This window comes from Pseudophryne corroboree, chromosome 4 (assembly GCF_028390025.1).
Source record: "Pseudophryne corroboree isolate aPseCor3 chromosome 4, aPseCor3.hap2, whole genome shotgun sequence".
NCBI classification, from domain to species: Eukaryota; Metazoa; Chordata; class Amphibia; order Anura; family Myobatrachidae; genus Pseudophryne; species Pseudophryne corroboree.
This window is the reverse complement of record NC_086447.1, coordinates 482,622,143-482,765,474: the sequence shown is the minus strand read 5'-3', so window position 1 is coordinate 482,765,474 and position 143,332 is coordinate 482,622,143. Positions and strand designations below refer to the sequence as shown.

The following is a 143,332-nucleotide window of genomic DNA, read 5'->3' as shown; positions in this document are numbered from 1 at the left end:
AAATGTGAGTCTCAGCGAATAAGGTTGGGAGGGAGACAGTGGGGTTGGTCAATGTCAATATTACATCGTCCGCATATAGTGCTATTTTATGGTCCGAGTGACCTACTCCTATACCCGTAATATTGCTATTAAGCCTTATTCTGGCTGCGAGAGGTTCCATGACAAGGGCAAACAACAGGGGAGAGAGGGGGCAGCCCTGACGGGTGCCGTTTTTTATTTGGAAGGGTTCGGAGGTAAGGCCATTTACCAATACGGAAGCGGAAGGGTTATGATAGAGGGAGTTAATACCATTGAGAAAAGCGCCTCGAAATCCCATATGATGTAGGGTTTGAGTCAGAAACGGCCAGGCCACCCTGTCAAAGGCTTTCTCAGCATCGAGCGCCACCACCAGGGTCGACAGCGAGCGGGTTGTTGCTATTTGAATAAGGTTGATCAGTCGTCTCATGTTATCGGAAGCCTGCCTGTTGGGGATAAAGCCCACCTGGTCTGGATGGACCAGGGACGTCAATATAGGGGAAAGGCGCATAGCAAGAATCTTGGCGAACAGTTTTAAATCGACATTTAAAAGAGAAATAGGCCTATAATTGCCCATCTCCAGTGGGTCTCTCTGTGGTTTAGGGATAATTATGTTGGCCCTGGTGGTGGCGTCATCGAGCGTACCTCCCTCCAGTAGTGAGTTGAAGAGGGGGCGAAGCATAGGGAGCAGCGATTCTGTAAATTTTTTGTAGTATAGGGCGGTGAAGCCATCAGGCCCTGGTGCTGCAGAGCGGCGTAGCGATTTGATAGCTAATCTAATCTCTTCATCAGTGATCGTTGCATTAAGGCTTTGAAGCTGTGTCATGGATAGCGTGGGTAGAGAGCATGAATTCAAGTATTGGGTGAGAGAGGTGGTATCTGATGGTAAGGTAGAGGGGCTGTGTGAGAGATTGTAAAGTGATTCATAGAATTGGCGGAATTGTCTAGTCATAACTTGGGGGTCATGGGTAATGGTGCTGTCTGTGCATTTTAGCTTAAGAATACGGTTGCGGGTGCGTTTAGCTCGCAACTTTCGAGCCAAGATGGTGTCTGCTTTATCAGATTTTTCATAAAAAGTTTGTCGAACCCATAAAAGAGTTTGTGCTGCCTTTTTAGATAAGATTTGCGATAGTTGTCCCTTAACAGCGAGTATCTTTAAATAGGTGCGTCTTTTAGGATGATTGTGGTGTAGGTCTGTCAGGGATACTAGTGTCTTTTCTAGCTCTAGTATACGTGACATCTCTGATTTCTTAGATGCAGCTGACAAACTGATAAGGGTGCCCCGGAGGGTAGCCTTATGAGCTTCCCACAGGATGGGTGTGGGGATATCAGGGGTAGAGTTGAGGGTAACAAAATCCGTGAGAGCTGTAGCGATAGTCTCGACATTTGATTGTTTCAAGAAGAGGGAATCATTCAGTCGCCAGTGGCGAGTAGGTCGGGGGCCTATATGAGAGGAAATTTCTAGTTAGATAGCTAGGTGATCTGACCATGATATAGGGAGGGTCTGAGCGCCCACAAGAGATTGAGATGTGGCACGGTCTACAAAAAAGTAGTCAATGCGAGTGTGTAGGTCATGGGGGGGAGAATAATGTGTATAACCTCTCGCATTGGGGTATTGTACTCTCCATGCGTCATATAGATCGTGAAGGGCCAATCGTGACATGAGCGCCTTAGATGACTTGGCGTGTTTGGGGGGGGTGTTAGAGGAGCGTGATCTATCTAGTTTGGGGTCCGTGATAGTATTAAAATCCCCTCCTATAATGGTGAGTCCTCGGGGCATCTGAGTAAGTTGATTAAAGAATGTGGCACAGAGGGAACCTTGTTGGTCTTTAGGGGCATAGACTGAGGCCAATATAATTGGGGCATTGTTATACGTACCCTTAAGGATAAGAAAACGTCCCAGAGGGTCGGAAATAGAGTCATGTATGGTGATAGGTGTGTTGCGATGGATGAGAATCGCAGTGCCTCGACGTTTAGCGTTCATGGAGGAGTGATAGGCCGTAGGATATTGTTTGGTCACGAGGGGAGAATGGGGAGTCTTGAGGTGTGTCTCTTGCAGCATAACAATGCTAGATTTACGCCTGTGAAGGTATTGGATGGCCATAGCCCTTTTGGTTGGGGAATTAAGACCGTTTACATTGAGAGTTAAAACTGTCAACTTCATGGTGGGTCAAAAGAAAAAGAGCTCAGTAGCAGATGGGGTTCACACCCCAACTGGCGGGAAGGGCAGGGGGGGAGAACATGGAGGAGGTTAAAGATAGTGAGAGAGGGGTTAAGAATCAAGGGGAATAGAAGGCGACCTACTCCTATAGTGGAGCTAGGTCCAATGTAGGCAGAGGGAGTGTCGTTCTGACACATCCATCTGAGTGTGAGGGTGTGTAAAACCAGCAAAATTCGTAGAACGTGAGGTTTAGTGTACATATCAAGTAACAACTAAAAAGAAAGAGCGAACGGGGTGACCTGAGGGAGAACAAGGGCAAATATTAACATGTTAACATATTAGCGCTTGAGGCAAGAGGGTAAAGAGAAAAGGAAAGAAAAGGGGCGCTAGGACTGTCTATAGAACAATTATCAAACTTGTTGTTAAAGAGCATCAAGAAATATATGAAAAGTTAGCATTAATAGAGTGTGAGGCACAGTTTTCTATCTTAGTATGATTAATGTAATTAATTAAGCCGGGGTCCATTCCTTCGTTGGCGCCATGGGTCTAGAAGGTGAAGCAGGCTGTCGGCATATTTCTGGAACATCTTCTAGGAGACCAAACGATTTCAGTAAATCATAACCTTGGTTTGGGGTCTTGACAGCGTGAGTCGTGCCATTTCTGTTGACCAATAATTGGAAGGGGAAGCCCCACTTGTATTTGATAGAGTGGGTTCTCAGAGTCTTGGTAACATTCAGTAGATCTCTCCTTTTCTTTAGTGTCGACGGTGCCAGGTCCTGAAAGAGTTGAAGCTGAGACCCAGAATGGGAGACCGTTGAGAGCCCTCTAACAGCAGTCATAATTTGCTCTTTCGCTTTAAAATAGTGAAAGCGGAGAATAACGTCCCGTGGTGGTTGGGTCGAGGGCGGTTTTGGGCGGAGGGCCCTATGGGTCCGGTCCAAATGAAGAAGGTCCACTGAGATGTCAGGGATTATGTGGAGAAAAAGGTCCTTTAGGTAGGCTGGAAGTGCGTCGGCAGTTATTGTTTCCGGGATGTTGCGTACGCGGATGTTGTTCCGCCTATTTCGGTTTTCAAAATCCTCGAGCTGGTCTTTGTATGTTTCCATCTCTGCCCGTAGATCCGTGAATTCTTGATCCATGACGCTCTGATATTGGCAGATTTCATCTACCTTCTGCTCGAGAGTGCCCGTTCTGGAACCTAGGTCTTCCAGTTCCGATTTAAAATCTGCAAGGGCCGATCTCATCTCTGATTGTATCGTTTTAGTAACTATGGCGATCACATCCTGAGCCGATAACGGGGGGTCAGTACGAGAGGCACCAGCCATGATCAGAGCACTTTCAGCTCCAGGTGATTGTTTCGGCAGAGAACCGGCTTTTTCCCACGCCCTGATGATACTGGGTTTGGATGGAGCAGGGGCCTTCCGGCGCTTCTGTGGCATTCCGTGAGAAAAAATAAGAGTAAAAATGGAAAGTTCTGCAATGCGGAATGAATGTTATGGGGCTTCCCGTGAAAAAGTGGCAATTACGGTCTCATTAAAGTAGATGCATTAGAGGTAGGTGGTGTTAATAACAGCAGCGTGCAGCTGAGTCCCCGTTCAGGTCAGGCCACCCCATGATTCAGAGGTAAATCTTCATCAGGCGAATTAATAAGAGCACATGTAGTGAGGAACTAGGCACTGTAGGATAGTAATGGAATGGAGGGCGCAGGTGAGCAACACCATCCGGAGGGAGAGGTGTTCAGAGGTTGTGCTTTGAGGCCGGCGTCTCGGGGGCCGTGTGTGTGGACTCCCGGTAAAGCAGAGGCACAGGGTCCCAGGGAGTGTTCAGCGGGGTCCCCCAGCTAGAACCTGCAACGTTTGATGAGGGCGGTGTTGGTGGTGTGGAGCTTGCTGCGGCTGTCCGCCACCTCCAAGATGGCCGCCGAGCGGGTCCGTTTAATGTGCGGGTATAGAGTGTGGCTGAGGTCTGGCCAGAGTGTCTAGTGGTGAGCAGAGCCCTGTGGGGGGGCCGCACCGGGTCCGGCCGAGCAGTGCAAGCGGTGGTGTGGGGCCTGCTATGAGTGATTGCCTCTACCAATATGGCCGCCGGCAAGTCACCCGTATCAGGGGCGGGTTTCAGGGCTTGTAGCCGGGGTGAATGCTAGTAGCGGTGGGGGGGTTAGGTACCTTCAGGGGGCTCCGGTGGCTGGGAGGCTCCCGGCTGCGTATGTGGAGGGCAGCGTTGGTGGTGTGGAGCTTGTCGTGTCCGGCCGCCACCTCCAAGATGGCCGACGGACGGGTCCGTGTGCCGAGTGTGGACGGGATGCGGCGAGGGCCGGAGGTCGTGCAGGACCAGTAGATGTGTCCGGCGGCGAACGGAGCTCGGGGCCGTCGGGCGGAGAGTCTCACCGTCCGATCGGTGCAGCTGGCGGTGCGGGGCCCGTCTTGAAGTCTGTCCCTTCCACTTCCAATATGGCCGCCGGGCGGATCACTCTTAGCTGGAGCAGCACCCAGCGCCGATTATTAGGGTGAGTGATAGTTGCGGCAGTGGCAGAGACTTAAGCACCGTTGGGGGGGGTCCTGTATCTGTCAGATCATATCATATAGGGACGGCAAAGGGGGGGGGGGGCGTCGGGTCCACACCAAAATCGAGGTCCCAGGCTGGAGGGTGTAACTGGGCCTCAATCCGCAGGAGCTCTTTTCAGTTGCTCCCCGATTCTGAGGTCGCAGTTTGAGATTCCCCCTGAGTGCTATGGGTGGGGGTCTATAAGCTGGGATATTTTAGGAGGGGATTTTGGTTGAAATAACCAGTTTAAACCTTTAGGAGTGGGGAGCTCAAAGCAAGTGTGTCTGTTCCTCACAGTAGCTAGGCCACACCCCGTAAAACATCTTTTATAGCCACAATCATGTACTGAATACGCTTAACTAAACGTGGATGCAAAGCAGCCTCAGAAAAATCGACCTCAGAATCAGAGTCCGTGTCGGTATCAGTATCTACCACCTGAGTAAACGGCCGCTTTTGCGAACCCGATGGGGTCTGCACCTGAGATAAAGCCTCCTCTATGGACTTTTTCCACACCTGCGTCTGTGACTCAGACTTATCCAACCTCTTTGATAAAGAAGCTACATTTGTATTGATTGTACTTAGTAATGTGAGTAAATCAGGTGTCGGCTGTGCCGTCAGGCCCAAATCCAGACCCGCATCCGCTCCCCCAACAACCTCCTCCGGTGAAACACATTCAGCTTCAGACATGCCGACACGTTTAATCGACACACACACAGAATGTCTCAGCTAGGGGACAGGCCCACAGTAAAGCCCAGATAGAGGACACAGGGGGAGTATGCCAGCTCACACCCCGGCGCCCCAATATCCCTATAAGGGATATATATGACCAGCGCTGCTTTAAATAATAAAAACCAATGCACCACAACTGCGCCCCCCCCCCCTTCGGATATCTCCCCGTTACTTGCAAGGAGTCGTGGAGGTCCCGGGCCAGCGTCTCCTTCAGCCGCGTGGAGGAGAAAAAATGGCGCTGTGAGCCGGCGGGCTTCAGCCCGCCAGATTTGAAAAATTTAAAATGCCGGCGGGGGTCTGAGAAACGGTGCCGAGGCACCGAAAAGGCTTCTGCCGGCTCCCGGACCCCAGTAACCTGCTGCCCAGGGCGCACCCCAGCGCCCTGCGAGTGCCGTCAGTGATCGTGTGTGGGAGCATAGAGCGCAGCGTTACCGCTGTGCTGTACCTGGTTACCGAAGTCTTCTGCCGTCCTGAAGTCTTCTGATCTTCTCATACTCACCCGACTTCTTTCTTCTGGCTTCAGTGAGGGGGGTGACGGCGTGGCTCCGGGAACAAGCAGCTAGGCGCACCAAGTGATCGAACCCTCTGGAGCTAATGGTGTCCAGTAGCCGAGAAGCAGAGCCCTTAAACTAAGAAGAAGTAGGTCTGCTTCTCTCCCTTCACTCCCACGCTGCAGGGAGCCTGTAGCCAGCAGGTCTCCCTGAAAATAAAAAACCTAACAAAAGTCTTTTCCAGAGAAACTCAGGAGAGCTCCCCTAGTGAGTGTCCAGTCAGTCCTGGGCACAAAGTCTAACTGAGGTCTGGAGGAGGGGCATAGAGGGAGGAGCCAGTTCACACTCAGTTTTAAGTCTTTTCAGTGTGCCCAAGCTCCTGCGGATCCCGTCTATACCCCATGGTCCTTTTGGAGTCCCCAGCATCCTCTAGGACGCAAGAGAAACCTGTGCTAGCGGCTGCCAATTGTAAAATATGTGGACAAACAGGATCAATTGTGTTGTGAGGGACAGGAATTGTTTCTAAAGGCCAGCACACATTGGCAGAGATGTATGCTGAACGATCTTTCACAGACCGCTCAGCACACATATCTCCCTCCCACTCAGCACAGCGCGATTTGTGCTGAACAAGGGGTGGGGGGTGATGCTCATTTCACCCAGCGGGTGAAGTGAGCAATGTGCTAGAATGTGCCTGGCATCGGCGATAGGTGAGCACTCCGCAGCCACCACAGGAGAGACACCCTGGCCCTGGGGGATAGGGTGATTAACCGATGCATCTGAAGATGTGATCCGGACCACTTGTCCAGTAAGTTCCATTGTCCTTGCATGGAACCAGCCGAAGGGGATGGCCTCGTATGATGCCATCATCCTTCCCAGGACTCGAGTGCAGTGATGCACTGACACCTGTTTTGGTTTTCAATAGATTCCTGACCAGTGTCATGAGCTCCTGAGCTCTCTCTATCGGGAGATAAACCCTCTTCTGGTCTGTGTCTAGGATCATGCCTAGGCGAAGCAGATGAGCTGTAGGAACCAACTGCGACTTCGGAATATATAGAATCCAGTCGTGTTGCCGTTTCACTTCCAGAGAAGGTGATACGCTGTCCAGCAACTGCTCTCTTGATCTCGCTTTTATGAGATCATCCAAATATGTGATAATAGTGACACCTTGCTTCCGCAGGAGCACCATCATATCCGCCATTACCTTCGTGAAATTGGTAATGACAATCCCGTACCGCAATTCTGAGGTACGCCTGATGAGGTGGATAAATGGGGACACGAAGGTATGCATCCCTTATGTCCCGATTCATTTCAGGCTTGCAATGACCGCTCTTAGCGATTCCATCTTGAACCTGAACCTTTTCAGTTATATGTTCAGGGATTTTAATTCAATATGGGTCTAACCGAACCGTCTGGTTTCGGGATTATAACATGGTCGAATAATAACACCCTCTTGTTGAAGGAGGGGACCCTTGACCACCACCTGTTGAAGATACAATTTACGAATTGCAGTTAACACTGGCTCCCTCTCTTGGGGGGAAGCCCGCCGGGTCCTCGGTGAGGGGGCATCTTCTCACAGTCCAGCCTGTATCCCTGCGATACAATTTCTATTGCCCAGGGATCTAACAGGGAGTGAACCCACTTGTGGCTGAACTTACGAAGGCGTGTCCCCACCGGGCCTAGCTCCGCCTGTGGAGCCCCAGCGACATGCAGTGGATTTTTGTAGAGGCCGGGGAGGACTTCTGTTCCTGGGGACTAGCTGTGTTGTACAGCTTCTTTCCTCTGCCCCCGGCTCTGACAAGAAAGGACGCACCTCAGACTTTCTTGTTTCTTTATTCGAAAAGCTGCATTTAATAATGTCGTGCTTTCCTAGGCTGTGCAGGAATATAAGGCAAAATATCAGAAATACCAGCTATAGCTGTGGAGACCAGGCCCGAGAACCTTTCTCCACACAATCCTCAGCCTTCCATATGCCTCTTAAGTCGGCATCATCTGTCCAATGTATATTCTACAGGACACGTCAAGCAGAAATCGACATAGCTTTTGTCTCTAGGACCCAGTATACTCATGTCCCTTTGGGCATGCTTTATAATTATATATCTATCACTTAAGACAGCATCTTAAAATATTTATATGCATACTAGGGTCTCAATCTCTGCTGATAAGGTACCTGTCCACGCTGCCACAGCGCTATAAACCCATGCCGACACAATCGCCGGTCTGGGTAGTATACTAGAATGTGCACACTATCTGCAGGATCCCTGAGAATAGCTAGTGCAAACAGGACACCCAAGGGGAAGATTCTCAACACATCCTGGCCCTAGTGGGGAAAGGATACAGCCTGAGAATTCTCTTGTGGGAAGCTGCCGTCTCTTGTCTGGAGATTCCCGCTCTTTTTCCTCATGAGAGGAGGGAAATTTACCTCAGCATTCTTCCCCTTAACATGTGTACTCTCGTGTCAGGGACAAATGAGTCATCAGTGATATGCAAATCATCTTTTATTCCAATAATCATATATTGAATATCTTTTAGCCCTCTTGGCTGTAACTTTGCATTATCGTAGTCGACAGTGGAGTTAAACTCTGTGTCGATACTTTGTTATTTTGGATAGTGAACATAGAGAGACTCTGAAGGACTCTGTGACATAGGGACAGACCAGGGTAGATTTCCTTTCTGTTCCCTAACCTTTTGTGCAATAATTTTACCTCAGCACTTACACATATCCAAACAGGTGTCGGCGTTGTTGACGGAGACACCCTCCCACACACTTATCCGCTCTATCACCTCCTTAGAGGAGCCTTTTACCTCAGACATGTCGACACACGCGTACCGACACACCACACACACAGGGGATGCTCTATTTGAAGACAGTTCCCCCACCAGGCCCTTTGGAGAGACAGAGAGAGAGTATGCCAGCACACACCACAGCGCTATATAATACAGGGATGTACACTATACTGAGTGATTTTTCCCCTATAGCAGCTTATATACATAGTTTTGCGCCTAAATTTATGTGCCCCCCCCTCTCTTTTTTACCCTTTGTGTACCAGGATACTGCAGGGGAGAGCCTGGGGAGCTTCCTTCCAGCTGAGCTGTGAAGAGAAAATGGCGCCGGTGTGCTGAGGAAGAAGGCCCGGCCCCCTCAGCGGCGGGCTTCTGTCCTTTTATGTACTTTAATGGCGGGGGTTAATGCACATATACAGTTTATCAGACTGTATTATGTGCTTTTCGCCAAGTAAGGTAATCTAATTGCTGCCCAGGGCGCCCCCCCCCCCAGCGCCCTGCACCCATCAGTGACCGGAGTGTGTGGTGTGCTAAGGGAGCAAAGGCGCACAGCTGCAGTGCTGTGCGCTACCTTAATGAAGACCGGAGTCTTCAGCCGCCGATTTTCAACTTCTCTTCGTTCTTCTGGCTCTGCAAGGGGGACGGCGGCGCGGCTCCGGGACCGGACGACCGAGGACTGGGCCTGTGTTCGATCCCTCTGGAGCTAATGGTGTCCAGTAGCCTTAGAAGCCCAAGCTAGCTGCAAGCAGGTAGGTTCGCTTCTCTCCCCTCAGTCCCAAGTAGCAGTGAGTCTGTTGCCAGCAGATCTCACTGAAAATAAAAAACCTAACAAATACTTTCTTTTCTAGGAAGCTCAGGAGAGCCCCTAGGGTGCATCCAGCTCTGGCCGGGCACAGATACTAATACCCCTTTTACACCTACGAGCACGGGTCGCAGCCGGGAGCCTGACACGGGAGCTGCCCCCTGCTGCGACCCGTGCTCGGTCCCTTTCCCATTAGCAGTCACAACCCGGCATATGCCGGGTTGGTGACGCTTCTAGCTACACGGCAGCGGCGGCGCAGGGAGATCACATGATCTCCCAGCGCCGCCCATCCATACAGTGTAAACGGGAGCCGTGTCGCATCGACACGGCTCCCGTTTACACTACACCCTACCCGGATCATTCCCGTGTCCTACCCAGGTAAATAGCCGGGTAGGATTCACGGGTCACTTGATCCGGGTTTACCCTTTTCCACTTGCCAAAAACACGGGTAAATGCGCGCCCCCGTGCATTTACCCGTGTTTTTTGAGCTAGTGGAAAAGGGGTATAACTGAGGTCTGGAGGAGGGGCATAGAGGGAGGAGCCAGTGCACACCAGATATAGTACCTAATCTTTCTTTTAAGAGTGCCCAGTCTCCTGCGGAGCCCGTCTATACCCCATGGTCCTTACGGAGTACCCAGCATCCACTAGGACGTCAGAGAAATTGCACGAACAGTTACAAAATAAATAAATAGGAATTTAATACCTACCGGTAATTCCTTTTCTCCTAGTCCATGGTAGATACTGGGGTCTTGTACTTTAGTACCATGGGGTACAGATCGGGTCCACTGGAGCCTGGCACTTTAAAACTTTTAGTGTGTGTATGTGTGTGCTGGCTCCTCCCCTCTATGTTACTCCTACCAGACTCAGTCTAGGAAAACTGTGCCGAGGAGACGGACATACCATGACAGAAGAACAATACAACTGCGGTGAGGCAACAACCCAACATACAACCATGAACGTAAGGAGGGTGCTAACCAGAACAGAGGGTAGCAACACCAACCTAACCCGGTTAGCACGGCTATCCCAAAATAATGGGACCACAATGCCGGTCCAACTAAATACTTACACAGGTAAGCAGGAACGAAGCACCGAGGCGGACGCCCTGTATCCACTACGTACTAGGAGAAAAAGAATTACCGGTAGGTATCAAATTCCTATTTTCTCTTACATCCTAGTGGATACTGGGGTCTTGTACTTTAGTACCATGTGGAAGTCCCAAAGCTCCCCATGGAGAAGAAACTTCACTCCCCCCCGTCACCCGCCCCCACCTTGCCGAGTCACCCGCCTGCCATATCGGCCAGCTCGGCGGCGGGCCGCCTAATGTGTAGGGCCCATTAGTTACACAATCAATGGAATGTTTCAACACCTGTTTCTCTCTTTTAGCTGCAGCCAATTCAGAATTTACATTTTAAATCACGCTCTTAAAGCTATCTAACCAGTCAGGTGCCTGTGAGCTGGGCCCCTGAGGAGATAAGGAACATTGCTCACACATGAGTGACCCCGTTGAAGACGGAGTAGAATTACAAGCAGCACACATAACCTAGTCCACAGACATTATGCAGGAAAACCACAGCACAGCCCCCTTTGTCCAACACCCCACACAGACACTAGAGAGCCCTTGGAGTGACACCGAGGAGGGGACCCTGCACACAGAAGCACAATGTGTTAAAATAATAAGAATTTACTTACCGATAATTCTATTTCTCGGAGTCCGTAGTGGATGCTGGGGTTCCTGAAAGGACCATGGGGAATAGCGGCTCCGCAGGAGACAGGGCACAAAAAGTAAAGCTTTAGGATCAGGTGGTGTGCACTGGCTCCTCCCCCTATGACCCTCCTCCAAGCCTCAGTTAGGATACTGTGCCCGGACGAGCGTACACAATAAGGAAGGATTTTGAATCCCGGGTAAGACTCATACCAGCCACACCAATCACACTGTACAACCTGTGATCTGAACCCAGTTAACAGTATGATAACAGCGGAGCCTCTGAAAAGATGGCTCACAACAATAATAACCCGATTTTTGTAACTATGGCCCTCATTCCGAGTTGTTCGCTCGGAGATTTTCATCGCATCGCAGTGAGAATTCTCTTAGTGCGCATGCGCAATGTTCGCACTGCGACTGCGCCAAGTAACTTTACTATGAAGAAAGTAAGTTTACTCACGGCTTTTTCTTCGCTCCGACGTTCGCATTGTGATTGACAGGAAATGGGTGTTACTGGGCGGATGCACGGCGTTTTAGGGGCGTGTGGCTGAAAACGCTACCGTTTCCGGGAAAAACGCAGGAGTGGCCGGGGAAACGGTGGGTGTGCCTGGGCGAACGCTGGGTGTGTTTATGACGTCAGCCAGGAACGAAAAGCACTGAACTGATCGCACAGGCAGAGTAAGTCTGAAGCTACTCAAAAACTGCTAACTCGTTTGTGATAGCAATATTGCGAATACATCGGTCGCACATTTAAGAAGCTAAGATTCACTCCCAGTAGGCGGCGGCTTAGCGTGTGTAACTCTGCTACATTCGCCTTGCGAGCGAACAACTCGGAATGAGGGCCTATGTACAAGTATTGCAGATAATCCGCACTTGGGATGGGCGCCCAGCATCCACTACGGACTCCGAGAAATAGAATTATCGGTAAGTAAATTCTTATTTTCTCTATCGTCCTAGTGGATGCTGGGGTTCCTGAAAGGACCATGGGGATAATACCAAAGCTCCCAAACGGGCGGGAGAGTGCGGATGACTCTGCAGCACCGACTGAGAGAACTCCAGGTCCTCCTTAGCCAGGGTATCAAATTTGTAGGATTTTACCAACGTGTTTGCCCCTGACTAAATAGCCGCTCGGCAAAGTTGTAAAGCCGAGACCCCTCGGGCAGCCGCCCAAGATAAGCCCACCTTCCTTGTGGAATGGGCATTTACATATTTTGGCTGTGGCAGGCCTGCCACAGAATGTGCAAGCTGAATTGTATTACACATCCAACTAGCAATAGTCTGCTTAGAAGCAAGAGCACCCAGTTTGTTGGGTGCATACAGGATAACAGCAAGTCAGTTTTCCTGACTCCAGCCGTCCTGGAACCTATATTTACAGGGCCCTGACAACATCTAGCAACCTGGAGTCCTCCAAGTCCCTAGTAGGCGCAAGGCACCAAAATAAGCTGGTTCAGGTGAAACACTGACACCACCTTAGGGAGAGAACTGGGGACGAGTCCGCAGCTCTGCCCTGTCCAAATGGACAACCAGATATGGGCTTTTTTGAGAAAAAAACCACCAATTTGACACTCGCCTGGTCCAGGCCAGGGCCAAGAGCATGGTCACTTTTCATGTGAGATGCTTCAAATCCACAGATTTGACTGGTTTTAAACCAATGTGATTTGAGGAATCCCAGAACTACGTTGAGATCCCACAGTGCCACTGGAGGCACAAAAGGGGGTTGTATATGCAATACTCCCTTGACAAACTTCTGGACTTCAGGAACTGAAGCCACTTCTTTCTGGAAGAAAATCGACAGGGCCGAAATTTGAACCTTAATGGACCCCAATTTGAGGCCCATAGACACTCCCGTTTGCAGGAAATGCAGGAATCGACCGAGTTGAAATTTCTTCGTGGGGCCTTTCTGGCCTCACACCACGCAACATATTTTTGCCACATGTGGTGATAATGTTGTGCGGTCACCTCCTTTCTGGCTTTGACCAGGGTAGGAATGACCTCTTCCGGAATGCCTTTTTCCCTTAGGATCCGGCGTTCCACCGCCATGCCGTCAAACGCAGCTGCGGTAAGTCTTGGAACAGACATGGTACTTGCTGAAACAAGTCCCTTCTTAGCGGCAGAGGCCACAAGTCCTCTGTGAGCATCTCTTGAAGTTCCGGGTACCAAATCCTTCTTGGCCAATCCGGAGCCATGAGTATAGTTCTTACTCCTCTACGTCTTATAAGTCTCAGTACCTTAGGTATGAGAAGCAGAGGATGGAACACATACACCGACTGGTACATCCATGGTGTTACCAGAACGTCCACAGCTATTGCCTGAGGGTCTCTTAACCTGGCGCAATACCTGTCCCGTTTTTTGTTCAGACGGGACGCCATCATGTCCACCTTTGGTATTTCCCAACGGTTTACAATCATGTGGAAAACTTCCCGATGAAGTTTCCATTCTGCCGGGTGGAGGTCGTGCCTGCTGAGGAAGTCTGCTTCCCAGTTTCCATTCCCGGAATGAAACACTGCTGACAGTGCTATCACATGATTTTCCGCCCAGCGAAAAGTCCTTGCAGTTTTTGCCATTGCCCTCCTGCTTCTTGTGCCGCCCTGTCTATTTACGTGGGCGACTGCCGTGATGTTTTTCCCACTGGATCAATACCGGCTGACCTTGAAGCAGAGGTCTTGCTAAGCTTAGAGTATTATAAATTTACCCTTAGCTCCAGTATATTTATGTGGAGAAAAGTCTCCAGACTTGATCACACTCCCTGGAAATTTTTTCCTTGTGTGACTGCTCCCCAGCCTCTCGGGCTGGCCTCCGTGGTCACCAGCATCCAATCCTGAATGCCGAATCTGCGGCCCTCTAGAAGATGAGCACTCTGTAACCACCACAGGAGAGACACCCTTGTCCTTGGATATAGGGTTATCCGCTGATGCATCTGAAGATGCGATCCGGACCATTTGTCCAGCAGATCCCACTGAAAAATTCTTGCGTGAAATCTGCCGAATGGAATTGCTTCGTAGGAAGTCACCATCTTTACCAGGACCCTTGTGCAATGATGCACTGATTTTAGGAGGTTCCTGACTAGCTCGGATAACTCCCTGGCTTTCTCTTCCGGGAGAAACACCTTTTTCTGGACTGTGTCCAGAATCATCCCTAGGCACAGCAGACTTGTCGTCGGGATCAGCTGCGATTTTGGAATATTTAGAATCCACCCGTGCTGTTGTAGCAGTATCCGAGATAGTGCTACTCCGACCTCCAACTGTTCCCTGGACTTTGCCCTTATCAGGAGATCGTCCAAGTAAGGGATAATTAAGACGCCTTTTCTTCGAAGAAGAATCATCATTTCGGCCATTACCTTGGTAAAGACCCGGGGTGCCGTGGACAATCCAAACGGCAGCGTCTGAAACTGATAGTGACAGTTCTGTACCACGAACCTGAGGTACCCTTAGTGAGAAGGGCAAATTTTGGACATGGAGGTAAGCATCCCTGATGTCTCGGGACACTATATAGTCCCCTTCTTCCTGGTTCGTTATCACTGCTCTGAGTGACTCCATCTTGATTTGAACCTTTGTAAGTGTTCAAATTTTTTTAGATTTAGAATAGGTCTCACCTAGCCTTCTGGCTTCAGTACCACAATATAATGTGGAATAATACCCCTTTTATTGTTGTAGGAGGGGTAATTTGATTATCACCTGCTGGGAATACAGCTTGTGAATTGTTTCCCATACTGCCTCCTTGTCGGAGGGAGACCTTGGTAAACCAGACTTCAGGAGCCTGCGAAGGGGAAACGTCTCGACAGTCCAATCTGTACCCCTGGGATACTACATGTAGGATCCAGGGGTCCTGTACGGTCCCAGCGTCATGCTGAGAGCTTGGCAGAAGCGGTGGAACGCTTCTGTTCCTGGGAATGGGCTGCCTGCTGCAGTCTTCTTCCCTTTCCTCTATCCCTGGGCAGATATGACTCTTATAGGGACGAAAGGACTGAGGCTGAAAAGACGGTGTCTTTTTCTGCAGAGATGTGACTTAGGGTAAAAACGGTGGATTTTCCAGCAGTTGCCGTGGCCACCAGGTCCGATGGACCGACCCCAAATAACTCCTCTTCCTTTATACGGCAATACACCTTTGTGCCGTTTGGAATCTGCATCACCTGACCACTGTCGTGTCCATAAACATCTTCTGGCAGATATGGACATCGCACTTACTCTTGATGCCAGAGTGCAAATATCCCTCTGTGCATCTCGCATATATAGAAAATGCATCCTTTAAATGCTCTATAGTCAATAAAATACTGTCCCTGTCAAGGGTATCAATATTTTTAGTCAGGGAATCCGACCAAGCCACCCCAGCTCTGCACATCCAGGCTGAGGCGATCGCTGGTCGCAGTATAACACCAGTATGTGTGTATATACTTTTTATGATATTTTCCAGCCTCCTGTCAGCTGGCTCCTTTAGGACGGCCCTATCTATAGACGGTACCGCCACTTGTTTTGATAAGCGTGTGAGCGCCTTATCCACCCTAAGGGGTGTTTCCCAACGCGCCCTAACTTCTGGCGGGAAAGGGTATACCGCCCATAATTTTCTATCGGGGGGAACCCACGCATCATCACACACTTCATTTAATTTATCTGATTCAGGAAAAACTACGGTAGTTTTTTCACATCCCACATAATACCCTCTTTTGTGGTACTTGTAGTATCAGAAATATGTAACACCTCCTTCATTGCCCTTAACGTGTGGCCCTAATAAGGAATACGTTTGTTTATTCACCGTCGACACTGGATTCAGTGTCCGTGTCTGTGTCGACCGACTAAAGTAAACGGGCGTTTTAAAACCCCTGACGGTGTTTCTGAGACGTCTGGACCGGTACTAATTGTTTGTCGGCCGTCTCATGTCGTCAACCGACCTTGCAGCGTGTTGACATTATCACGTAATTCCCTAAATAAGCCATCCATTCCGGTGTCGACTCCCTAGAGAGTGACATCACCATTACAGGCAATTGCTCCGCCTCCTCACCACATCGTCCTCATACATGTCGACACACACGTACCGACACACAGCACACACACAGGGAATGCTCTGATAGAGGACAGGACCCACTAGCCCTTTGGAGAGACAGAGGGAGAGTTTGCCAGCACACACCAAAAAACGCTATAATTATATAGGGACAACCTTATATAAGTGTTTTCCCTTATAGCATCTTTTATATATTTCTAACGCCAAATTAGTGCCCCCCCTCTCTGTTTTAACCCTGTTTCTGTAGTGCAGTGCAGGGGAGAGCCTGGGAGCCTTCCCTCCAGCCTTTCTGTGAGGGAAAATGGCGCTGTGTGCTGAGGAGATAGGCCCCGCCCCTTTTTCGGCGGGCTCGTCTCCCGCTCTTTAATGGATTCTGGCAGGGGTTAAATATCTCCATATAGCCCCCGGAGGCTATATGTGAGGTATTTTTAGCCAAAAAAGGTTTTCATTTGCCTCCCAGGGCGCCCCCCTCCCAGCGCCCTGCACCCTCAGTGACTGCCGTGTGAAGTGTGCTGAGAGGAAATGGCGCACAGCTGCAGTGCTGTGCGCTACCTTAAGAAGACTGAGGAGTCTTCTGCCGCCGATTCTGGACCTCTTCTCGTTTCAGCATCTGCAAGGGGGCCGGCGGCGAGGCTCCGGTGACCATCCAGGCTGTACCTGTGATCGTCCCTCTGGAGCTAATGTCCAGTAGCCAAAGAAGCCAATCCATCCTGCACGCAGGTGAGTTCACTTCTTCTCCCCTAAGTCCCTCGTTGCAGTGATCCTGTTGCCAGCAGGACTCACTGTAAAATAAAAAACCTAAGCTAAACTTTTCTAAGCAGCTCTTTAGGAGAGCCACCTAGATTGCACCCTTCTCGGCCGGGCACAAAAATCTAACTGGGGCTTGGAGGAGGGTCATAGGGGGAGGAGCCAGTGCACACCACCTGATCCTAAAGCTTTACTTTTTGTGCCCTGTCTCCTGCGGAGCCGCTATTCCCCATGGTCCTTTCAGGAACCCCAGCATCCACTAGGACGATAGAGAAAAGTGTGTGCAATATCAGTGCCGCATCGCTACCGTGCTCCCCCGACTATGACCCGCTAGTCTTAACAGCGTGGGTCCTGGAGGAGCAGTATGCATGCAGCCTTGATGATCCGCAGCAGCAGGAAATGACGCCTTCCCGCCGCTGGTCCCGCTCCTGGAAGCCCCGCCCCTTGCAATGGCACATGGCCCCTCACAAGATTATACTGACCACAAGTGTAAAACACAGCAGAAATGTCTTCAACAGTCCACACAAAGCCTTAGATGACAGTGGGCACTGCAGGGATAATAGCCCTGAGCCAGTTTCGTTCACGGTGGACACTGCAGCTCCAGGCCCGTGACCGCTGTGTTAAATGCCCCCAAACTGCACCAGGGACCCGCTAACCGGGGCCCCGGTGTAACACTCACCACGCCTAGTCTTCGGCATCTGTTAGAGGGTGGCGGCTAGCTGCTGGCATGGACACAAATACTGACAATGAGTGATCAGCACCTCAGGAGCTCAGTGTCCTGTCAGCTGGGATTACGAACCATTAACCCTCAGGAGGTTGGTTTGGTCCCCCCTATAAGTCCCACGAAGCAGGAAGATAAAAACTAAATTAAATTTAAAGAAAAAAAAACTCTGGAGCTCCAGAGAAGTGCACCCGACTCCTTCGGCACATTTTTCTAAACTGAGTCTGGTAGGAGGGGCATAGAGGGGAGGAGCCAGAACACACATATACACACACACACTAAAAGTTTTAAAGTGACAGGCTCCAGTGGACCCAATCTATACCCCATGGTACTCGGGCAGTACGGATGGTGTAATGGTTAGCATTACTGCCTCACAGCACTGAGGTCATGGGTTCAATTCCCACAATGGCCCTAACTGTGTGGAGTTTGTATATTCTCCCCGTACTTGCGTGGGTTTCCTCCGGGTACTCCGGTTTCCTCCCACAATCCAAAAATATACTGGTAGGTTAATTGGCTCCTAACAAAATTAACCCTTGTGTGAATGTGTGTGTACATGTGGTAGGGAATACAGGTTGAGTATCCCATATCCAAATATTCCGAAATACGGAATATTCCGAAATATGGACTTTTTTGAGTGAGACTGAGATAGTGAAAACTTTGTTTTCTGATGGCTCAATGTACACAAACTTTGTTTAATACACAAATTTATTAAAAATATTGTATTAAATGACCTTCAGGCTGCGTGTATAAGGTGTATATGAAACATAAATTAATTGTGTTTATGTACACACACTTTGTTTGATGCACAAAGTTATAAAAAATATTGGCTAAAATGACCTTCAGGCTGTGTGTATAAGGTGTATATGTAACATAAATGCATTCTGTGCTTAGATTTAGGTCCCATCACCATGATATCTCATTATGGTATGCAATTATTCCAAAATACGGAAAAATCCCATATCCAAAATACCTCTGGTCCCAAGCATTTTGGATAAGGGAGACTCAACCTGTATAGATTGTAAGCTCCAGTGGGACAGGGACTGATGTGAATGGACAATTATTCTCTGTAAAGTGCTGCGGAATATGTGTGCGCTATATAAATAACTGGTAATAAATAAATAATAAATAAAGTACAAGACCCCAGTATCCACCAGGACATAACGAGGCTGAAGTTAGCTTCTTATTCGGCCAGCTTCTTATTCACTTCTTATTCGGCTCCAGCTTCTTATTCAGAAATTATTATATTAAAATAAATTAAATAAGGTTAGATCACTAAGTTAACATTGCATAAACTTCAAATAGTGTCCCTTACACCAATTTACATGACATTTTGCATTAAACAAAATTGATTTAGGCATAAAAAAATAAGAATTTACTTACCGATAATTCTATTTCTCGTAGTCCGTAGTGGATGCTGGGAACTCCGTAAGGACCATGGGGAATAGCGGCTCCGCAGGAGACTGGGCACAAAAGTAAAGCTTTAGGACTACCTGGTGTGCACTGGCTCCTCCCCCCATGACCCTCCTCCAAGCCTCAGTTAGGATACTGTGCCCGGACGAGCGTACACAATAAGGAAGGATTCATGAATCCCGGGTAAGACTCATACCAGCCACACCAATCACACCGTACAACTTGTGATATGAACCCAGTTAACAGCATGATAACAGAGGAGCCTCTGGAAAGATGGCTCACAACAACAATAACCCGAATTAGTTAACAATAACTATGTACAAGTATTGCAGACAATCCGCACTTGGGATGGGCGCCCAGCATCCACTACGGACTACGAGAAATAGAATTATCGGTAAGTAAATTCTTATTTTCTCTGACGTCCTAGTGGATGCTGGGAACTCCGTAAGGACCATGGGGATTATACCAAAGCTCCCAAACGGGCGGGAGAGTGCGGATGACTCTGCAGCACCGAATGAGAGAACACCAGGTCCTCCTCAGCCAGGGTATCAAATTTGTAGAATTTAGCAAACGTATTTGCCCCTGACCAAGTAGCTGCTCGGCAAAGTTGTAGAGCCGAGACCCCTCGGGCAGCCGCCCAAGAAGAGCCCACCTTCCGTGTGGAATGGGCTTTTACAGATTTTGGCTGTGGCAGGCCTGCCACAGAATGTGCAAGCTGAATTGTACTACAAATCCAACGAGCAATAGTCTGCTTAGAAGCAGGAGCACCCAGCTTGTTGGGTGCATACAGAATAAACAGCGAGTCAGATTTTCTGACTCCAGCCGTCCTGGAAACATATTTTCAGGGCCCTGACTACGTCCAGTAACTTGGAGTCCTCCAAGTCCCTAGTAGCCGCAGGTACCACAATAGGCTGGTTCAGGTGAAACGCTGAAACCACCTTAGGGAGAAATTGAGGACGAGTCCTCAATTCTGCCCTGTCCTTATGAAAAATCAGGTAAGGGCTTTTACAGGATAAAGCCGCCAATTCTGACACGCGCCTGGCCGAAGCCAAGGCCAACAACATGACCACTTTCCACGTGAGATATTTTAAATCCACAGATTTAAGCGGTTCAAACCAATGTGATTTTAGGAACCCCAAAACTACATTGAGATCCCAAGGTGCCACTGGAGGCACAAAAGGAGGCTGTATATGCAGCACCCCCTTGACAAACGTCTGAACTTCAGGCACTGAAGCCAGTTCTTTCTGGAAGAAAATCGACAGGGCCGAAATCTGAACCTTTATGGATCCCAATTTGAGGCCCATAGACACTCCTGTTTGCAGGAAATGTAGGAATCGACCCAGTTGAAATTCCTCCGTAGGGGCCTTCCTGGCCTCGCACCAAGCAACGTATTTCCGCCAAATGCGGTGATAATGCTTTATGGTTACATCCTTCCTGGCTTTGATCAGGATAGGGATGACTTCCTCCGGAATGCCTTTCTCTTTCAGGATCCGGCGTTCAACCGCCATGCCGTCAAACGCAGCCGCGGTAAGTCTAGGAACAGACAGGGTCCTTGCTGGAGCAGGTCCCTTTTTAGAGGTAGAGGCCATGGGTCCTCTGTGAGCATCTCTTGAAGTTCCGGGTACCAAGTCCTTCTTGGCCAATCCGGAGCCACGAGTATAGTTCTCACTCCTCTCCGTCTTATAATTCTCAGTACCTTGGGTATGAGAGGCAGAGGAGGGAACACATACACTGACTGGTACACCCACGGTGTTACCAGAGCGTCCACAGCTATTGCCTGAGGGTCCCTTGACCTGGCGCAATACCTGTCCAGTTTTTTGTTGAGGCAGGACGCCATCATGTCCACCTTTGGTTTTTCCCAACGGTTTACAATCATGTGGAAGACTTCTGGGTGAAGTCCCCACTCTCCCGGGTGGAGGTCGTGCCTGCTGAGGAAGTCTGCTTCCCAGTTGTCCACTCCCGGAATGAACACTGCTGACAGTGCTATCACATGATTTTCCGCCCAGCGAAGAATCCTTGCAACTTCTGCCATTGCCCTCCTGCTTCTTGTGCCGCCCTGTCTGTTTACGTGGGCGACTGCCGTGATGTTGTCCGACTGGATCAGTATCGGCAGACCTTGAAGCAGAGGTCTTGCTTGGCTTAGAGCATTGTAAATGGCCCTCAACTCCAGAATATTTATGTGAAGTGATGTCTCCAGGCTTGACCACAAGCCCTGGAAATTTCATCCCTGTGTGACTGCTCCCCAGCCTCGCAGGCTGGCATCTGTGGTCACCAGGACCCAGTCCTGAATGCTGAATCTGCGGCCCTCGAGAAGATGAGCACTCTGCAACCACCACAGGAGAGACACCCTTGTCCTTGGAGACAGGGTTATCCGCTGATGCATCTGAAGATGCGATCCGGACCATTTGTCCAGCAGGTCCCACTGGAATGTTCTTGCGTGGAATCTGCCGAATGGGATTGCTTCGTAGGAAGCCACCATTTTTCCCAGGACCCTTGTGCATTGATGCACTGATACTTGGCCTGGTTTTAGTAGGTTTCGGACTAGCTCGGATAACTCCCTGGCTTTCTCTTCCGGGAGAAACACCTTTTTCTGGACTGTGTCCAGGATCATTCCAAGGAATAGAAGACGTGTCGTCGGGATCAGCTGCGATTTTGGGATATTGAGAATCCAACCGTGCTGCCGCAGCACTACTTGAGATAGTGCTACTCCGACTACCAACTGTTCCCTGGATCTTGCCCTTATCAGGAGATTGTCCAAGTAAGGGATAATCAAAACTCCTTTCTTTCGAAGGAGTATCGTCATTTCGGCCATTACTTTGGTAAAGACCCGGGGCGCCGTGGACAATCCAAACGGCAGCGTCTGAAACTGATAGTGGCAGTTCTGTACCACAAACCTGAGGTACCCTTGATGAGAAGGGTAAATTGGGACATGGAGGTAAGCATCCTTGATGTCCAGAGACACCATAAAATCCCCTTCTTACAGGTTCGCGATCACTGCTCTGAGTGACTCCATCTTTAATTTGAACCTATGTATGTAAGTGTTCAAAGATTTTAGATTTAAAATAGGTCTCACCGAGCCGTCCGGCTTCGGTACCACCAACAGTGTGGAATAATACCCCTTTCCCTGTTGCAGGAGGGGTACCTTGATTATCACCCGCTGGGAATACAGCTTGTGAATGGCTTCCAATACCGCCTCCCTGTCGGAGGGAGACGTCGGTAAAGCAGACTTTAGGAAACGGCGAGGGGGAGACGTCTCGAATTCCAATTTGTACCCCTGAGATACCACTTGAAGGATCCAGGGGTCCACTTGTGAGTGAGCCCACTGCGCTCTGAAATTCTTGAGACGGGCCCCTACCGTACCCGAGTCCGCTTGTAAAGCCCCAGCGTCATGCTGAGGACTTGGCAGAAGCGGGAGAGGGCTTCTGTTCCTGGGAACTGGCTGTCTGCTGCAGCCTTTTTCCTCTTCCTCTGCCACGGGGCAGAAAAGAGGAGCCTTTTGCCCTCTTACCCTTATGGGGCCGAAAGGACTGCGCCTGATAATACGGCGTCTTCTTATGTTGAGAGGCTACCTGGGGTAAAAATGTGGATTTCCCAGCAGTCGCCGTGGCCACCAGGTATGATAGACCTACCCCAAATAACTCCTCCCCTTTATAAGGTAATACTTCCATATGCCTTTTGGAATCCGCATCACCTGACCACTGCCGCGTCCATAACCCCCTTCTGGCAGAAATGGACAGCGCACTTACTCTTGATGCCAGTCGGCAAATATCCCTCTGTGCATCACGCATATATAAAAATGCATCTTTTAAATGCTCTATAGTCAGTAATATACTATCCCTATCCAGGGTCGCAGTATAACACCAGTATGTGTGTATATACATTTTAGGATATTCTCCTGCTTTCTGTCAGCAGGTTCCTTAAGGGCGGCCGTATCAGGAGACGGTAGTGCCACTTGTTTTGACAAGCGTGTGAGCGCTTTATCTACCCTAGGGGGTGTTTCCCAACGCGCCCTAACCTCTGGCGGGAAAGGGTATAATGCCAATAATTTTTTAGAAATTAGCAGTTTTTTATCGGGGGAAACCCACGCTTCATCACACACCTCATTTAATTCATCTGATTCAGGAAAAACTACGGGTAGTTTTTTCTCACCAAACATAATACCCTTTTTTGTGGTACTTGTAGTATCAGAAATGTTCAAAACCTCCTTCATTGCCGTGATCATGTAACGTGTGGCCCTACTGGAAAATACGTTTGTTTCCTCACCGTCGACACTGGAGTCAGTGTCTGTGTCGACCATCTGAGGTAACGGGCGCTTTAGAGCCCCTGACGGTGTTTGAGACGCCTGTACAGGTATCAACTGATTCGCCGGCTGTCTCATGTCGTCAACAGTCTTTTGTAAAGTGCTGACACTATCACGTAATTCCTTCCATAAGACCATCCAGTCAGGTGTCGACTCCCTAGGGGGTGACATCACTAATACAGGCAATTGCTCCGCCTCCATACCATTTTCCTCCTCATACATGTCGACACAACGTACCGACACACAGCACACACACAGGGAATGCTCTGATAGAGGACAGGACCCCACTAGCCCTTTGGGGAGACAGAGGGAGAGTTTGCCAGCACACACCAGAGCGCTATATATATATATACAGGGATAACCTTATATAAGTGTTTCTCCCTGATATAGCTGCTGTATATATTTATCTGCCAAATTAGTGCCCCCCCTCTCTTGTTTTACCCTGTTTCTGTAGTGCAGGACTGCAGGGGAGAGTCAGGGAGCTTCCCTCCAACGGAGCTGTGAGGAAAAAATGGCGCCAGTGTGCTGAGGAGATAGGCTCCGCCCCCTTCTCGGCGGCCTTTCTCCCGCTTTTTTATGGAAAAATTGGCAGGGGTTAAATGCATCCATATAGCCCAGGAGCTATATGTGATGTATTTTTTGCCATATAAGGTGTTTTTATTGCGTCTCAGGGCGCCCCCCCCCAGCGCCCTGCACCCTCAGTGACCGGAGTGTGAAGTGTGCTGAGAGCAATGGCGCACAGCTGCGGTGCTGTGCGCTACCTTATTGAAGACAGGACGTCTTCTGCCGCCGATTTTCCGGACCTCTTCAGTCTTCTGGCTCTGTAAGGGGGCCGGCGGCGCGGCTCTGGGACCCATCCATGGCTGGGCCTGTGATCGTCCCTCTGGAGCTAATGTCCAGTAGCCTAAGAAGCCCAATCCACTCTGCACGCAGGTGAGTTCGCTTCTTCTCCCCTTAGTCCCTCGGTGCAGTGAGCCTGTTGCCAGCAGGTCTCACTGAAAATAAAAAACCTATTTAAACTTTTACTCTAAGCAGCTCAGGAGAGCCCCTTAGTATGCACCCTTCTCGTTCGGGCACAAAAATCTAACTGAGGCTTGGAGGAGGGTCATGGGGGGAGGAGCCAGTGCACACCAGGTAGTCCTAAAGCTTTACTTTTGTGCCCAGTCTCCTGCGGAGCCGCTATTCCCCATGGTCCTTACGGAGTTCCCAGCATCCACTAGGACGTCAGAGAAATGGTGGTAAAGCGGGCACAGACACCAGATTTCATCATTTTGAATAAGAAGCTGTAGTTTTACAAGGGTTAAACAGCGTTGGTCAAAAGATTTGACACTTGAAACTCACACAGGGTGGTCACTTACCTATCACCCACTTGCAATTTGCCTTGACCAACAAGCATTTCGGCATGAAAATGGTGGTAAAGCAGGCACAGTCACCATATTTCATCATTTTGAATAAGAAGCTGTAGCTGTGCAAAGGTTAAACAGCGTTAGTCAACAGATTTGACACTTGAAACTCACACAGGGTGGTCACTTACCTATCACCCACTTGCAATTTGCCTTGACCAACAAGCATTTGGGCATGGAAATGGTGTTAAAGCGGGCACAGACACCAGATTTCATCATTTTGAATAAGAAGCTGTAGTTGTGCAAGGGTTAAACAGCGTTGGTCAACAGATTTGACACTTGAAACCCACACAGGGTGGTCACTTACATATCACCCACATGCAATCTGGTGTCTGTGCCCGCTTTACCACCATTTCCATGCCCAAATGCTTGTTGGTCAAGGCAAATTGCTTGTGGGTGATATGTAAGTGACCACCCTGTGTGGGTTTCAAGTGTCAAATCTGTTGACCAACGCTGTTTAACCCTTGCAGAACTACAGCTTCTTATTCAAAATGATGAAATCTGGTGTCTGTGCCCGCTTTACCACCATTTCCATGCCCAAATGCTTGTTGGTCAAGGCAAATTGCATGTGGGTGATATGTAAGTGACCACCCTGTGTGGGTTTCAAGTGTCAAATCTGTTGACCAACGCTGTTTAACCCTTGCAGAACTACAGCTTCTTATTCAAAATGATGAAATCTGGTGTCTGTACCCGCTTTACCACCATTTTCATGCCCAAATGCTTGTTGGTCAAGGCAAATTGCATGTGAGTGATATGTAAGTGACCACCCTGTGTGAGTTTCAAGTGTCAAATCTTTTGACCAACGCTGTTTAACCCTTGCACAACTACAGCTTCTTATTCAAAATGATGAAATCTGGTGTCTGTGCCCGCTTTACCACCATTTCCATGCCCAAATGCTTGTTGGTCAAGGCAAATTGCATGTGGGCGATATGTAAGTGACCACCCTGTGTGAGTTTCAAGTGTCAAATCTGTTGACCAACGTTGTTTAACCTTTTCACAGCTACAGCTTCTTATTCAAAATGATGAAATCTGGTGTCTGTGCCCGCTTTACCACCATTTTCATGCCTAAATCAATTTTGTTTAATGCAAAATGTCATGTAAATTGGTGTAAGGGACACTATTTGAAGTTTATGCAATGTTAACTTAGTGATCTAACCTTATTTAATTTATTTTAATATAATAATTTCTGAATAAGAAGCTGGAGCCGAATAAGAAGTGAATAAGAAGCTGGCCGAATAAGAAGCTAACTTCAGCCTCGTCAGGACATAAGTGAAAAAAAATAAGCAGAAATAAAACAGCAGACATATGCACAGTGCAATCAGGTTATCACTGACACCCATGTCTCTATAATCAATCTAAAAATAGTTACGTACCAAGAATTCATATCAACCTTTAAAAAACGTAAAAAAAAAAAAGAGGGGAGAGTATAAAAGGGGGCGGGGATCAGACATCCATAGACCTTCCAAAAATCAGAGCTGCTGTCGTAACAAGAAAATGCACACAAGAGACGTTGTCAAACTTTAGAAAGAGTAAACAAAGTGAGCTGTTACACCCAATCCAATCCAGCAGCTGAATGCGACTGGGAAATGTAGATTTCCAATACAGTTTTCCATTACCATGTGAGACACTGCTGGCTGTGTGGGAATAAAGTTTGCGCCAAGTCATGTGAGAGCTGCGTGACCATGTCAGTACACACGCACAGCTGATTTCCACCCTCCTCCAGTGGATAATACATGAGTGACTGTGTCCTTGATGAGTGTTCCCCACACCCTCCCGCCTGTGCCGTGTCCTGGTTGCGTGAATTATGTGCAAGTGGAGAGAGGGCAGGGGGCTGTTCCCACTACAGCCTCTGTCTCCCTGTGTCCTTCTGCGGAAATGACACACACGGAGTCCCGTCACGTCACGCGAGAGCGCACGGACACGAAGCACACAAAGACACACCGGGGGGAGGCGGTGGGAAAAAAGACACGACACGGAGAGACCCCCAGTATCGGGTCGCTGGAAGCGCGTCCGCTCAAAAACACTGCAGACACTGGAGTGCGGGACACGCACCAGATTCACAGCCGCGCTCTCGATGCAAAGTAAGTGGGAGCATGCAGTGGGCAGCCTAAAACACGGCGATAACACGAGCTTTCCAGCCTTTTATAGCTGTTTAAGGAGGACTGCTAAATGCAGCCGGGCGGGAGTGGGAACCACGCGCAGCCACTAACGGCGACACCTTCCCCAAACTCACAACAGCTAGATCGTGCGTGGGGCTGACTCTGACGCGCGCCGAGCTGCTGAATTGTACGCCAGTGTCTCGGTGACGTCACAGCCCGCTGGCCCGCGGCCACAGAACACAAGGGGCGTGGCCAGCCCGGCGGCAGCAGCACGCCTCACCTGCTGTAAGCTCTGTGCGTCTCAGCATCGCTTGCTTTGCACACTTCAGATACTGTAATTAGGACTGTCATTGGAAACTTAGATGCTTGTTTCAGTGCTTTGTTACAGTACTGTAAGATAATACAGATTGCACGTGCCATTGTCAGATTTTGATAATATAGGTTTTTTTTTTGTTTTTTTTATGATTTGACTGTCTTGTTATGTTGTGCATTGAGGTGAATGTGTTTTTAATTTCAACCAAATATGCAGTTTAAAATATGTACATATTAAAAACTTAATATAGTGGGAGTAAATCACCATGCAGATCATTCCTGAACATTTTTAATTTTATTTTATCCAATTCTGGTGAAACATCCACTGCATTATCCACGTTAATTGTTTATCCTCTACAATCCTGCAGTTACTGCCATCTCTACACTCGTGCCCCAAACTATTGCTGCTTTCACATTAAATGGAAGTTGTACTCGTTTTATCCTTAGAATACTGCTTCATAGACAGAGGAAGAACTTTTGAGGTGGATTGGGTAAAAACTAGAGATGAGCGGGTTCGGTTTCTCTGAATCCGAACCCGCACGAACTTCATGTTTTTTTTCACGGGTCCGAGCGACTCGGATCTTCCCGCCTTGCTCGGTTAACCCGAGCGCGCCCGAACGTCATCATGACGCTGTCGGATTCTCGCGAGGCTCGGATTCTATCGCGAGACTCGGATTCTATATAAGGAGCCGCGCGTCGCCGCCATTTTCACACGTGCATTGAGATTGATAGGGAGAGGACGTGGCTGGCGTCCTCTCCATTTAGATTAGGAGAGAGAGAGAGAGATTGACCTGAGGCTGATACTGTAGAAGAGAGTGCAGAGTTTAGTGACTGACCACAGTGACCACCAGCAGTGCAGTTGTTTTATTTAATATATCCGTTCTCTGCCTGAAAAAAACGGTACACACAGTGACTCAGTCACATACCATATCTGTGTGCACTGCTCAGCCCAGTGTGCTGCATGCCTGCATCATCTATGTATATATTATATATCTGACTGTGCTCAGCTCACACAGCTTATAATTGTGGGGGAGACTGGGGAGCACTGCAGTGCCAGTTATAGGTTATAGCAGGAGCCAGGAGTACAAGACAGTCACATACCATATCTGTGTGCACTGCTCAGCCCAGTGTGCTGCATCATCTATGTATATATTATATATCTGACTGTGCTCAGCTCACACAGCTTATAATTGTGGGGGAGACTGGGGAGCACTGCAGTGCCAGTTATAGGTTATAGCAGGAGCCAGGAGTACATATTATATTAAAATTAAACAGTGCACACTTTTGCTGCAGGAGTGCCACTGCCAGTGTGACTGACCAGTGACCTGACCACACTGACCACCAGTATAGTTAGTAGTATACTATATTGTGATTGCCTGAAAAAGTTAAACACTCGTCGTGTGACTTCACTTGTGTGGTGTTTTTTTTTTTATTCTATAAAAAACTCATTCTGCTGACAGACAGTGTCCAGCAGGTCCGTCATTATATAATATATATACCTGTCCGGCTGCAGTAGTGATATATATATATTTTTTATATCATTATTTATCATCCAGTCGCAGCAGACACAGTACGGTAGTTCACGGCTGTAGCTACCTCTGTGTCGGCACTCGGCAGTCCATCCATAATTGTATACCACCTACCCGTGGTTTTTTTTTCTTTCTTTATACATACATACTACTACATCTCTTTATCAACCAGTCTATATTAGCAGCAGACACAGTACAGTACGGTAGTTCACGGCTGTGGCTACCTCTGTGTCGGCACTCGGCAGTCCGTCCATAATTGTATACCACCTAACCGTGGTTTTTTTTTCTTTCTTCTTTATACATACATACTACGACATCTCTTTATCAACCAGTCTATATTAGCAGCAGACACAGTACAGTACGGTAGTTCACGGCTGTGGCTACCTCTGTGTCGGCACTCGGCAGTCTGTCCATAATTGTATACCACCTAACCGTGGTTTTTTTTTCTTTCTTCTTCATACATACATACTACGACATCTCTTTATCAACCAGTCTATATTAGCAGCAGACACAGTACAGTACGGTAGTTCACGGCTGTGGCTACCTCTGTGTCGGCACTCGGCAGTCCGTCCATAATTGTATACCACCTAACCGTGGTTTTTTTTTCTTTCTTCTTTATACATACATACTACGACATCTCTTTATCAACCAGTCTATATTAGCAGCAGACACAGTACAGTACGGTAGTTCACGGCTGTGGCTACCTCTGTGTCGGCACTCGGCAGTCCGTCCATAATTGTATACCACCTAACCGTGGTTTTTTTTTCTTTCTTCTTCATACATACATACTACGACATCTCTTTATCAACCAGTGTATATTAGCAGCAGACACAGTACAGTACGGTAGTTCACGGCTGTGGCTACCTCTGTGTCGGCACTCGGCAGTCCGTCCATAATTGTATACCACCTACCCGTGGTTTTTTTTTCTTTCTTCTTTATACATACATACTACTACATCTCTTTATCAACCAGTCTATATTAGCAGCAGACACAGTACAGTACGGTAGTTCACGGCTGTGGCTACCTCTGTGTCGGCACTCGGCAGTCCGTCCATAATTGTATACCACCTACCCGTGGTTTTTTTTTCTTTCTTCTTCATACATACATACTACGACATCTCTTTATCAACCAGTCTATATTAGCAGCAGACACAGTACAGTACGGTAGTTCACGGCTGTGGCTACCTCTGTGTCGGCACTCGGCAGTCCGTCCATAATTGTATACCACCTACCCGTGGTTTTTTTTTCTTTCTTCTTCATACATACATACTACGACATCTCTTTATCAACCAGTCTATATTAGCAGCAGACACAGTACAGTACGGTAGTTCACGGCTGTGGCTACCTCTGTGTCGGCACTCGGCAGTCCGTCCATAATTGTATACCACCTAACCGTGGTTTTTTTTTCTTTCTTCTTCATACATACATACTACGACATCTCTTTATCAACCAGTGTATATTAGCAGCAGACACAGTACAGTACGGTAGTTCACGGCTGTGGCTACCTCTGTGTCGGCACTCGGCAGTCCGTCCATAATTGTATACCACCTACCCGTGGTTTTTTTTTCTTTCTTCTTTATACATACATACTACTACATCTCTTTATCAACCAGTCTATATTAGCAGCAGACACAGTACAGTACGGTAGTTCACGGCTGTGGCTACCTCTGTGTCGGCACTCGGCAGTCCGTCCATAATTGTATACCACCTACCCGTGGTTTTTTTTTCTTTCTTCTTCATACATACATACTACGACATCTCTTTATCAACCAGTCTATATTAGCAGCAGACACAGTACAGTACGGTAGTTCACGGCTGTGGCTACCTCTGTGTCGGCACTCGGCAGTCCGTCCATAATTGTATACCACCTAACCGTGGTTTTTTTTTCTTTCTTCTTCATACATACATACTACGACATCTCTTTATCAACCAGTCTATATTAGCAGCAGACACAGTACGGTAGTTCACGGCTGTAGCTACCTCTGTGTCGGCACTCGGCAGTCCGTCCATAATTGTATACTAGTATCCATCCATCTCCATTGTTTACCTGAGGTGCCTTTTAGTTGTGCCTATTAAAATATGGAGAACAAAAATGTTGAGGTTCCAAAATTAGGGAAAGATCAAGATCCACTTCCACCTCGTGCTGAAGCTGCTGCCACTAGTCATGGCCGAGACGATGAAATGCCAGCAACGTCGTCTGCCAAGGCCGATGCCCAATGTCATAGTACAGAGCATGTCAAATCCAAAACACCAAATATCAGTAAAAAAAGGACTCCAAAACCTAAAATAAAATTGTCGGAGGAGAAGCGTAAACTTGCCAATATGCCATTTACCACACGGAGTGGCAAGGAACGGCTGAGGCCCTGGCCTATGTTCATGGCTAGTGGTTCAGCTTCACATGAGGATGGAGGCACTCAGCCTCTCGCTAGAAAAATGAAAAGACTCAAGCTGGCAAAAGCAGTAGCACCGCAAAGAACTGTGCGTTCTTCGAAATCCCAAATCCACAAGGAGAGTCCAATTGTGTCGGTTGCGATGCCTGACCTTCCCAACACTGGACGTGAAGAGCATGCGCCTTCCACCATTTGCACGCCCCCTGCAAGTGCTGGAAGGAGCACCCGCAGTCCAGTTCCTGATAGTCAGATTGAAGATGTCAGTGTTGAAGTACACCAGGATGAGGAGGATATGGGTGTTGCTGGCGCTGGGGAGGAAATTGACCAGGAGGATTCTGATGGTGAGGTGGTTTGTTTAAGTCAGGCACCCGGGGAGACACCTGTTGTCCGTGGGAGGAATATGGCCGTTGACATGCCTGGTGAAAATACCAAAAAAATCAGCTCTTCGGTGTGGAACTATTTCAACAGAAATGCGGACAACAGGTGTCAAGCCGTGTGTTCCCTTTGTCAAGCTGTAATAAGTAGGGGTAAGGACGTTAACCACCTCGGAACATCCTCCCTTATACGTCACCTGCAGCGCATTCATAATAAGTCAGTGACAAGTTCAAAAACTTTGGGTGACAGCGGAAGCAGTCCACTGACCAGTAAATCCCTTCCTCTTGTAACCAAGCTCACGCAAACCACCCCACCAACTCCCTCAGTGTCAATTTCCTCCTTCCCCAGGAATGCCAATAGTCCTGCAGGCAATGTCACTGGCAATTCTGACGAGTCCTCTCCTGCCTGGGATTCCTCCGATGCATCCTTGCGTGTAACGCCTACTGCTGCTGGCGCTGCTGTTGTTGCTGCTGGGAGTCGATGGTCATCCCAGAGGGGAAGTCGTAAGCCCACTTGTACTACTTCCAGTAAGCAATTGACTGTTCAACAGTCCTTTGCGAGGAAGATGAAATATCACAGCAGTCATCCTGCTGCAAAGCGGATAACTGAGGCCTTGACAACTATGTTGGTGTTAGACGTGCGTCCGGTATCCGCCGTTAGTTCACAGGGAACTAGACAATTTATTGAGGCAGTGTGCCCCCGTTACCAAATACCATCTAGGTTCCACTTCTCTAGGCAGGCGATACCGAGAATGTACACGGACCTCAGAAAAAGACTCACCAGTGTCCTAAAAAATGCAGTTGTACCCAATGTCCACTTAACCACGGACATGTGGACAAGTGGAGCAGGGCAGGGTCAGGACTATATGACTGTGACAGCCCACTGGGTAGATGTATGGACTCCCGCCGCAAGAACAGCAGCGGCGGCACCAGTAGCAGCATCTCGCAAACGCCAACTCTTTCCTAGGCAGGCTACGCTTTGTATCACCGGTTTCCAGAATACGCACACAGCTGAAAACCTCTTACGGCAACTGAGGAAGATCATCGCGGAATAGCTTACCCCAATTGGACTCTCCTGTGGATTTGTGGCATCGGACAACGCCAGCAATATTGTGTGTGCATTAAATATGGGCAAATTCCAGCACGTCCCATGTTTTGCACATACCTTGAATTTGGTGGTGCAGAATTATTTAAAAAACGACAGGGGCGTGCAAGAGATGCTGTCGGTGGCCAGAAAAATTGCGGGACACTTTCGGCGTACAGGCACCACGTACAGAAGACTGGAGCACCACCAAAAACTACTGAACCTGCCCTGCCATCATCTGAAGCAAGAAGTGGTAACGAGGTGGAATTCAACCCTCTATATGCTTCAGAGGTTGGAGGAGCAGCAAAAGGCCATTCAAGCCTATACAATTGAGCACGATATAGGAGGTGGAATGCACCTGTCTCAAGCGCAGTGGAGAATGATTTCAACGTTGTGCAAGGTTCTGATGCCCTTTGAACTTGCCACACGTGAAGTCAGTTCAGACACTGCCAGCCTGAGTCAGGTCATTCCCCTCATCAGGCTTTTGCAGAAGAAGCTGGAGACATTGAAGGAGGAGCTAACACGGAGCGATTCCGCTAGGCATGTGGGACTTGTGGATGGAGCCCTTAATTCGCTTAACAAGGATTCACGGGTGGTCAATCTGTTGAAATCAGAGCACTACATTTTGGCCACCGTGCTCGATCCTAGATTTAAAGCCTACCTTGGATCTCTCTTTCCGGCAGACACAAGTCTGCTGGGGTTGAAAGACCTGCTGGTGAGAAAATTGTCAAGTCAAGCGGAACGCGACCTGTCAACATCTCCTCCTTCACATTCTCCCGCAACTGGGGGTGCGAGGAAAAGGCTCAGAATTCCGAGCCCACCCGCTGGCGGTGATGCAGGGCAGTCTGGAGCGACTGCTGATGCTGACATCTGGTCCGGACTGAAGGACCTGACAACGATTACGGACATGTCGTCTACTGTCACTGCATATGATTCTCTCACCATTGAAAGAATGGTGGAGGATTATATGAGTGACCGCATCCAAGTAGGCACGTCACACAGTCCATACTTATACTGGCAGGAAAAAGAGGCAATTTGGAGGCCCTTGCACAAACTGGCTTTATTCTACCTAAGTTGCCCTCCCACAAGTGTGTACTCCGAAAGAGTGTTTAGTGCCGCCGCTCACCTTGTCAGCAATCGGCGTACGAGGTTACATCCAGAAAATGTGGAGAAGATGATGTTCATTAAAATGAATTATAATCAATTCCTCCGCGGAGACATTGACCAGCAGCAATTGCCTCCACAAAGTACACAGGGAGCTGAGATGGTGGATTTCAGTGGGGACGAATTGATAATCTGTGAGGAGGGGGATGTACACGGTGATATATCGGAGGGTGATGATGAGGTGGACATCTTGCCTCTGTAGAGCCAGTTTGTGCAAGGAGAGATTAATTGCTTCTTTTTTGGGGGGGGTCCAAACCAACCCGTCATATCAGTCACAGTCGTGTGGCAGAACCTGTCACTGAAATGATGGGTTGGTTAAAGTGTGCATGTCCTGTTTTGTTTATACAACATAAGGGTGGGTGGGAGGGCCCAAGGACAATTCCATCTTGCACCTCTTTTTTCTTTTCTTTTTCTTTGCGTCATGTGCTGTTTGGGGAGGGTTTTTTGGAAGGGACATCCTGCGTGACACTGCAGTGCCACTCCTAAATGGGCCCGGTGTTTGTGTCGGCCACTAGGGTCGCTAATCTTACTCACACAGTCAGCTACCTCATTGCGCCTCTTTTTTTCTTTGCGTCATGTGCTGATTGGGGAGGGTTTTTTGGAAGGGACATCCTGCGTGACACTGCAGTGCCACTCCTAAATGGGCCCGGGGTTTGTGTCGGCCACTAGGGTCGCTAATCTTACTCACACAGTCAGCTACCTCATTGCGCCTCTTTTTTTCTTTGCGCATGTGCTGATTGGGGAGGGTTTTTTGGAAGGGACATCCTGCGTGACACTGCAGTGCCACTCCTAAATGGGCCCGGTGTTTGTGTCGGCCACTAGGGTCGCTAATCTTACTCACACAGTCAGCTACCTCATTGCGCCTCTTTTTTTCTTTGCGTCATGTGCTGATTGGGGAGGGTTTTTTGGAAGGGACATCCTGCGTGACACTGCAGTGCCACTCCTAAATGGGCCCGGGGTTTGTGTCGGCCACTAGGGTCGCTAATCTTACTCACACAGTCAGCTACCTCATTGCGCCTCTTTTTTTCTTTGCGCATGTGCTGATTGGGGAGGGTTTTTTGGAAGGGACATCCTGCGTGACACTGCAGTGCCACTCCTAAATGGGCCCGGTGTTTGTGTCGGCCACTAGGGTCGCTAATCTTACTCACACAGTCAGCTACCTCATTGCGCCTCTTTTTTTCTTTGCGTCATGTGCTGATTGGGGAGGGTTTTTTGGAAGGGACATCCTGCGTGACACTGCAGTGCCACTCCTAAATGGGCCCGGTGTTTGTGTCGGCCACTAGGGTCGCTAATCTTACTCACACAGTCAGCTACCTCATTGCGCCTCTTTTTTTCTTTGCGTCATGTGCTGATTGGGGAGGGTTTTTTGGAAGGGACATCCTGCGTGACACTGCAGTGCCACTCCTAGATGGGCCAGGTGTTTGTGTCGGCCACTAGAGTCGCTTAGCTTAGTCATCCAGCGACCTTGGTGCAAATTTTAGGACTAAAAATAATATTGTGAGGTGTGAGGTATTCAGAATAGACTGAAAATGAGTGGAAATTATGGTTTTTGAGGTTAATAATAATATGGGATCAAAATGACCCCCAAATTCTATGATTTAAGCTGTTTTTTAGTGTTTTTTTAAAAAAACACCCGAATCCAAAACACACCCGAATCCGACAAAAAAAATTCGGTGAGGTTTTGCCAAAACGCGGTCGAACCCAAAACACGGCCGCGGAACCGAACCCAAAACCAAAACGCAAAACCCGAAAAATTTCAGGCGCTCATCTCTAGTAAAAACCAGTGCAGCAGACCGACTTCTTGCAATGACCTGTGACACAGTGGAGCTTGGAGTGCGAGTCTCCATCCAGGGTTGGTGAAGCTGTGGGGCAGGGATGTGTGGTGAGGTAAATGGCTCAGGAGGCACTAGCTAGTACCAGAGCCAGATTTACACACAATATATGTGCTAAAGGGTTCATGTGGGATTATACACAGGTGCAGCAGTATAAACTCTTGTAAATGTGGTGCGTTTTGATCAGAGATGTGCAGAAAAGGTTGGCAGGGGAGGCACTACATCACCTGCCATAGACTTTTTACTCCAGAATTTTTTTATAAAAATGACTAGAATAATACAAAGAAGATATTTCTAACATATTCTTTGTATTTTTAATTTCTCTTACGTCCTAGAGGATGCTGGGGACTCCGTAAGGACCATGGGGTATAGACGGGCTCCGCAGGAGACATGGGCACTATAAAGAACTTTTAGTATGGGTGTGCACTGGCTCCTCCCTCTATGCCCCTCCTCCAGACCTCAGATTTTGTGCCCAGAGGAGATAGGGTGCATTACAGAGGAGCTCTACTGAGTTTCTCTAAATAAAGAATTTTGGCCCTCATTCCAAGTTGTTCGCTCTGTAAAAATCTTCGCATCGCAGCGATTTTCCGCTCAGTGCGCATGCGCAATGTCCGCACTGCGACTGCGCCAAGTAAATTTTCTATGAAGTTAGGATTTTTACTCACGGCTTTTTCTTCGCTCAGGCGATCGTAGTGTGATTGACAGGAAATGGGTGTTTCTGGGCGGAAACAGGCCGTTTTATGGGCGTGTTGGAAAAAACGCTACCGTTTCCGGAAAAAACGCAGGAGTGGCCGGAGAAACGGAGGAGTGTCTGGGCGAACGCTGGGTGTGTTTGTGACGTCAAACCAGGAACGACAAGCACTGAACTGATCGCAGATGCCGAGTAAGTCTGAAGCTACTCAGAAACTGCTACGAGGTGTGTAATCGCAATATTGCAAATACATCGTTCGCAATTTTAAGATGCTAAGATTCACTCCCAGTAGGCGGCGGCTTAGCGTGAGCAACTCTGCTAAAATCGCCTTGCGAGCGAACAACTCGGAATGAGGGCCTTTGTTAGGTTTTTTATTTTCAGGGAGCACTGCTGGCAACAGGCTCCCTGCATCGTGGGACTGAGGAGAGAGAAGCAGACCTACTTAAATGATAGGCTCTGCTTCTTAGGCTACTGGACACCATTAGCTCCAGAGGGATTCGGAACGCTGGTCTCACCCCGCCGTTCGTCCTGGAGCCGCGCCGCCGTCGTCCTCGCAGAGCCAGAAGATAGAAGCTGGGTGAGTATAAGAAGAAAAGAAGACTTCAAGGCGGCAGAAGACTTCAGATCTCCATTCAGGTAAGCGCCATTGCTCCCACACACTACACACACAGTACAGGCACTGATGGGTGCAGGGCGCAGGGGGGGCGCCCTGGGCAGCAATAAACCTCGGGTATGGCATGTCAGGAGGCATTAGGCTGCGGAGGCAGTAAATGGAGAAATCCCCCGCCATTTTTCACATATTGAAGCGGGACCGAAGCCCGCCGCTTGAGGGGGCGGAGCTTGATCCCTCAGCACTAACAGCGCCATTTTCTCCACAGAACACTGCAGAGAAGCTGGCTCCCCGGTCTCTCCTTTGATGAACTCTGTGACAGAGGGCTGGAAAAGAGGGGGGGGGGGCATTTTCAAGGCGCAGTGAGTGTATTACACATTGATTGGTGATAAAAGCGCTATCTGGGTTATTTTCCAGTATCTGTAGGTGCTGGGTGTGTGCTGGCATACTCTCTCTCTGTCTCTCCAAAGGGCCTTGTTGGGGAATTGCCCCCTTATAGCTATATCCCTGTGTGTGAGGGGGTGTCGGTACGTGCGTGTCGGCATGTCTGAGGCGGAAGGCTCGTCCAAGGAGGAGGTGGAGCGAATGAGTGGTGTGTCTCCGTCGGCAACGCGGACTTATGAATGGATGGACATGTGGCATATGTTAAATGCAAGTGTGGCCTCATTACATAAGAGACTGGACCTGGCAGAGTCCAGGGAATAAGCTGGGGGTCAATCCACAGATTGGGCTGGGTCACAGGGCTCGTCGGGGTCTCAAAAACGTCCCCTATCTCAAATAGCTGACACTGATACCGACACGGATTCTGTTTCCAGTGTCGATTATGATGATGCTAGATTGCACCCAAGGGTGGCAAAGGGTATTCAGTGTATGATTATTGCAGTGAAAGAGGTTTTGCATATCACGGATGACCCCTCTGTCCCTGACACGAGGGTGCGCATGTATAAGGAGAAGAAACCTGAGGTAACCTTTCCCCCTTCTCATGAGCTGAACGAGTTGTTTGAAAAAGCTTGGGAAACTCCAGATAAGAAACTGCCAAAAGGATTCTTATGGCATATCCTTTCCCTGCTCAGGACAGGGTGCGTTGGGAATCCTCTCCCAGGGTGGACAAGGCTTTGACGCGCCTGTCCAAGAAGGTGGCGCTACCGTCTCCGGACATGGCAGCCCTCAAGGATCCAGCTGATCGCAGACAGGAGACTACTTTAAAGTCTATTTACGCGCATACAGGTGTTTTGCTCAGACCGGCAATAGCATCTGCATGGGTATGTAGCGCAGTTGCAGCATGGACAGATACCTTGTCAGATGGCCTTGATACCCTAGACAGGGATACCGTTTTATTAACATTAGCCCACATTAAAGACGCAGTCTTATTTATGAGGGACGCTCAAAGAGACGTTGGGCTGCTGGGTTCCAGAGCCAATGCGATGGCTAATTCTGTGAGGCGAGCTCTATGGACCCGCCAATGGACGGGTGACGCAGACTCCCAAGAAACATATGGAGGTTTTGGGATCCGGTCTGAAGATCAACAGTGTCTAGGTCGACAATGTTTAGGTCGACCACTATAGGTCGACATGGATGGAAGGTCGACAGGGTTTCTAGGTCGACATGTGCTAGGTCGACAGGTCTAAAGGTCGACATGAGTTTTTCAATTTTTATTTTATTTTTTCATACTTAACGATCCACGTGGACTACGATTGGAACGGTAAAGTGTGCGGAGCGAAGCGGTAGCGGAGCGAAGGCACCTTGCCCGAAGCATGACGAGCGAAGCGAGCCATGCGAGGGGACGCGGTGCACTAATTTGGGATCCCGGTCACTCTACGAAGAAAACGACACCAAAAAAAAAAAAATCCTCATGTTGGCCTTTTAGACCTGTCGACCTAGCACATGTCGACCTAGAAACCCTGTCGACCTTCCATCCATGTCGACCTAGTGACTGTCGACCTATAGTGGTCGACCTAAACATTGTCGACCTAGATACTGTCGATAAAAGGAACCACACCCCGAAGGTGAAGTGTTGTTTGGGGAGGGGCTCGCAGACCCCTGGTTGCCACAGCTACCGCTGGTAAATCTAAATTTACCAACAGCAAAAGAAAACTCCACAGTATCAGATGCATTCCTTTCGGTCGCATAAGGCCAGAAGAGGTCGGGGCTCCTCTTTCCTTGCCAGAGGTAAGGGTAAAGGGAAAAGAACACCTGCGTTGGCTAGCTCCCAGGAGCAAAAGTCCTCCCCGGCTTCTACAAAATCCACCGCATGACGCTGGGGCTCCCCTAAGGGAGTCCGCACCGGTGGGGGCACTTCTTCGACTTTTCAGCCGAATCTGGATTCTTTCAGAAGTGGATCCTTGGGCAATCGAAATTGTTTCCCAGGGCTACAAGCTGGAATTCGAAGAGGTGCCCCCACCCCCCACCCCGCCAATTTTTCAAGACGGCCTTCCCAGCTTCACCACCGGAAAGGGAGGTGGTGTTAGCTGCAATTCAAAAGCTGTGTCAACAGCAAGTGGTGGTCAAGGTTCCCCTGGTTCAACAGGGAAAAGGGTATTATTCAACACTATTTGTGGTCCCGAAGCCGGATGGTTCGGTCAGACCCATTTTAAATCTGAAATCCCTAAACCTGTACTTGAAAAATTTCAAATTCAAGATGGAATCGCTCCGAGCGGTCATATTCAGCCTGGAAGGGGGGGATTTTATGGTGTCACTAGATATATAGGATGCATACCTTCATGGACCCATATACCCTCCTCATCAGGAATACCTGAGATTCGCTGTACAGGACTGTCATTACCAGTTTCAGACGTTGCCGTTTGGGCTTTCCACGGCCCCGAGGATTTTCACCAAGGTAATGGCAGAGATGATGGTGCTCCTGCGCAGGCAGGGAGTTACAATTATCCCATACTTGGACGATCTCCTGATAAAGGCGCGATCGAGAGACAAACTGCTGGAGAGCGTGTCGCTCTCCTTGAAAGTGCTCCAACAGCACGGTTGGATTCTCAAGCTGCCAAAGTCACAATTGGTTCCAACGACTCGGCTATCGTTCCTAGGCATGATTCTGGATACGGAACAAAAGAGGGTTTTTCTCCCGATGGAAAAAGCCCAGGAACTCCAGAACATGGTCAGAGACCTGTTAAAACCGAAAAGAGTGTCAGTCCATCAATGCACTCGAGTACTGGGAAAAATGGTGGCAACCTACGAGGCCATCCCCTTCGGCAGGTTTCATGCGAGGACATTTCAGTGGGACCTTCTGGACAAGTGATCCGGGTCCCATCTTCAACTTCATCAGAAAATAAGCCTGTCCCCCAGGGCCAGGTTGTCTCTTCTGTGGTGGCTGCAGAGTGCTCACCTCCTAGAGGGTCGCAGGTTCGGCATTCAAAACTGGGTTCTGGTGACCACGGACGCGAGCCTCCGAGGATGGGGAGCAGTCACACAAGGAAGAAATTTTCAGGGACTATGGTCAAGCCGGAGGTTTGTCTACACATCAACATACTGGAGTTGAGGGCCATATACAACGGCCTACGGCAAGCGGAGAATCTTCTTCGGGCCTCCCAGTTCTGATTCAATCAGACAACGTCACAGCCGTGGCTCATGTAAACCGCCAAGGCGGGACAAGGACCAGAGTGGCGATGGCGGAAGCCACCAGGATTCTTCGCTGGGCGGAAAATCACGTAAGCGCTCTGTCAGCTGTCTTCATTCCGGGAGTGGACAACTGGGAAGCAGATTTCCTCAGCAGACACGATCTCCATCCAGGAGAGTGGGGACTTCATCAAGAAGTTTTTACAGAGATAACAAGTCTTTGGGGAATTCCTCAAATAGACATGATGGCGTCACGCCTCAACCCGAAGCTTCGACGGTATTGCGCCAGGTCACGGGACCCTCAGGCAGTAGCAGTAGACGCCCTAGTGACACCATGGGAGTTTCTGTCGGTCTATGTGTTTCCTCCTCTTCCTGTTATCTCAAAAATTTTGAGGCTCCATAAGGCAAAGGAGAGTGCAGGCAATACTCATTGTTCAAGATTGGCCTCGAAGGGCCTGGTACTAAGATCTTCAGGAAATGCTCACAGAAGATCCGTGGCCTCTTCCTCTCAGAGAGGACCTGTTACAGCAGGGGTAATGTGTGTTCCAAGACTTACCGCGGTTACGTTTGACGGCATGGCGGTTGAGCGCCGAATCCTAGCTGAAAAAGGTATTCCGGAGGAAGTCATCCCTACTCTACTAAAGGCTAGAAAAGATGTGACGGCAAAGCATTATCACCGTATTTGGAGGAAATATGTTTCTTGGTGTGAAGCCAAGAATGCTCCTACGGAAGATTTCCATCTGGGCCGATTTCTCCACTTTTTACAGACAGGAGTGGATATGGGCCTGAAATTAGGCTCCATTAAGGTACAGATTTCGGCCTTATCTATCTTCTTTCAGAGGGAATTAGCTTCTCTCCCAGAAGTCCAAACGTTTGTGAAGGGAGTGCTGCACATCCAGCCCCCAGTGGCACCGTGGGACCTTAACGTGGTCTTAAACTTTCTGAAGTCTCACTGGTTTGAACCTCTTCAAACAGTTGAATTAAAATTTCTCACGTGGAAGGTGGTCATGTTATTGGCCTTGGCGTCTGCAAGGCGGGTGTCCGAATTGGCGGCCTTGTCCCACAAGAGCCCCTATTTGATTTTCCATGTGGATAGAGCTGAGTTGAGGACGCGTCCTCAATTTTTGCCTACGGTGGTTTCTTCTTTTCACATGAACCAACCTATTGTGGTGCCTGTGGCTACGGGGGACTGGGAGGACTCCAAGTCCCTGGATGTGGTCAGAGCCTTAAAGATTTATGTAGCCAGGACGGCTAGGATTAGGAAAATAGAGGCTCTGTTTGTCCTGTATGCAGCCAACAAGGTTGGCGCTCCTGCTTCTAAGCAGACTATTGCTCGCTGGATCTGTAACACGATTCAGCAGGCTCATTCTACGGCTGGATTGCCGTTACCAAATTCTGTAAAGGCCCATTCCACTAGGAAAGTGGGCTCTTCTTGGGCGGCTGCCCGAGGCGTCTCGGCATTACAGCTTTGCCGAGCAGCAACTTGGTCGGGTTCAAACACTTTTGCTAAATTCTACAAGTTTGATACCCTGGCTGAGGAGGACCTTGCGTTTGCTCAGTCGGTGCTGCAGAGTCCTCCTCACTCTCCCGCCCGGTTTGGAGCTTTGGTATAAACCCCATGGTCCTTACGGAGTCCCCAGCATCCTCTAGGACGTAAGAGAAAATAAGATTTTAAACCTACCGGTAAATCTTTTTCTCCTAGTCCGTAGAGGATGCTGGGCGCCCGTCCCAGTGCGGACTAAATCTGCAAGACTTGTATATAGTTGTTGCTTTCATAAGGGTTATGTTGCAGTTGGAATCGGTCTTTGACTGATGCTGTTTATTGTTCATACTGTTGACTGGTTGTGTATATTCCAGGTTATATGGTATGTTTGGTGTGGGCTGGTATGAATCTTGCCCTTAGATTAACAAAATCCTTTCCTCATATTGTCCATCTCCTCTGGGCACAGTTCTCTAACTGAGGTCTGGAGGAGGGGCATAGAGGGAGGAGCCAGTGCACACCCATACTAAAAGTTCTTTATTGTGCCCATGTCTCCTGCGGAGCCCGTCTATACCCCATGGTCCTTACAGAGTCCCCAGCATCCTCTACGGACTAGGAGAAAAAGATTTACCGGTAGGTTTAAAATCTTATTATCCTTTATACAGTCAAAACTCTAGTATAAACATTAGTATGACAGGAAATGCTCTGCCTCACCCCACTTTATGTCACTGGTGTTGTGGGGTGTCTATGCGATGGCTGGCACCGGGGAGATGGCGAGGGAGAGATTACAGCTTCCCTCTAAGGTCCTGCAATCTCTTTCTCTTCATCTCCCCAGTGACATCTGCTACAGACAAAACCCCCCCTGAATGGGGATGCATTTTACAAGTTCCGCATTTAGGGGTCTGGAGCGTTCTGTTTATTAGCCAATTCTCTCTCTAAGTAGTTGCCTGCTTTTTGGCTGCTCCCTTCGGGAGGAAACAGCCAGTTTGCACAGGAGGGGGGGCGTGGAGATGCAATTACATAATCATAGCCCTGCCCCCACTTTACAATGCCCACATTACCAGCATTGTCAAGTGGGGGTGGGGCTGCAATAATGCAATTTATCGCAAATCGCATCATTACCCCACCCACTTCTCCTGCGTGATGGGATACCACTGGTGGTGCGGCGGGATGCGAGAGACTTGCCCACTTTCCCGGGGGGAAGGGGGGCGGGAGTGTCCCCCAATATCCGGGACAATATCCTGGCCTCTCCCTGAGAATAGGTAATTATGACTTTAATGTACAGTGCATCCAGAAAGTATTCACAGCGCTTCACTTTTTCCACATTTTGTGATGTTACAGCCTTATTCCAAAATGGAATAAATTCATTTTTCCCTCGAAATTCTACACACAATACCCCATAATGACAACGTGAAAAAAGTTTTTTTGAGATTTTTGCTAATTTATTAAAAATAAAAAAACTAAGAAATCACATGTACATAAGTATTCACAGCCTTTGCAATGAAACTGAAAATTGAGTTCAGATTCATCCTGTTTCCACTGATCATCATTGAGATGTTCCTACAGCTTAATTGGAGTTCACCTTTGGTAAATTCGGTTGATTGGACATGATTTGGAATGGCACACCCCTGTCTATATAAGATCCCATACTTGACAGTGCATGTCTGAGCACAAACCAAACATGAAGTCAAAGGAATTGTCTGTAGACCTCCGAGACAGGATTGTCTCGAGGCACAAATCTGGGGAAGTGTACAGAAAAATATCTGCTACGTTGAAGGTCCCAATGAGCACAGTGGCCTCCATCATCCGTAAATGGAAGAAGTTTGGAACCACCAGGACTCTTCCTAAAGATGGCCGGCCGTCTAAACTGACCTATCGGGAGAGAAGTGCCCTAGTCAGGGAGGTGACCAAGAACCCGATGGTCACTGTGTCAGAGCTACAGCATTCCTCTGTGGAGAGAGGAGAACCTTCCAGAAGGACAACTATCTCTGCAGCAATCCACCAATCAGGCCTATATGGTAGAGTGGCCAGACGGAAGCCACTCCTTATTAAAAAGCACATGGCAGCCTGCTAAGCTGCACCTGCAGGAGGCTTCCTTAGTTTCTGCTAACAAGCAGAAATTCCGATGTGTTCGCAATTTCTGCTTGTTCAACTGGGGGGAGGCTCCGGTCAGCATGCTGGGCAGCCTTGCCCAGCGATGGGCGGCCCCCAGCATGCGCTCCAGAGCATTGCAAATTCTGCTAATTAGCAGAATTTGCAATCTTTGCTAAATTAGGCCCTCTTTTAAATTTGGCTCACTGTGTCTTTCCCTGTGTCTATCTGTGCCTCAAAGAATCGTAGCTTTGGAAGTATAAAATCACTTATTGCTGTTCCAATAATCCAACCATGTTCCTGTAGGAATATCCTTCCCTGAGTTGTGCTGTCTTTGAAAACATGCTTTGACTTATGAGTATGACTTATCTAAGGGACTGTTGAGCTATAATAGGGATGGGAGAAGTGCCTTGCAGATCTGTGGAGGTAAGGACTTCTCCTTTCCCTCCTGCCAGAAGAATGGACTCTACTGACTCCTTGCGGAAATGTATTGATTGCGCTGCCTCAGATGGAGAACGTTTTGGAAATGTCTTGATGATTTTTCTATTATGTAAAGCTTGGAAAAGAAGCCTTTATCTCCCTGTGTAAAAGGAATATGAGAATCACACCTTTCTTTAGCATGGTTCGTAAGCTTTTCCATAATGCCGCCAGTTCAAGTGGTGAGGTTGGGACTGTGCAAACATATTGCTAGTAGGTACTGAGTGGTATTCTATTAAGTATAATGTAACTGATGGGCACCCATATAGCCACATGATGACCTTACTCAGGACTCCATGTAGATGATCTGGGAAATTGTCATTGCAAGGTCCCAGTTTAGCTTCATTACTCCTGCTTTCCAGGCCAGTAGCTTTGTGCATCCTTGAAATGCAAGGATGGGTAGGGTTCCTTGCCAAGAAGAAGATGACGAAAAACACCAAGTTCTCATGTTTTGTGGCAAATTATGGCATATATACTTTGAGTGACTTTCACAATAAATGAATAACATTTTCAGTAAAAATAAAATCCCCAATAAATGAAAGTGTGGTTGAAAAATTGTTTAACTGGGTGTCTGCCAGTAGACAGTCTTCCTCTGGTGGTGCTCTGCTCCATCTGCAGGGGCACAGGGTCCAGCAGGTACATTGCCAGGAGAAAGTGCTCCCCCAGCTCCAGGAACAGTAGTGGCAGATCTCAGCACAGAGCAGCTGTCTCATGCCCTTTTTCCGCTGTTGGCCACCCAGTCCCGCCGTCTGCACCGCCCAGTGCAGCTCCGATGGCAGATGCAAGGGGAACCTGGGATGGTGGCAAGCATAGCCCGCAGGAAACTGACAAAGGGAGAGGGGCAGAGACATCCAGAGCCTGTGAAGGGGAGGAGAGAGGCATTGTGGAGTAGGTGGAGTAGAGTGGGAATCAGAAGGAGAAGGGAGCTGTGAGCTACACTGTGGTGTGGTTCATTCAGCCAGGAGGGAAAGGAGAGAGAGTGTCAAGCGGCAGGGGATTTTTACCAGGCAGACCGCCTGAAAAATAGCCTGGGGCGAACACTGCATCAAGCCCCATCATATTCGTTCGATAAAGGTTTATCACATGCTCCTCAAACATGATGGTTCGGGTTCGTTTGGGATCCCGCCGGTCACCTGAACCCAACCTATCATGTTTGTGGAGCATGTGATAAACCTTTATTGAACTAATATGATGGGGCTTCATGCAGTGTTCGCCCCAGGCTTTATTTTTCAGGTGGTCCGGCGCTGGGATCCCGATGATTAGATTGCTGGCGGGGAGGCGAGCGCAGCGAAGCCCTTTGCCTACCTACCAACAAGATGATGAGGGGTGGTCTTCAGTTTGCTGGCTGTTGGGATCCCGGCGCACAATATACCGGAGGGAGAATAGATACCGCAAGGGGCTCATTTGCGCTCGCCCAGCTGTCGGTATGCCGGCGGTCGGGATTCCGGCGCCAGTTTGCTGGCCGCCGGGAGCCCGGCCGCCAGCATACCATACTACACCCGATGATGAGACTTCAGCACCAAATGCATAATTCCGAAGGAATGGTCACGCAGTTTCAACAATTAATTAAAATAACCTTGGAGTTGTGGTTTCAGATTATATCAATAGTCAAATCAACTTTCTACAATATTAAGAGGCAAGAAGTACAGAAAGTTAATGTAAGATATTTTTTTCAACTTTTTCATACTTTACCATTCACGTGGACTATGGGGTAAATTTACTAAGGTGTGATTTTTTTTTTTTAGAACTGGTGATGTTGCTGATAACAACCAATCAGATGATACTTAACATTTATCTTGCTGCTTCTAGAAGATAAGAATCTGATTGGTTGCTATGGGCAACATCACCATTTCTAAAAAAACAAAAGCCTCCCACCTTAGTAAATTTACTGCTATGATTGGGAATAGTAACCTTGTCCGCAGCATGATGAGCGAAGCGAACCATGCAAGGGAACCTGGTGCACTAATTGGAATTCCCGGTCATTTTTCAGAGTAAACAACACTTTAAAGGCGGTCATTTTCCTTGTTGACCTTTTTACCATGTTGACCTTTTTACAATGTCGACCATATGCATGTTGACCTTTTGGGGTCGACCCAGTGATCCATACCCGAATGGCTTGTATTCTCACGAATAGTTGTCGAACACAGAATTTCATTCACTGGGGGATATTCAATTGTTTGAAAAGTCAGTTGGGTGTCTGTTTTTTCCTATCTGTTAGACAGGAGAAAACCGACACCCAAACGACTTTTCAAACATCTGAATTCCCCCCATTGTGTGTCAGGTGTACTGTACAATTGAAATGGTGTTTATGTTTATCGTTACACACAGGTGGGTAGGAAAATGAACTCTGTTGAATTCCGACAGGAAGATGATACTGAAGGTATGTGCTTAAACGGATTCACAATTGTGTGCACTATTTATTTCAAATACATTGCATTAATACTGACAAGGAATTTAAAATAAATAAATAAATATATATACTGGTGGCCAAAATTGCGGACACTTTGAAATTTGAATGTTTTTCAACTTCGAATGCTTATAGAAACTGTTAAGGGCCCTATACACTAGGACGATAATGCCCGATTTCATCCGATTTCAGGCATTCGCCCCGATATATCGGATGAAATCAGGCATTTTGGAGGTGTTTCCGATCCAATCCGATGCGCGTTCCCGTGAGCATCGGATCCTCCAGATTGAATGTGCTGCACATTCAATCATGTCAGACCCCGCAGGCATGGCTGAGATCGCCCAAGATACATCGGATGCAAAAGGACAGCATACGATGTATCTTGGGCGATCCTGCCCCCCGGGAGGCTGCCGGGGTGATCGCCTGTGACATGTTGCGTTACTGTATGGGGCCCTTTACACTTCATGCAGTGCGATGATTTATATATAAAATGAAAGGGAATTTAATGCTGAATTCAACACAATAAACAGAGGTCAAATATTGGCATTACAAGGGAAGTTATGCAGTGAAAGCAACACTTAGGATAAAAATCCCTGTGTACTTATGATGTCCCTGTCCTATCAGTATTTTGTTGGGTATCCTTTATTTTTCAAGACAGCAGCACAGCGACGTGGCATTGAGCCAACCAATGTTTGGAGCTCTTCCTTCTTTATTATGTGGTGCCATGAGACAATTATAACCTCAATTAATTCTCTTTTTATTGGATGGATGCCTCAGATGTACCAGTTTTTTTCAAACTGAACCACAAATGTTCTATGGGTTCAGACGTGCAAAGGCAGAAGCTGAGGAGAAAATGGCCCAGTCAGTAGATAAAGGGGGCAAAACTTTTTTTAAGTATATAAGTGAAAGGAGAAAATCAAATGGAGGAATAATAAGACTTAAGACAGAGAGTGGGCATTTGGTGGAGGGAGACAAGGCAAAAGCAGATCACCTAAATAATTATTTTTGCTCAGTATTTACTACAGAAGAAGGGATGGGTCCACAGTTAAGTTGCAAGGACATTCATAAAAATAAGGTAGATGAAAGTACATTTACAGAGGACTTTCAAAACTAAAAGTGGATAAATCAATGGGACCAGATGGGATACACCCAAGGATACTCAAAGAGCTAAAAGATGTGCTGGTTACACCTTTAACAGAATTATTTAACCAGTCACTAAATACAGGTGCTATTCCAGAGGACTGGAAAAGAGCAAATGTAGTTCCACTGCACAAAAGTGGAAGCAAGGAAGAAGCAAGTAACTACAGACCAGTAAGCCTTACATCAGTAGTAGGGAAAGTAATGGAAAAACTATTAAAAGAAAGAGTAGTGGAATATCTTAAATCAAATAACTTACAGGATCCAAAACAGCATGGATTTACTGGTGGGAGATCATGCCAAACAAATCTTATTGACTTGTTTGACTCTGTGATGAAAATAATAGATCAAGGGGGAGCTGTAGATGTAGCATATCTAGACTTTAGTAAGGCATTTGACACTGTCCCACATCGCAGACTGCTAAATAAACTTGAAAGCCTGGGGGTGGATTATAAATCAGTTAAATGGATAAGAACCTGGTTGCAGGATAGGAAACAGACAGTCGTAGTTAATGGAGTGCAATCTATGGAGGGAAATCTTACCAGTGGAGTACCCCAGGGATCTGTACTTGGTCCAGTTCTCTTTAATATCTTTGTTGGTGACATTTCAGATGGTATTGAAGGGAAGATATGCCTTTTTGCAGATGATACAAAGATATGCAACAGGGTAGACACACCGGGAGGGGTCAAACAAATGATTAATGACCTAGGTAGGCTTGAGAAATGGTCAAGAACGTGGCAACTACAGTTTAATGCTAAAAAATGCAAAATCATGCACTTGGGTCTCAAAAACCCAAAGGCTAAGTATAGTATCATGGGTACTATAATGGAAACTACTGAGGAGGAAAGAGATTTAGGAGTCACTATTTCAAGTGACATGAAAGCAATGCAACAAAGCAATGAGAAAGGCAAGTCAGATGCTTGGTTGCATAGGGAGAGGAATCAGTAGCAGGAAAAAAGAAGTGATAATGCCACTGTATAGGTCATTGGTACGGCCCCATCTGGAATACTGTGTCCAGTTCTGGAGACCCTATCTCCAGAAAGATATATTTATACATTAGAGAGTGTACAAAGAAGGGCAACTAAAATGGTGCATGGCCTACATCACAAAACTTACCCGGAAAGGCTAAAAGATCTTAACATGTATAGTTTGGAGGAGAGAAGGGAAAGGGGGGACATGATAGAAACTTTCAAATATATCAAGGGTCTTAACAAAGTTCAGGAGGGAAACATTCTTCAAAGGAAAAGAAGTATTAGAACTCGAGGGCATACATTGAGACTGGAGGGGGGGGGGGGTTCAGGGGAAATTTAAGGAAAAATTACTTCACAGAAAGGGTAGTGGATAAGTGGAATAGCCTCCCATCAGAGGTGGTAGAGGCTAAGACTGTAGGGCAATTTAAACATGCTTGGGACAGGCATATGAATATCCTTACAAAGAATAAGGTTAAAAAATGGTTGAGATTGCCTAAAGGATAAAATAAAAAAGGGGCAGACTAGATGGGCCAAGTGGTTCTTATCTGCCGTCAAATTCTATGTTTCTATGTTTAGGTCTGGGCTGTTTCCTGGCCATCCCAGCACCTGTATGTCATTCTCTGTGAACCACAGTTTGCATATACGTGCAGTGTGGCAGGGAGCTGAATCCTGCTGGAAAAAAATGGGGCATTATCTGGAAAAATATCCCTGATAGAAGGCAGAAGTTTTCGTTGTAGGATGGTGTCAGTGTACTTTCTGCTGTTCAGTGTGCCATCTATGACATGAAGGCTACTTACAGCATCTGTCATACATGCCTAGATCATAACAGTTGTAGGATTCTTTGTTGTCGCTTGAATGTAATCTGGATGTACCTCTTCCCCGATGCGACATCTCACATATTTTCTCTAGTGATGAGCGGATTCGGTTTTACTCGGTTTTACTCGGTTCTCAAAACCGAATCTTATTGGTTATCCAAAACACGTGACATCAGTGAGCCAATAAGATTCGGTTTTGAGAACCGAGTAAAACCGAGTAAAACCGAATCCGCTCATCACTAATTTTCTCCCATTACTACCAAATATCGATATCTTAGTTTCTCTAGCATCCATAAGGGATATTGGGGACAGATTTAGTATGATGGGGTATAGACTGGTCCAAAGGAGCCAGTGCACTTTAAATTTCTTCAACTGGGTGTGCTGGCTCCTCCCCTCTATGCCCCCTCCCACAGGCAGTTTAGAAAAAAGTGCCCTTAGGAGAGGATGCACACTCTGCAGCTCCAGAGTTTTTCTTCAATTTCATTTAAACTTTTACTTATTTTGGTATGCTGTTTGGGCAACAGCATACCTGCGCCGTGGGAGTTAGAGGGGGGGGGGGCAGTTACCGGTCTCATGAGGTGCAGAGCCGCTTCTCCGCTGCAGGAGGATTGGGAGCTGCTGCAGCTTGCCGCACACCCCTAACAGAGCCTGAAAGGTGATCGTCGTGGTGAGTACAAACCGGGGGCCCCCCGGTTCATTGTGCGGCAGAAGCATGGGTGAGGCGTACTGGTCCCTCCTGGGGAAGGCACTGGTTGTTGGGGTGTTGTACCAAGCATTTATGTGAGGCTACACAGCCTGTGGAGACATTGCTAGTATAAAACTTATTAGTAGCTCCGACGCCATAGCAGGGTGCAGAGCTACATTAGAGCGGGCTCAGCGGCATTTTGGCGCCTTCCTCTGCATAAGCAGCAGCAGCCTCATACAGCTCCTCAAAACGGTCACAGGATCACTGGTGCCGGGTGTAGAGTGGGAGAGCCGCTATTAGTGCACAGTTTACATTCCTTTGGGGAATTCTCTGTACAGCAGTATCACTGTTATATGTTACTGCATAAAACGCTGACAGTCTCACTGGGGCTGTACATCGTTGGGTGCGCTGGTGTCCTCTCTTCTGTGTCTCCTCTCACATGCAATAGGGCAGGCTTGTATAGTATTCAGAGAAAAGAGCAGGTCCAGATGCGCTGTCACAGCTGCCAGCAAGGGATTGTCAGTCCCAATAAAGAGTTTTTACAACAAAAGGCACTTAAGCCGGCGCTGGCTGTCTTTCCAATAATTAAGAAAACTATGGATGATTGAAAACACTTGAATTTATTAGCTAGACAATAATTAGTAAGTTAAAACATGAATAAAATATAAAATTCACATATACATATGAAGTTAAAGGGCATAGATGGAGCTGAGAAAAAAATTCAAATATGCTGCTAATATGTGTCCACTGAGGATCCCGGACTAGAACACTGGACAAAAGTTCCCTGGGGAGGAGAAATGAAATACAGCTGGTGTTACCCGTGAGGATGGAGGCTTCCAGAGGCTTTTGAAAACAGCAAGCAAGCTGTATCACTTGTATTCAAGCTGGGTCTCTCCAATCGGTGCTGTAATCGAAATGTCCCACAGAGAACAATTCCAAAGCAGGTGTTCCAAAATTAATTGTCATAAGTCCATATCTGGATCCGTTGTGATGTGGAGCACTGGTGATGGCAGCTTTTACACTTAACGCGTTTCCCTAGGCACGGTCACCTAGCTTCATCAGAAGCTAGGTGACTGTGCCTAGGGAAACGCGTTAAGTGTAAAAGCTGCCATCACCACCATCACCAGTGCTCCACATCACAACGGATCCAGATATGGACTTATGACAATTAATTTTGGAACACCTGCTTTGGAATTGTTCTCTGTGGGACATTTCGATTACAGCACCGATTGGAGAGACCCAGCTTGAATACAAGTGATACAGCTTGCTTGCTGTTTTCAAAAGCCTCTGGAAGCCTCCATCCTCACGGGTAACACCAGCTGTATTTCATTTCTCTTCCCCAGGGAACTTTTGTCCAGTGTTCTAGTCCGGGATCCTCAGTGGACACATATTAGCAGCATATTTGAATTTTTTTCTCAGCTCCATCTATGCCCTTTAACTTCATATGTATATGTGAATTTTATATTTTATTCATGTTTTAACTTACTAATTATTGTCTAGCTAATAAATTCAAGTGTTTTCAATCATCCATAGTTTTCGTAATTATTGGAAAGACAGCCAGCGCCGGCTTAAGTGCCTTTTGTTGTATAGTATTCAGTCTGTGTTGTATGTGTATTGTTTCTGTCTTTCATTATGGTGAAACAGAAGTCATGCAATGTATGTAATGCCAGATTCTCCCCTAGTTCATCTGCTTTATATCCTGTGAGCACAGTAGTCAGTCATCACAAAATGCTTATAACAACATGGGGGAGATTCCAGAGCCTTCCTGGCTGGGGGCTATAAAAACCATGATATCGGATATGTCATCTCAGCTCATTGCCAATGCCAATAAAACACAAGAACTGCAACAAGCAGTAGCTAGCCTAACTGCCAAGGCTGATGCATCCCATCCCCCGCTGTCTACAGGTGCACAAAAACGTGCTTTTCCTGCAATCCTATCAGATTCTGATGGGGATGGAATCCCCATCAGAATCTGATAGTGGGAATAGTCAGAATCTGATAGTGGGGATAGTCAGAATCTGATAGTGGGGATTCCACCCCTACACAGGGTATCGCACCCCTCATATTGGCTATACGGGATGTGTTAAAGCTCCCCATGGAGGACGCTACTAATCAGCAGTCACTTTTACTCCCACAAGACAAACTGACTTTCCTGATTCCAAAGAATTGGATGATTTATTTAAAGTAGCCTGGAAAAATCCAGATAAAAAATATCAGGTGTCCAAAAGGTTTTTTAAATACCTTCCCATTTGCCCCTGAAGGCAGGAAATTCTGCGAAGAATCTCCAGCAGTAGACATCTCAGTCTCTCACCTGCTCCCTGCTCCAGGCTCTTTTACCGTAAAGGACCCGGGGGATAGGAAAATAGAGACCACTCTAAAATCTATCTACACTGCTGCAGGTGTAGCTCAAAGACCGGTCATTGCTGGTTGCTGGATGGCACTTTCTATTCATACATGGGCTACTCAGATTCAAGAGAGTCTTTCATGTGATATAACCTTGGTTACTACTGTAACTTTCCTAAAACACATTCAGGACATGGCAAGAGTTCTCTGTGACTCCCTTAAAGAGATTGGCAATATAAATGCTAGAACCACTACTATGGCTGTGTCTGCACGCAGAGCCATATGGTTGCGTCAGTGGATTGCAGACGCTGACTCCAAACGTAATGTGGAATCTCTTCCCTTCACACGTGAATGGCTCCTCGGAGGTGAATTGGACGCATGGATCTCCAAAGCTACTGCTGGCAAATCCACATTTCTCTATCGTCCTTGTGGATGCTGGGGTTCCTGAAAGGACCATGGGGAATAGCGGCTCCGCAGGAGACAGGGCACAAAAAGTAAAGCTTTCCGATCAGGTGGTGTGCACTGGCTCCTCCCCCTATGACCCTCCTCCAGACTCCAGTTAGATTTTTGTGCCCGGCCGAGAAGGGTGCAATCTAGGTGGCTCTCCTAAAGAGCTGCTTAGAGAAAGTTTAGCTTAGGTTTTTTATTTTACAGTGAGTCCTGCTGGCAACAGGATCACTGCAACGAGGGACTTAGGGGAGAAGGAGTGAACTCACCTGCGTGCAGGATGGATTGGCTTCTTGGCTACTGGACATCAGCTCCAGAGGGACGATCACAGGTACAGCCTGGATGGTCACCGGAGCCGCGCCGCCGGCCCCCTTGCAGATGCTGAAGTAAGAAGAGGTCCAGAATCGGCGGCTGAAGACTCCTGCAGTCTTCTAAAGGTAGCGCACAGCACTGCAGCTGTGCGCCATTTTCCTCTCAGCACACTTCACACGGCAGTCACTGAGGGTGCAGGGCGCTGGGAGGGGGGCGCCCTGGGAGGCAAATGAAAACCTTTTTTGGCGAAAAATACCTCACATATAGCCCCCAGAGGCTATATGGAGATATTTAACCCCTGCCAAGATTCACTAAATAGCGGGAGACGAGCCCGCCGAAAAAGGGGCGGGGCCTATCTCCTCAGCACACAGCGCCATTTTCTCTCACAGAAAGCCTGGAGAGAAGGCTCCCAGGCTCTCCCCTGCACTGCACTACAGAAACAGGGTTAAAACAGAGAGGGGGGGCACTGATTTTGGCGATATTGAGATATATATAAAGATGCTATAAGGGAAAACACTTATATAAGGTTGTCCCTATATAATTATAGCGTTTTGGTGTGTGCTGGCAAACTCTCCCTCTGTCTCCCCAAAGGTCCTGTCCTCTGTCAGAGCATTCCCGGTGTGTGTGCTGTATGTCGGTACGTGTGTGTCGACATGTATGAGGACGATGTTGGTGAGGAGGCGGAGAAATTGCCTGTAATGGTGATGTCACTCTCTAGGGAGTCGACACCGGAATGGATGGCTTATTTAGGGAATTACGTGAGAATGTCAACACGCTGCAAGGTCGGTTGACGACGTGAGACGGCCGACAAACTATTAGTACCGGTCCAGGCGTCTCAGAAACACCGTCAGGGGCGTTAAAAACGCCCATTTACCTCAGTCGGTCGACACAGACACAGACACGGACACTGAATCCAGTGTCGACGGTGAATAAACAAACGTATTTCTCATTAGGGCCACACGTTAAGGGCAATGAAGGAGGTGTTGCATATTTCTGATACTACAAGTACCACAAAAAAGGGTATTATGTGGGAGTGAAAAAACTACCTGTAGTTTTTCCTGAATCAGATAAAATAAAATGAAGTGTGTGATGATGCGTGGGGTTACCCCGATAGCAAATATTGGCGTTATACCCTTTCCCGCCAGAAATTAGGGCGCGTTGGGAAACACCCCTTAGGGTGATAAGGCGCTCACACGCTTATCAAGTGGCGTTACCGTCTCCAGATACGGCCGCCCTCAAGGAGCCAGCTGATAGGAAGCTGGAAAGATATCCTAAAAAGTATATACACACATACGGTGGTTATACTGCGACCAGCGATCGCCATCAGCCTGGAGATGCAGTGCTGGGTTGGCTTGGTCGGATTCCCTGACTGAAAATATTTTATTCATATAGAGCATTTAATAGGATGCATTCTATATATATGTACGTGAGATGCACAGAGGGATATTTGCTCTCTGGCATCAAGATAAGTACGTTGTCCATATCACCCAGAAGATGTCATGGACACGACAGTGGTCAGGTGATACAGATCCCATACGGCACATGGAAGTATTGCCGTATAAAGGGAAGGAGTTAGTTGGGGTCGGTCCATCGGACCTGGGGACCACGGCAACAGCTGGGAAATCCAACCTTTTTACCCCAAGTTACATCTCAGCTGAAAAAGACACCGTCTTTTCAGCCTCAATCCTTCCTTTCCCATGAGGGCATGCAGGCAAAAGGCCAGTCATATCTGCCCAGACATAGAGGTAAGGGAAGTAGACTGCAGCAGGCAGCCCCTTCCCAGGAAAAGAAGCCCTCCACCGCGTCTGCCAAGTCCTCAGCATGACGCTGGGGCCATGCAAGCGGACTCAAGGTGGGGGGGTAGTCTCAAGAGTCTCAGCGCGCAGTGGGATCACTCGCAGGTTGACCCCTAGATAGTACAAGTATTATCCCAGGGGTACAGATTGGAGAGTCGAGACATCTTCTCCTCGCAGGTTTCTGAAGTCTGCTTTACCAACGGCTCCCTCCGACAGGGAGGCAGCATTGGAAACAATTCACAAGCTGTATATCCAGCAGGTGATAATCAAAGTACCCCTCCTACAACAAGGAAAAGGGTATTATTTTTCCACACTATATTGTGGTACTGACGCCAGACGGCTTGGTGAGACATAGTCTAAACTGAAATCTTTGAACACTTACATAAAAGGTTCAAATCGAGATGGAGTCACTCAGAGCAGTGATAGCGAACCGGAAAAAAGGGGACTATATGGTGTCCCTGGACATCAAGGATTACCTCCATGTCCAAATTTGCCCTTCTCAACAAGGGTACCTCTGGTTCGTGGTACAGAACTGTCAATATCAGTTTCAGACGATGCCGTTTGAATTATCCACGGCACCCCGGGCCTTTTACCAAGGTAATGGCCGAAAAGATGTTTCTTCAAAGAAAAAAGGCATCTAAATTATCCCTTACTTGGACGATATCCTGAAAAGGGCAAGTTCCAGAGAACAGTTGGAGGTCGGAAGAGCACTATCTAAAGTAGTTCTACGACAGCACGACTGGATTCTAAATATTCCAAGAATCGCAGCTGTTTTCCGACGATACGTCTGCTGTTCCTAGGAATGATTCTGGGCATAGTCCAGAAAAAGGTGTTCCTCCGGGAGGAAAAAGCCAAGGAGTTATTCGACCTAGTCAGAAACCTCCTAAAACCAGGCCAAGTATCAGTGCATCAATGCACAGGAGTCCTGGGAAAAATGGTGGCTTCTTACGAAGCGATTCCATTCGGCAGATCTCAGGGGATTTGCTGGACGAATGGTCCGGATCGCATTTTCAGATGCATCAGCGGATAATCCTGTCTCCAAGGACAAGGGTGTCTCTTCTGTGGGGGCTGCAGAGTGCTCATCTTTTAGAGGGCAGCACACTCAGCATTCAGGACTGTGTTCTGGGGACCACGGATACCAGCCTGAGAGGCTGGGGAGTAGTCACACAGGGAAAAAATTTCCAAGGAAGTGTGGTCAAGTCTGGAGACTTCTCTCCACATGAATATACTGGAGCTAAGGGCAATTTACAATGCTCTGAGCCTAGGAAGACTCCTGCTTCAAAGTCAACCGGTGCTGATCCAGTAGGACATCATCATGGCGGTCGCCCACGTTATCAGACGGGGCGACACAAGAAGCAGGAGGGCAATGACAGCAAGGATTCTTCGCTGGGCGGAAAATCATGTGATAACACTGTCAGCAGTGTTCATTCCGGGAGTGGGCAACTGGGAAGATTTCCTCAGCATAAATGAATTCCACCCGGAAAAGTGGAAACTTAATCTGGAAGTTTCCACATGATTGTAAACCGTTGGGAAAGACCAAAGGTGGTTATGATGGCGTCCCACCTGAAGCGCCAGGTCAAGAGACACTCAGGCAATAGCTGGGACGCTCTGGTAACACCGTCGGTGTACCAGTCGGTGTATGTGTTCCATCCTCTGCTTTTCATACCCAATGTATTGAAAATGATAGGAAGGAGAGGAGTAAGAACTATACTCGTGGCTCCGGTTTGGCCAAGAAGGACTTGGTTCCCGGAACTTAAAGAGATACTAAGAAGGGTCTTGATTCGGCAAGAACCGTGTCTGTTCCGGGACTTACCGCAGCTGCGTTGACGCCAAGGCGGGTGAACGCCGGATCCTAAGGGAAAGAGGCATTCCGGAAGAGGTCATCCCTACCCTGGTCAGAGCCAGGAAGGAGGTGACCGCACAACATTATCACCACTTAGGTGAAAATATGTGCCAGGGTGTGAGTCCAGGAAGGCTCCACGGAAGAATTTCAACTAGGTTAATTTCTACATTTCCTGCAAACAGGAGTGTCTATGGGTCTCAAATTGGGTCCATTAAGGTTCAAATTTCGGCCTGTTGATTTTCTTCCAGAAAGAAATTGGCTTCAGTTCCTGAAGTCCAGAAGTTGTTAAGGGAGTACTGCATATACAGCCCCTTTGATGTCTCCAGTGGCACTGGGCGATCTCAACGTAGTTTTGGGATTCCTAAAAAATCACATTGGTTTAAACAACTCAAATCTGTGGATTTGATATATCTCACATGGAAAATGACCATGCTGTTGGTCCTGGCCTCGGCCAGGCGAGTGTCAGAATTGGCGGCCTTTATCTCACAAAGCCATATCTGATTGTCCATTCGGACAGAGCAAAGCTGCGGACTCGTCCCCAGTTTCTCCTTAAGGTGGTGTCAGCGTTTCACCTGAACCAGCTTATTGTGGTACCTGCGGCTACTAGGGACTTGGAGGACTCCAAGTTGCTGGATGTTATCAGGGCCCTGAAAATATAGTTTCCAGGTTGGCTGGAGTCAGGAAATCTGACTTGCTGTTTATCCTGTATGCACCCAACAATGCTGGGTGCTTCTGCTTCTAAGCAGTCGATTGCTCGTGGGATTGGTAGCACAATTCAACTTGCACATTCTGTGGCAGGCCTGCCACAGTCTAAATCTGTTAAGGCCCATTCCACAAGGAAGGTGGGCTCATCTTGGGCGGCTGCCCGAGGGGTCTCGGCATTACAACTTTGCCGAGCAGCTACGTGGTCGGGGGAGAACACGTTTGTAAAATTCTACAAATTTGATACCCTGGCAAAAGAGGACCTGGAGTTCTTTCATTCGGTGCTGCAGAGTCATCCGCACTCTCCCGCCCGTTTGGGAGCTTTGGTATAATCCCCATGGTCCTTTCAGGAACCCCAGCATCCACAAGGACGATAGAGAAAATAAGAATTTACTTACCGATAATTCTATTTCTCGGAGTCCGTAGTGGATGCTGGGCGCCCATCCCAAGTGCGGATTATCTGCAATACTTGTACATAGTTATTGCTAACTAAATCGGGTTATTGTTGTTGTGAGCCATCTTTTCAGAGGCTCCGCTGTTATCATACTGTTAACTGGGTTCAGATCACAGGTTGTACAGTGTGATTGGTGTGGCTGGTATGAGTCTTACCCGGGATTCAAAATTCCTCCCTTATTGTGTACGCTCGTCCGGGCACAGTACCTAACTGGAGTCTGGAGGAGGGTCATAGGGGGAGGAGCCAGTGCACACCACCTGATCGGAAAGCTTTACTTTTTGTGCCCTGTCTCCTGCGGAGCCGCTATTCCCCATGGTCCTTTCAGGAACCCCAGCATCCACTACGGACTCCGAGAAATAGAATTATCGGTAAGTAAATTCTTATTTTTTTCATTCAGGGGCTCCGCCTGCTAGGCGTACCTACCTGAGACCGTCTACTCAGTCCTTTCAGTCCTCCAGATTTCGATCTAGGGCCCAGGATGCCTCCAATGCAACTAGAAGCTTCAGAGGTAAGCCTAAGAAACCAGCCATTGCTGACTCTCAGGAACAGAGCACCAGTTCAGCTTCCACAAAGACTTCGGCATGACTGTGCCCACCCACCCCGAGGGGATCTCGTGGTGGGAGCTCGGTTACGTCACTACAGCCACATCTGGGACGGTTCCTGCCAAGATGCCTGGGTAAGGGACCTTATCTCTCAGGGATACAAGCTGGAGTTCGACGGTGCTCCTCCCCAATGATTTTTCAAATCAGGCTTGCCAGTTTTGGAAAATATGTGTGTTACGTTACTACTGGCCATCGAAAAGTTGGTCCAGTCCCGGGTCATTGTTCCAGTACCCCTGCTACAGCAAGGACAAGGTTACTACTCCAGTCTGTTTGTAGTGCCGAAACCAGACGGGTCTGTGAGACCCATTTTGAATCTGAAGTCCTTGAATCCTTAACGGACGGTATTCAAATTCAAGATTGAATCTTTGAGCGCGGTGATCCGGGCCTGGAACAACAGGAATTCCTCGTGTCCCTGGATATCAAGGATGCCTACCTACATATCCCAATTTGGCCTCCTCATCAGGCTTATCTACGGTTCGCCCTACTGAACGATCACTACCAGTTTCAGGCGTTGCCCTTCGGCCTGTCTACAGCTCTGAGGGTGTTCACGAAGGTGATGGCGGAAATGATGTTCCAGCTCAGAGTCCAAGGGGTCAACATTGTCCCTTACTTGGACGATCTCCTGATAAAAGCGAGTTCCAGGGAGCTTCTACTTTCTGTTTCTGGGTATGATACTGGATACGGTAGCTCAGAGAGTGTTCCTCCCAGAGGACAAGGTGAGAACACTTCAAGAGATGGTTCGCATGGTTCTCCGACCTGCTCGAGTTTCCATTCATCTTTGCATAAAATTGTTGTGAAAAATGGTGGCCTCATACGAGGTGATACAGTTCCATGCCAGACCCTCCCAATTGGACATCCTGAACAAGTGGTCCGGTTCACATCTTCAGATGCACCGGATGAGTCAGCTGTCACCCCAGGCCAGGATTTCACTCCTGTGGTGGTTACAGTCTTCCAACCTGCTGGAAGGTTGACGTTTCGGGATTCAGGATTGGATCCTCCTCACGACGGGTGCGAGACTAAGAGGATGGGGAGCTGTCACCCAGGGGGTGCAGTTCCAGGGCAGGTGGTCTGCCTAAGAGGCCCTACTTTCGATCAACATTCTGGAACTTCAGGCTATCTACAATGCTCTGATTCAGGCCTCCCCTCCTACTCAGGGATCAGGCGATCCAGGTTCAGTCGGACAACACCACGTCGGTGGCATACATCAATCGACAGGGAGGGACAAAAAGCAGGGCCTGCATGTGAAAAGTGTCAAAAATACTTCTCTGGGCGGAAAGAAATGCAAGAGCGCTGTCCGCAATTTTCATTCCAGGAGTGGACAACTGGGAAGCGGACTTCCTGAGTCACCACGAAGGGGAGTGGGGATTACATCCTCAGGTATTTCAACAGATTGTCGACAGGTGGGGATACCCGCAGATCGACATGAATGCGTCTCACCTCAACAAGAAGCTTTGCTGCTACTACTCTCGAACCAAAGACCCTCAGGCGAGTGCAGTGGATACGCTGACGTCGCCTTGGTCTTACAGGCTGGTCTACCTATTTCCTTCGATTCCGTTGATCCCAAGGGTGCTCCAGCGGATCAGATATCACAGAGTACAAGCAATCCTGATTGCGCCGGATTTGCCCCGAAGGGAGTGGTACGCAGCTCTTCTGGACATGTCCATAGAAGACCCTTGGCCTCTGCCGCTAAGAAAGGATCTTCTTCAGCAAGGACCGTTCGTCTACCCGGACTTACGGCGGCTTCGTTTGACGGCATGGAAGTTGACCGGAACATCCTAGCTCACAAAGGACTTTACAAAAAACTAATTGCCGCTATGTTGCAAGACAGAAAACCTGTGACGTCAAAACGCTGTCATATCTAGAGGAGATATGTCTCTTGGTGCGAGGAACGCACGTATCCACCTGCAGAGTTTCACTTGGGACGTTTCCTACATGCTGGTGTGGATAAGGGCTTACGTCTGGGCTCCATTAAGGTCCAGATTTCGTCTCTCTCAATTTTCTTTCAGAAGAAATTGACTGTGTTGCCAGAAGTTCAGCCCTTCTTACAAGGGGTACTCCACATACAACCTCCCTTTGTGCCACCCACGGCACCCTGGGCTTTGGATGTAGTGTTGAAATTTCTACAGTCCTCCTGGTTTGAGCCTCTGATGATGGTAGAAGACAAGTACCTCACATGGAAGACCGTCTCCATATCCCTTATGGACTATGAGAAAAGGATTTACCGGTAGGTATTTAAAATCTTATTTTCGTCACTCCATATCACTTGTTTCTACTGACCTTCTGTCCATGCAATGTGTTTTTTTGCCCACTGTATTCGTTTCTGATGCTGCTTTTTATTCAGGAATGGCTTTTTTTCGTGGAATCCTAACTTTTAGGCCAACCTCCGTTAGTCTTCTCCGTACTGTTATTGGATTGACAAAAACACCAGTTGCACTCGGTTCAATGCTAATGGCCGCAGATGACATCCATCTGTCCCTGACGCAAATTTGTTTTATTCTCCTATTATCAATAGCTGTTCTGCACTTTTTCCGGCCTTTTCCTTCTTTGTTTTGTATAGATTGTGTTTCCTGATAGCGTAAACAAAACTTTTGTACTTTTGATGTCACATTCCCACCAGCTTCTCTCGCAATTGCTGCATACGATGGACCATTTTCACGTAACACCACAATCCTGGATCTCTTCCTGAGTGACCAGTCACCACTTTGCCTGGATGACATTGTTGTATTTATTTTTTACACCGTCAATAGCACTAAACAATACACACAAACACCCAACCGTAATTGCACTTCAGTAACCAACTGTATTCTGCAAAATGAAACAGCCAAACTGACCTTTCCCACCTTTGAACACGACCTTGCACCTGCTCATAAGCGACAGCTGATTGGTCCTCAGAACGACGATTCCGATTGGCTGGTAGTAGCTGTTACTACAAGCCGCTTCTTGAATCTCGCGCATCTGTGCTTCTTTGACTGAAAGTAGCATAACTTCCCTTGCAATACAAATATTTGACCTATCTTATTGTGTTGAATTCAGCATTAAATTTCCTTTCATTTGATATATAAATCATTGCACTGCGTGAAGTGAAACAGGTTTTTTTTTTTTAAGCATTCAAAGTTGAAAAACCTTCACATTTCAAAGTGTCCGCAATTTTGGCCTCCACTTGTATGTATGTATGTATGTATGTATGTGTGTGTGTGTGTGTGTGTGTGTGTATATATAATATATTAATATTATGTGTGTGTGTGTGTGTGTGTGTATATATATATATATATATATATATATATATAAAATCATATTCACAGGGGCTCTGCATTCGCTATATTAACTAACAATAATATTTCTCTATCGTCCTAGTGGATGCTGGGGTTCCTGAAAGGACCAGGGGGAATAGCGGCTCCGCAGGAGACAGGGCACAAAAAGTAAAGCTTTTCCGATCAGGTGGTGTGCACTGGCTCCTCCCCCTATGACCCTCCTCCAGACTCCAGTTAGATTTTTGTGCCCGGCCGAGAAGGGTGCAATCTAGGTGGCTCTCCTAAAGAGCTGCTTAGAGAAAGTTTAGCTAGGTTTTTTATGTTACAGTGATTCCTGCTGGCAACAGGATCACTGCAGCGAGGGACTGAGGGGAGAAGGAGTCAACTCACCTGCGTGCAGGATGGATTGGCTTCTTGGCTACTGGACATCAAGCTCCAGAGGGACGATCACAGGTACAGCCTGGATGGTCACCGGAGCCGCGCCGCCGGCCCCCTTGCAGATGCTGAAGACAGAAGAGGTCCAGAATCGGCGGCTGAAGACTCCTGCAGTCTTCTAAAGGTAGCGCACAGCACTGCAGCTGTGCGCCATTTTCCTCTCAGCACACTTCACACGGCAGTCACTGAGGGTGCAGGGCGCTGGGAGGGGGGCGCCCTGGGAGGCAAAATGAGTACCTATAAAGGCTAAAAATACCTCACATATAGCCCTAGAGGCTATATGGAGATATTTAACCCCTGCCTGATTTCTCAAAATAGCGGGAGACGAGCCCGCCGGAAAAGGGGCGGGGCCTATCTCCTCAGCACACGGCGCCATTTCCTCTCACAGCTCCGCTGGTCAGGACGGCTCCCAGGTCTCTCCCCTGCACTGCACTACAGAAACAGGGTAAAACAGAGAGGGGGGGCAAATTTATGGCGATATTTTTATATAACAAAGCAGCTATAGGGGAGCACTTATTATAAGGCTATCCCTGATATATATATAGCGCTTTTGGTGTGTGCTGGCAAACTCTCCCTCTGTCTCCCCAAAGGGCTAGTGGGTCCTGTCTTCATTAGGAGCATTCCCTGTGTGTCTGCTGTGTGTCGGTACGTGTGTGTCGACATGTATGAGGACGATATTGGTGTGGAGGCGGAGCAATTGCCAAATATGGGGATGTCACCTCCTAGGGGGTCGACACCAGAATGGATGCCTTTATTTATGGAACTACGGGATAGTGTCAACACGCTAAAGCAGTCGTTTGACGACATGAGACGGCCGGACAATCAATTAGTGCCTGTCCAGGCGACTCAAACACCGTCAGGGGCTGTGAAACGCCCTTTGCCTCAGTCGGTCGACACAGACCCAGACACAGGCGATGACTCCAGTGGTGACGGTGACGAATCAACCGTATTTTCCAGTAGGGCCACACGTTATATGATTTTGGCAATGAAGGAGGCGTTACATTTAGCTGATACTACAGGTACCACTAAACAGGGTATTATGTGGGGTATGAAAAAACTACCTATAGTTTTTCCTGAATCAGAAGAACTAAATGACGTGTGTAATGAAGCGTGGGTTGCCCCTGATAAAAAGCTGATAATTTCAAAGAAATTATTGGCATTATACCCTTTCCCGCCAGAGGTTAGGGAGCGCTGGGAAACACCTCCTAGGGTGGACAAGGCGCTAACACGCTTATCTAAACAAGTGGCGTTACCCTCTCCTGAGACGGCCGCACTTAAAGATCCATCAGATAGGAGGATGGAAAATATCCAAAAAAGTATATACACACATGCAGGTGTTATACTACGACCAGCTGTAGCAACTGCCTGGATGGGCAGTGCGGGGGTAGTTTGGTCAGAATCCCTGATTGAAAATATTGATACCCTGGACAGGGACAATATTTTACTGTCGTTAGAACAAATAAAGGATGCATTTCTTTATATGCGTGATGCACAGAGGGATATATGCACACTGGCATCACGGGTAAGTGCTATGTCCATTTCGGCCAGAAGAGCTTTATGGACGCGACAGTGGACAGGCGATGCGGATTCAAAACGGCATATGGAAGTTTTGCCGTATAAGGGGGAGGAGTTATTTGGAGTCGGTCTATCAGATTTGGTGGCCACGGCTACAGCCGGGAAATCCACCTTTCTACCTCAAGTCACTCCCCAACAGAAAAAGGCACCGACTTTTCAACCGCAGCCCTTTCGTTCCTTTAAAAATAAGAGAGCAAAGGGCTATTCATATTTGCCACGAGGCAAAGGTCGAGGGAAGAGACAGCAACACGCAGCTCCTTCCCAGGATCAGAAGCCCTCCCCGGCTTCTACAAAAGCCTCAGCATGACGCTGGGGCTTCTCAAGCGGACTCGGGGACGGTGGGCGGTCGTCTCAAAAATTACAGCGCGCAGTGGGCTCACTCGCAAGTAGATCCCTGGATCCTGCAGATAATATCTCAGGGATACAGGTTGGAATTAGAGACAGATCCACCTCGCCGTTTCCTGAGGTCTGCTTTACCAACGTCCCCCTCCGAAAGGGAGACGGTGTTGGAAGCCATTCACAAGCTGTACTCTCAGCAGGTGATAGTCAAGGTACCTCTTCTGCAACAAGGGAAGGGGTATTATTCCACTCTTTTTGTGGTACCGAAGCCGGATGGCTCGGTAAGGCCTATTCTAAATCTGAAGTCCTTGAACCTGTACATAAAGAAGTTCAAGTTCAAAATGGAGTCACTCAGAGCAGTGATAGCGAACCTGGAAGAGGGGGACTTTATGGTATCCTTGGACATCAAGGATGCGTATCTCCACGTTCCAATTTACCCCTCACACCAGGGGTACCTCAGGTTCGTTGTACAAAACTGTCACTATCAGTTTCAGACGCTGCCGTTCGGATTGTCCACGGCACCTCGGATCTTTACAAAGGTAATGGCCGAGATGATGATTCTTCTTCGAAGAAAAGGCGTATTAATTATCCCATACTTGGACGATCTCCTAATAAGGGCGAGGTCCAGAGAACAGCTAGAGATGGGATTAGCACTGTCTCAAGAAGTGCTAAAACAGCACGGGTGGATTCTGAATATTCCAAAATCCCAGTTAATGCCGACAACTCGTCTGCTGTTCCTAGGGATGATTCTGGACACGGTTCAGAAAAAGGTTTTTCTCCCGGAGGAAAAAGCCAAGGAGTTATCCGAGCTTGTCAGGAACCTCCTAAAACCAGGAAAGGTGTCTGTACATCAATGCACAAGAGTCCTGGGAAAAATGGTGGCTTCTTACGAAGCGATTCCATTCGGCAGATTCCACGCAAGAATTTTCCAAAGGGATCTGTTGGACAAATGGTCAGGGTCGCATCTTCAGATGCACCTACGGATAACCCTGTCTCCAAGGACAAGGGTGTCTCTTCTGTGGTGGTTGCAGAGTGCTCATCTATTGGAGGGCCGCAGATTCGGCATACAGGATTGGATCCTGGTGACCACGGACGCCAGCCTGAGAGGCTGGGGAGCAGTCACACAAGGAAGAAACTTCCAGGGAGTATGGACGAGCCTGGAAACGTCTCTTCACATAAACATTCTGGAACTAAGAGCAATATACAATGCTCTAAACCAGGCAGAACCTCTGCTTCAGGGAAAACCGGTATTGATCCAGTCGGACAACATCACGGCAGTCGCCCATGTGAACAGACAGGGCGGCACAAGAAGCAGGAGGGCAATGGCAGAAGCTGCAAGGATTCTTCGCTGGGCAGAGAATCATGTGATAGCACTGTCAGCAGTGTTCATCCCGGGAGTGGACAACTGGGAAGCAGACTTCCTCAGCAGACACGATCTTCACCCGGGAGAGTGGGGACTTCATCCAGAAGTCTTCCACATGCTGGTAACCCGTTGGGAAAGACCAATGGTGGACATGATGGCGTCTCGCCTCAACAAAAAACTGGACAGGTATTGCGCCAGGTCAAGAGATCCGCAGGCAATAGCTGTGGACGCGCTGGTAACGCCTTGGGTGTACCAGTCGGTGTATGTGTTTCCTCCTCTGCCTCTCATACCAAAAGTATTGAGAATTATACGGCAAAGAGGCGTAAGAACGATACTAGTGGTTCCGGATTGGCCAAGGAGGACTTGGTACCCGGAACTTCAAGAGATGATCACGGAAGATCCGTGGCCTCTACCTCTAAGGAGGGACTTGCTTCAGCAGGGTCCCTGTCTGTTTCAAGACTTACCGCGGCTGCGTTTGACGGCATGGCGGTTGAACGCCGGATCCTAAAGGAAAGAGGCATGCCGGAAGAAGTCATTCCTACTTTGATTAAAGCAAGGAAGGAAGTAACCGTGCAACATTATCACCGAATTTGGCGAAAATATGTTGCGTGGTGCGAAGATCGGAGTGCTCCGACGGAGGAATTTCAACTGGGTCGATTCCTACATTTCCTGCAATCAGGATTGTCAATGGGTCTCAAATTGGGATCTATTAAGGTTCAAATTTCGGCCCTGTCGATTTTCTTTCAAAAAGAATTGGCTTCAGTCCCTGAAGTCCAGACCTTTGTTAAGGGAGTGCTGCATATACAGCCTCCTGTGGTGCCTCCAGTGGCACCGTGGGATCTAAATGTGGTTTTGGACTTCCTAAAATCTCATTGGTTTGAACCACTAAAAAAGGTGGATTTGAAATATCTCACATGGAAAGTGACCATGCTTCTAGCCCTGGCTTCTGCCAGGAGAGTGTCAGAATTGGCAGCTTTATCTTACAAAAGCCCATATCTGATTTTCCATTCGGACAGGGCAGAACTGCGGACTCGTCCGCATTTTCTCCCTAAGGTGGTGTCAGCATTTCATCTGAACCAGCCTATTGTAGTGCCTGCGGCTACAAGTGACTTGGAGGACTCCAAGTTACTGGACGTTGTCAGAGCATTAAAAATATATATTGCAAGGACAGCTGGAGTCAGAAAATCTGACTCGTTGTTTATATTGTATGCACCCAACAAGATGGGTGCTCCTGCGTCTAAGCAGACGATTGCTCGTTGGATCTGTAGCACAATCCAACTTGCACATTCTGTGGCAGGCTTGCCACAGCCTAAATCTGTAAAGGCCCACTCCACAAGGAAGGTGGGCTCATCTTGGGCGGCTGCCCGAGGGGTCTCGGCATTACAACTTTGCCGAGCAGCTACGTGGTCAGGGGAGAACACGTTTGTAAAATTTTACAAATTTGATACTCTGGCTAAGGAGGACCTGGAGTTCTCTCATTCGGTGCTGCAGAGTCATCCGCACTCTCCCGCCCGTTTGGGAGCTTTGGTATAATCCCCATGGTCCTTTCAGGAACCCCAGCATCCACTAGGACGATAGAGAAAATAAGATTTTACTTACCGATAAATCTATTTCTCGGAGTCCGTAGTGGATGCTGGGCGCCCATCCCAAGTGCGGATTATCTGCATAAATTGTACATAGTTATTGTTAACTAATTCGGGTTATTGTTGAAGGAAGCCATCTTTCAGAGGCTCCGCTGTTATCATACTGTTAACTGGGTTTAGATCACAAGTTGTACGGTGTGATTGGTGTGGCTGGTATGAGTCTTACCCGGGATTCAAAATCCTCCCTTATTGTGTACGCTCGTCCGGGCACAGTACCTAACTGGAGTCTGGAGGAGGGTCATAGGGGGAGGAGCCAGTGCACACCACCTGATCGGAAAAGCTTTACTTTTTGTGCCCTGTCTCCTGCGGAGCCGCTATTCCCCCTGGTCCTTTCAGGAACCCCAGCATCCACTACGGACTCCGAGAAATAGATTTATCGGTAAGTAAAATCTTATTTAAACAGTGGAGTTTTAGTTCATGCATTGATTAATGCATTTAAGCCTGCAGCCCCCGGCAAGGGACCCTACTTTACTGCAGGTCCTACTCTATTGCCCAAAATAATTAGCATGAAAATAACTATCACATTAGTGTTAACTTTGGGTATGCGATCTGGTCTAAAACTCACTGCAACTTTGCTTAAATGGGTGAGACCGTTACCAACACACCTGTTGTAAAGCACCTAGGAGAACAGCTGACACAAGCTATAATTAAGTTAAAAACAGGGTGCACGAGAAAATGTGAGCACAAAAAGATGAATTAAAAATTAATCTAATAAACAAAAAACACTATTCCACGGCACTCGCCTATTCCTAGATTTGGGGTGCAACATGGTTTGTGACCACATTGTTTAAATAGAAATCACAGGGGCTATGCACTCGCTATGTCAACTAACAATAATAATAAACAGTGGAGCTATATCTATATATAATATATATCTCTATATATAATATATATCTCACAGATGTAGCCACGCTCATCCATCCCACAAATCATACGCATTGCGGCATTCGTGGGGTTACTAATGTGCACGCGTGCATACGCACGCCATATACATACAATCTACTGATGACTCTAAATATGTTGGGGTAAATTTACTAAGGTGGGAGTTGTATTTAAAATGGGATGTTGCCCATAGCAACCAATCAGATTCTACTTCTCATTTATCTAGCACCTTCTAGATATAGAAGTTAATACCTGGAATCTGATTGGTTGCTATGGGCAACATCCCATATTAAATAGAACTCCCATCTTAGTAAATTTACCCCGTTGTCTTTAAACATATACATTCTACTTTAATTGAAATACCAATTACACTTATTTATCGCAGTAAGTAAAGAGCACCTGACAAGTTTGCATTAAGTAGTTTATCACTTAGGGGGAAATTCAATTGTGGGCGAACGAATTTACCTAGCTGAATTAGTACGACACTCACCACACTTTTTACTGTGTCATGAACTCGCTCAAAAGTGGTGGCTTTACCTCGTGACAATGGTAATTCGTCCACAAATGAAATTTCCCCTTAGTGGCAATTATGCTATGCATATGTACTAAAAAACAAAAAAAACTATACATTTCTTACTGTGCATGGGATAAAATAAGTCTGTATGCTGTGCAACTTCCAAGCAAAGTTTAAACCAATGCATTTAGTTCTCACTATGGGGGAGATTTATCACACGTTTAGAGAAATAAAGTGGAGACAGATAAGGTACCAGTCAATCAGCTTCCAACTGTCCTATTACAGGCTGTGGGCCTTATTCACCTTTAGTTGTAAAATTGCAAATTGGCCAATTATTACTCATGTGCAAAGGAATAAAAACGTTTGCAGTGCGATCGTACAGCTACTGCCAGGAAGTGGTCATTTGTGGGAGGTTTCATGGCGTTTGTGGGGAGTGGTTGGGAAAATGCAGGCATGTCATTGCCGTTTTTGAGGCGTGCATCTGACATTAAGTGCAATTAAAAACATGGCACCGCTGCGACTGCAGCCACATATACATCCTGTGTCCACACCTGCCTAAAATTTTGCACAGTATTGTGTATATAATATAGTAGCAAGATATATACTGTAGGGTACTCATAGGATTTTTGTACGACAGCAGCTAGCGCCTGTTTTTGCGTCAAATAATGACATAAATTTCATCAGGACAAGATGATGAAATTTATGTAAATAAATTAAATGTGAGCGCATAAACAGGTGCTAGACGCCATATATGTACTCTTGTACAAAAAATCCTCAGCGTGCTGTTGTATATCTCTCTCTACTATATTGTCTGTTGCTGCGATCGATACAGAGGTCGATGATTGACTAAAATCATTAATGATATCTTAAGATCTGATGAACGACGCACAGGAGCACGCACTGGACGATGCAGATGATTTGGCTCAAAACTACCAATTGTCCCGATTTATCGTCTAGTGTGTTCCCAGCTATAGTTTGTACCTGATCTTCTGTTTGTTTGTTTAATTTGTGTGCTGTTTTCAGTAAAAATCAATATTACATATTACACTTCTATGACCCCCTACAGTAAAAATTGTGAAAGCGGAAACTTTGGGTGAAGAGGGTCGGCTGGGCTGTTCACGTGCCACATCAGTGCGGAAGATGGCTCCAGAATGTTTGCTTAACTGTCAGTCCAATAAACGGAAACAAGTTGCTCTCATGTCTGATGGTTTAAGCAATGAAGCAGAAATTATAACTACTATTAAAAAGAGAAGACTCATCCCAGAGGTGATTTCAGTATCTTGTATTAACTACAACATCACATTCTCTTTTGTGCTAGTGTTGAATTTTCTTATGGCTGGTGGGAGAAAAATTTTAGGTTTTTGAAATCTCCTTTTCTCTAACGTCCTAGTGGATGCTGGGGACTCCGTAAGGACCATGGGGAATAGACGGGCTCCGCAGGAGATAGGGCACCCCAAGAAAGAATTAGGAATACTGGTGTGCACTGGCTCCTCCCTCTATGTCCCTCCTCCAGACCCCAGTTTGAATCTGTGCCCGGACGAGCTGGGTGCACCTTAGTGAGCTCTCCTGAGCTTGCTAAATAGAAAGTATTTTGTTAGGATTTTTTATTTTCAGAGAGATCTGCTGGCAACAGACTCTCTGCTACGTGGGACTGAGGGGAGAGAAGCAGCCCTACTAACTGCGGATAGGTCATGCTTCTTAGGCTACTGGACACCATTAGCTCCAGAGGGATCGAACACGGCGCCGACACCCGATTGGATGGATATGTGGAAGGTTTTAAATGATAATGTTACTTCCTTGCATAAAAGGCTGGATAAAGCTGAAGCCTTGGGACAGTCAGGGTCTCAACCGATGCCTGGTCCTACAGCGCAGAGGCTGTCAGGGTCTCAGAAGCGCGCACTATCCCAAATTGTTGACACAGATATCGACACGGATTCTGACTCCAGTGTCGAATGCGATGATGCAAAGTTGCAGCCTAAGATGGCTAAAGCCATCCGCTACATGATTATAGCAATGAAGGATGTATTGCACATCTCAGAGGAAAACCCAGTCCCTGACAAGAGGGTTTATATGTTTGGGGAAAAAAGGCATGAGGTGACCTTTCACCCTTCACATGAGTTAAATGAGTTATGTGAAAAAGCTTGGGAATCTCCAGATAGAAAAATGCAGATTTCCAAACGGTTGCTTATGGCGTATCCTTTCCCGCCAGCGGACATGTTACGCTGGGAATCCTCCCCCAGGGTAGACAAAGCTTTGACACGCTTATCTAAGAAGGTAGCCCTGCCGTCACAGGATACGGCCACCCTAAAAGATCCTGCGGATAGAAAGCAGGAAGGTATCCTGAAGTCCGTTTATACACATTCAGGTACCATACTAAGGCCGGCAATTGCGTCGGCCTGGATGTGTAGTGCTGTAGCAGCATGGACAGATACTTTATCTGAGGAACTTAATACCTTGGACAAGGATACTATATTACTGACCCTGGGGCATATAAAAGACGCTGTCCTATATATGAGAGATGCCCAGAGAGACATTAGCCTACTGGGCTCTAGAATAAATGCAATGTCGATTTCTGCCAGAAGGGTCCTGTGGACTCGGCAATGGACAGGTGATGCCGACTCAAAAAGGTACATGGAGGTTTTACCTTATAAGGGTGAGGAGTTGTTTGGGGACGGTCTCTCGGACCTAGTTTCCACAGCTACGGCTGGGAAGTCAAATTTTTTGCCATATATCCCCTCACAGCCTAAGAAAGCACCATATTACCAAATGCAGTCCTTTCATTCACAAAGAGGCAAGAAAGTCCGAGGTGCGTCCTTTCTTGCCAGAGGCCGGGGTAGAGGAAAGAAGCTGCACAATACAGCTAGTTCCCAGGAATAGAAGTCCTCCCCGGCTTCCACTAAATCCACCGCATGACGCTGGGGCTCCACAGGTGGAGCCAGGATCGGTGGGGGCGCGTCTCCGAAATTTCGGCCACCAGTGGGTTCGCTCACGGGTGGATCCCTGGGCTATACAGATTGTGTCTCAGGGATACAAGCTGGAATTCGAAGTGATGCCCCTGCACCGTTACCTCAAATCGGCCCTGCCAGCTTCCCCCATAGAGAGGGAAATAGTGTTAGCGGCAATTCACAAATTATATCTCCAGCAGGTGGTGGTAAGGGTTCCCCTCCTTCAACAGGGAAGGGGTTACTATTCCACAATGTTGTGGTACCGAAACCGGACGGTTCGGTCAGACTCATATTGAATTTAAAATCCCTGAACATTTACCTGAAAAGGTTCAAGTTCAAGATGGAATCGCTCAGAGCGGTCATTGCAAGCCTGGAAGAGGGGGATTTTATGGTGTCTCTGGACATAAAGGATGCTTACCTGCATCTCCCCATTTATCCACCTCATCAGGAGTACCTCAGATTTGTGGTACAGGACTGTCATTACCAATTCCAGACGTTGCAGTTTGGTCTGTCCACGGCACCGAGAATATTTACCAAGGTAATGGCAGAAATGATGGTGCTTCTGCGAAAGCAAGGAGTCACAATTATCCCATACTTGGACGATCTCCTCATAAAGGCGAGGTCCAGAGAGCAGTTGCTGATCAGTGTAGCACACTCTCGGGAAGTGTTGCAACAGCACGGCTGGATTCTGAATATTCCAAAGTCGCAGCTGATTCCTACGACGCGTCTGCCCTTCCTGGGCATGATTCTGGACACAGACCAGAAGAAGGTTTTTCTCCCGGCGGAGAAGGCTCAGGAGCTCGTGACTCTGGTCAGAGACCTCTTAAAACCAAAACAGGTGTCGGTGCATCAATGCACGCGAGTCCTGGGAAAGATGGTGGCGTCATACGAAGCCATTCCCTTCGGCAGGTTCCATGCGAGGACCTTTCAGTGGGATCTGTTGGACAAGTGGTCCGGATCGCATCTTCAGATGCAGCGGCTGATCACCCTATCCCCCAGGGCCAGGGTGTCTCTTCTGTGGTGGCTGCAGAGTGCTCACCTTCTCAAGGGTTGCAGGTTCGGCATTCAGGACTGGGTCCTGGTGACCACGGATGCAAGCCTCCGAGGGTGGGGGGCAGTCACACAGGGAAGAAATTTCCAGGGTCTGTGGTCAAGTCAGGAGACTTGTCTGCACATCAATATCCTGGAACTAAGGGCCATATACAACGCCCTAAGTCAAGCGGAGCCTCTGCTTCGCAACCAACCGGTGCTGATTCAGTCAGACAACATCACTGCAGTGGCTCATGTAAACCGCCACGGCGGCACAAGGAGCAGGGTGGCGATGGCGGAAGCCACCAGAATTCTTCGCTGGGTGGAGAATCACGTAAAAGCACTGTCAGCAGTGTTCATTCCGGGAGTGGACAACTGGGAAGCAGACTTCCTCAGCAGGCACGACCTCCACCCGGGAGAGTGGGGACTTCATCAAGAAGTCTTCACACAGATTACAAGTCGTTGGGAATTGCCACAGGTGGACATGATGTCATCCCGCCTCAACAAAAAGCTACAAATGTATTGCGCCAGGTCAAGAGACCCTCAGGCGATAGCTGTGGACGCACTAGTGACACCGTGGGTGTTCCAGTCGGTTTATGTGTTTCCTCCTCTTCCTCTCATACCCAAGGTGCTGAGAATCTTAAGAAAAAGAGGAGTGAGAACAATACTCATTGTTCCGAATTGGCCAAGAGAACTTGGTATCCGGAACTGCAAGAAATGCTCACAGAGGACCCATGGCCTCTGCCTCTCAGATAGGATCTGTTGCAACAGGGGCCCTGTCTGTTCCAAGACTTACCGCGGCTGCGTTTGACGGCATGGCGGTTGAACGCCGGATCCTAGCAGAAAAGGTATTCCGGATGAGGTTATTCCTACGCTAATAAAGGCTAGGAAGGACGTGACGGCTAAACATTATCACCGTATATGGCGAAAATATGTTGCTTGGTGTGAGGCCAGGAATGCCCCTACAGAGGAATTCCAGCTGGGCCGTTTCCTTCACTTCCTACAGTCGGGAGTGACTTTGGGCTTAACATTGGGGTCCATTAAGGTCCAGATTTCAGCCCTATCCATTTTCTTTCAAAAGGAACTGGCTTCTCTTCCTGAAGTTCAGATGTTTGTAAAGGGAGTGCTGCATATTCAGCCCCCTTTTGTGCCACCAGTGGCACCTTGGGATCTTAAAGTGGTGTTGAGTTTCCTGAAATCACACTGGTTTGAGCCACTTAAAACCGTGGAGTTAAAATATCTCACGTGGAAGGTGGTCATTCTGTTGGCCTTAGCTTCGGCTAGGCGTGTGTCAGAATTGGCGGCTTTGTCACATAAAAGCCCCTATCTGGTTTTCCATATGGACAGGGCAGAATTACGGACTCGTCCGCAATTTCTGCCAAAAGTGGTGTCATCTTTTCATTTGAACCAACCTATTGTGGTGCCTGCGGCTACTCGTGACTTGGAGGATGCCAAGTTACTAGATGTAGTCAGGGCTTTGAAGGTTTATGTAGCCGGAATGGCTGGAGTCAGGAAAACTGAGTCGCTGTTTATCCTGTATGCATCCAACAAGCTGGGTGCTCCTGCTTCAAAGCAAACTATTGCTCGCTGGATCTGTAACACGATTCAGCAGGCTCATTCTGCGGCTGGATTGCCGCCTCCAAAATCAGTAAAAGCCCATTCCACAAGGAAGGTGGGCTCTTCTTGGGCGGCTGCCCGAGGGGTCTCAGCATTACAGCTTTGCCGAGCAGCTACTTGGTCGGGTTCAAACACTTTTGCAAAGTTCTACAAGTTTGATACCCTGGCTGAGGAGGACCTTGTGTTTGCTCATTCGGTGCTGCAGAGTCATCCGCACTCTCCCGCCCGTTTGGGAGCTTTGGTATAATCCCCATGGTCCTTACGGAGTCCCCAGCATCCACTAGGACGTTAGAGAAAATAAGATTTTACTTACCGGTAAATCTATTTCTCGTAGTCCGTAGTGGATGCTGGGCGCCCGTCCCAAGTGCGGACTTCTTCTGCAATACTTGTATATAGTTATTGCTTAAATAAGGGTTATGTTATGGTTGCATCAGGGTTTTCTGATGCTCTGTTGTTGTTCATACTGTTAACTGGGTAAGTTTATCACGAGTTATACGGTGTGATTGGTGTGGCTGGTATGAGTCTTACCCTAGATTCCAAAATCCTTTCCTTGTACTGTCAGCTCTTCCGGGCACAGTTTCCTTAACTGGGGTCTGGAGGAGGGACATAGAGGGAGGAGCCAGTGCACACCAGTATTCCTAATTCTTTCTTCGGGTGCCCTGTCTCCTGTGGAGCCCGTCTATTCCCCATGGTCCTTACGGAGTCCCCAGCATCCACTACGGACTATGAGAAATAGAATTATCGGTAAGTAAATTCTTATTTTTTTTTATAGGCTAAGGGATTGTTTAATTAACCACTTAACTGACAAATTATTTTCCAAAAACAGCTCAGAAATTGTCGATTTTTTATTTTATAAGTGAATTAGGTTAAGAACATCAATTTCATGTTATCCCCAAAAAATAGTTACAAAAATATATGTATTTATATTTGGGAAAAACTTGTTTTTTCCCCACAAACATCGGAACTTCGTTCAGCACCATAGGAACATCGCGAGCATTGAAAATATTGCGACCATCGCAACTTTCTATTTAAACGCTGGGGAAGCCACCAGGTATACATGGGGGGGTTTGGGGGAGTGAATTTACACTTCCCCAGCGACTGCTATTGTCTGCAGCAGCCGCTGGGGGGGATCTTGCTGTGCTAACCGATCGGCAGCACGGCAAATACTGGGGGAGGGTGCAGGGAGGCACTCTGAGAGCAGCAGCGGAGGGCAGTTTTTCTTTCCTGCTGCTGCAGGCACGGTCTGACTGATCACATCCTGTACGACCAGGTCCGATAAAGCACTTCCTGGCATGGTCGCATCTGATGCGACCATGCCAGGCAAGTGGTTAATAAAATATTCTCTGTTAAAGAATATAACATGTTGAACATTGCACATAGAGTAGTAACACACAGTATAGTATAGAAATGATAAAGTACCGTTCAAAGATTATGAATTGTATTTCTTCCATATTCCAGGCTATACTGTTCATATAAGCAATGCATGTAAGGCTTAGCTTGCCCTTTAAAAAAATTCTTTAGCCAAATCTAAAAATGTCGTTTCTGAAAGAACACAAAAGTCATTATACTGTAAGAACCCTATTCTTACCTATGCAGTTACAATGTCACCGTTGAACATATCGGCTTTCACAATGTTGACAGCAGAAGATCGATATTGATGATGATGTTAACATGGTTAAAATATTGACACCATTAATGTCTACAACTGCAAAATGTCGATATTTCCATGAGGTTTAGGGTTACTGCTAGGGTTAGTCTCGGGGTAACTGTTTGGATTAGGGTTAGGGACAGAATGACAAAAAAAAAATTGAATGTCAACATTTTTCAACGTCAACAGTCATGGTTAGTGTCTACATTATGAACCTATCAATGACAAGATAATCATAATCATAATGCATTTCAGCATTGTAAATGTCAGACACACATATACCAAACTCCTGCTATGCCCTATCTGCCAGGATGTCCTATAGTCCCGCACTACATTCTGCTTTCAAGTTACTGTTCAATTCATACTGTTTCGAACAAGCTGAGGTGCTGATATATTGCCCAGTAGGGGATCATGGCACAAGCAAATAAAATATCAAGACATACCAGGATTTAACCGGAAGATAAAGATGGCAGTGCCCAAAGTAGCTAACATTGTTAAGAGGTATCAGAAATATGTATTTATTAACAGTAATTTACAGTATATCGCACAGAAATATGCAGCACCTGCCCCCCTGAGTTTACAATCTATGGATGAACACTATATGGCGCTTCAAATAATGCCAAGCTGCCAAGATGATCTACTGGTTCCTCCCTAGAACTTGTGATATTATAAATTCAAAATATTTTTGGAGAAGATCCTGACTCTAGCATGCATGTATAAATGAAACCAATTTAATGGATACCATTTAATACAAGGGAAAAACAACGCACGTAAGATAAAATATACAGGCATACATGAGAATTTCTCAATGCTCCCCCCATTAACTTATTCCAACTGGCTCAGCCAGAAGAGTGGATTGCAGCATAGGACCTTTAGACTGATCGTGGACTCTGAAAGATTGAATTAATTAAGTGCATCAGGCTTTTTCATCCAAAACATTTTTTTTTCTAGTTTAAACCTTACTTCCCAAAAATGAGTTATTTCACTTTTTAAAGGGGAATGCAATCAGCCACGGGAATTAAAACACTGCTACATCATCTGGGTTTAACGCCCAGAGCTGTTCAGTTAGTAGTTAGCAACTTGTTTTCTTGAGCGGTGTCCCATCGATTCTGTGTTAAGTGTCTGGAGCTACGAGTTAACCAATTGCGGGCAGTCACAGCAAGCCCTGAAAGCCCTACTTGACCAAGATTTGTGTTTACATCTCAGGAGGATGTGAACAGAAATTAGCGTTAACTGCAGCCTGCGGGCTTACCACGGGTTGTAATTGGATAGCCTAGGACACTTAGGGGTATATTCAATAACTGTTGGAAGCTGCCGTCTTGTCGGAAAGACGGCAGCTTCCGTCAGTTTTAGGTCGGAAGGGGTTCCGACCTATTTATTACGGCCCCATTTATTCCAACAAGTCGGGAAACCCGACTTGTCGGAATGCACGTTGATCTGCGGCTTCAGCCGCGATCAGCGTGCATTGTCTGAAGCGGGTCAAAACCCGATAGGTTTTAGCCCCGTTTCCGACAGACTCAATCCGACTTTAAAATAGAGCAGGAGACGGGGGAGCAGCGGGGGAGCAGCGGAGAGAGCAGGAACGCAGCGGCCACCCGGCTCCAGCAAGCGAGGTCCCGCTTACTGGAGCCGAGTGGACGCTGCCGTGAGCCTCCTGTTACTCTGCTGCAGCCGCCGCTCCCCCGTCCCCTCCTCTCCTCCCCCGTCCGCTCTGTCTCCTCCGCTGCTCTTTTGAATAGGGGTTGTTGGGTCCATTCCGACAACTCTTATTGAATATACCCCTAAGCCTGGGAGCTACAAGAGGTAAGTGCCATGTGTAACTGAATTCACCCTAAGTGTCCACTTAGGTTGGGAAAAAGTTCAGTTTATACACTCAGTGGCCACTTATTTAGGTACACCTGCTCTTTAATGCAAGTATCAGCCAATTATGTGGTAGCAATTCAAAGCATAAAAATATGTAGTCATGGCTAAAGGTTCGGTTGCTGTTCATACATGTTTGTGGTAGTGTAATGTTTTCCTGGCACACATTAAGCCCCTTACTGCAAATTCAGTAATGTTTAAATACCGTAACTTACTTATGTATTGTTGGTGACCATGTGCTTCCGTTTATGGGCACAGTCTATACATCTTCCTATGGCTCCCTGCATCAGGATATAATGCCCCGTCAGGTATGTGTGCTAAAACTCCACTTGGAGAATGGAGAAAAAGCTGCTTGTGCTTTGCTACCGATGTGAAGCAGGAGCCGGCCACTGTGAATGTTACTGATAATAGATACGTTGAGGGGCGTGAACGATACCCACTCCCCCTCGCCGGCATCAGGGCAGAGGAAGTTGAGTGGCTGTGACTCACCCTCTCTGTCTCCCGTAGAGCAGCAGCAGGAAGATTTTATGTTTTTCTTGTAAAAACTTTTTGACAACCAGCCATCTGACAGAGCTTACATCCAGCTTCCACTGTGTGGAGAAGCAGAACGGCAATATCAGTGCTAGGGAAGACACCCAGTGGTAAGTGACTTCTCCTCATCCATCTAGGACACTTAGCACTGCCGTTGCGCTAGTGACCCAGGTGCATCACCGATACTAGTGCTATCAAGCTGAAGGCAGAGCATATTCCTTTAGTATATATCAAGAAGAGATATGTACAGGGATTTTCTCTGCCTTTGTTTGTTTGGCCCCCTTTATCTCCTGTTAGTATATAAACCGGATGTTACAAAGGGCACATCATCTAAAGATGGTTCCACTAACATTACAGTGAGTGCAGCGTACTTCAGTTTCCTCTGCAGCCACCAAATCTCAATCCAGTATAGCACCTTTGGCATATGGTGGAACTTGAGATTTGCAGAATGAATGTACAGCCAACAAATCTGCACCAGCTGTGTCCTGCTATCTTCTTAACATTCCCCATACGCTTTAAAGAATTGTTGGTGAACCCATTCCACAAAGAAATCAGCTGTTCTGAGAGCAAAGTGAATGCTTCCCAGTACTAGAAAAGTGTACCTTATAAAATGGCCGCTGAGTGAGTGTATGTAAAAAGTCTTTATATTTCCTCTTCGCATATAAGGGATTATTTAATGTAAAAGGAATATCTTATGTAACTTATAGCTGCCAACCTTACATTAACTTTCACTGACCTGACTGCAAAAATCTGATATAATTGATTGTTATTGGGTCTGCTCCTTCATGTGTTGATATTAAAACCATTTCTCTAACGTCCTAGTGGATGCTGGGGACTCCGAAAGGACCATGGGGGATAGCGACTCCGCAGGAGACTGGGCACAAAAGTAAAAAGCTTTAGGACTACCTGGTGTGCACTGGCTCCTCCCCCTATGACCCTCCTCCAAGCCTCAGTTAGATTTTTGTGCCCGAACGAGACGGGTGCAGGCTAAGGGGCTCTCCTGAGCTGCTTAGTGTAAAAGTTTAAAGTAGGTTTTTTATTTTCAGTGAGACCTGCTGGCAACAGGCTCACTGCACCGAGGGACTAAGGGGAGAAGAAGCGAACTCACCTGCGTGCAGAGTGGATTGGGCTTCTTAGGCTACTGGACATTAGCTCCAGAGGGACGATCACAAGCCCAGCCATGGATGGGTCCCGGAGCCGCGCCGCCGGCCCCCTTACAGAGCCAGAAGAGTGAAGAGGTCCGGAAAATCGGCGGCAGAAGACGTCCTGTCTTCAATAAGGTAGCGCACAGCACCGCAGCTGTGCGCCATTGCTCTCAGCACACTTCACACTCCGGTCACTGAGGGTGCAGGGCGCTGGGGGGAGCGCCCTGAGACGCAATAAAAAAACCTTTTTTTGGCAAAAAATACATCACATATAGCTCCTGGGCTATATGGATGCATTTAACCCCTGCCAATTTTTCCATTAAAAAGCGGGAGAAAGGCCGCCGAGAAGGGGGCGGAGCCTATCTCCTCAGCACACTGGCGCCATTTTTTCCTCACAGCTCCGTTGGAGGAAGGCTCCCTGACTCTCCCCTGCAGTCCTGCACTACAGAAACAGAACAAGAGAGGGGGGGCACTAAATTGGCATATTAATATATACAGCAGCTATATTAGGGAAAAACACTTATATAAGGTTATCCCTATATATATATATATATATATATATATATATATATATATATAGCGCTCTGGTGTGTGCTGGCAAACTCTCCCTCTGTCTCCCCAAAGGGCTAGTGGGGTCCTGTCCTCTATCAGAGCATTCCCTGTGTGTGTGCTGTGTGTCGGTACGCTGTGTCGACATGTATGAGGAGGAAAATGGTGTGGAGGCGGAGCAATTGCCTGTGTTAGTGATGTCACCCCCTAGGTAGTCGACACCTGACTGGATGGTCTTATGGAAAGAATTACGTGATAGTGTCGGCACTTTACAAAAGACTGTTGACGACATGAGACAGCCGGCAAATCAGTTAATACCGGTACAGGCGTCTCAAACACCGTCAGGGGCTATAAAACGCCCGTTACCTCAGGTCGATACAGACACTGACACGGACACTGACTCCAGTGTCGACGGTGAGGAAACAAACGTATTTTCCAGTAGGGCCACACGTTACATGATCACGGCAATGAAGGAGGTTTTGAACATTTCTGATACTACAAGTACCACAAAAAAGGGTATTATGTGGGGTGTGAAAAAACTACCCGTAGTTTTTCCAGAATCAGATGAATTAAATGAGGTGTGTGATAAAGCGTGGGTTTCCCCCGATAAAAAACTGCTAATTTCTAAAAAATTATTGGCATTATACCCTTTCCCGCCAGAGGTTAGGGCGCGTTGGGAAACACCCCCTAGAGTGGATAAGGCGCTCACACGCTTATCAAAACAAGTGGCGTTACCGTCTCCTGATACGGCCGCCCTCAAGGAACCAGCTGATAGGAAGCTGGAAAATATCCTAAAAAGTATATACACACATACTGGTATTATACTGCGACCAGCAATCGCCTCAGCCTGGATGTGCAGTGCTGGGGTGGCTTGGTCGGATTCCCTGACTGAAAATATTGATACCCTGGACAGGGACAATATATTATTGACTATAGAGCATTTAAAGGATGCATTTCTATATATGCGTGATGCACAGAGGGATATTTGCACTCTGGCATCAAGAGTAAGTGCGATGTCCATTTCTGCCAGAAGAGGGTTATGGACGCGACAGTGGTCAGGTGATGCGGATTCCAAACGGCATATGGAAGTATTGCCGTATAAAGGGGAGGAGTTATTTGGGGTCGGTCTATCGGACCTGGTGGCCACGGCAACGGCTGGGAAATCCACCTTTTTACCCCAAGTCACCTCACAGCAGAAAAAGATACCGTCTTTTCAGGCTCAGTCCTTTCGTCCCCATAAGGGCAAGCGGGCAAAAGGCCACTCATATCTGCCCCGGGGCAGAGGAAGGGGAAAAAGACTGCAGCAGACAGCCTCTTCCCACGAACAGAAGCCCTCCCCCGCTTCTGCCAAGTCCTCAGCATGACGCTGGGGCCTTACAAGCGGACTCAGGCACGGTGGGGGCCCGTCTCAAGAATTTCAGCGCGCAGTGGGCTCACTCGCAAGTGGACCCCTGGATCCTGCAGGTAGTATCTCAGGGGTACAAATTGGAATTCGAGACGTCTCCCCCTCGCCGGTTCCTGAAGTCTGCTTTACCAACGTCTCCCCCAGACAGGGAGGCGGTATTGGAAGCCATTCACAAGCTGTATTCCCAGCAAGTGATAATCAAGGTACCCCTCCTACAACAGGGAAAGGGGTATTATTCCACGCTGTTTGTGGTACCGAAGCCGGACGGCTCGGTGAGACCCATTTTAAATCTGAAATCCTTGAACACTTACATAAAAAGGTTCAAGTTCAAGATGGAGTCACTCAGAGCAGTGATAGCGAACCTGGAAGAAGGGGACTATATGGTATCTCTGGACATCAAGGATGCTTACCTCTATGTCCCAATTTGCCCTTCTCACCAAGGGTACCTCAGGTTTGTGGTACAGAACTGTCACTATCAGTTTCAGACGCTGCCGTTTGGATTGTCCACGGCACCCCGGGTCTTTACCAAGGTAATGGCCGAAATGATGATTCTTCTTCGAAGAAAAGGCGTCTTAATTATCCCTTACTTGGACGATCTCCTGATAAGGGCAAGGTCCAGAGAACAGTTAGAGGTCGGAGTAGCACTATCTCAAGTAGTACTACGACAGCACGGATGGATTCTAAATATTCCAAAATCGCAGCTGATTCCGACGACACGTCTGCTGTTCCTAGGAATGATTCTGGACACAGTACAGAAAAAGGTGTTTCTCCCGGAAGAGAAAGCCAGGGAGTTATCCGACCTAGTCAGGAACCTCCTAAGACCAGGCCAAGTGTCAGTACATCAATGCACAAGGGTCCTGGGAAAGATGGTGGCTTCTTACGAAGCGATTTCATTCGGCAGATTCCACGCAAGAACTTTTCAGTGGGATCTGCTGGACAAATGGTCCGGATCGCATCTTCAAATGCATCAGCGGATAACCCTGTCTCCAAGGACAAGGGTGTCTCTCCTGTGGTGGTTACAGAGTGCTCATCTCCTAGAGGGCCGCAGATTCGGCATTCAGGATTGGGTCCTGGTGACCACGGATGCCAGCCTGAGGGGCTGGGGAGCAGTCACACAGGGAAGAAATTTCCAGGGCTTGTGGTCAAGCATGGAAACGTCACTTCACATAAATATCCTGGAACTCAGGGCCATTTACAATGCCCTAAGTCAGGCAAGACCTCTGCTTCAGGGTCAGCCGGTGTTGATCCAGTCGGACAACATCACGGCAGTCGCCCACGTAAACAGACAGGGCGGCACAAGAAGCAGGAGGGCAATGACGGAAGTGGCAAGGATTCTTCGCTGGGCGGAAAATCATGTGATAGCACTGTCAGCAGTGTTCATTCCGGGAGTGGACAACTGGGAAGCAGACTTCCTCAGCAGACACGATCTTCACCCGGGGGAGTGGGGACTTCACCCAGAAGTCTTCCACATGATTGTGAACCGTTGGGAAAAACCAAAGGTGGACATGATGGCGTCCCGCCTCAACAAAAAACTGGACAGATATTGCGCCAGGTCAAGGGACCCTCAGGCAATAGCTGTGGACGCTCTGGTAACACCGTGGGTGTACCAGTCAGTGTATGTGTTCCCTCCTCTTCCTCTCATACCAAAAGTACTGAGAATCATAAGAAGGAGAGGAGTAAAGACTATACTCGTGGCTCCGGATTGGCCAAGAAGGACTTGGTACCCGGAAATTCAAGAGATGCTCACGGAAGACCCGTGGCCTCTACCTCTAAGAAAGGACCTGCTCCAGCAGGGACCATGTCTGTTCCAAGACTTACCGCGGCTGCGTTTGACGGCATGGCGGTTGAACGCCGGATCCTGAAGGAAAAAGGCATTCCGGATGAAGTCATCCCTACCCTGATCAAAGCCAGGAAGGATGTGACCGTACAACATTATCACTGTATTTGGCGAAAATATGTTGCGTGGTGCGAGGCCAGGAAGGCCCCTACAGAGGAATTTCAACTGGGTCGATTCCTGCATTTCCTGCAAACAGGACTGTCTATGGGCCTAAAATTAGGGTCCATTAAGGTTCAAATTTCGGCCCTGTCAATATTCTTCCAAAAAGAACTAGCTTCTGTTCCTGAAGTTCAGACGTTTGTCAAGGGAGTACTGCATATACAGCCTCCTTTTGTGCCTCCAGTGGCACCTTGGGATCTCAATGTAGTTTTGGGGATCCTAAAATCACATTGGTTTGAACCACTCACCACTGTGGACTTAAAATATCTCACATGGAAAGTGGTAATGCTGTTAGCCCTGGCTTCAGCCAGGCGTGTTTCAGAATTGGCGGCTTTATCCTATAAAAGCCCTTACCTAATTTTTCATACGGACAGGGCAGAATTGAGGACTCGTCCTCAATTTCTCCCTAAGGTGGTTTCAGCATTTCACTTAAACCAGCCTATTGTGGTGCCTGCGGCTACTAGGGACTTGGAGGATTCCAAGTTACTGGACGTAGTCAGGGCCCTGAAAATATGTTTCCAGGACGGCTGGAGTCAGAAAATCTGACTCGCTGTTTATCCTGTATGCACCCAACAAGCTGGGTGCTCCTGCTTCTAAGCAGACTATTGCTCGTTGGATTTGTAGTACAATTCAGCTTGCACATTCTGTGGCAGGCCTGCCACAGCCAAAATCTGTAAAAGCCCATTCCACAAGGAAAGTGGGCTCATCTTGGGCGGCTGCCCGAGGGGTCTCGGCTTTACAACTTTGCCAAGCAGCTACTTGGTCAGGGGCAAACACGTTTGCTAAATTCTACAAATTTGATACCCTGGCTGAGGAGGACCTGGAGTTCTCTCATTCGGTGCTGCAGGGTCATCCGCACTCTCCCGCCCGTTTGGGAGCTTTGGTATAATCCCCATGGTCCTTTCGGAGTCCCCAGCATCCACTAGGACGTTAGAGAAAATAAGAATTTGCTTGCCGATAATTCTATTTCTCATAGTCCGTAGTGGATGCTGGGCGCCCATCCCAAGTGCGGATTGTCTGCATTACTTGTACATAGTTATTGTTACAAAAATCGGGTTATTGTTGTTGTGAGCCATCTTTTCAGAGGCTCCTTCTGTTATCATGCTGTTAACTGGGTTCAGATCACAAGTTGTACGGTGTGATTGGTGTGGCTGGTAAGAGTCTTACCCGGGATTCAAAATCCTTCCTTATTGTGTACGCTCGTCCGGGTACAGTATCCTAACTGAGGCTTGGAGGAGGGTCATAGGGGGAGGAGCCAGTGCACACCAGGTAGTCCTAAAGCTTTTTACTTTTGTGCCCAGTCTCCTGCGGAGCTGCTATCCCCCATGGTCCTTTCGGAGTCCCCAGCATCCACTACGGACTATGAGAAATAGAATTATCGGCAAGCAAATTCTTATTTTTTTCTGAGATCAGAAACAAACGGAATACACTTCATTGGTACTCACCCACAGTGTTCCGTTTCTAAGAGGATGTATATTTTATAGTGGTCAGTAATGGAAAAACCAGCTTGAGCTTTGCGGTAGCAATTTCGCGTGATCTTATTTATTTTTATATTTGTGGGATCATCTATGGTATTGATTTTATATTTCATATTATGCCATCAAATGCTTAAATATTCACAAATATAATATTCATTATCAAATAATATATTATTTACATAATAGATATTTCAACATAGGGGGGGTATTCAAATACCCACGATAGTGCTGCAGCTGCGATAAACGGGTGTTTTTTAGTTTTTTTAATCACCCCTATCCAATTATGGCCCTCATTCCGAGTTGATCGCTCGCTAGCTGCTTTTAGCAGCAGTGCACATGCTAAGCTGCCGCCCTCTGGGAGTGTATATTAGCTTAGCAGAAGTGCGACCGAAAGGATCGCAGAGCTGATGCAAAAATATTTTCAAGCAGTTTCTAAGCAGCTGCAGACCTACTCCTACCTTGCGATCACTTCAGTCTATTTAGTTCCTGCTTTGACGTCACAAACACGCCCTGCGTTCGGCCAGCCACTCCCCCGTTTCCCCAGGCACGCCTGCGTTTTCATCTGACACGCCTGCATTTTTAAGCACACCCCCGGAAAAAGGTCAGTTACCTCCCAGAAATGCCCCTTTCCTGTCAATCACTCACCGATCAGCAGTGCGACTGAAAAGCATCACTCGACCTTGTGTGAAACTGCATAGTTTTTTGTGAAAGTACGTTGCGCGTGCGCACTGCGGCCCATACGCATGCGCAGAAATGCAGATTTTTTGCCTGATCGCTGCGCTGCGAACAACGGCAGCTAGCGATCAACTCGGAATGACCCCCTACGTACCATGAAAAGCACCCGTTTTTCATGTGAAAATACATAGGTCCCGCAAAAAGCCACGGATCTATGTATTTTCGCGGCACTTATTGTGGGTCATGGGGGGATTTATCGCAGATTATTCTTTGCATACTTGAGGCAAGTGAAACATAATCCCCAATAAGTGCCGGCATTGGGGATAAACTCCGGGTTATCGGGGCTAATTGGATAGCCCCCGGTGAATTAATTGGCCTCAGTAAATTACCGCCGCTAATTGGATACCCCTCATAATATAGTGATATGTAATAAATATTTTACAAATTTTCAATGAGTGTTTGAATTTTCTTTGTTTAGCATTCTTTATATAATGTATCTCTTCTAATCAAATAATACCTTATAGCCTCCCTTCATATGTGCATGTTATGATGCTTCCAGCACTAATGTAATGCATTCTTAGAGTATTACTTACAGATTGTATCTTTTATATTTTAGACCCTTCTTTCATGTATGAGAAACAGGGATTCAGAATCTTCTACACATTCAAACTTTGAGTCATTAACTACCAGTGTGGAGTACAATGCTGCATCTCCAGGTGAAGAAGAGGAAACAGTCAATGAATTTGCCACATCTTATAAGAAGCCTTTGTATGGAATTTCACATAAGATTACAGAGAAAAGAAATCCTGTTACATCTGATCTATTGCTATCTTATGACCTTTATGACAAGACAAATCAAGGCAGTCCTTCAACCACTCGCATGTTTAATGACTTTCGTAAACGAGAAACTGGCGGCACTTCAATAGCTTCACCAGTTAGTGATGACTCAAACATATATTCTTTAATACAAAAGATGTTTTTCACACTCAATACCCTTAATTCCAATATGTCACAGCTCCACAGTAAAGTAGACCTATTATCACTTGAGGTAAGTAGAATAAAGAAAAAAGTCAGCCCTCATGACATGGTGGCAGAATTTCATCCACCTCCTGAATATCAGCTTACTAGTGCGGAGCTTCAGCAGGTGATGGATCAAAGCACCTCGGCGGGTGACCTGGCATGTCGTCTAGTGGTTCAACTTTTTCCAGAGCTTTTTGGAAGTAATGCCTTATCCAGAAACTGTAGTACTTGTGGCTTTCTCAATAAGAATAAACTGGAGTCCCTTCATTTGCAACTTATAAGGAACTATGTAGAAGCATGCCATCCTTCTGTAAAAAATAATGCTGTCTGGCAGGTTGATGTCTTACCTCAGATAAATGATTTTTTCAATCGCTTTTGGGCTGAGAGGGAAATGGAGAGCAGCCATCATAGTATACAGGCCTCCAGCTTTTTTGAGAGTCAGTCATGTCAGAATTCTCATTTTGTTGAAACTAAAGAGCAGGTGGAAAATATAACTTTGGAAAGGGCCAATGCCATTGTCTCAGAATATGCTCTCAATTCAGAAGACCTCAATGAATTTTTGGAGGAGGCTTCTTCTCCAGGGGAATTTTCTGTGTTTTTACTTCACCGATTGTTTCCTGAAATTTTTAACCAAAGAAAGCTCAGTGACAGGTGTTTTGGGGAGCCTGAGAATTTTGTTGTTGATCCTCACCGATTGCAACTGATTCGACAGTATACAGAGATTTACTTTCCCGATGTTCAAGAGGAAGATATTTGGCTGCAGCAGTGTGTGCAGAGGATAAATGATGAGTTGGAAAGCGTGTTTATGGATGGTAGTGAATGTGACGACATAAGGGACGACTGTTACGATTCTAACCTGCCTGATGATCTGTCACTTGTAAAGGTAGAAGATGGCGCTGATATTGATAAACCAGGAAGAAGGTCCAAAAAAATATGGCTTGTTCCATTTGACTTTGATAATATTGACATTCCAGCACCGGACTTTGAGGTTCCTTTTCCACAGTTCCTGCTCAGTAAAGAGCAAATTAAAAATATATATGAGACTAGTTTGTCTATTGGCAATTTTGCCTCACGGCTTCTGGTTCATTTATTCCCCGAGCTTTTCACACACGAGAACTTGAGAAAACAATATAACTGTAGTGGCTCACTAGGGAAGAAACAGCTTGATCCTGTTCGGATAAAACTTATCCGACATTATGTGCAAATGCTTTACCCCAGAGCAAGGAATGACAGAGTTTGGACTCTGGAATTTGTAGGGAAGCTGGACGAGAGATGCCGTCGGAGGGATACTGAGCAAAGGCGATCCTATCAGCAACAGAGGAAGGTATATGTGCCTATGCCGGAGAGGAGAGACTTTGTGCCTTTTGAATTGAACTCTGACAGGTACAGAGATCTGATTGAAGGACCACCTCTGCCTCCTGAGCGCAGTACAAAAGACTTTTGCAAAATACCACTGGATAAGATTGTTGTTCCACCGCCTGACTTTCACGTGCCTTCAGTGTACCTTCTGAGCGATAAAGAAGTAAGAGACATTGTTCAACAGAGCCTTTCTGTTGGTAATTTCGCTGCCAGACTATTAGTAAGACTTTTCCCAGAGCTGTTTACTCCAGAAAATCTTAGGCTACAGTACAACCATTCAGGTGCATGCAACAAGAAGCAATTAGATCCTGTAAGACTACGGCTAATACGGCATTATGTGGAGGCAGTGTACCCTGTGGATAAGATGGAAGAAGTATGGCATTACGAATGTATTCCTAGCATTGATGAAAGGTGCAGGCGCCCAAACAGAAAAAAATGTGATATACTCAAAAAAGCTACAAAAAATCAAGTTAATATCTGCTGAAACTTGTTTAATACCTGCTAACTTACTGTAGTAGTGTATAAATAGATGTATAGTGCTGCTTCTACTTGTCTTTTCCTGAAAGTAGTTTGCCAGAATGTGAGACTGACTGCATATTTGCACTTCCTTTCAAAACCTTTTACTTTTTTGTTTCTGTAATCTCATACTGAGTTTTGTCCCATTTTGTATTTATATGGTCGTTTTATGTATTTTAATCGGTTGTGCTCTGAACATTTTGTTTTTCTAGAAGTAGTGGGGGTTTTTTTTTGTTTTTTTGCTGCTTGAGATGTCTTGCAGGCCCATATAGAAATGATGGGTTACCTAGTATTTTTGTACAGAGGTTGCGCTAACATTTACTTTACAAACCCAAACTGCTCTAAATGAGGATGGTCTGCCATTGGGGTGTAGTATGGCTGACCGACGGTCAGCATACCGACGCCAGGATCCTGGCAGCATACCGACGGGGGGGAGCGAGTGCAGCAAGCCCCTTACGGGCTCGGTAGCCACCTGCGGTTGCCACAGGTTCACCCACGAGTGGAAATAGTCCCTGTTGGTTGGCATGCCGACCGTCGGGATAGTGAGGGGGCGGGATGTTGAAGGAGGTCATGTGAATACCACCCCTGCCATTGCCAGTGGCACATCTATAATGGGTACAGGGTGTGTGCTCCAGGGGGTCTCACACTGCACACGTTTAATATCTCTCCGGATTCCTTGTCAGTCGCGGCAATACACAAATCACCAGAATATGCATCGGTGGCTATTTGTCACCAAGAACATGGTTCTTGCACACCCAGGGTCGTCCTAACAGCATTGGAGTCCCTGGGCAAAGCAATACACTGGGACCCCTAACCACCCATAAACGGGAACCATTTCTAAAAAAAATCATAATATGCCTCTTTTGCAGTCCTGCGCCGTCTGTCCACATGCTTCCATATATTGAATGGCTGTCAGCACTCTGATTTGTTGATAGCTCCAGCCATTCACCAATCAGCATGCTGTTAAACATTCACTGTCTGGCTGCAGGCTGGGAGGCAAGTATTTTGGGGTATTATGTAGCAGCTGAGTGTGATTATACATTAATATGGACATACCTGCACCATGGGGGTCATTCCGAGTTGTTCGCTCGTTATTTATTTTTTTCGCAACGGAGCGATTAGTCGCTAATGCGCATGCGCAATGTCCGCAGTGCGACTGCGCCAAGTAAATTTGCTATGCAGTTAGGTATTTTACTCATGGCATTACGAGGTTTTTTCTTCGTTCTGGTGATCGTAATGTGATTGACAGGAAGTGGGTGTTTCTGGGCGGAAACTGGCCGTTTTATGGGTGTGTGTGAAAAAACGCTACCGTTTCTGGGAAAAACACGGGAGTGGCTGGAGAAACGGAGGAGTGTCTGGGCGAACGCTGGGTGTGTTTGTGACGTCAAACCAGGAACGACAAGCACTGAACTTATCGCACTGGCAGAGTAAGTCTCGAGCCACTCAGAAACTGCACAGAGAAGTCTTTTCGCAATATTGCGAATCTTTCGTTCGCTATTTTGATAAGCTAAGATTCACTCCCAGTAGGCGGCGGCTTAGCGTGTGCAAAGCTGCTAAAAGCAGCTTGCGAGCGAACAACTCGGAATGACCCCCCATGTTCCTGGAGACCTGCGCATGCGCAGTAGACTGGCACATTGTCAGAGTCTACTCACCTGCATCGGTTGCTAAAGAGGAGGGGACCCATATGGAGACTGCACACGGGCCCCCTACTTTCTTAAACACTGGTCATGGCATAGATGCTGTTGAGAGACCTTTGTCCCTTAGGAAGTGTCTAACAACAATTTGCAATATATCCACCCTTTTGGTGATTTTTATGCTAGAAATGATATATTTTATTTAAAATAAGCACACACAATATGTTGAACTTCGCAAGTGGAATAAAACGTAAAAAAGCCCATCTACAGTAGTCTATATTTTAAGAAATTGCATAAAATCCATTCCTAAGGCCCTACGTTTTCATTTGTTTTTGACTTGTGTATTTTTCCATGAAAAATCTAGCTCAGGTCATTAAAGTAGATTTTCTTGTCATGTGAAAGATGCCTTATTCTTGTGTAGGAGTGGGCGCTGATATTTAACAAGGTCACAACTGGGCCCCATACTGTAGTAGTCTTATTCTGTGTGCAGTGAACGGACTATCTCATTAGCAGCCTGCCAGCTAAGTCAGTATACCGGCAGCAGCAGGGAGCTGGTGACGTGGGCCTCCTGATCTGATGGAATTACTGTAACTTGCTTTTCACCAATATAGGAATAGTTATTGTTGGGTGGCCTCTAATATGATTTGTTTATATGAATGCCATTTGTTAATGTGATACATTTGTGTATGCCCATCACCAATATGACAAAGGCAAAGGCTACCTCTTAATTGATAGTTTGGTTCTTATGCAAATACTGGCAATTTCACTCGTACAGTACTTCCAGTACTAAGACGTTTGGTCATGACTTACCTTTCACATGAATATTATCCTGGCATGACAAGCATTTTATTATGCCGCCATGATAAGTATTCTATTTAAATGCAAAGCATACGCACATACATTACTTCAGCATGTTGTTTAGATTTATATATTTTAGATGGACTATAAATAATGATAAGTAAACATCCATCCAGTGCACCAAAAACCTTACATTTTATTACCTCTCTTGTAATCTCCATTATTTCATTATTTGTCTTCTGGGCAATGTGTGTGTCTAATATCAACATCAGAAGAGTAGTAAAACATTACAAATAATTGTGCTGGCTAAATTTGACAAATATGTCTGATATTGCCAGAGAATAGACTTACAAACAGGGCTGCCACCAGAAAATGTGGGGCCTGGGACTGACAAAATAGGCAGCCCCCCCAAATTAAATAAAAAAACAAAAGATATATATGTATATAAATAAATATATATATAAAAAAAAAAAATCCTGTGCACATACTGAGCAACAACATATTAATGACGCTTATACACATAATGCTCCCAGTAGCGGTGCTACTTATACACATAATGCCCCCCAGTAGGGGTGCCGCTTATACATGCCTCCAGTAGTAGCGCCACTTACACATAATGACTGCACACACAAAGATACACACATACATATATATATATATATATATATACACACACACACACTTCCTCTTACTCTCCCTCAACTTACCTATCACAGGCTGGCAAGAGCTGTTGCAGATCATTCTCCTATGGTAGCAGCCTGGTCCCGTGTAGCTCTGCCCCCTTCATTCCGTGTAGCCCCGCCCCCTTTTCATGCCGGAGTTCTGACACTGTCACAGGAGGGGGAGAGGACGCTGCAAGCTTCAATTGAAAATGTCCCTCCCAAATGGCCGCCGCCTCAAAATAGACGGTTATTAATGATACTAGAGAAGCCTCCTCTAGTATTTTTAAGAACTGTCTCCTCTGAGGCGGTGGCCATTTTGGGAGGGACTTTACAATTGAAGCTTGCAGCGTCCTCTCCCCCTTTCTGTTAAAGTGTCAGAACTTGGGCATGAAAAGGGGGCGGAGCAGAGCGTCGGCCAGACGGCGGCATGAGCAACCCTGGACAGCTATACCCGCAGCACTCCCTGAAGGAGGCCCTGCCTACAAGTATTTTACAGGGCAGATATTCACTTTATGAAATTTAGTCAAAGTACTGCACAAAATTTCCAGTGTCTGCTATAGAAGACAATTATTGCAGTGCATACTGCTGGCTGAAATGCACTTCTCTTTCTCATCTAGCCAGTGTTAATTTTCAGATGAAGTTGGCAGAGATAATTCATAACTATGGGGTCTATTTACTAAATCTTGGAGAGAAAAACGTACCAGCCAACCAGCTCCTGTCATTTTTATGTTGCTTGTAACATGGCAGTTAGGAGCTGATAGGCTGGAATAGATGTATCCTCATACATCATTGCTGCAGTTGCTCAAACAGCCCCTCTTGACGCAACAGGTTGCATGAGACTCTGCTAGCATTGGGCGTCTCTTTTGCCGAAAATGAATCTTAGTAGCAACACACCAGGAGATTGCCCTGATAAATTTCATATGTGACATTTGTATATCTGTGTGCGACTGAGGACCTAATTCTGAGTTGATCGCAGCAGCAAATTTGTTAGCAGTTGGACAAAACCATGTGCACTGCAGGGGGGGGGGGGGGGGGGCAGATATAACATGTGCAAAGAGAGTTAGATTTAGGTGTGGTGTGTTCAAACTGAAATCTAAATTGCAGTGTAAAAATAAAGTAGCCAGTATTTACCCTGCACAGAAATGAAATAACCCACCCAAACCTAACTCTCTCTGCAAATGTTATATCTGCCTCCCCTGCAGTGTACATGGTTTTGCCCAATTGCTAACAAACTTGCTGCTGCGATCCACTCAGAATTACCCCCTGAGTTTCTAAATCTTATACAGAGTGCGACAATGTAGCAGCCGCAGCTTTTTTCCAAAACAAGTTCCATTGTGCTCACTCCGTCACACACAATAAACACGTGTTGCATATCGGTTAAATCAGCACAGTCTCCTGGTGCACCATAATCGCATCTTGTTGAGACTAAGATGCATTTTCGGCAAGAAAAACACACAAGACGCTAGCAAAGTTACACGGAACCTGGCCACTCACTCACCAGGCATCTCACACTGCATGGTGTATTGAGGCTAGATGTATGAGGACATGTCTGTACTTTATCTCTCTCCACCCTATCACTCTACAAGGCTTAATACATCTCTCCCGCTGTCTCTTTTATTTGTTAATCAGGAAAACAGACACTCCGCTAACATCCATTGCACCACATGGCCGTCCATCATCACCATTCTTGTCCTAAAGCATTGGAGGATGTAAAAAAGTAAAATGTTGCTCAAACAAGGTATCTAGCTGTAAAAACCCTCATTTATTACAATAATTTATTGAAATCCAAGGTACTATACGTCTGTCCTTTAATGTAGGCATCACCATCACTGAATTGGTAAAGCCTTAGATAGGGGCTGCTAAGAATCGGTGCAAAAGAGAATACTGTACATCCAGAAAACACTCAGAATAACAATATAAAAAGAAACATAGTTGCACAAATATATATAGCGCTCGGTACACACTTCTACATATACAAATAGGCACCAGAATGTGCAAATATCTCCTCTGCTTGTCCTCTGCATGGATTAACTTTAATACTGTAGCTGTGTACCAGGTTTCTTTCCTCTTGTTAAGTGTGGATATTGTTTAGTGTATTCTGCAAATGATAGCATATGTACCTACAAAGCAAGGATAAAACAGTTGTATTTAATAAGGGCTACTAATAGCAACCAACTATATAATGTACTGACTAGTTAGTACAAATTGGCAAATGGGAACAAAATACTATTTTAATTAATTTTTTTTTAGGATGTTCCAAACACTTTATTCAATTTAGTTATGAATTTACAATAATATAAAGCTGTTTGTGACAACATGTACTGTTCACCAGCTTCAAGATAGCAATTAAGGTTTACCCCTGTGCTGACAATTATCACTCCTAGCTTTTATGTTCTGTTTTAGTTCATTTATTTTGTATCCAAATTGCACAGGTGTTTGACTATAGACCAGGAATTTGGAGACATGGGGGTAAATTTACTAAGATGGGAGTTCTATTTAAGATGGGATGTTGCCCATAGCAACCAATCAGATTCTACGTCTCATTTATCTAGCCCCTTCGAGAAGATAATACCTGGAATCTGATTGGTTGCTATGGGCAACATCCCATCTTAAATAGAACTCCCATCTTAGTAAATTTACCCCATGGTATGTACTTAGGGCCTGATTCAGGTAAATACATAGACCTTGTGATTTACATACTAACTTTATGGTGGGGGAACTGCTCATGTGCATAACAAGTCCTATGTGATCGCTTGCAATCCCCCCGCAGCACGATTGACATATTGTTGCCATTAGGGAGCAGAGACCGCATCAGGGACTGTTCTACAAAATGGGGATGTGCCGAACCAAGAGTCTGCATTGATGGATGCAGACTTCCTGGACCCAGCAGAGGCGTTCCAGTGGTCAGTTTGAGTAAGAGTCGCCTTGCGCAGATGGCCAAGGGCTGCAACCACCGCAATCGATGGTCACAATGGTGATCCAGTGCTGGGTCTTAGGATGCAGCACTCGGATCGCAAATGCTGGCAGGAGGCATCTTTTTCCTATATATGCGCCTCTGCAGCTTTAGGATATTAGCTGTATGGTATTGCACAGCTGCTTCCCTGCAGCTGTGCAATACCATACCTATCGGAATCAGGCCCTTAGACAGGACACCGGTCCACCACAGTGTACAAGCTATAATATAGTGTGCTTCAAGATGCTTGAAAATTTGGAACAAATTTGAAAGTTGATTGAATATCACCAGTTCGAAAAGGTATGCATTCATAATGCTGACATATCTATGCAGTCATAATGGTTAAAATGTCAACATCTGGAAAATGTTGACATTAGGGTTAGGCACACCTCAAAATTATACTGTTGATATTATGACCATGTCAAAATTTAACCAGTGTCAGCATAGTGAATGCTGACATGATTACTGTTGACATTATGACCATGTTGACATTCTCATGTCAACATGGTCGCTGTCGACCTAATATTCTGAACCTGTCCAAAAACCTGTTATCGATAGAATCATCAATTATACAATTTGCAGTTTGAAATTTGCTATTTGTATTCACCATTTGATGTTTGGTGGTATTAACATTAATGGTTTTTAGATAATTTTTAGTTTTAAACAATTTTTATAATTTAATTTAAAGTAAAATAAATATATATATATACATACACACACATACACAGTATCTGTATATGTAGGAGGTGTCGCACATAACCAATCAGATTCTACTTGGTTATCTAGCACCTTCCAGAAGATAATAATCAGAATCTGATTGGTTGCCATGGACAACATCTCCACATTCGAAAACACGCACTTTAGTTAATATACCCCGGAGTGTCTAAAGTTATTGAAATCCAGCTTATGTTTGTACCAATTAGATAAATTGACTTGAGCAATAGTATATTCCCAGTAAGACCATTTTTGATTGTGGCACAGGGTTCTATGTACTTTGGAGAGAGAAGAAGTGGACTGAGATAAGTACCAGCCAATCGGCTCCTAACTGCCATGTTACATGCTGTGTTTGAAAAATGACAGGAGCAGATTGGTTGGTACTTTATCTACATCCACTTTATCTCTCTCCAAGGCGTAGTACTCTACATAGACCCACCATGTTTTATCATTTTTACACAGTTTAAAAGAAAGCATTTAACTTAATGAAACTGTCACTTGTATACATTGGTGCATCTCAAAATAGACTTTAGGGCACGTCTATATAAGTGCTCTAGAACATTGTTCAAATAATTCAACCTTTGCAAGGTTTGCAGTTACACATTGATTACTGTAGTCTAGTGGCACTAAAATAGCTCATAGGTGGAGGGCCTTCCATTCTTGGGATATTTCTTACTTGAAATAAGAGTTGTAAGAGGACCTGGTGGGTGAAGTTGGAAAAAAAAAACATTCACTTGTGGACCATTATGTTGGGTTTTTTTTTGTGTTTTTTCATATGGGCGATTAGGTATCATAAAACTTTAGCTATAAAACATTTTGGCCTTGATTATATTAGATAAATTGCACATTTTTATATTGTCAGATTCTCTTAAAGCAGCACAAATCTCTTGGATAAACAAATCTCGTGTTGTCCATGCACAGAATGTTAAGTAATCCTGGGGCTGCACTTTTAATATAAGTTAGAAGAATGAGATTTCCATATTTCGAAATACAAAATTGAATGTTAACTTACAATGCTTTATTTTGGTATTACAGTATCATCACAGTGTTTAAGTTTAGATGTAGGATAACATATTTATAGTATATAAAATATATATACCTCTTTTATCTGTATTATATAGATTTAAGTTGCACATTTTGCTTTTTATTTTAGCCCATTCATAGTGAAAGGGACCAGCACACACCACGTTTGATAGCGTGTTTCTATTACCCTTGCAATGTCTGGGTTAATGTGAATCCTACTGAGTTACCGTTGTTGTAAAACATTACATAGAGATGTCATTTTTACATCTCATTAGTAGCACATTTATTTTTGTTAGGATATGTCATAAGGCAAATAGCAAGCGTGATATTATACAAAATGCTGTGCTACATCTCAGGTTAGATATTTGATATCCAGACTCTTGTATTTTTAGATGTAAATAGTGTCACCAGCGTCATCTTTTTGTTATCTAACATTAAATGTACAGTTTTTCGTTAACCATTTACTTTTAGAGCTAAAGGGTAATGCTCCAATGTTATTAGCCTAAATTAGGGTTAAGTAAACATGATTTTACCAAAGAAAATGTCTGTCCTGTGTTTTTATTTCATAGCTGTAATCTTACATAAATGCAGACTTAAAAATTTATTACCCTCTTGAGTGGTAAGAACGAGTCTGACTTACCTTTAGCATGTACACCAAAAATGCTAAAGCAGGTATTCCCAACCTCGGCCCTCAGGGCACACTAACAGGATTTGATGATATCCAGGCTTCAGCACAGGTGTATGAATCTAAATACCTGAAACTGAGGTATTAACCGACCTGGTCTCTAGCATGGATATCACTAACACCTGGGCTGTTAGTATGCCTTGAGGACAGGTTGGGAATACCTGCTTTATTTTTTTGTGATGTACATGCTGAAAGCAAATCACACTCCTCCTCAGCACTCAAGCACTTGAGTAAAATAAAAAATGACCTAGTCCCACCGATAATTACCGGCTGAGAGACGGAGTAGGCAGTGCATCACTGATGTCATTGTGGCATAGCAATGATATTACATAAGTGTAACCTGATAGAAATAACTTTATGTATGGCCGAAAAATAAACTCCAGAAATGGGGCCAGACCTCCCCTATCGGTAAATCTTCCTCCTTTTCCCCACTTCCATCTTCCCATACTTGTGCACTTGCTGGAATGCTAGATCTCTGCAATATTTAAAATTTCCTAAAAGCCTTTGGACACACTCCCTCCACTTGATGATTATACCTACCCAAAGGCTGCTTACACCCCTTGCTATATTATCTACATGAGTTTGGTATATGATGTAGATGGTCACCATGGTGATAATGGCAACAGACATCATGTCGACATTGATGAAATATCGACATGGTCATAATGTTGACAATTTCTGAAGTATCCATGATGCTAGCCCCAATACTAATGCTGGCATTTTTACTGTCAACATTTTCCCATGTCAACATGTATGATGTTGACACTTATGACAACATCATAACTATTGACATTCTAGTGTCAGTATGAATATAGACAATGTGACTGCATATCATCCAGATAGGGCCAAAGTAACAAATCATTGGAGCAGAGAGGATAAGGTAGTCTTTATTGTAAACAACTATGTCTAATAACGACCATAACTCCACAGGGCGGATGGATTTTTTTTATTTTCTGTTCTCTGTTAAGTAATTGTACTTACTTCCTGTTATCTTGACAAACATAGGAAGAAGCTTGTAAATAAAAAGCAAAGCACCGCTACAAAAAATTATGGTTTATTATTAATATTATTGGCCTGCTGTCTACAAATGCACCAGAAACATAAATTTGGAAGGAAACCAACAAGAATCACTTATGTAACTTTAAACATAACCTACACCTCTCTAGTGTTCATTCTATCACTCTGCACCTATCACAACTCATGTCGCTCTGCTCTACTGCTTCTAGCACACTCTGGTCTGTATCTCAGTGATGAAATACAGACCAGAGTGTGACACCTCAGACAGGAAAGAGGAACTGCATTGGTTGTGACAAGTGCAGGGTGTTTGAATGAAAACTACCTGTTGCTCTACTTTGCTCTCATCAGGTATTACCCCAGGAAACACAGTTTAAGGGGTCTATGTACTAAATGGAGATAAGAATCCAAAACAAAAAATACAGTGAAAATGCTTGTACATATTGCTTCTCAACATGTACTAAAGCATTTTCACTGACTGTTATCTGCCTGCGCTAAGTAATGAGCCTAATATCGTAATGCCATATGCTACTATGGGGTGTATTCAATAGATGTAGGATCCTTTCCGACGGAAAGGATCCGACATCTGAGTATTCAATGAGCGGTCAAATCCGATAAAATTTGGCCGTTCACGACCATGCCAATCCGACTTTTTCTAAAGTCGGATTGACATTGTCGGAACCAGTGTCCAAAACCTGTTGGGTTTGTCCGCGGAATCCAACAAAACACATGGATCCGCGGCTAATCCGCCGAACCACGTGCTTTCCGAAAAGTCGGAATTGACGACTTTTCAGAAAGGACTGAATAGGTCGAACCCCTTCCGACATAAAAAAGTCAGAAACTGACGTCTTTCCGATAAGACAGCAGTTTCCGACTTCAATTGAATACCCCCCTATGGCGTCAATATTACCCTCAGCTATTACTAAACCCTCCAATGACACACTGCTGTCATTGTTCCTCTGCTCCTGCTTCGTCAGGGTGCGCTGCTGTTAACAGCCCTCCCTACAGCACAGAGACCATGGGGTTTATTTACTAATATTTGTGTTTTGTCCGTTTTGAAGGGTGTTTGAACTCGAAGGGTATCGGGTGCATTTTACTGCAACTTTTTGAATCCTGATACGGTCATTCACTAAGCTGCCGAGTTTTGCTCAATCGTTTTTTCCGATGTCGATGTGATTTGTAATATCAGGCAGTGTTTTACGGGAGTGATGAGTAAAACACTGCAATCTAAATTGATGGCAGGTGACAAGGCGCTGCTTACAGCTGCTAGTTTAGATATCATAAAAAGAGGTTTCTCCTCCCTCGAATCAGAACAGACAAATACAATACATATATGATACCACTGAACCAGCGCTGTGTAGGGGTCAAAATAGGGTCGTATTCCAGTAGTTTTCCTTAGTTCTCAATTTGTACCGGAAAAAAAGGAAAATTGCAGAGCATAGTGCATTACCTTAGGTTACATGATTTTTTAATCACTAAAAATGACACTTTAAAACAAATGACAGTCGTGGAGGCTGAATAGCACAACAATCTCCACTGAACAAAGTTAAAATCTGCACAACATGTGCTAAACAGGCATTCTTCTGTGGGCCAAATCCTGACAAAATAGAGCAATGGATAATTACCACGATCTGGTGAGAACCGAAAATTCAGTTCTAAAAGCGTGTGAACAACAGGCTTTCCAACTGCAGTTTGGAGAGTTTATCTGGTGTCAAAGGCCTTCCAGGTCTGGCATAGATGGTACCACGTCCTCCTTCAGTCAGGTCAGTCCACAAGAGCACCCACGCGTTCCGACCCTTCCTGGGTCTTTCTCAAGGTCAGCTCCTCTGAATGCCTTCTCTATCTCTCGCCGTGGTTTAAAAGTCCCTCCCTTATTCCTGATTGGTCCCGGCACAGCTGGTCTCTATACAGAAATCATCCTACAAGTCTGTGACACTCGTGTGCCAGGACCGCCTCCCATACGTCATCTCCAGCCTCCTCATTCACTCACGGACTCGCTCTCCGGTCACCTGATCAAAACAGACAAAGACGTCACTAGTTCATGTGTTCAATTCTGTCCCGTAGTAACATCTACCACGAGCACTCGTCGTCTGTTCGTGTGTTGCGGTTCACGTCATCACGTCTCCTGGTCACATGACCGTTCTCCGGCGTGTATCGTTACCATGGAGACCTTCCTCTCCCGCAGTCATTTAGCTTTGTTGGTTACTATGGTGATCGGAACCAGTCGTGTTCCCGGATCACTCTGTTTTTCATAAACAAGGAGGCTTCTCGTAGGTAGGAGATTTAGGTTGGTGTCCAGTTCTTTAGAAATTACATATCAATAGGATCTAAAAGGTTTAAAAATAAAAGTAAGTTACCAATATTACGATATGATAAAAATATACTACAGAAACCACTTGACTTCAAAGTCTAGGTTTAATCCCCCCGGTTGGAGGGTACCCATATCATAGATTAGTTTCATTTCGGCCTTTGCTAATTGAGTGGAGAGGTCCCGCCTTCTCCAATGTCCCTGTATCCATTGTAAACCTACAAACCGAGTAATAGCTGTTGTGGAACACCCATGTACCCTCTTGAAATGGTTAGAGAGGGCATGGGTCTCCAGACCCTTTTTGATGTTTCTGAGGTGTTCCCCCAACCTGACCTTTAAGGGTCTGGATGTTCGCCCTATATATACCAGTTTGCACTCGCACTCCACTAGTGGAGTGCGAGTGCAAACTGGTATATATAGGGCGAACAAGTTCATTAAAGTCTTTAAAAATCTGAAAAAAATTGAGTGGGATCCCCCCTCCTAAGCATAACCAGCCTCGGGCTCTTTGAGCCGGTCCTGGTTGAAAAATATGGGGGGGGAAATGACAGGGGTTCCCCCATATTTAATCAACCAGCACCGGGCTCTGCGCCTGGTCCTGGTTCCAAAAATACGGGGGACAAAAAGCGTAGGGGTCCCCCGTATTTCTGAAACCAGCACCGGGCTCCACTAGCTGGGGAGATAATGCCACAGCCGGGGGACACTTTGATATCGGTCCCTGCGGCCGTGCCATTAAAACCCCAACTAGTCACCCCTGGCTGGGGTACCATGGAGGAGTGGGGACCCCTTCAATCAAGGGGTCCCCCCCTCCAGCCACCCAAGGGCCAGGGGTGAAGCCCGAGGCTGTCCCCCCCCATCCAAGGGCGGCGGATGGGGGGCTGATAGCCAAGTGTGAAAGTGTGAATATTGTTTTTAGTAGCAGTACTACAAGTCCCAGCAAGCCTCCCCCGCAAGCTGGAACTTGGAGAACCACAAGTACCAGCATGCGGTGGAAAACCGGGCCCGCTGGTACCTGTAGGACTACTACTAAAAAAAATACCCCAATAAAAACAGGACACACACACCGTGACAGTACAACTTTATTACATACATGCACACCAACATACACACATACTTACCTATGTTCCCATGAGGCTCGGTCCTCTTCTCCATGTAGAATCCTCGGGGTACCTGTGAAAAAAATTATACTCACATAATCCAGTGAAGAATCCGGCCTTTGAATAATCCACATACTTAGCAAAAAAATAAAACGCAAACCCGACCACGCATTGAAAGGGGTCCCATGTTGACACATGGGACCCCTTTCCCCGACTGCCAGGACCCCCCCTGACTCCTGTCAAAGAGGGTCCCTTCAGCCAATCAGGGAGCGCCACGTCGTGGCACCCTCCTGATTGGCTGCGTGCTCCTGTAGTGTCTGTCAGGTAGCACACGGCAGTGATACAATGTAGCGCCTATGCGCTCCATTGTAACCAATGGTGGGAACTTTGTGGTCAGCGGTGAGGTTACTTTCGGTCAACCGCTGACCACAAAGTTCCCACCATTGGTTACAATGTAGCGCCTATGCGCTACATTGTATCACTGCCGTGTGCTACCTGACAGACACTACAGGAGCACACAACCAATCATTAGGGGGCCACGATGTGGCGCTCCCTGATTGGCTGAAGGGACCCTCTTTGACAGGAGTCAGGGGGGTCCTGGCAGTCGGGGAAAGGGGTCCCATGTGTCAACATGGGACCGCTTTCAGTGCGTGGTTGGGTTTGCGTTTTATTTTTTTGCCAAGTACGTGGATTATTCAAAGGCCGGATTCATCACTGGATTATGTGAGTATAATTTTTTTCACAGGTACCCCGAGGATTCTACATGGAGAAGAGGACCGAGCCTCGTGGGAACATAGGTAAGTATGTGTGTATGTTGGTGTGCATGTATGTAATAAAGTTGTACTGTCACGGTGTGTGTGTCCTGTTTTTATTGGGGTATTTTTTTAGTAGTAATACTACAGGTACCAGCGGGCCCGGTTCTCCAAGTACCAGCTTGCGGGGGAGGCTTGCTGGGACTTGTAGTACTGCTACTAAAAACAATATTCACACTTTCACACTTGGCTATCAGCCCCCCATCCGCCGCCCTTGGATGGGGGGGGACAGCCTCGGGCTTCACCCCTGGCCCTTGGGTGGCTGGAGGGGGGGACCCCTTGATTGAACGGGTCCCCACTCCTCCAGGGTACCCCGGCCAGGGGTGACTAGTTGGGGTGTTAATGGCACGGCCGCAGGGACCGATATCAGTGTCCCCCGGCTGTGGCATTATCTCCCCAGCTAGTTGAGCCCGGTGCTGGTTTCAGAAATACGGGGGACCCCTACGCTTTTTGTCCCCCGTATTTTTGGAACCAGGACCAGGCGCAGAGCCCGGTGCTGGTTGATTAAATATGGGGGAACCCCTGTAATTTTTTACCCCATATTTTTTCAACCAGGACCGGCTCAAAGAGCCCGAGGCTGGTTATGCTTAGAAGGGGGGACCCCACGCAATTTTTTTTACTGATTTAACACTAAACAGACCCTTTCCCATAGATAACCATGAACAGATCTCACTGATCCGTGCATGGTTATCCAAACTCGACTGGAAAAAGCAGGTCTATTTTTTTGCTGCTTTTTTAAACGATTCGAAAAAAAACAGACCCGCACTTGAGCACTCAGAAACTAACACCCAAATACGAATGAATAGTGAATGGCCGTATTCTATGAAATAACAGCCGCGTTTGACCGATGGTCTATTCATTCGTATTTCGGAAGGCTGTCATTCAAACCATTACGAATAGACCAGACACTGCCGAGATTGGTGCTTAGTAAATTCCGGGATTGGGACTTAGAAAAAAAAACCACAAATCGGCCAAACTCGGATTTTTAGTAAATACTGGCCCATATCTGCTGTCCTGTAGTGTTTTTTTTTCTGTCTGAATAAAGATATTGTTTCTCAAAAAAAAAAAATCCTACTGGAGCTCGTCAGCTGACGTGGATTCTCATTGTGTCCTCGAGGCTGGCTGACGCAGCTGTTCAGTGTGTTCATGGAGCCTGCATTGTTTATTTTTCTAGCTCTCTTAGCACTGGTCAGGATACTCAGTGTAAATTGTAAGTTTTTATTTAATAAAGGCTTTGACTGACTGTGACTGTGACTGTTGTGTGGGTGGGCTCTGGGTGACAGAGGTGGATTTAGACCTTGTGGGGCCCTAAGCAAGACACCAATTTGGGGCCTCCCTTCCTCAAACAATCCACACAACCCTTCCAGTCATTCAGGGGAACGGGCATGGTCATACAATAGTACCCCCCCCCCCCCCATTCAAATTATGCCATACAGTAGGAAATGGTCCGCATGGTTCTCCGGCCTACTCGAATATCCATCCATCTTTGCATAAGATGGTTGGGGAAGATGGTTGCCTCGTACAAGGCGATCCAGTATGGAAGGTTCCATGCCAGAACATTTCAATTGGATCTCCTGAACAAGTGGTCCGGATCTCACTGGATAATACGGCTGTCACCTCAGACCAGGATTTCCCTCCTGAGGTGGCTGTAGACTTCCAACCTACTGGAAAGCCGGAGTTTCAGGATTGGATCCTTATCACAACGGATGCGAATCTGAGAGGATGGGTTAGCTGTCACCGAGGGGGCTCAGTTCCAGGGCAGGTGGTCAGCCCACAAGCCCTCCTTCCGATCAATATTCTGGAACTTCGGGCAATCTACAATGCTCTGATTCAGGCTTCTCCTCTGCTCAGGGATCACACGATCCAAGTACAGTCGGACAACGCCATGACAGTAGCGTGCATCAATCAAGGAGGAACAAAAAGCAGGGCCTGCATGCAAGAGGTGTCAAAGATATACTCCTCTGGGCAGAAAGAAATGCAAGAGCACTGTTCGCAATCTTCATTCCAGGAGTAGACAACTGGGAAGCGGACTTCCTGAGTCGTCACGTTCTCCACCTGGGAGAGTGGGGGCTTCACCATCAGGTGTTTCAGCAGCTCATCGACCGGTGGGGCTGCACACAAATAGACATGAGGGCTCCATTCCCCTCCACCACACACCCACACATACACGCTTTACCTATCCCACTAGGTCATACAAAATAAGATATATTCCCACCTACAATCCTTCCTCTTCTTCAAAGGTACATACTCAAATGTGCATACGAAAAACGAAATATGAATAATGAATTGTTTAGTAATAGTTTTAGTTGACTATCAAAGGGTGGACTGTCAGAGTCAAAAATATTACATACACACAAAATACAAACTCCAAACAGAGTGGCCTCTGTTCGTGCGCGTTACCGCCGTGCATATGCATACACGCAAGTTACGTACACAGGTTCACGCGCCTTTGCGTATTAACGCATGGCAAGAGTATATACGGTAGCATACGCATTTGCACAGAAAAGCCACAAAGACATATATAATATCTAATTCATATAGTGCATAATTTACACATAGGCCCTCATTCCGAGTTGATCGCTCGCTGCCGTTTTTCGCAGCGTAGTGATCAGGCAAAAAAATCGGCTGTTCTGCGCATGCATATTGTACGCAGCGCACGCGCGCGAAGTACTTTCACACACAACTTTGTAGTTTTACACAAGCTCGAGTGATGCTTTTCAGTCGCTCGAGTGTTTGTTGTTTGTTTGACAGGAAGTGGGTGTTTCTGGGCGGCAACTCATCATTTTCAGGGAGTGTGCTAAAAAACGCAGGCGTGCCAGGTAGAAAAGCAGGAGTGGCTGGCCGAACGCATGGCGTGTTTGTGACGTCAAACTAGGAACTAACTGCAGTCATCGCAAGCTAGGAGTAAGTCTTGAGCCACTCTGAAACTGCATGAAATTTTTTAGTAGCAGAACTGCTAACCTTTCGTTTGCACTTCTGCTAAGCTAAGATACACTCCCAGAGGGCGGCGGCCTAGCGTGTGCACTGCTGCTAAAAGCAGCTAGCGAGCGATCAACTCGGAATGAGGGCCATAGTCTCTATATACATTGTCAGCGACTTGCATACACTTTAAAGGTAAAGCAACCAAGCTAGTCCGCTCTACATGGTGTGAGGAGATGGGCCAGTATTAGGACTAAAGGGCCCTACTCATTTCCCGATGCGCCGCCGAGGTGCCCGACGGCCGATACGGCCGACGAGCGACCCGGCGGCGGGGGGGCAGTGACGGGGGGAGTGAAGTTTCTTCACTCCCCCCGTCACGCGGCTGCATTGAAGTGCAGGCAAATATGGACGAGATCGTCCATATTGGCCTGCATGCACAGCCGACGGGAGACCAGCGATGAACGAGCGCAGGGACGCGCATCGTTCATCGCTGGAGTCTCCACACTGAAAGATATGAACGAGTTCTCGTTCATTTATGAACGAGATCGTTCATATCTTTCTGAAAATCGGCCAGTGTGTAGGGCCTATAAGTGTACACATGGTGAGATTTATCTGTCCAATCTGTCTGGTGAGAACAAAAATCTGGTAATGGATTAGAGCAAATGACAACAGACCATTTGCTCCCAACCACTGGAAAATAGACAATGGTTGTTCAAACAAATAGGTTAAATCAGTTTGTTTGGAAAAATGTGTTAAATCAATAGTTTTAATCCATTTTCCAGTGTTTGGGAGAAAATGGTTGATTGTAATTTGCTCTCATCCATTGCCAGATTTTTGTTCTCACCAGACAGATTGGACAGATAAATCTCACCATGTGTACATAGCGGTTGGTACTCAGATGTGCAGTATTTTATGATCTACATTCCGATGGCTATTTCCAGTATATCGCATGTTTCTGCGTATAGATATACGCAGAATTGTAATATTCACAAACGGCTATTGTACTGTACTTATGATGGCCCTCATTCCGAGTTCGCTCGTTCTTTTCCTTCGCATCGGTGCGATTTTCCGCTAACTGCGCATGCGCAATGTTCGCGCTGCGCCAAGTAAATTTGCTAAGAAGTTTGGTATTTTACTCACGGCATTACGAGGTTTTTTCTTCGTTCTGCTGATCGTAGTGTGATTGACAGGAAGTGGGTGTTTCTGGGCGGAAACTGGTCGTTTTATGGGAGTGTGTGAAAAAACGCTGCCGTTTCTGGGGAAAACGCGGGAGTGGCTGGAGAAACGGGGGAGTGGCTGGGCGAACGCTGGGTGTGTTTGTGACGTCAAACCAGGAACGACAAGTACTGAACTGATCGCACTGGAAGAGTAAGTCTCGAGCTACTCAGAAACTGCAAAGAAAAATCTTTTTGCAATATTGCGAATACTTTGTTCGCAATTCTGCTAAGCTAAGATTCACTCCCAGAGGGCGGCGGCTTAGCGTGTGCACTGCTGCGAAAAGCGGCTAGCGAGCGAACAACTCGGAATGAGGGCCGATATTCGGCGGGAACCCAGAAGCGAACATCTGCAAGTGCAGCCTGGACCAAGCATCGCCCATTCATTCAAACCAACCTATGATCCCTCATGTACTGTGAATAACGCCCTCTGACCTATGAAAGAAGAGCTTACATTTCCCATTGTATTGTATTTGGACAAACTGTATAAAAGAGAGGTCTCCTGATCCAGGCTTCAGTCCCTATACTCCGAGATCCAGGAGCACTCACGTAAATGTATGTATTATTGGTTGTAGCTCTTCTCTGTATATTGGGGGTAATTCCAAGTTGATCGCAGCAGGATTTTTGATAGCAATTGGGCAAAACCATGTGCACTGCAGGGGAGGCAGATATAACATTTGCAGAGAGAGTTAGATTTGGGTGGGTTATTTTGTTTCTGTGCAGGGTAAATACTGGCTGCTTTATTTTTACACTGCAAATTAGATTGCAGATTGAACACACCCCACCCAAATCTAACTCTCTCTGCACATGTTATATCTGCCTCCCCTGCAGTGCACATGGTTTTGCCCAATTGCTAACAAAAATCCTGCTGCGATCAACTTGGAATTACCCCCATTGTTGTACCTTTTATCTGTATATTCGCAAGTAAATACTGTTGATGCGTTGGACCACAACATTACATTTTACTACTGGTGTTGCATTCCTTCCTGTTTGGGGTAAAGTGTATACAGCCACAAGCATCGCTATATTGTGCACATAACGTGTCTGCGTGTATACGCAATGTATATACACAACATAGCGGTTATATGTATATGATTAGCGGCCGTAGCGGCTCATACCACAGTGTACGTATGTATTGCTTTCCTTTGTAATTTAATCGAACCTAACACGTCTCTGTGTCATCATCCCCCCTTCATTCTATGTCTCTGTATTGTAATCCCCCCTTCATTCTATGTCTCTCTGTGTCGTAATCCCCACTTCATTCTATGTCTCCCTGCCCCCCTTCTATGTTTCTCTGTGTGTCCCCCCTCCCCCTTCTATGTCTCTCTGCACCCCCTCGTCTATGTCTCGATGTGTGTCCCCTCTCCCCCTTCTGTGTGTCTCTGTGCCCCCTCTTCTCTATCTATGTGTGTGTGTCCCCTCCCCATTCTGTCTCTCTGCACCCCCTCTTCTATGTCTCTGGATGTGTGTGCCCCCTCACCCTTCTATGTCTCTCTGTGCCCCCCTTCTATGTCTCTCTATGCATGTCCCCCTTCCACTTCTTTGTCTCTCTGTGCCCCCTTCTATGTCTGTGTGTCCCCCCTCCCCTTCTATGTCTCTCTGCGCCCCCCCCCCTTCTATGTCTCTCTATGTGGGTGTGTCCCCTTCCCCTTCTGTGTCTCTTTGTGTCCTGCCAGCAGCCCTCGTCTTCAGGTAACAAGGAGCCAGTGGACTATGAGGCCAGGAAGCAGGCTGAGGATCAGGGAACGTTGGCATTGCACTCCCAGCAGCAGCAGTGACAAAGTAATGAAGCAATGCCGCCGAGCACCACGGTGCGGGTGCAGCGCCAGGGTGTCGGGCAGTGCAGGTATGATGCCTGAGGCTTGGGAACACTTGGACTGGCCCAATCTGCCCCTGTGCACTGCACTTCAGGGATCAAACTGAACATAAACTACAGCTCCCGACAGCCCTTGCTGCCTGGAGCTGTAGTTTCTGTTCCGTTTTTTCACCCAGTGCCGGCTCCTGCTCAGATTCACTGGTGTCACTGGGCCCCCTAAGACTCATCGGGCCCAAAGAGGCTGCTTTGGCCGTCTAGCAGTAATTCCGCCTCTGCTGGGTGATGTCATTGGGTTGGCAGCAGCAGCAGAACCATCTGTTGATCTGACAGGATCATGACCTCTTGTCAGCTATATAGGGGGGTCATTCCGAGTTGGTCGCTCGTTATTTTTTTCCGCTACGGAGCAATTAGTCGCAAACTGCGCATGCGCAATGTTCACAGTGCGCCTGCGCCAAGTAAATTAGCACAAAAGTTTGATATATTACTCACGGCGTAACAAAGTTTTTTCATCGTTCTGGTGATCGGAGTGTGATTGACAGGAAGTGGGTGTTTCTGGGCGGAAACTGGTCGTTTTCTGGGAGTGTGCGGAGAAACACTGGCGTTTCTGGGAAAAACGCGGGAGTGTCTGAAGAAATGGGGGAGTGTCTGGCCGAACGCTGGGTGTGTTTGTGACGTCAAACCAGGAACGAAACTGACTGAACTGATCGCAGTGTAGGAGTAAGTCTCGAGCTACTCAGAAACTGCTAAGAAATTTCTATTCGCAATTCTCCTACTCTTTCGTTCGCAATTCTGCTAAGCTAAGATACACTCCCAGAGGGCGGCGGCCTAGCGTGTGCAATGCTGCTAAAATCTGCTAGCGAGCGAACAACTCGGAATGAGGGCCTATATTTGTTATTGTGCTGCAGTGTCAGTATATGGGTTCTGTCATTGCACCACACCCTGGCCCTCATTCCGAGTTGTTCGCTCGCTGCTAATTTTAGCAGAATTGCTAACAGGCTAAAATCCGGCAGTTCTGCGCATGCGTATGCACAGCAGGGCGCACGCGCTAAGCAATTTTACACAAAACCATGCTATTTTACTCACGGGCAAACAAAGCTTTTCAATCGCTCTGCTGATCGTAGTGTGATTGACAGGAAGTGGGTGTTTCTGGGCGGAAACTGGCCGTTTTCAGGGAGTGTGCTAAAAAAATGCAGGCGTGCCAGGTAAAAACGCAGGAGTGGCTGGAGAAACGGGGGAGTGGCTGTTCGGACGCTGGGCGTGTTTGTGACGTCAAACCAGGAACTAAACGGACTGAGCTGATCGCAATCTAGGAGTAGGTCTGGAGCTACTCAGAAACTGCAAGGAAATTACTTTCATTAGCAATTCTGCTATTAATAGCAGAATTGCTAATCTTTCGTTAGCAATTCTGCTATGCTAAGATACACTCCCAGAGGGCGGCGGCCTAGCGTGTGCAATGCTGCTAAAAGTAGCTTGCGAGCGAACACTCGGAATGAGGGCCTATGACCACATACATCAGTCAGGTCTGACTACTGCTACATATATCTTTGGAAACATTTTAATTATATGTCCTTTCTCTTGTCTCAACTCATCTGCTTCTCCCAAACCCACATCTCTCTTCCTGCCCATCTGTCTCTCTTTCCCTACTTCCCTTCGCTCACTCTGCCTCCCTGTTTCTACCCCCCTACAGGTATATCTTTTCTCCTAACCCTTGTGACACTCTCTACTCCCCCATATCTTTCTCCCTTGCGAGTGATCACGCTGCCTGCATTGTCAGACGGCTTTCCTCTGCCTGTATTCAGACCTGTGGGATGCCGGACTCCTGATCCCAACCCCTACCCACCCATCATCTCTTTCTCTTCCACCCCCCCTCTTAATGTTTCCTTTCAAATCCTAAATCCCCATGTCTCTCTCAACCCCCATGTCTTTTGCACTTTCAGCCTCCATGTCTCTCTTTCATGCTTCCCTACCAGCCTGTCTCTCATTCTCTAACCCCCTACAGGTTTCTCTTTCACCCCACCCTCTGTGTCTCTCTCTCTACCCCTTTGTCTCTCTCCCTACACCCGCATCATGACGTGGCGTGCTTATCTCTGCAATACACCTACATCATGACGTAGCACGCTTATCTCTGCAATACACCTACATCATGACGTAGCACACTTATCTCAGCGATACACCTATATCATGACGTAGCACACTTATCTCAGCGATACACCTGCATCATGACGTAGCACACTTATCTCAGCGATACACCTGCATCATGACGTAGCGCACTTATCTCAGCGATACACCTACATCATGACGTAGCGCACTTATCTCAGCGATACACCTACATCATGACGTAGCGCACTTATCTCAGCGATACACCTACATCATGACGTAGCACACTTATCTCAGCAATACACCTACATCATGACGTAGCACACTTATCTCAGCGATACACCTACATCATGACGTAGCACACTTATCTCAGCGATACACCTACATCATGACGTGGCACACTTATCTCAGCGATACACCTACATCATGACGTAGCACACTTATCTCAGCGATACACCTACATCATGACGTGGCACACTTATCTCAGCGATACACCTACATCATGACGTAGCACACTTATCTCAGCGATACACCTACATCATGACGTAGCACACTTATCTCAGCGATACACCTACATCATGACATAGCACACTTATCTCAGCGATACACCTACATCATGACGTAGCACACTTATCTCAGCGATACACCTACATCATGACGTAGCACACTTATCTCAACGATACACCTACATCATGACGTAGCACACTTATCTCAGCGATACACCTACATCATGATGTAGCACACTTATCTCAGCGATACACCTACATCATGACGTAGCGCACTTATCTCAGCGATACACCTACATCATGACATAGCGCACTTATCTCAGCGATACACCTGCATCATGACGTGGCGTGCTTATCTCTGCGATACACCTACATCATGACGTAGCGCACTTATCTCAGCGATACACCTACATCATCACGTAGCACACTTATCTCAGCAATACACCTGCATCATGACGTGGCGTGCTTATCTCTGCGATACACCTACATCATGATGTAGCGCACTTATCTCAGCGATACACCTACATCATGACGTAGCACACTTATCTCAGCGATACACCTGCATCATGACGTAGCACACTTATCTCAGCGATACACCTACATCATGACGTAGCACACTTATCTCAGCGATACACCTACATCATGACGTAGCACACTTATCTCAGCGATACACCTGCATCATGACGTAGCACACTTATCTCAGCGATACACCTGCATCATGACGTAGCACACTTATCTCAGCGATACACCTGCATCATGACGTAGCACACTTATCTCAGCGATACACCTGCATCATGACGTAGCACACTTATCTCAGCGATACACCTGCATCATGATGCGGATGTATCTCAGTGATACATCCGCATCATGACATAACATGCTTATCCCAGCGATACACCCGCATCATGACGTAGTACGCTTATCTCAGCGATACACCTACATCATGACGTAGCGCGCTTATCTCAGCGATACACCCGCATCATGACGTAGCACGCTTATTTCAGCGATACACCTACATCATGACGTAGCACGCTTATCTCAGCAATACACCTGCATCATGACGTAGTATGCTTATCTCAGCGATACACCCGCATCATGACATAGAACGCTTATCTCAGCGATACACCCGCATCATCACATAGCACGCTTATCTCCGCGATACACCCGCATCATGATGTAGCGTGCTTATCTCAGCGATACACCCGCATCATGATGTAGCGTGCTTATCTCAGCGATACACCTATATCATGATGTAGCGTGCTTATCTCAGCGATACACCTGCGTCATAACGTAGCAAGCTTATATCAGTGATACACCTGCAGCATGATGTAGCACGCTTATCTCAGTGATACACCTGCAGCATGATGTAGCGAGCTTATATCAGTGATACACCTGCAGCATGACGTAGCGCGCTTATCTCAGTGATACACCTGCAGCATGACCAGCGATACACCAGCTGCATGACGTAGCACGCTTATCTCAGCGATACACCAGCTGCATGACGTAGCATGCTTATCTCAGCGATACACCTGCTGCATGATGTAGCACGCTTATCTCAGCGATACACCTGCATCATGACGTAGCGCGCTTATCTCAGTGATACACCTGCAGCATGATGTAGCACGCTTATCTCAGCGATACACCTGCAGCATGACGTAGCATGCTTATCTCAGCGATACACCTGCAGCATGACGTAGCATGCTTATCTCAGCGATACACCTGCATCATGACGTAGCGCGCTTATCTCAGTGATACACCTGCAGCATGACGTAGCATGCTTATCTCAGCGATACACCTGCAGCATGACCAGCGATACACCTACAGCATGACGTATAATGCTTATCTCAGTGATACACCTACAGCATGATCACCGCTACACCTGCAGCATGACATAGCACGCTTATCTCAGTGATACACCTGCAGCATGACGTAGCACGCTTATCTCAGTGATACACCTGCAGCATGACCACCGCTACACCTGCAGCATGACTTAGCACGCTTATCTCATTGATACACCTGCAGCATGACCACTGCTACACCTGCAGCATGATGTAGCACGCTTATCTCATTGATACACCTGCAGCATGACCAGCGATACACCTGCAGCATGACGTAGCATGCTTATCTCAGCGATACACCTGCAGCATGACGTAGCGCACTTATCTCAGAGAAACACCTTCTATCAGGCCAAGTTGCACTAACCGCTGCTAGTACAGGGGTCTCCAATGCGGTGACCTTGGTCCTTTGTCTCCTAGCCCCCCTTTTCTGCAGCTGCCATTGCACCTACCATCTATAGCGCTTTCCAAGTCTATGTTACATGAACCAATGTTCTGTTCTCTTTGCAACTGATACAAACTTTTTTCTATCTGGTGCTAAGTAACAGTAGGTACAGTAACCTTCTCAATGCAGGCGTGAAGGCACTGAACCTACGAATGTCTCATGATTAGTGTCGACCGCAACACGTAGCGTCGCATGGAGACCAGACTGTGGGCAAACCACTGAGCAATGAATTTGGCAGCCTGTACTCCAGCTAGATATCTCTAGGTGCTTCCTACCTACGTTATTGTAACTCCGTGATCTACATCTCTGTAGGGAATGCTGGGCACTACTCTCCTTTGTCTGGATAAGGGGGAACCGCTTGTTTGATATCAGTGCTGGCCAGACTCCCCAGGGGCCACAGTGTCCACAGGGCGAGCGAGACCTTTCCCTGCTTGTAAAACCATTCACTTAGACTGGTGTATGTGGCAGGAGCCAAAGGTTGTCCTAGCTTTGCATCAATGGCTTCCCTGGGACCCGCGCCAGATCCCCCCAGCAAGCCCAGGCCCATCAGTACAGAAAGGTGCTCTTCACGGCATTCATACAATGGCATCTGTTAGCAGGGTGCTGGCGATTGCCATTTCATTACATGACTTTACCAATGGTCTGCCTGCCTTTCTTACCAGAAGTGGTATATTGGGTATTCATTATTTCTGTGACTGATCCAGTGAAGTTAATCAAATTATCATTTAAGAAGTTATGGATTGAATTATAACCTGGCCGCCAACTGGCTGGTCTACGCAGTGACTCCACATACAGATAGGTGTAAAGGGAAGGGAAGAAAATGTACAGATTTGTGTTTCCTTCTGCACATTCTGTCATCAAATTAATTCAATCCACAAAATCTCTCCTGTATTATGTATCCCCATGAGGCCCTTATGGAACAGTCTTGAGGTGAATTCCTTATGTATCAGGCTGCGGGGTGTATCCCTTATGTAACAGCCTGCAAGATGTATCCCTCATGTAACAGCCTGCCGGTTGTATCCCTTATGTATCAGCCTGCAAGCTGTATCCCTTTTTCCCTTAAATTCAAAGCAGCAATCATTTAAAAGACAAAACCCGGCAGGCTATGACATAAGGGGCAGATGTATTAAGAATCTGTGCTTCTCTGCCGTATAATAATACATTTGAAGCCTTTTGGATTCCAGTTATACGAGTGTGATAGTGTTATTGTGTCCTACTCACAATGCGCGCACAGCTGGCTATACAGAGATGATGCTGACATGTGATAGTAATTGGTACCTTTGTTCTGCTCCAGCAAACAGTCCTATGAGGTTCATTCTGACCCGTTTGCTCGCTGCATTTTAACGCAGCAGAACGAACGGGTCCCTGCTGCGCATGCGCTGGCGCCGTAGTGCACCGGCGCATACCAGACAACCAAAGGCCATAGCAGGGATGCGATTGCCTCTGCCTGATTGACCGGCAGAGGCGATCGCTGGGCGGGATGGGGCGGAACAGCGGCGTTTGGCCGCCGCTTCGTGGGTTTGGTCCGGCCAACGCAGGCGTGACCGGACTGAACGGGGGGGGGGGCACAGCAGCTGCGTGAAGTCACACGCAGCCGCTGCGGGCCGGGGAGCGATTAGTAGCTCCCGGTCAGCACGCTAAAGCTGCGCTGGCCGGGAGCTACTCTTGAAGTGCACGGGCATCGCCACTGTGCAATGGCTTTGCACTTCTGCGAGGGGAGGCCGGACTGACATGCGAGGCAGGCTAGCCCTGTGCTGGGCATCCCCCCAGCGAGCCTGAAGCCTCTACCACAGTAGCCTCATCACTGTTGTCCTGTACTGATTTCCAAGCCAAAGTCTAAAGCCCAATGTGACAATGTGGTAAAAGAAGAGATGCAAGACTGCACTGGGACACATTTCTCTCCTGCACACATAATGACGCTGTCTGCTTTGACTATTTAAGAATGTCAAATATATATATTTTTAAACAAATGTCATGTAAGTTACACACAGCATAGGTTACAGGGCGTGTATCCGCTGTAAGTTTAAGGCGGCGTAGGTGCCAGGGCGTGTATCTGCTGTAAGTTACACACAGCACAGGTGACAGCGTGTATACGCTGTAAGTTACACGCAGCGCAGGTGACAGGGCGTGTATCCGCTGTAAGTTACACACAGCGTAGGTGACAGGGCGTGTATCTGCTGTAAGTTTAAGGCGGCGTAGGTGCCAGGGCGTGTATCTGCTGTAAGTTACACACAGCACAGGTGACAGCGTGTATACGCTGTAAGTTACACGCAGCGCAGGTGACAGGGCGTGTATCCGCTGTAAGTTACACACAGCATAGGTGACAGGGCGTATATCCACTGTAAGTTGCACACAGCGTAGGTGACAGGGCGTGTATCCGTTGTAAGTTACACACAGCGTAGGTGACAGGGCGTGTATCCGTTGTAAGTTACACACAGCGTAGGTGACAGGGCGTATATCCGTTGTAAGTTACACACAGCGTAGGTGACAGGGCGTGTATCTGTTGTAAGTTACACACAGCGTAGGTGACAGGGCGTGTATCCGTTGTAAGTTACACACAGCGTAGGTGACAGGGCGTGTATCCGTTGTAAGTTACACACAGCGTAGGTGACAGGGCGTGTATCCGTTGTAAGTTACACACAGCGTAGGTGACAGGGCGTGTATCCGTTGTAAGTTACACACAGCGTAGGTGACAGGGCGTGTATCCGTTGTAAGTTACACACAGCGTAGGTGACAGGGCGTATATCCACTGTAAGTTACACACAGCGTAGGTGACAGGGCGTGTATCCGTTGTAAGTTACACACAGCGTAGGTGACAGGGCGTGTATCCGTTGTAAGTTACACACAGCACAGGTGACAGGGCGTGTATCTGCTGTAAGTTACACGCGGTGTAGGTGACCGGGCGTGTATCCGCTGTAAGTTACACACAGCGTAGGGACAGGGCGTGTATCCGCTGTAAGTTACACACAGCATAGGTGACAGGGCGTGTATCCGTTGTAAGTTACACACAGCGTAGGTGACAGGGCGTGTATCTGCTGTAAGTTTAAGGCGGCGTAGGTGCCAGGGCGTGTATCTGCTGTAAGTTACACACAGCACAGGTGACAGCGTGTATACGCTGTAAGTTACACGCAGCGCAGGTGACAGGGCGTGTATCCGCTGTAAGTTACACACAGCGGAGGTGACGGGGCGTGTATTTGCTGTAAGTTACACACAGCATAGGTGACAGAGTATGTATCCACTGTAAGTTACACACTGCGTAGGTGACAGGGCGTGTATCCGCTGTAAGTTACACACAGCATAGGTGACAGAGTATGTATCCACTGTAAGTTACACACAGTGTAGGTGACAGGGCGTGTATCCACTGTAAGTTACACACAGCATAGGTGACAGGGCGTATATCCACTGTAAGTTGCACACAGCGTAGGTGACAGGGCGTGTATCCGTTGTAAGTTACACACAGCGTAGGTGACAGGGCGTGTATCCGTTGTAAGTTACACACAGCGTAGGTGACAGGGCGTGTATCCGTTGTAAGTTACACACAGCGTAGGTGACAGGGCGTGTATCCGTTGTAAGTTACACACAGCGTAGGTGACAGGGCGTGTATCCGTTGTAAGTTACACACAGCGTAGGCGACAGGGCGTGTATCCGTTGTAAGTTACACACAGCACAGGTGACAGGGCGTGTATCTGCTGTAAGTTACACGCGGTGTAGGTGACCGGGCGTGTATCCGCTGTAAGTTACACACAGCGTAGGGACAGGGCGTGTATCCGCTGTAAGTTACACACAGCATAGGTGACAGGGCGTGTATCCGTTGTAAGTTACACACAGCGTAGGTGACAGGGCGTGTATCCGCTGTAAGTTTCAGGCGGCGTAAGTGCCAGGGCGTGTATCTGCTGTAAGTTACACACAGCGTAGGTGACAGGGCGTGTATCCGCTGTAAGTTATACACAGCGTAGTGACAGGGCGTGTATCCGCTGTAAGTTACACACAGCACAGGTGACAGGGCGTGTATCCAGTGTAAGTTACACACTGCATAGGTGACAGGGCGTGTATCCACTGTAAGTTACACACTGCGTAGGTGACAGAGCGTGTAGCTGCTGTAAATTACATGCAGTGTAGCTGACAGGGCGTGTATCCGCTGTAAGTTACACACAGCGTAGCTGACAGGGCGTGTATCTGCTGTAAGTTTAAGGCGGCGTAGGTGCCAGGGCGTGTATCTGCTGTAAGTTACACACAGCACAGGTGACAGCGTGTATACGCTGTAAGTTACACGCAGCGCAGGTGACAGGGCGTGTATCCGCTGTAAGTTACACACAGCGGAGGTGACGGGGCGTGTATTTGCTGTAAGTTACACACAGCATAGGTGACAGAGTATGTATCCACTGTAAGTTACACACTGCGTAGGTGACAGGGCGTGTATCCGCTGTAAGTTACACACAGCATAGGTGACAGAGTATGTATCCACTGTAAGTTACACACTGCGTAGGTGACAGGGCGTGTATCCGCTGTAAGTTACACACAGCGGAGGTGACGGGGCGTGTATTTGCTGTAAGTTACACGCAGCGTAGGTGACAGGGCGTGTATCCACTGTAAGTTACACACAGCATAGGTGACAGGGCGTATATCCACTGTAAGTTACACACAGCGTAGGTGACAGGGCGTGTATCCGTTGTAAGTTACACACAGCGTAGGTGACAGGGCGTGTATCCGTTGTAAGTTACACACAGCGTAGGTGACAGGGCGTGTATCCGTTGTAAGTTACACACAGCGTAGGTGACAGGGCGTGTATCCGTTGTAAGTTACACACAGCGTAGGTGACAGGGCGTGTATCCGTTGTAAGTTACACACAGCGTAGGTGACAGGGCGTGTATCCGTTGTAAGTTACACACAGCGTAGGTGACAGGGCGTGTATCCGTTGTAAGTTACACACAGCACAGGTGACAGGGCGTGTATCTGCTGTAAGTTACACGCGGTGTAGGTGACCGGGCGTGTATCCGCTGTAAGTTACACACAGCGTAGGTGACAGGGCGTGTATCCGTTGTAAGTTACACACAGCGTAGGTGACAGGGCGTGTATCCGTTGTAAGTTACACACAGCACAGGTGACAGGGCGTGTATCTGCTGTAAGTTACACGCGGTGTAGGTGACCGGGCGTGTATCCGCTGTAAGTTGCACACAGCGTAGGGACAGGGCGTGTATCCGCTGTAAGTTACACACAGCATAGGTGACAGGGCGTGTATCCGTTGTAAGTTACACACAGCGTAGGTGACAGGGCGTGTATCCGTTGTAAGTTACACACAGCGTAGGTGACAGGGCGTGTATCCGTTGTAAGTTACACACAGCGTAGGTGACAGGGCGTGTATCCGTTGTAAGTTACACACAGCGTAGGTGACAGGGCGTATATCCACTGTAAGTTACACACAGCGTAGGTGACAGGGCGTGTATCCGTTGTAAGTTACACACAGCGTAGGTGACAGGGCGTGTATCCGTTGTAAGTTACACACAGCGTAGGTGACAGGGCGTGTATCCGTTGTAAGTTACACACAGCGTAGGTGACAGGGCGTGTATCCGTTGTAAGTTACACACAGCGTAGGTGACAGGGCGTGTATCCGTTGTAAGTTACACACAGCGTAGGTGACAGGGCGTGTATCCGTTGTAAGTTACACACAGCACAGGTGACAGGGCGTGTATCTGCTGTAAGTTACACGTGGTGTAGGTGACCGGGCGTGTATCCGCTGTAAGTTGCACACAGCGTAGGGACAGGGCGTGTATCCGCTGTAAGTTACACACAGCATAGGTGACAGGGCGTGTATCCGTTGTAAGTTACACACAGCGTAGGTGACAGGGCGTGTATCCGCTGTAAGTTTCAGGCGGCGTAAGTGCCAGGGCGTGTATCTGCTGTAAGTTACACACAGCGTAGGTGACAGGGCGTGTATCCGCTGTAAGTTATACACAGCGTAGTGACAGGGCGTGTATCCGCTGTAAGTTACACACAGCACAGGTGACAGGGCGTGTATCCAGTGTAAGTTACACACTGCATAGGTGACAGGGCGTGTATCCACTGTAAGTTACACACTGCGTAGGTGACAGAGCGTGTAGCTGCTGTAAATTACATGCAGTGTAGCTGACAGGGCGTGTTTCCGCTGTAAGTTACACACAGCGTAGCTGACAGGGCGTAAATCCGCTGTAAGTTACACACAGTGTAGGTGACAGGGTGTGTATCTGCTGTAAGTTACACACAGCACAGGTGACAGGGCGTGTATCCAGTGTAAGTTACACACAGCACAGGTGACAGGGCGTGTATTCACTGTAAGTTACACACAGGGGTATATTTACTAAGGTCCCGATTGATAGTGTATGAGCTTCCTTTAAATGGCAAATATATATTGATTCAAGCTTTTTCACATTTAACAAAGATATTTACTGTTAATCACAAAATGAGTTGATATGTCCTTAAGAAAAATGTGCAGAGCTGGTTAGAATATTGTATTTGCTGAATAATCTTGTTTTAAGGCATGACTTGTACAAGACAAATGCAACATTAAATGTATTGGAAATGTATCTAAGACGGACAAAGCAACACCAGATATATCCAAGGCTAATTGAGAAGAATAAAGAAAGAAATCTTTTGAGTTTATGTCCGAAAGACTGATAAACGAAATAATAACCATTTTCAAGGCTGTCCTAGTTGCCACTTCTAACATTGTATGACAATCGATGTATTCAAGACATACATGGTGTATTCTGATTGGCTAAAATGTATTGGCAAGCATAAACCCTTTGTGTTCAAGCTATAAATAATAAAGCCATGACGGCCCTCGAGCGGGTCACTTATGATTTGCTTCGATTACGCATAAATTTGTGTCATCTTATCATTCATTGACCTCCAACCGGTTGCTAAAGGAGAACAGCATTCTGACTGATGACTGAAGAGAGTTCATAATCCGACCTGAATAGATTTATTACCCTATCATTTGGGGGCATCGCCCGGGATATTCCAGCATCTCCTCCACTGGCAATAAATCCTCTGATCTTTCAGGAACCGCTGATAACAAAAAAAAACCGGTAAGTGAGATTTATTGTGTAGATTTCTACCTGCTCACTTGAACTCAGCGCTTCCTGTGTAAATCAAGGGGAAGTCCAGTCGAGAAGGTCAGAGAATATCTTAAAGAGCCCAGCGTCAGTCAGAAGAATTTTTTTTTTTAAGGTACCATACATGTATGTTATATTGTTGAATTATGTTATATAGTTGAATTATGTTATATTGTTGGATTGTGGGTAAATAATTTCAGATAATTTGTCACATGTGCACAGGGGTAATTAATCAAGTATGCAGAAAACCTTAAATTGTGCAAATACTGATGTGTGTTTGTTGAGAAAATAGAGCCGTTTTATAAAAGTGGCGCATGGCCAAGATATGTTCTAATGCTGATAACCAGTTTGAATTGATAAATAACCAAAGAGGTATATGCAAATCTTGTACCTGTGTTGTTGTGTTAAGAAAATACGAAGGGTCTGTAGCACCAAGATTGCTGGCAATTACAAGCACTGAAGTCTCATTTGGTTATGTGGAAAATGATGATGAATTTTATTGTACAAAAGGTTGTCATTTAAAAAAAAAAAAAGAGAATTGTTGGAACATTACATTAAGAATGATTGATTTAACATCATAACCTATTGGCCTAGGAATCACATAATCCCAGGTCTAAGACCCATGTGCCGTGCAGTCTCAAACAGCTGCCGTGCACGCAGATAACAGATATAGGATTTACTGTCATCTTTGTTTTTGTATCCTTGCACTGTTATATGTACTCTGTCAATATGCTTTTGAAAAGGTGGGGGGGAGTCGGGTTGTCTGCTGAATAATGAAACTAGAGTCTCCTACACACACTGATAGGTATTTCTAAGCATTCCCGGTGTTAGCTGTTACTTTCTGAAGAGAAACAAGCATTAAACTACAACAGGGATACTGATACAAGCAGGAGTCCATATAGGCAGGGGGATAGACCCTTGGAGTAACTTAAGACGCATCTCAGTGATCCAGAAGAAATAATCTATTATGCAGGTCTCACTTGGGGAGCAGTCTCCACCAACACAGGCAACACTACAACCCCAGTCATTTGTCCACAGACGGATTGAAGAAGCTCTTTTAGAGATTCTTTAACAGGAGATTTTAATTCCCTAATAAGGAGTTATTAAAATACCACATCAGGATGGGTTCAAACCCGTGGATATTGTTAATAACAGGTAGGGTAATGAATCTCTGAAAGGAATTTCAAAGGAGCAGGCTTCCCGTCAGGGGGGGACACTTGACCTAGATAGAGATTCTTTAAAAGGAGATTTTAAGTCCCTCAAAAGGAGTTATTAAAATACCACATCAGGAGGGGTTCCGCGCACGTTCACCCAGGCATGGGAGCGCGGTCTGTAAAGATGTCAGGGCCCGACAAACCCGTGGATATTGTTAATAACAGGGAGGGTAATAAATTTCTGAAAGGAATCATAATAGTAGAGATCAAGCATCCATCTGGATCACTGAAGCACAAGCAAGATGAAAGAAAGTGTTATTTCTGCAAGAAAAAAGGACATTTCAAGAAGAATTGCAGAAAATACAAGAAATGGTGTGAAAACCAGCAAGAAAAACCTAAAGCATAACTGAGACCTAGTCCAGCAACAGCACCTCCACACTATACCCCACCCCTATACCCAGACATGCATGCACACCAAGGTACCCCTAGTATGAACAGAATGCAATTACCTACAAGCTCACTAAAAGTGAAATTAAAAAGATACGAGCAAGGTTAAAAGAGTGACGAATAATCAGCCCTATCTTAGAAGGATCTGTGGTTGAAAATCCGAATGATTTACCTGAGCTATGTGTACAGAGTATGCCCCAGTGTCCTGGTACTTCATCACAAGAAACCCCAACAAGGTTAAAGCAAAGAAATTTTCTACCTAATGCTTCCCTCATGTTTAAACGAGTGGTAGACACCTGCAATCAAGCTGAGTCCAGTAAACAATTGTCCACAATCAGGGACTATAGGCAGCAGGGTGCAATTCAGGCAGAGAGGAGAAACAAGGGATCAAGACACAGCCTCTACAGCTTTTAATGCCCAGGTGCATAATGTACAGAATAAACTGACATATTTTCCAGAAAGATTGTGTCCGGTATGTCAGTTTTGCGTTCCAGAAGGATATGAACATTGCCCAAATTGTGGAAACTGTATTTCACACCATGAACCACCATGCCAAGATATCTATGCGACTAGAAATACTGAAAGACGGTCATCATTGCCTGTTTCTCTGTATCCAGCACAAGTACAGAAAATACGCAACCCAGATAATGCAGCCAGGACGAACGAACCATACATCGTACAGAGCCAACACCACAAACCATGGTATGGCAATGACCTCGCAAATATAGTTGCAGAGTCCCCAGATCCTAGATAAAACCCAATAGCAGTTTATGCCTATATGGAAAGAATTCAAACCATATGGACACCGGCATGGGTCGACTACCACCAGTTGTGTGAGGCTATACTAGGACCAGCAACTGCCCAAACAGTAAGCACCATGTTAAAAGCAGATGCAGTAGATGATTGCCCAGCCATAACGGACGTTCCGACAGAGAAAAATAGAACAACGTTTGAAAGTGGAAAGATGTACATGACAAGACTTAAGAGATGGTGTCATGCACAGACACTCAGAGCACCAGCAGCCCCAGACTTGAAACAGGAAAAGACTGAGTCCATCAGAACTTACTATGATAAAGTCACTATACGACACACAAGATGATAGAATATGAAGGTGTGCAACTCCTGTGTCGACAACAGTGTACTCAGTCACCACTGGCAGTTCGATAAAAGTGACTTTACCCACAGGAGACCCAAGGGTTTCAAGAGCTGTTTTTATGCACAACCAGATTCCTCTACGTTTAAGTACAGATCAAGCCATTGCAACGACTGGATTGGGAGGTTAAGCCCTACCCCTGCAAGAAAGCAAAGATGTAACCTGAAATACAAGCTGCTATACAAGACTATCTCTCACTGGAAAAGTAAGACAAAGAGGAACAACAACTCCCAGCATAAACATCATTACGTTAAACACGAGCCTGGGTGGACTTGGACTAAGAAAATGACATGCCAGCAGCAGTGAGAAAGAATATGCAAGTTAAGAAGGACAAAGAAAGACATCTGACAAGTGGTCAGTACTACCTGGCAAGATTACAGAGATAATGCCATGATTTAAAGCAACAGAAGCTCTGGGATTTAAAGCAAATAATAAGGAACAAGACAGAAAAAAGTTCCAGAAAACAAATGAATGATGCTTCTTCTGCCAATATGAAGTACAAGCTTCTTCAGGTACTCCCCAGTGAACAGAATGTCTCCAGAAGAAACAGCAGAAGGTATGATTACAGTCACCTTGCCCACTGGAGAAATACGTTTGTGCCTAATGAATACTGGAGCCAGCACACGCAGAAGACAGCAGAGGGAGATACCACAAGAACTGATGATATCAGAAATTCTTAAAGGGACAGGAGATGAGAGAAATGCAGTCACCAATACCAGCCCAATTCTTGACCTTGGAGTACATGTCCAGTGACTTTGCTGAAGCACAATGTACTAAAGCTTATCTAAGGAGAATACAGTACACACCAGCAGAAGTTTAACTTTCCAGCAACTTATCAAAGGAAAGAACAAAAAAAAAAAAAAGCCATTTAGAAGCAAGTTAAAACAGAAGTTCAGTATTGGCTCATTCCCGCAGTACCAGTTGTAGAAGAAAGGAAGCAATACTACTGGACCAGAATAGCCCTGTGGAGGGGCTATATCACCAAGTGATATATCCACAAAACACACAGCTAAATACAGGATGTGAATGAACTGCTGATTGCCACCACTACTAAAAGAAGCACCAAGAAGGGGCAGTGTCCTTAGTGAAGTTTCTGGAAGAACAAGACTGCAGAGCCTCAGAAGGAGAAATTGCAGCTAGTCAAGCAAGAGTTAATCTTCCTAGGACACTCAAGGTACCAGACATCTAACAAAAGTGAAAAGGAAAAGATTCAGACTGCAAGCTAAGATGCCAACTAGTGTCAAGCAAGTCAGATGATCATTCCTGGGCCTAGTAGGACACTACGGAACACGGATACCTCTAGCACCAGTCTACATGCAAGCATTGTATGACAACACTGAAAGGGAGGAGGGTCCGCATCCTACATACAGCAACAGATGAATTAAGCTTTTGAATAGTTGGAAACAGCAGTTGCCTCATCTCAAGCCCTAGAACTACCTGACTATTAAAGAAGGAGGCCATACATAGAAGTCCTTATGCAAAATCATGGACTGAGGTGAAGACCAGTGGCCTACAACTTAAGCAAACTTGACAGCGGTAATCAAAGAGCACCTACCGGCATCAGAGCAGTGATAGCAGCAACAGCCCTAGAAGAGTATAAGAGCACAGGCATAGTGCTGAATCATGAACTTATCATCCAGGGTCCACATGCAGGTACAGAGAAGCTTCAACAAGCAAGAACCAAACACCTGTCAGTGGCAAGGCTGACCATGTATGAAGTAGCACTGCCAAAATGCGACAAGTAACCATCAGAAGATGTATTATCCTCAACGCAGCAACCCTTTTCCAACATTAATCAATAAAGGTGTTGAATCTCAAGATTCAAAAGGAGGGACAATTACCCCAAGGCAGGAGCCGCTAGTCTATCAGATTTCTCAGAGGCAATGGCATTAATCCTGCAGAAATGGAGACCACACTTTACAGACACCCAGTTAGTTCAATATGTCGATGATATGCTTATTGCTGCACAGACAGAAGAGAAGTGCAAAAAGGAAACAGTATCACTACTCATCTTTTTGGTAGAAGAAGATTGCAGAGTGTCAAAAGACAAGCTTCAGCTAGTACAGAAAAAAGTTGTCTTCTTAGGACACTGCATATCTCAAGGAACAAGGCATCTTACTGATGAAAGAACAAAGGCAATAACTCAAGCAAAAACCCCAAGAACATTAAATGAAATCAGAGCTTTTCTGGGCCTTATTGGTTATTGCAGAGAATGGATTCCCTCGGCCTCATTACTGATGCAGCCCCTATATGAATTAATAAAAAAGGAGGCGTCAGCAGAAAACAGGGACACCATTGAAGAAGCAGTAAGACAACTAAAGCAAGCCATAATCACAGCCCCAGCATTGGGATTGCCTGATTACAAAAAAGCCTTTTAACCTATTCTGCCATGAAAACAGAGGACATTCTTTAGGGGTGCTCACCCAGAAATACGGACCAAAACAAAGACCAGTGGCATACTATTCAGCCCAGCTGGATTCGATTATCTGAGGAGCACCATCCTGTGTCCGAGCAGTGGCAGCAGCAGCAATAATGAAGGAAAAGGTGACAGACATCATTGTGTTTGATCATCCACTGTGTATACAAGTACCGCATGCTGTAACAGAAAAGCATCTTTCTGCAGCCAGACTTACCAAATATGAAGTGATTGCCTAGCCCTCATGGAATTAGAGACTTTACCTCTTCCTAATGTCCAAGATACACCATTGGACAATCCAGACATGAACCTGTTCGTCGATGGATCAAGATATTATGATAATGGATCCCCAAAGACAGGATATGCAGTAACAACTGAAACTGAAGTCATAGACTCTGGAGCATTGCTACCAAGTATGTCAGCACAAGAAGCAGAACTCATAGCAATGACCAAAGCCTGCATACATGCTGAAAACATGACAGCTAACATCTAGTCCCAAGATTACGCTGTTATATGGAAAAGTAGGGACTTCAAAAGTGCAAACGGAAAACCCATCAAACATGCCAGTTTGATTATGGAACTCTTGGAATAATCAAGGTACAAGCACATACTAAGAGCCAAACCATGGAAGCTAAAGGAAATGCATTTGCAGATGCAGAAGCCAAGAGAATTGCCTTACAATCAAAAGAACTTGAGCAAGTCTTAGTGGCTCAAGATGTGAAGCAAATGCCTAGTGAACAGGAGCTGATCAAAATTCAACAACAAGCATCACAAGGAGAAAAGGAGAAATGGAGACGATTGGGGGCAGAAGATGAACATGGACTTTGGAAGTCAAGAGAATTGAAGTACTGTCTACCAGCAGCTCTATTTCCACCTATGTTACAAGTAGCTCATGGACAAGTACACCATTCAAAGGAAGCCACGGTGAATAGAGTACAAGAGCATTGAATAGCTCCAGGCTTCAATAAAGCTGCAACAAACTTTGTAGCAGGATGCTGGATCTGTGGAATTAGCAATCCAGGACAAAGAACCAAGACACCTCTAGGAACTATACCCAAAGCCTTTTACCCATTCCAGAGACTACAAATTGACTATATACAGTTGCCACGAAGCAGTCCATATGAATATGTACTAGTAGCAACGGACATGTTTAGTCACTGGGCCGAAGCCTGGCCAGTAAGCAAAGCCACAGCAAAAACCACTGCAAAGAAACTGATAGCAGAAGTAGTATGTAGATTTGGGATACCTGAGGTTATAGAATCAGATAGAGGTAAACATTTCACAAGAGAAGTCATGCAGCATATAATGAAAGATTTGGGGGTACAGCAGGCCTTCCATGTGCCTTACCAGCCCCAGGCGAGTGGGAGGGGGGACATCTGAACTTTGACCTTAAGCTAAAACTACAGAAAATGACAGAAACCAAAAGAACTTGTCCAGAATGCCTACCTATAGTCTTGTTTAATATTAGGACCACACCCATGAAACCTAGTAAACTGACTCCATATGAAATAGTGTTTGGGTCAGCTCTAAGAACAGGTTGTTATTATCCACAACAATTACAACATAATCATGATGATTTTTACAGGTTATGTACAGGAGGTCTGTAAAACATTGACTAACCTCCATTGCCGAGTGTTTTCTTCCATTCCAGACCCAGAAGGATCAGCTACGCATAAGCTAAATCCAGGGGATTGGGTCTATTTAAAGAGACATGTGAGAAAGACCTTTGAACCACGATATGATGGTCCATATCAAGTGCTGCTAACCATGTCTACCTTAAATTAAGGTGAAAGGTCGTGATATTTGATTACGTGCATCCCACGTGAAGAAGTTGACAGTGACTCTCCAGCCAGAAGAATTAAGTTGCTTATCCTTTGATTGTTGTTAGGGGTAATCCCCAAGGTTTGGACTATAAGTCCAGGGGACTGGTTTACTGAAAGAGAATAGTTCAGGCCTAGATAGTGTAGGTAGATATTAGGGAGAAAAGGTGGAATCAAAAAGAGGGGAAATGATAGTGTATGAGCTTCCTTTAAATGGCAAATATATATTGATTCAAGCTTTTTCACATTTAACAAAGATATTTACTGTTAATCACAAAATGAGTTGATATGTCCTTAAGAAAAATGTGCAGAGCTGGTCAGAATATTGTATTTGCTGAATAATCTTGTTTTAAGGCATGACTTGTACAAGACAAATGCAACATTAAATGTATTGGAAATGTATCTAAGACGGACAAAGCAACACCAGATATATCCAAGGCTAATTGAGAAGAATAAAGAAAGAAATCTTTTGAGTTTATGTCCGAAAGACTGATAAACGAAATAATAACCATTTTCAAGGCTGTCCTAGTTGCCACTTCTAACATTGTATGACAATCGATGTATTCAAGACATACATGGTGTATTCTGATTGGCTAAAATGTATTGGCAAGCATAAACCCTTTGTGTTCAAGCTATAAATAATAAAGCCATGACGGCCCTCGAGCGGGTCACTTATGATTTGCTTCGATTACGCATAAATTTGTGTCATCTTATCATTCATTGACCTCCAACCGGTTGCTAAAGGAGAACAGCATTCTGACTGATGACTGAAGAGAGTTCATAATCCGACCTGAATAGATTTATTACCCTATCACGATTTTGACCGAGATGGTGTTTTTTCTTCAAAGTGTCATCTCGGGAATTTACTAAACTCAAATCACGGCAGTGATGAGGGCATTCGTATTTTTTTGAAAGTCCAAGGGTAAAAATACGATTGAATACACCTTCGGTCAAACGCGGCTGTTTAGGTATGGTTCTCGGTCATTTACTAACCATTCGTATTTGTAATCTGTACCGTGAAAATGCATTTGCGTCCGTAAAAAAATACAAATCGTAAAAAAGTCCTAAAAAAAGTAGACCTGCTTTTGATAAGCGTGTTTACATGTGTATTCAATTATCCATTAGTCACACCTGAATTTTTGGCCCTTTAAAAGGGTCCCAAGCACATTTTGACCAGCTCTCACTCTGAAATGGCTGCTGCCGTGTGTAGTACAGATTTATTGTTTGCTGGGGGATACCTGAGACTGCTCCATGAGGCGACAATAAATCAGGGCCAGGTAAGTCAACATGGTCAGCAGGTTGTACAGGTGCCGCGGAGGCTGCGCAGGCCTCGTTTTTTTAGGGGTCGTTTAAACTTAAACGCATTGTCCGATGATAGGGTCATACAGATGTTTCGGCTATATAGCAACATTTTCCGTCTGTATGACCTTGTCAAACTGGACCTAGACCCTGAGACAGCACGCTCTCGCTCTGTCTCAGGCCTGCACAAACTCCTGGCTGTGTTGCACTTTATGGCTACTGGGAGCTTCCAGGCTGTGACAGGCGATGTAATTGGTATCTCACAGCCCACCTTTTCCAAATATTTAAATCAGGTGAGTTGAAACATACATACACGTCTATGTCTAAGTGTTGCTTCTGTTATGTGTTATAACACAGTATTGTATTGATTACAGATCATGACACTCACCTTATATTTTGTAATGTCCACTCAGGTTTTGGATGTGTTGGAACCGCATATAGATGCCTCTATCTGCTTCCCTACCCAGGAGTCGCAGTGGCATGCAGTCAGGGTAGCTTTCTATGAGCTTGCTGGCATGCCCAATGTGCTGGGTGCCATAGATTGCACACACGTTGAGCTGAGACCACCTAGGGGCAGGCAATATGTTTTCACAAACAGACATTTTCGCCAATCCACTAATGTGCAGGTGGTTTGTGATGCAAATCTCAAAATTATGAGTGTGGTTGCAGGTTACCCTGGCGGCTGCCATGACTCCTTCATCCTCAGTCAGTCATCACTGTTTGATAAGTTTGAGGACGGACAAATGCCTGATGGCTGGCTGCTGGGTATGTTCCAAGTGTGTTGTGTGTATGTGTGGTAACTTCAAGCTCCTGATTTTTGTATGTGTTTTACCATAATCCACATGTCCTAATGTTGGCTATATCTGTATTTCAGGTGATGGTGGTTATGGCTGCTACTCTTGGCTCCTTACTCCATTGTCCCAACCTGATTCTCCTGCTGAACACAATTTTAATAATGCACATAAGTCTACGCGGAATGTGATAGAAAGATGTTTTGGGGTGCTGAAATCTAGGTTTCGGTGTCTTGATAAGTCTGCTGGGCTTTTGTTGTATAGTCCCTCAAAGGTGACTAGGATTGTGTTCTGCTGCTGTTTTCTTCATAATCTGTGTTTGAGTCAACATCTGCCACATGTTGGTGATGAAGAAAACAGCCAGCAAGTAGGTGAGTTAGAAACATCTGGTGACAGTGTGAGTACAGATGCAGGGAGGCAGGTAAGGCAAGAAGTGATTCGGCGTTATTTTACCGGTAAGTATTATTGAGTTATAAATAACCTTGCCTAACCACTTTTTAAAAATTTATTGTAGGTGTGAATGTTGTTTGTGTAGCGTTAATGTTTGTTAATTATACTGTTCTTTACAGTTATACTGTTATTTGAATAACTTACACTGTCACTCATTAGCACATTAAACCATACACATATTGCGTGTAAAATAATGTTTTGCTTGGACACAGGCATTTTTGGTGTAACAATTCCAAAAAATGTATTTTGTAACAACCATTTCATGCATCCTTCAATTTTTTTTTATTTTTTTTTGTGTGCAGGGTGCAGAGGATTGACCTGGTTCGTTGGTCCGTGTTCTGCTGGAGCGTCTAACAGGGGAGGTAACTGGTGTCTGGCTTGGTGTTGTAGTTCCGGAGCTTGAGCTGATTTGTTGGGATGCCAACACATTAATGCTTTGGCTGAGGTTGTGTATGCTTGCAGTCAGTTGGGTATTTGTGGCAGTGTTGCTGGCAATAATTCTGGAGAGGTTTTCGTTTATCAGTTGGTTGTGTTGTATTATTTGTATGAGGGATTGTTGCTGCCGCTGTTGTTCATCCATGATTCTGACTAAATTGGCTTGCATTTGACTGTTGTCTGCCCTCATCTGCTCCATTGAATTGGCAATTCTGCCAACCTGAACTATCAGTCTGCCTGAGTTCCGACTGAGGCGAGGAAGATGATGGGGCAGACTGGCAAGGTATTGGGTGTGGGTGTTCAGGCAGGCATAGTGTTATGCCTGTTGTGTGGCCCAACTGCTCCAAAACTCAGGGGCCATTTGTTGCTGGGGTGGTGTTGGCCTCAATTGGGGGCTATGGGATGTTTGGGGTGATTGTGTTATGTCCTGCTGCGTGGTTGGCTGGGTAGGATCGATGGGCTGCAGGTGTAGTGTGTAGGTAGGCTGCTGGTCACTTTCCTGCTGGGCGTCCTCGTCCATGATGGGTGGTTCTGTATGGGGTTGATAACAGCCACTATTTAGTTTTGAAAATATTTATTTGCTTGACGTAAACATGCCTTACTTAATAATATTCATGTTGAAAATGAAACAGAGATTGTGGGCTAAAATTACCTAGGAATCTTACCTTTTTTTACACATATGTGGCTTCTAACTTTCCATACTCAATTGAAAAATGAATTCGGGTATTGTCGGACTCTGTGCCATGATGAATGTGCAAACACGAAGAACTGTCGCCATTTTAAATTAATGCATTTACAGATTGTGTATGACCCTTCCTTTTGTTAAACACACACAATACATTAAATGTGTTTTGGAACACACTCACAAATTGATCAAGGCAGTCAGTGTTGTGTGGGCAAATTACACCAAAGAAATAAAGCACACATTTCTCTGAAAAAAACCATGGCCCTCATTCCGAGTTGATCGGTCGCAAGGCGAATTTAGCAGAGTTACACACGCTAAGCCGCCGCCTACTGGGAGTGAATCTTAGCTTCTTAAAATTGCGAACGATGTATTCGCAATATTGCGATTACTAACTACTTAGCAGTTTCAGAGTAGCTCCAGACTTACTCTGCCTGTGCGATCATTTCAGTGCTTGTCGTTCCTGGTTGACGTCACAAACACACCCAGCGTTCGCCCAGGCACTCCCACCGTTTCTCCGGCCACTCCTGCGTTTTTTCCGGAAACGGTAGCGTTTTCAGCCACACGCCCCTGAAACGCTGTGTTTCCGCCCAGTAACACCCATTTCCTGTCAATCACATTACGATCGCCGGAGCGAAGAAAAAGCCGTGAGTAAAAATACTTTCATCATAGTAAAGTTACTTGGCGCAGTCGCAGTGCGAACATTGCGCATGCGTACTAAGCGGATTTTCACTGCGATGCGATGAAAAATACCGAGCGAACAACTCGGAATGAGGGCCCATGTAAATGTCTTAAGGTGGCCTATGTTTAGAAATGTTGATGTTGTCCATGGCAAACAATTGGATTCTAGATTTAAATTTTGTTGCTGTTTATTGTTTAATTTTTAGGAATATTACATGGTTGCTATGGGCAACATCACATCTGAAAATGTAACTGCAAAAATGACCAAAAAACCATGTGCTTGTTGTGTGTGATTATTGCCTGTAATAAGAATTAACCCAAATTTAATATTTTTGCCAGTACACAAACAGTGGTGCAGATGAATTAACCAGGAGAAGGCCTAAGGATTTGTTAAACCAGTGATATGTGCAAGGTGATAAAGGCACAAGCCAAACAGGGACGTTCAGGTTTTTTACAGTTAGGATCTGTTTTGCTTCTGCCTTGATCACTTTGCACATATCAGTGGTTTATCACTTCATTATGCCTTATCCAGGTTAATTCATAGACCACACTGTTTTAAATTTTTGTTACAATTAACTTATATGTTTACTCACCAGACAGCTGAGGCGATTGTGGATCCTCGCTTTGTGGACTCGCCAAAATTGCTTGTGGTGGCAGGGACAACACTGCAGAGATGCGCCGTTGGGGTGGTGATGATGGAGCAGCAGATTCAGCCTCAAGACGGCGTCTCTTGGTTGGCCTCCTAGGCACAGTCACCGAGCCCTGTGATGGGCGTCTTAGTGGAGGGGGGTTTGCAGAAGAAGAACCTATGTGATAAGATAAACATTAACATTTTGTGCTTCTATGTGTTTGCTGAATATGTGAATACAGTGAATTCTTACCTGCATTCCCACCATCTGCATCACTTGGCAGTGTTGGCTGTGGCCTGGCTGTGCTGCTTCTCTGGCGTACTGTAAAAATAAGAAGAATTACCTTATGGACATACTTTTATTTAACAATGTTTTCTGAAAATCCTTCTTGTGATGTAAACATCTGGAACCTGATGATAAGTAAACTAAACGATGCTTAAGCTTTTCTGGCTGACTTCATTGGGTGTGTAAACTTTAAATAAGAATAAAATTCTCTAATTAATCCATACACAAAGCCAAATAATGCACAATATTCTAATGAATAAAAATCAAATCACATAGCTTGACACAACCACAATATTGCACGCTAAGGTACCAATTTCCATTCTACAAATACAACACTAGGCTCAAATATCTGCTCAAAAATGTATCTAATATTTCACAAAAACACAAAAAAAACCCACAAAGGACAACCCACAACAACACACAATAAACAAAAATCCAAATAAATCTATTTGTTTTCTAAATATACTAACAACATATCCAACACACTTCTTTTAAATACACCTAGAAAGATTTAGTACTGATATAAAATGGAAGGAAAAGGGCAAGGCAACCAGATTACAAAACCAAAAAACAAACAAAAAAAAACAAATTAATATTAACACTACATCAGTCATGGACAACCTGGGGCTCTCAAGATGTAGTAAAACTACACATACCAGCATGCACTGCAACAGATGTAGCATTCACTAATAACAAAACTGAGGCAATGCATGATGGTACTTGTAGTTTGCCAACACCTGTAGAGCCACAGGTTGGCCAGGCCTGCACGACATCACCAACACATTGTAACAATTAACAAACTGACAAACACAATTAGCTTGATTAAATTACAATCAACAAAGGACAACACACAGATGTTTACACTTTTATTAAAAAAACAACAACTCACCATACTGCCTTGGCCGGTCAGAATCCCGGACATGAGTCGCACCAACCACTTCTGGCGGAATAAGTGAACGCACAGGCTCCTCCCAATTGCGGTAAGATGCACGGAAGGGGTGTCCACCCCCGGTTTGGCGGGCTGATTTGGCCTCCTTGGCCATCTTTGCCTTGACACGGCGCTTTATGTCATAAAAGCGCTTGCGACACGTGTCCTCGGTCCGCCTCACCACACCCTCACTATTCACAGCCGCAATGACCTTCCCCCACAGAACAGACTTCCTACGTGTGGACACCTTGGCAGCATCATGGCCAAACAACTGCCGATGATGCCTCATCAGCTCCCGCACCTAAGCCATATTTTCTGAATAGCTGAATTTCACATTGCGGCCAGTCTTTGTAGTGGTGAGTGGCTGCGGAGCCACAACAACATCACTATCACTGGAGGCCGCAGCAGCAGCCACCCCCTCCTCCTCACTAACCTCCTCCACCTCACTCACCTCCTCCCTCTCACTAACCTCCTCCACCTCACTCACCTCCTCCCTCTCACTCACCTCCTCCACCTCACTCACCTCCTCCACCACACTGACCTCTGACTGGGACATAATCCAGACAAACTACAAATAACACTGAAAAAGAAAAACACAAAACACACTCCTCCACTACCACTACACACCACACACCCAACACACACACTCACTCACTCACTCACAAACAATGACAATAGACTTGAAAAAAAAAACAACGACAAAAAAGAAGACAAACTTTAAAATAACTACACAACAAGTATGACAAGACTACTTACACACACAGTACAGCACTCAACAATCGCAAAAAAAACCAACAAATCCACCAAATTCTCCACAAAACTCACCAGCTCCTAACACACCTTCCTCTCACCTCTCCACTAGCTAAACCCACGAGGTGCGGACGGTTTGGGGCGTTTTTATAGTAATGTGCACAGACACTCCTCCATCACGAATCAAACCAATCACGGACGAGTGACAAAAACGAAACTTAGGAAAAAAACGCGTCCGGGAACGGAGAAACACTGCCGTAACCGAAATGTGACGCAGTCGTAACAAAAACCGCAGAACACGGCCGACAAACCTCTAAATCGGCCGCATTATACCTTACAAAACCACGAATGACATCGACATCGTAAAACACGAAAAATACAAATACGACAGCTTAGTAAATGAGGCGTAACAAATTCAAAAAGTTGCACAAATACACTTTCGATGACATTCGTGATGATTCTCACTCCAAATCGGTACTAATACGAATCTTAGTAAATAAACCCCACAGTGTAGGTGACAGGGCGTGTATCTGCTGTAAGTAAAACAGTCTAGGTGACAGGGTGTGTATCTGCTGTAAGTTACACACAGCACAGGTGACAGGGCGTGTATCCGCTGTAAGTTACACAGAGAACAGGTGACAGAGCATGTATCCACTGTAAGTTACACACAGCGTAGGTGACAGGGCGTGTATCCGCTGTAAGTTACAGGTGGCGTAGGTGCCAGGGCGTGTATCCGCTGTAAGTTACACGCGGCGTAGGTGACCTGGCGTGTATCAGCTGTAAGTTACAATAAGCGTAGGTGACAGAGCGTGTATCCGCTGTAAGTTACAGGCGGCGTAGGTGCCAGGGCGGGTATCCGCTGTAAGTTACACGTGGCGTAGGTGACCTGGCATGTGTCTGCTGTAAGTTACAATAAGCGTAGGTGACAGGGCATGTATCCACTGAAAGTTACAAACAGCGTAGGTGACAGGGCGTATATCCGCTGTAAGTTACACACAGCGTAGGTGACAGGGCGTGTATCCGGGTGACAGGGTGTGTATCTGCTGTAAGTTACACACAGCACAGGTGACAGGGCATGTATCCGCTGTAAGTTACACACCGCGTAGGTGACAGGGCATAAATCCGCTGTAAGTTACACACAGTGTAGGTGACAGGGTGTGTATCCGCTGTAAGTTACACACAGCGTAGGTGAGAGGGCGTGTATCCGCTGGATGTAAAACACAGTGTAGGTGACAGGGCGTGTATCTGCTGTAAGTTACACACAGCACAGGTGACAGGGCGTGTATCCACTGTAAGTTACACAGAGCACAGGTGACAGGGCGTGTATCCGCTGTAAGTTACACACAGCACAGGTGACAGGGCGTGTATCCGCTGTAAGTTACACACAGAGTAGGTGCCAGGGCGTGTATCCGCTGTAAGTTACACACAGCACAGGTGACAGGGCGTGTATCCGCTGTAAGTTACACACAGAGTAGGTGCCAGGGCGTGTATCCGCTGTAAGTTACACACAGCACAGGTGACAGGGCGTGTATCCGCTGTAAGTTACACACTGCATAGGTGACAGAGCGTGTATCCGCTATAAGTTACACACAGCAGAGGGCGTGTATCCGCTGTAAGTTACACACAGCACAGGTACAGGGCGTGTATTCACTGTAAGTTACACACAGTGTAGGTGACAGGGCGTGTATCCGCTGTAAGTTACACACAGCGTAGGTGACAGGGCGTGTATCCGCTGTAAGTAAAACACAGTGTAGGTGACAGGGTGTGTATCTGCTGTAAGTTACACACAGCACAGGTGACAGGGCGTGAATCCGCTGTAAGTTACACAGAGCACAGGTGACAGAGCATGTATCCACTGTAAGTTACACACAGCGTAGGTGACAGGGCGTGTATCCGCTGTAAGTTACACGCGGCGTAGGTGACCTGGCGTGTGTCTGCTGTAAGTTACAATAAGCGTAGGTGACAGGGCGTGTATCCGCTGTAAGTTACAGGCGGCGTAGGTGCCAGGGCGTGTATCCGCTGTAAGTTACACGCGGCGTAGGTGACCTGGCGTGTATCAGCTGTAAGTTACAATAAGCGTAGGTGACAGGGCGTGTATCCGCTGTAAGTTACAGGCGGCGTAGGTGCCAGGGCGTGTATCCGCTGTAAGTTACACGCGGCGTAGGTGACCTGGCGTGTGTCTGCTGTAAGTTACAATAAGCGTAGGTGACAGGGCATGTATCCACTGAAAGTTACAAACAGCGTAGGTGACAGGGCGTATATCCGCTGTAAGTTACACACAGCGTAGGTGACAGGGCGTGTATCCGGGTGACAGGGTGTGTATCTGCTGTAAGTTACACACAGCACAGGTGACAGGGCGTGTATCCGCTGTAAGTTACACACCGCGTAGGTGACAGGGCGTAAATCCGCTGTAAGTTACACACAGTGTAGGTGACAGAGCGTGTATCCGCTGTAAGTTACACACAGCACAGGTGACAGAGCGTGTATTCACTGTAAGTTACACACAGTGTAGGTGACAGGGCGTGTATCCGCTGTAAGTTACACGCGGCGTAGGTGACCTGGCGTGTGTCTGCTGTAAGTTACAATAAGCGTAGGTGACAGGGCGTGTATCCGCTGTAAGTTACAGGCGGCGTAGGTGCCAGGGCGTGTATCCGCTGTAAGTTACACGCGGCGTAGGTGACCTGGCGTGTATCAGCTGTAAGTTACAATAAGCGTAGGTGACAGGGCGTGTATCCGCTGTAAGTTACAGGCGGCGTAGGTGCCAGGGCGTGTATCCGCTGTAAGTTACACGCGGCGTAGGTGACCTGGCGTGTGTCTGCTGTAAGTTACAATAAGCGTAGGTGACAGGGCATGTATCCACTGAAAGTTACAAACAGCGTAGGTGACAGGGCGTATATCCGCTGTAAGTTACACACAGCGTAGGTGACAGGGCGTGTATCCGGGTGACAGGGTGTGTATCTGCTGTAAGTTACACACAGCACAGGTGACAGGGCGTGTATCCGCTGTAAGTTACACACCGCGTAGGTGACAGGGCGTAAATCCGCTGTAAGTTACACACAGTGTAGGTGACAGAGCGTGTATCCGCTGTAAGTTACACACAGCACAGGTGACAGAGCGTGTATTCACTGTAAGTTACACACAGTGTAGGTGACAGGGCGTGTATCCGCTGTAAGTTACACACAGCGTAGGTGAGAGGGCGTGTATCCGCTGTAAGTAAAACACAGTGTAGGTGACAGGATGTGTATCTGCTGTAAGTTACACAGAGCACAGGTGACAGAGCATGTATCCACTGTAAGTTACACACAGCGTAGGTGACAGAGCGTGTATCCGCTGTAAATTACAGGTGGCGTAGGTGCCAGGGCGTGTATCCGCTGTAAGTTACACGCGGCGTAGGTGACCTGGCGTATGTCTGCTGTAAGTTACAATAAGCGTAGGTGACAGGGCATGTATCCACTGTAAGTTACACACAGCGTAGGTGACAGGGCGTGTATCCGCTGTAAGTTACAGGTGGCGTAGGTGCCAGGGCGTGTATCCGCTGTAAGTTACACGCGGTGGAGGTGACCTGGCGTGTATCAGCTGTAAGTTACAATAAGCGTAGGTGACGGCGTGTATCCGCTGTAAGTTACAGGCGGCGTAGGTGCCAGGGCGTGTATCCGCTGTATGTTACACGCGGCGTAGGTGACCTGGCGCATGTCTGCTGTAAGTTACTATAAGCGTAGGAGACAGGGCATGTATCCACTGAAACTAACAAACAGCGTAGGTGACAGGGCGTATATCCGCTGTAAGCTACACACAGCGTAGGTGACACGGCGTGTATCTGGGTGACAGGGTGTGTATCTGCTGTAAGTTACACACAGCACAGGTGACAGGGAGTGTATCCGCTGTAAGTTACACACCGCGTAGGTGACAGGGCGTGTATCCGCTGTAAGTTACACACAGTGTAGGTGACAGGGTGTGGTTATTTGCTGTAAGTTACACACAGCGTAGGTGACAGGGCGTGTATCCACTGTAAGTTACACACAGCACAGGTGACAGGGCGTGTATCCACTGTAAGTTACACACAGCACAGGTGACAGAGCATGTATACGCTGTAAGCTACACGCAGCGTAGGTGACAGGGCGTGTATCTGCTGTAAGTTACACATAGCGGAGGTGACAGGGTGTGTATCCGCTGTAAGTTACACACAGCATAGGTGACAGGGTGTGTATCTGCTGTAAGTTACACGCAGCGTAGGTGACAGGGCGTATATCCACTGTAAGTTGCACACAGCGCAGGTGACAGGGCATGTATCCGTTGTAAGTTACACACAGCGCAGGTGACAGGGCATGTATCCGTTGTAAGTTACAAGCGGCGTAGGTGACAGGGCGTGTATTTGCTGTAAGTTACACACAGTGTAGGTGACAGGGCGTGTATCTGCTGTAAGTTACAAGCGGCATAGGTGACAGGGCGTGTATCCGCTGTAAGTTACACACAGTGTAGGTGACAGGGCGTGTATCTGCTGTAAGTTACACACAGCACAGGTGACAGGGCGTGTATCCACTGTAAGTTAAACACTGCATAGGTGACAGAGTGTGTATACGCTGTAAGTTACACGCAGCGTAGGTGACCTGGCGTGTATCAGCTGTAAGTTACAATAAGCGTAGGTGACAGGGCGTGTATCCGCTGTAAGTTACAGGCGGCGTAGGTGCCAGGGCGTGTATCCGCTGTAAGTTACACGCGGCGTAGGTGACCTGGCGTATGTCTGTTGTAAGTTACAATAAGCGTAGGTGACAGGGCGTGTATCCGCTGTAAGTTACACACCGCATAGGTGACAGGGCGTGTATCCGCTGTAAGTTACACGCAGTGTAGGTGACAGGGTGTGGTTATTTGCTGTAAGTTACACACAGCACAGGTGACAGGGCGTGTATTTGCTGTAAGTTACACACAGCGTAGGTGACAGGGCATGTATCCGTTGTAAGTTACACACAGCGTAGGTGACAGGGCATGTATCCACTGTAAGTTGCACACAGCGCAGGTGACAGGGCATGTATCCGTTGTAAGTTACACACAGCGTAGGTGACAGGGCGTGAATCCGCTGTAAGTTTAAGGCGGCGTAGTTGCCAGGGCGTGTATCTGCTGTAAGTTACAAGCGGCGTAGGTGACAGGGCGTGTATTTGCTGTAAGTTACACACAGTGTAGGTGACAGGGCGTGTATCTGCTGTAAGTTACAAGCGGCGTAGGTGACAGGGCGTGTATCCGCTGTAAGTTTAAGGCGGCGTAGTTGCCAGGGCGTGTATCTGCTGTAAGTTACAAGCGGCGTAGGTGACAGGGCGTGTATTTGCTGTAAGTTACACACAGCACAGGTGACAGGGCGTGTATCTGCTGTAAGTTACACACAGCACAGGTGACAGGGCGTGTATCCACTGTAAGTTACACACTGCATAGGTGACAGAGCGTGTATACGCTGTAAGTTACACGCAGCGTAGGTGACAGGGCGTGTATCCGCTGTAAGTTACACACAGCGGAGGTGATGGGGCGTGTATTTGCTGTAAGTTACACACAGCGTAGGTGACAGGGCGTGTATCCACTGTAAGTTACACGCAGCGTAGGTGACAGGGCATGTAACCGCTGTAAGTTACACACAGCACAGGTGACAGGGCGTGTATCCACTGTAAGTTACACACAGCATAGGTGACAGGGCCTGTATACGCTGTAAGTTACACACAGTATAGGTGACAGGGCGTGTATACGCTGTAAGTTACACGCAGCGTAGGTGACAGGGTGTGTATCCGTTGTAAGTTGCACACAGCGTAGGTGACAGGGCGTGTATCCGTTGTAAGTTACACACAGCGTTGGTGACAGGGCGTGTATCCGTTGTAAGTTGCACACAGCGTGTCACGATCCGGGTAATGAGACACTATCTCCCTTCTGGTTGTACGCCCTCCGCGGCCTCCGCCGCCATTCCTGTGTTTCCAGTATACGCACTTACCAGTGTAACGTCTCATGTCTGCCGCGGCCTCCGCTGTCATCCATGCGGTTCCAGTATACAAGTTGCCAGTGTGGCGTCTCCTGCCCTCCGTGGCCTTCGCCGCCATTACTGCTGAATCTCCACATGGTTTCCCAAACTAACTTTCCCTCCAAGTGCTAACATGGGCGCAGCCATGTTGGATCCAATCACATGCTTCAGTTCCACCAATCCACTGCCTCTGGAAATCTGCATAATTGCCCAGCCAATGCCTGCCTTGCTGCAGGTATAAGTATCCTGTGCCTGGGCCAGGAAATCGTCAGTGCTTCCATTGTCATCTGTGATTCTAGCCTACAAGCTTCACTACAGACTTTCTCCTTCTGCAGTTCAGCCTGACTTCCCTGGTGATTACACTCTGCAGTGTAACCCGACTCTCCAGTGTTAACCCTTTACAGTCTACTTTGGATTCCTGTGTTTGAACTTTTGCTTTTCAGTAATCATCCTTCATTCCTCAGTTCCAGCGCACTCCAGCTTCTTTTCTCATCTTCCAACGAACCCCAGCTTCTTTACTCATCTTCCAGCGAACCCCAGCTTCATTTATTGTTTACAGAACTTTCCTCCATATTCCAGGTTACTAGCCTTTACCAATTGTGAACCTAATTATCACGTGTGACTTTCTATTATTCTTTTGCACATTATTTGGCTTTTTATTTAATAAAAGCACTTAAGGAATACCCAGTTGTCGTGGTCACGCCCTAGGGCATACTTTGCTGCTGTCAATACGCATGTCCAGGAGTCACATAGCTCCTCCTAAATTTAAGTACCCGTCAGCCCCTACAACTGAGGCTCCCAGTCACGGTCTCCAGCCCTCAGTTGTGACAGTAAGTAAGCACTGACTCGATGGATCCAGCCGGAGACCAGGCCCAAGCGCTTAGGCTGATTCAAGAATTGGCAACCCGCCTTGAACGTCAGGAGGCTGCTGTAGGCCATGTTGGTCGCTGTCTCCAGGACCTCTCCTTCCGGCTGGATGAAATTCAAGCGGCCCTCCGTGGATCAGGGGCGTCCAGTGTGTCGACTCCAGCGCCTCCGGTGGTGTCCCCACCCACCATACCTGTTCCTGCTCCCTATCTTCACTTGCCGACTCCTGCTAAATATGATGGATCCCCTAAAGCTTGCAGGGGTTTCCTAAACCAGTGCGAGATCCAATTTGAATTGCAACCCAGCAGTTTCCCTACTGACCGCATTAAGGTGGCATACCTTATTTCTCTACTCACTGGTGCCGCTCTAGACTGGGCCTCACCTATATGGGAAAGGTCTGATGCTCTGTTGTCATCCTATGCTAACTTCGTGACAACGTTCAGACGAATTTTCGATGAGCCAGGTCGAGTGACATCAGCTTCTTCAGAGATCCTTCGACTGCGTCAGGGGACGCGAACTGTCGGTCAGTATTTGGTGCAATTTCAGATCTTGGCATCTGAAGTCTCCTGGAATGATGACGCTCTTTATGCAGCCTTCTGGGGAGGGCTATCTGAGCGTATCAAAGATGAGCTCGCTGCTAGAGACTTGCCTTTAACATTAAACGAGCTCATTTCCCTCTGCACTAAGGTCGATTTACGGTTCCGTGAAAGGGCTGTTGAACGAGGAAGATCCACATTTCCCAAGATTCCTACTGTTTCCATTCCTCGTCAGCCATCTCCATCTAGGGAGGAACCTATGCAGATAGGTCGCTCTCGTTTATCTCAGGCAGAGCGTAGTAGACGTTTTGCTGAGCGTCTCTGTTTGTATTGTGCCGAATCTTCTCACGTTATCAAGTCCTGTCCCAAGCGTCCGGGACAACCTCAAGTCCTAGCCCACCAAGGAGAAGACCAGCTAGGAGTGACTAATTTCTCTCCATTTCCAAGTAACTGCAATCTCTCAGTTTCTCTGCAGGTGGCTCAGCGTACAAAGAATCTCACTGCCTTATTGGATTCTGGAGCAGCCGGAAACTTTATTACAGAGAGGTTCGTTAAGCAGTGGTCTCTACCCACTGAGAGACTGTCATCTCCTGTATCTCTAACTGCCGTGGACGGCAGTAGGATTCCTGATGCGGTGATTACCTCCAAGACCCTACCTATTCGTCTGAAGGTAGGGGACCAGCATACAGAGTTGATTTCTTTCCAGGTTATCCCCAGGGCCACCCATCCTGTGGTCCTAGGCCTCCCATGGCTACGTCTGCATAATCCTCAAGTTGATTGGAAGTCGACCCGTATCCTGGCATGGGGTCCTTCCTGCTCAGAGACCTGTCTCCAAAAAGAGCTTCCAGTTCGCATATCCTCCTACAAGTCTTCTGATGTCCCGTCTCCTCCGTGCCAAGACTCCAAACTACAGTTTTGTCCAGGGTCACCGAATCACAAGGCTGATGCCCTTTCCCGTTACCGGGAGCAAGAAAATTAGTCTAAGTCTACTGTCAAGCATTATATTGTTGATCCAGTGGCGTTCTCCGCAGTGAGGCCGGACTCTATGCCCCCGCCAGGGAAAAATTTCGTGAAGCCGGCTTTCAGGAGGAAGCTCTTGCATCGGGCACATTCCTCTCGCTTTACCGGACACGCGGGCATAAGCAAGACCTCAAAATTTGTTTCCAGGTCAAATTGGTGGCCGACCCTAAAAAAGGACATTGCTGAATTTGTGGCCTCCTGCCCAAAATTTGCCCAGCACAAAGTATCCCGCCAGTCACCCACTAGGCAACTGGTTTCCTTATCTGTTCCTCATCGTCCGTGGGCTCATCCCTCGATGGATTCTGTCAGGGATTCCCCACTTCCAAGTTGGCACAAGTCTTCATCCAGAAGTTCCATTCCAGATGGCCAGGTAAACTTAAGAAGTGTCCTGGGGCCACTCCTAAAAGGGGGGGTACTGTCACGATCCGGGTACTGAGACACTATCTCCCTTCTGGTTGTACGCCCTCCGCGGCCTCCGCCGCCATTCCTGTGTTTCCAGTATACGCACTTACCAGTGTAACGTCTCATGTCTGCCGCGGCCTCCGCTGTCATCCATGCGGTTCCAGTATACAAGTTGCCAGTGTG

At 46.8% G+C, this 143,332-nt stretch overlaps 2 protein-coding genes across 3 annotated transcripts; one reads left to right on the top strand and one right to left on the bottom strand.

Moving 5' to 3' along the window:
• Nucleotides 1-26,518: 26,518 nt before the first annotated feature.
• On the top strand, nucleotides 26,519-92,864 carry BEND3 (BEN domain containing 3). 2 transcript variants are annotated; one of them, XM_063917067.1, is made up of 4 exons: nucleotides 26,519-26,882; nucleotides 46,829-46,880; nucleotides 70,083-70,282; nucleotides 86,511-92,864. In XM_063917067.1, exons 1-4 carry the CDS (start codon nucleotides 26,535-26,537, stop codon nucleotides 88,755-88,757), a joined length of 2,847 nt encoding a protein of 948 aa, XP_063773137.1. In that variant the 5' UTR covers nucleotides 26,519-26,534; the 3' UTR covers nucleotides 88,758-92,864. The 2 variants fall into 2 exon arrangements, with proteins under 2 accessions (XP_063773137.1, XP_063773138.1); XM_063917068.1 differs by lacking the exons at nucleotides 46,829-46,880; nucleotides 70,083-70,282.
• Nucleotides 92,865-130,213: 37,349 nt separating this feature from the next.
• LOC134910934 (drebrin-like protein) lies at nucleotides 130,214-133,573 on the bottom strand. Its single transcript, XM_063919326.1, has 4 exons — nucleotides 133,541-133,573; nucleotides 132,619-132,709; nucleotides 132,331-132,543; nucleotides 130,214-130,905 (listed from the first exon to the last, which is right to left on the bottom strand). The coding sequence occupies exons 1-4, from the start codon at nucleotides 133,571-133,573 to the stop codon at nucleotides 130,691-130,693; spliced, it is 552 nt and encodes a 183-aa protein (XP_063775396.1). The 3' UTR covers nucleotides 130,214-130,690.
• Between the last annotated feature and the right edge of the window lie 9,759 nt (nucleotides 133,574-143,332).

What these genes read in the sequence shown, in the direction of transcription:
- BEND3 (XM_063917067.1), top strand. Translation starts at nt 26,535, where the DNA reads ATGAGTGACTGTGTCCTTGATGAGTGTTCCCCACACCCTCCCGCCTGT. An exon ending in AGCCGCGCTCTCGATGCAAA is followed by an intron (nt 26,883 to 46,828) that starts GTAAGTGGGAGC and finishes CGTTACACACAG; the next exon opens with GTGGGTAGGAAAATGAACTC. An exon ending in ACAGGAAGATGATACTGAAG is followed by an intron (nt 46,881 to 70,082) that starts GTATGTGCTTAA and finishes GACCCCCTACAG; the next exon opens with TAAAAATTGTGAAAGCGGAA.
- LOC134910934 (XM_063919326.1), bottom strand. Translation starts at nt 133,573, where the DNA reads ATGTCCGGGATTCTGACCGGCCAAGGCAGTATG. An exon ending in TGACCGGCCAAGGCAGTATG is followed by an intron (nt 132,710 to 133,540) that starts GTGAGTTGTTGT and finishes TATGTCCATAAG; the next exon opens with GTAATTCTTCTTATTTTTAC. An exon ending in ACAATCGCCTCAGCTGTCTG is followed by an intron (nt 130,906 to 132,330) that starts GTGAGTAAACAT and finishes AACCCCATACAG; the next exon opens with AACCACCCATCATGGACGAG.